We start from the raw sequence: 137,519 nt of genomic DNA on the forward strand, positions 1-137,519 counted from the left end.
AAAAGAATGAAACACTACATTATTGGAGAATTTTTGTTTACAAAAATTTCACCATTGTGAAGTACAAACACAGCAGAATTTGTTACTGAAAAGTGAAGCAGTTATTATGCCTCATTTCCAGCTATGTTCCACCTGTTACACAACAATACAAACAAAGAACAGTCGTAAGAGAAGCCTCTCTGTAATCAATCCAGTCACTACAGAAAATATGGACAATTACTGTTATAATGTGGTGGTCAGTAATAGGACCATCACTTGTTACTGTGAATCAACACTTTGTGTTGTTGGTAAAAAGAAATGGAATAAAAAGGAGGACAAATGTAAGTCCATGATGCATGCATTGTACGTACTGAGGTATAACAAAAGGCACCTGTCAGGTTGAAGCAATGAAAAAATCAAGCCCACAGCCATAACCATTAGGTTTATCTGTTTAATGCCTTTTGTTTTATTGTAGCCATTGACTGTAAATTTTATGATTTCAAATCAATTTATCATTGTTTCATCATTGGGCTGGTCGAGGCAGAGTTCAGGGGGAGGGGGGCAAAATTCCCCCTTCCCCCCCTAGAAAAATCCCTGCATAATAAAGCATAACAGCATAATGCAGACACAATTTATCAGCGCATGTGAACATGTGGAAAAATACGTTCTATTCTCTCAACTATTGATGATGACAATGAAGAATAACTTAATGCTGAAGAGACAGAAATTAGTCATAGCAAGAAATCACACGCTATCACAAAAGCTGAGAGAACAGAGGGCTGGTTTTTTTGTGAGGGCAATCTCCATCACAAAAGGACTTTGAAATGGGCTGATAATTTCTACTGTTAAACACTCATTCTCGATCTGTCCCACCCCACTAACCTAACCTTTGACTGCAGTAGCACAGCATCTATGGTTTATAATAAGCAATACTAAGTACTAAGTACAGTGGCTTACCATCAAACACTTTAAAGCTAACAGGTCTTTCACTGTGAAGGCTTGTGTGTTTACTGAAATTATACTACCAACATTCTCAAAGGATGCAACACCATATAACACACTATGTTCTCTCCCTAAAAAATATATATCAACTCTTGAATCTGCCTCAGTCTGCTCAAATTGGTCTTTGGTGTGAAACAATACCATATGTCTGATTACATTCCTTGTGTTCACAGAAGGTACGCAACAGTGACCAAACGATTTTATCGCCTGGGCAGTATTGGTTAGGTTGGATACCAGCAATGTGTTGGTGATGTATCTGAAAAATTGTTCAAGGACTTCATGGACAATTCACAAATCCAGTATACAATGTTTATTAACCAGCACTCTGTACTAGGGCAACAAAGAGCCTGGAGTCCACGGCAGTCTTAAGCTTTCGTAAAAACTGATCAATTCAACTTCTAAGAATTTAAATATCTATTGTTTGTCTTGTCACACAGTACACAAAGCAATGATGGGCTCTGCCAACATTCTAGTAGTGGTCATGGAATGTGTGATACAGTGCATATGACTAAACTGCAGTTTACTTGTCACTACACACAAGCTATCCGGGATGCTAGTCCAGATCCAGAAGATGAAAATAAGTTGACGGAGTACCATCTAGCTCAGTTATTAAAATGTGATATGCAAACTTAACACCCTGCCCAATGACAAAGATATAAGTGACCTAGCCACACAAACATTCGCATGTTGTATTCTTATTAATTTAAGCGGTTCAAAGATTCAGCGATGTTGGTTAGCCATTCATTCAATAAAGCAAACAACTGCCTCTAAATCATTATTCTAGCGAATTGTTGGTTCCACTTTCAAATTACATTCCCGTATTTACAAGAACATGCCATCGGTAATGGCACATCGTAAAACATTACTTTACAGACGGAAATAACAACAGAGCACACGCGATAATACACTAACACAAAAAACCACACATCTGCAACTAACCTTCGCTAGCTTAGGTTTGTCCATCACTCCGATCGTTGCCTCGTGTTCAGAAAGGAAGTACGCATGCGCAAGGTGCGTGTTAAAAAGAATACATCGAATAAGCGTGCAATTAATCAAGCACTGATACTCTATTTAAGAGGCGCTACTTCAAACTTTGTATACAACTATCATGAAAACTTTGATGATAAATACAACATGAAAAGTAATATAAAAAAGAAAAACAAGGATACAATAATAAACAACAACACAATATGAAAATACATACATGTAAAGTAACCAGTTACGAACAATAATAAATTTTATTACTGTTTTTATACTACACAACCGTCAGAATCCCTTCCACTTTGCCACCACTGATTCTAGTGTCTTGGACAGGTAAGAAACTTGACATGGAAATAGCAGGGCGTCCGATATGTGCCGGCATTCTAACTACTTGACTGTGTAGGTCAGACACAAATGATTTTTCCTTCTTTCTTCTTAGCAACTCTGCTGTCTCGTCGTAGTCGTCATCTTCATCTGTATCCTACAAATGAATAATGCTAGGTATAAAATATTACAGCAAACAGTCCCCAAATCGAAACTATTTAGGCACATGTCGCGCACGTGTTGGCTTGGCTAGCCGTAGAGCATATATCTTGTAATAATCTTTATTACAGTTAATACCATTACCCATCATCACAATTAATGCTTTATTTCAATTAAACAGTTGTTTCAAATGAAAGTGGGAGGTATTATTATTTTTAAAAACCTTGAGCAAAACCCACTTTGTAAAGATATACACAAATCCATGGGTGGAATAAACATTCACCCAATATTTAGTGGCATGCAGGAAGAAATAGGAGTCAAACATCAACTTTGTTTCATCTTAAATAATTAACACAAAATAATGTATTGATGTAGTGGTCATGGCCTGTCATAAGCAACAAATATATAAGCTCATAAGAAAGCACGGATAGCCTGTAAAAAGTAAATTCAAAATCTCTTTTATCATTCAAGAATGCTCAAATACCACAAAATGCTTTATAAGCCATGGGCTGTTGAGGTAGCTGTTAGTACTGACAGCCCTACTTGACAACCTTCTATTGCTTTTCTAGAGTAGTATATGTGACAGGATTTGCGAAAAGGTACCTTTTTCACACACAAAATTTGACCGTTTTTTGAACTTTGAAACTTCATAACCTTTTTATCATAATTGCTTGAAATTTTCCATGAGTGTATCTGGCTGCATTTTGAAACTAAAAAAACCAAGTTAAGGAGTCAAGTGTTACATCATTTTGTTTGATGGCATGTAAAATGTGTGGAAAAGGTAACTTTTTTGCAAATCCGGTAACATATAGAAATCTGATATACAACTCTTGAAAAACTACACCATTTCAACATTCCACAGAATACCCACACATACGCGTGCATCACAATATCTACATTTGTAACTGTACATGCTTCAGGATGAGGAATTATTTACAACAGCATGTTTTCCTAATCACATAATGAATTTTAATACATTCTATTTGAAGCACATCATGACATAATGATACAGCACTACAAAAAAACCTTTTGACATTGTATACAATCACTGGACTGGTGGACTTGACTTAAATGAAAACATATACTCATCTGTTTTACAGTCAAACATTTCTTTCATAGCATGATCTCCAGAGAGTTATGCATGACTACCATTCTTCTTATCATGGAGTATAATCATACATGTTTAGCTATATAATAATCGTGTATTCTAAATGGTCTTCTGAGTCAGCAAAATTGAGTGACTGTCTTGCTATTCCATCCACTGCTAAGCAATACATACACCCTGTATAGCTGTAGCTGGGCAACGCTGACATATTCTGGCATGGCTACACTGCTTTCTTTTGTGTGTGTAGAGGTGGAGTGGTCTAACTACATAAGATTAGCATATTCTATATAACAAACAATAGCCAGTTGAGTCGAGTTGACCAATATTTGGTGAAAAAGGGAAAAAAAACTGAGTCCAGTAATCCAGTCCACCAGTCAAGTACACTAGTCCAGTTCAATGATATACAATCAACTTTTGAAAGGTTAAACTTGGCAAATTTGCCTGCTCAACCTTTATTAGTAAATTATTTACAAATACAAAATTAACTGCAATCAGTTATAACTTTTTGTCTGCTAATTCTACACTTACATAGTCAGCTGATACACTGAGTTTGCTATTATCATCCTCATTGTCACCCTCTGAGAGTAGGACATGACAACATTTGAGTAGAGCCACCATAAACAGGAATAGTGTGATATAACACAGCAACTGTGATAGGAACCCAAACTTTGTCAGGGACCAGTGTTTGTAGTAGACCAGGTAGTAGCCATTAGAGTTGTCCGACATGTCTGTAACATCTGTAGGGAGGGAAGAGATGTGGCAATATACTTGTCGTTGAGTCGACTATACTGAGACAACCACGATATCTTGTCCAGACAGTATAATAAAGACAGTCAGGTGAAATAGTTTCTAGGTAGTTGTACTGTAGCTCTAAATAGTCAAATATACTTTTTTCATGCGCACCCTTGTAAATCTAGCAGCCCACAAAGCACAGAAAACATTTCCAGTTCAAATTCTAGCTCAGGAACAACAAATGGGACACTTACAGGTACCTAAACTAATAAGCTGACCAAAACAAAGAAAACTGGCCCCTAGCAGTGTATGAATGAGCCAGATGCTTTAGTTGTGTACACATAGCAACCAGCAGATCTATAAATAGTAACATAGTCTATATATAGTAACACTAAATCTGATACGCAGGCACATACCATCAGCTGTTGAACTGGTCACTTCAGATGGAGTAGAGTCCATGAACCACACCATACTGTATACACTCCAACCACCTGGAAGAGAATGGCACCATCTAATCAGCTAAAAAATAATATTTTTATAACTTGGTGAGGAAAAAATCTTTTTTTGAAGTTAATTAATTATTTCTCAGTGCTAAACTGGTCAGGCCAGTTATTACAATATACTGGTAGATATGATAATGGGATGTGTAGTTGTTATACATGTGACACATCAGGTGATTACTAACCTGTGGTGCCATCTGTGGATGAGTTGGCAGATTCCCATCCCTATAATGGAGGAGGAGCATAATATGGGGAATATATTGGAGTGTACTACAGTGTGTGCACACAGCATGTGTACATGAATACAGCAAATTGCATTTCTGTTTAAAAGTTGCATCACGCTTTAATACACACACCGGGTTTCAAAATCCTTCACGGAGCTACTTTTACAAAAACTGGAAATCATAGTCCTTGACATCACTAACTTGTTCAGTGTAACAAAACATTTTCATTCTTGTGTGCGCATGCACGCAATGTGGCACGGAATTTTTAAATGGAAATGCAACCTGTAGTACAGTAACTAATGGCACGTGTATACTACACTACATACAGTAAAGCACCATACATTCATGCCTACCCAGTGATCCATATTAAACAGCTAGGTGGACTGAAGCAAAGTGAGTTAAATTTTTTCACTCAAGAAAACAATAACAACAAGCTACATGCATTGAACTTGGAAATCTACGCTGAACAAACACACACACACCATCCTCTTGGGGCGGCAGTGGTGACCTGCAAGGGACCTGTGGCTGTACCATGTTTCACAGGTGAAGGTATAAGCACCAAAAGTCCCACCTTGACCTTCAGCCACTAGGTATATGAGACATGGACTGTTGGCATTCACATACATTGATCACACACACACAACACACACAATTACATACACACAACACGCACACACACACATACACAATTACACACACCTCTGGCACATAGACATCCACTTCATCACTCCACTCACTGTTACTGTCATCATTCACTGATATACTACTACTACTAACTGACAACATATCCATCAGTCGAGATAACAACATCAAATCCATCATATTACTTATCATGGTCACTTCAGTCATACCATCATCACCAATAACAGTATTCACATCAACGGTACACCCTACTGTACAGGCATACACTGCCCCTAGATCATTTGTGTATGCTTCACCGCAAGCTGGAATGGGAAGATACAACAAATAATAGTGATGTGTCCTAGCATGTAAACTGTTTTATATTTCAACAGAAGCACTACTGTAAAATATACAGCTACAGTACTGCTCAGCTTGAGCTAAACAATAGCACAAAGTAGTGCCTGTTTTCTGAAGTTTTATCAAAGCAGTGGAAATATACAGCGAAGCAGTGAATATCTAGCTAGCCTACTACACTCTACCTGCTACAAGTGGTGTAAACAGCAGCAAAGAAACAATGCTACACTTTCTGTTTCTTCGGGAAATTTGCACAACCGTTCTGAAACGGGCGTCTGTATTTAGCGGATCACGGATCAACGGATCACGTGATATGCATGCTCAACTCGATTTTGAGCACTGGGAAATATTTATACCCTAGTGTAACATACAGCATACTGTAGAATTTATATTTTATCCACAGGTAGGAAGCCTGAAGAGATTTCAATCGATACTATATAACTATAATAATTAGAGCGCGCGTATTAAAAATTTAACACACATTCAGAGTAAGATTATTTTAATTCACCTTAAAACTGAATCACTGATGTATTCTTTACACCAACACAATACTCAATAGACTAGTTCTGTATTGCAAAAACAAACGACAAAGGATACACGTCAACATATTAGAAGCCTATTCACACGTGAGTGCGCTAGCGTATCCTTTGTCGTTTGTTTTTGCAATACAGAACTAGTCTATTGAGTATTGTGTTGGTGTAAAGAATACATCAGTGATTCAGTTTTAAGGTGAATTAAAATAATCTTACTCTGTACGTGTGTTAAATTTTTAATACGCGCGCTCTAATTATTATAGTTATATAGTATCGATTGAAATCTCTTCAGGCTTCCTACCTGTGGATAAAATATAAATTCTACAGTATGCTGTATGTTACACTAGGGTATAAATATTTCCCAGTGCTCAAAATCGAGTTGAGCATGCATATCACGTGATCCGCCGATCCGTGATCCGTTGATCCGCTAAATACAGACGCCCATTCTGAAACACCATATTTCACCTGAATTTTCTTATGCTATTGTTTACTGTTCTCCAGCATCCCTACCCAGTCCAGCCTCCAATTAGTGTAGGTGGTAACTAACCCAGCTGTAAACAACAAATACTAATATGCTGGTTACAAGAACTACGAAATCTTCCGAGGCCATAAAGTTTACTATGCGCAGCGAAATGAGGATAGCCCATGACGTCACTATGTAAATAATAGGGGCGTTTCCAATCCATGTGACATACATTATCTATGGTTACATCATCCATCATACACAAGTATGGTATGCTACATTCCTCAACATCAGGAAGTTGTGTAGATATGTTGTTATAGGTGCTACAGTGGTAATGGCTACCCAGCTTAGGCCCTGACAATTCCCTTTCACCATTTCCCACACTACACACAATGCATGTATATGAACACTGGCACACTTGTGTAGCACACTAAAGGCTGTTTCCAATAACCATCAACAGCATTGTTGCCTGTGATGGTAGTTAACAGTCTGCCATATTTTAGTAAGTTTAGTGAACATTGGAAATGAGCCGGGCAGCAAAGGCATGCCTTCATTGGTAACACACTACCAGTGTTTTAGTGGTCAGCAAAGGACGAATTGTGGCATACATACATAGGCCTCATCCCCGGTTTCTACACATAAATATTGCCAGCATCTGCCCACTGTGTTTGCTTCAATTTACAAATTGTGCTGCCTGCAATGCTGGAAGAACCAGAAAGATTGAACCTTGCAGTGACTCTGGCCAAGTTGTTGCGATGTCAGAGATATGTTTCTTGTACACATCCCTGTCAAAACCCAGTAATAATCCCAGGAAATACACAGGTGGTTGAAGTTATATGGAAATCAGCCTTACTATGTAATCCTATCCATATTAAGGTGCACCCATAAACACTTCAGTACATACACATACTCACCACTCAACACACACACACACACACCACACTACTACAATATGCTACTCACTTTCATTACAACTTTTGGTCTGTCCATTTGTAGTGTAGTAATCCACGAAGGCTAACCTGCACCCTCTGGCACACGCCACATTGTAGGCAGGCTAAAATGGTAGTATACAAATTTAAGACTGTCACTACACACTACTAGGTCAATACACACGAAGGATTTTTACCTTAGGGTAAGTATGTAGAGGGTAGGACGGGGAACATTTCGCATCGCACGACTGTTCTTGGTCAACGCCCAAACACCCGTACACGCTTAACGCGCACAAAATGAGTGTCTTTAATAATCTCATAACCCTTCTCGTCTCGTAACTTGGTACTATAACGGACGAATAAGGGAGTTCTTTTCGCTAGCAGAAATCCTTTGACTCGAGCTTCAACTCAACTTAGTTACCGGACGTAAACAATATATTCGTATATTTACGGATACTTATTTAATAATGGCAGCTAGTAATCTAGATGATTCACAGCTATGTGAGAGCCTCATAAAATGGGTATGTAATGATGGGATGTAGTTTTGTTTGATGTTTTCTGTTGTTTGTGCTCGTATTTTATGTCCGTCATGTTTTGTCTTTAAGATTAACACATTCAATCATCTTCAAGGAAATAGCGATACTGTGTTAGCTCTTAGTGATGGGGTGGCCATTGCTAGCTGTCTATGCCAACTGTAAGTGTGTATTCTAATAATTTAACCCATACAGCACATTAATGGTTTCGGAATTCTAATAAATGTGCACCATTCCCCAACTTTGTAGAGACTCCATATATTTCAACCAAGACTTCTCATCAAGAGTAATAAAGGATGTGGGAGGGAATTGGAGAATTAGAGTATGTATTGCATTGTTATTTGCAATGTTTAGCTCAGTTTTGCAATGTTAGGTTAGTAACCTGAAAAAAGTGCTAAAGGCCATAGTGGATTATCTAAGTGATGTGCATCAATTAGAGTTAGATTCTTTTCCCATACCTGATGTAAATGAAATTGGAGAGAAACAAGATGAAGAACAAATGGGAAGGCTGTTACAGCTTGTGCTTGGAATAGCTATCCACTGTGATGGAAAAGAAGGTTTGGAGCTCTATGCCACATACCCCATACTCGATACCACATGTTACAGAATACATCCGAATTATTCAGTCAATGGAGGAGTCAGTGCAGCACGTTGTCATGGCAGCCATACAGCACTTGTTAACTAGCTGCATGCCCAGTACTCCTGTTGGAACATCTTCTAAGGAAGTGGAGGAATTACAAGACGAAGTATGTTGTAGTTTAAAAAATAAAACATTTGTGTACACCGTTAAATCGCAGACATACTCACATACTATACATGTAATGGAAATTATGGATTTATGTAATTAATGTACTGTAGTACTGTAACTCCGCATGTGGACACTTGAGGATACCTGTGTAATCTTATACCTTTACAGGCTTACCTTCTTTTTGATAAGGATGCGTTGATGCGAAAGCGTCCGCTCTCTTTTGTTGTACCTTTTTTTGTTCACTGCACTTCAAGTACTTTCAGAGCATTTGTTTAGCAATATTTTCCATTGTCATTATATGATGTCAACTTTTTTTTGTTCTTGTGCTGATCTGTATATCTGTACACAGTTAAAAAGATGTCAACAAATGGTGGAACAGCTACAGATGGACAAAGAGACACTCAAGCAACAGTGTCATGACCTCCAACAAGAATTTCTACTGGAAGGGGACAAGCAACAAGAACTACAGGAACAGATTAAGAGGCTGAAAGATGAGATTAAAAACAGGTTAGTGTGTATTCTCAAATAAAGGCCACGGGTACTTGAGTGTCACAATAAGTTATTATCAAGAGAGTAGAATAAAACCCTTCTTAGAAAAAAACCTCCATAATTGGTCCCAACAGGTCTACATCTCTGAAAGAGGAAAACTTCTTTCTTGCAGCAAAGGTAGGCCTAAAATATTCTGGGTCCTAAAGTGTCCATTATAGACAGGTTCCACTGTGTTTGAAGTTAGAACAAATGTCTAGCCAGATTTCTAGAAAGTTGTTAAATCATGTTGACACTTAAATGCTTTTCTTGGTTGCTTCATTTTTACAGTAAGCCCTTCGGGACATTGGAAACAGTGGAAATTGAAACCTGAAACTGAAAAACTGAAACCAAATAACTAAAATTGGTCAAAACTTCCATATTAACAGGTACTTCTTAACAAGATCACCTCTCTAATAAGACCACCTGTATAATAAGACCGCCTCTAGTAAGACCACCTCATTATAGTAGTAGGTCCAACAAATATGGCTAAGGTGTACTCATAATGTACTGAAGTATCAATCAATCAGAAATTTAAAATGACAGCTGCAGGGTTGTACATAAGGATATACTATCTTACCGTGCCAAGACCTAAAGTCCATGGTCATGTCACAATGAATGTGGGGTGATTGCATGCATAATTACTCCGCTGATACTGGATTTGATAATGGATTTCTCATGAATTGTGCATGATTTAAGAGTTGCATAGTTAAATTAATGATCTTGGACTTTGTGTCTTGGTAATAGTTAGACACTCATGATAGGCATCTTCGAGGATTTAAAAACCTGAGGTGATGTCAATAAGTACCTGCGCCTCGGTAATGATGTCACCTGATGTCACTTCAGGTTTTTAAATCTTCAAAGATGCTTATTACGAGTGCCTAACAATTATCAAGACACAAAGTCCAAGATCATTAATGTTGATTTTGTAACTATGCAACTCCTAAATCATGCACAATTCATGAGAAATCCATTATCAAATGTGACCGGATTTGTGAAAAGGTACCTTTTCCACACATTTAACATGCCAGCAAACAAAATGATGTAACACTTGACTCCTTATACTGATTATCTTGCGCTTAGTCTCAAAATGTAGCCAGATCGATACTGTACCTACATTTATTGAAAATTTCAAGCAATTATATGCCATGGTCAAAAAGTTATGAAACATTAAACTTCAAAAAATGGGTCAAATTTTGTGTGTGAAAAAGGTACCTTTTCACAAATCCGGTCACAAATCCAGTATCAGCGGAGTAAATTATGTATGCAATCACCCCACATTCATTGTGACATGACCATGGACTTTAGGTCTTGGCACGGTAAGATAGTATATCCTTATGTACAACCCTGCAGCTATCATTTTAACTTTTAAGTACTGTCTGATTGATTGATACTTTATTACATTATGCGTACACCTTAGCCATATTTGTTGGACCTACTTGACATAACTACTATAAAGAGGTGGTCTTATTATACAGGTGGTCTTTGTTAAGAGGTACCTGTTAATATGAAGTTTTGACCAATTTCAGTTTAAATTTCCAATGTCCCAAGCCCTTCATCACATGACAATGTCTCCCATTGTTGAGATGGTTTCAATATGCTAAAGTATCAAAATTTGGAATTGAACATCAAAATGTGTAGTAGGGGTAAACATTTTAGCCTTACCATTTCTTTGTACTGTATGCAGTCAAGGACTGGATGTAGCAAGATATCATCTACCAAATAGTTTTCAGCAATTCTGTAGGGCTGGTATAATTTGTTCAGTACTAATTATTTTGTGCATGTGCTTACTTCATATGAAATATGTTACTCTAGACCCAGCTCATCTGGGACTACTCGAGAACACCACCAACGACAGCTAGAACAATTACGGTCAGTCAGTATTGAGCTGGAATCATCCCGGGAGGATTATCGGCTAAAGGTTGATGAGTTGAATAAAGAAATGATAGAACTAAGAAAGAAGGTGCATTGACAAGTGTGTGCATGTGTATTTGATATAAAAACTAGAACCCACAATCACAATGTTTAGTTACTAGTGAAACTTGTACAGTGACTGTTACAGTAATGCTGGCAGACCATATTTTTAAGGCTTCATATATAAACTGCTTGCTCACAGAGTTATGTTGGAAGTGTATTGATGATTTTTTTTTAAATTGAATTTTACCCTTGTATCCTAGCTCTTACATAACTAATCACTATTGCCAAGTAGGAGACTCTTATTTCAGTTTTTCATGGAAGCAAATTTATAGAAATTGTGTGATGTGACTGATATCTCATGTTTTTGATACCCGAACAGTTGTAAGACGTGGAATACTTTAAGTCAAGTGGTACACAATTTAATATTGTGAGATTTATTTTTTGACTTTTAGGCTGAGTGCAGTTGTAAAATCATGTAGTAAATGATGGTTAATCCTGCCAAGGCACCATGAAGGTATTGTGAGGCTGGTTTCTGGTCAATATTTTTTTGGTGAGAAAGATCACAAAATTCAAACCTCCACGATCCCTATGTATATGTACAGTACTATGGGATACTTTAGAAATCACAAGTGGTGTAAATCAAGAGACCTAGCTGAACACTGACTCAACTAGATTATTCCATCACCAACAGTTACTGTTTCACTGTAAATGACTATGTTTCATCTACTGGAGTGTAAATAGTTATGACAATTACTCGAGAGATGTTACTGAAATATTCATGCTGTCAGGAGTTGTGTATATGTTTTAATCATATCTCTTGTAGGCATGTTATTCTGTAACTACGTATTTTATACAATATATGTGACCCAAAAACGGTCTTATCGCATATCGAGAAATGCCAGTTTTAAGTATTCAGTGTGTTGTAGCTTGCCAATGGTAGAAGCTAACTGTACCGAATTTTCACACATTTTATACCAATTTCTTAACTTCAAGAGCATCCACAATAGAAGTAGCCAACACTTGAGTTCCCGCCATTTTAGATAGTTTTTATACCGAAGTTGACACTACCGGGCAAACTTGAAAAATGGGTGGGACGGAGGCGGGCAAGGGATAAATTAAAGAAGAAGGTGTAGGGATGAATTAGGCCAAGTTATGAGCCATTCAGGTCTCAAAACTGGCTAAAATGAAAGGACATTTACAGCACATGCCTTTGTTCAACTCCACGGAGCTGTACAGCCACACACAGCCATCCCCAGGCTGGTGAGAGCTCCCATTGGGGCCCCTGACCGCTCGTAAGGATCGCCACTGTGCTTGGGAAAAGCAGACCAGTCTATAGCTGATTTTGGTTATGAAATTTGACAGTTTTATTTATGTAGCTTTGTGTTCTTGGTGAAAAGTCAAATCTGCTGTCATAGGCAATAATACCGGTTTTTGCCAGTCCCAGTCACATATTGTGTACCCACAAGTTACTGGCATTCCATGTATTTACTATTAGCCACTAATACATACTTTTTCTGTATTTTTGATATATGATTTCTGTTTTCATGTGTCACGTATGCCTCAGAATTGCTAATATATGTATACACCTAACTGGACTTGTTTTATGTGACTCAGTACACACCCTTTCATGTCATACATTATCCATCCACAGAACCAAGATCTGTTATCAGCTGCAGAACATGCCACTCAGCTTCAAGATGAGTTGGACGTGACCAAACAATATGCTGGCAAGGCTGTAAGTATTTTGTCTGTAAGTTGACATCTTTATTTCGTTACTTCTCCACAGAAAAAGTATGATACGTTAATGGAGAGTTACCAAAAGAAGAAAGGTGAGCACTTAATTAATGAAACAAGAATTTATTGGTGTGGCATCCAACATTAACAATTTATTACAAAGCTGGAAGTATTTACATGCATCCTGGGAAAACAGCACAGTTGATGATGCTCTGTGTACTTTATAAGACAGGCAGTGTTTTGGTGCTTTGTTATCTTTAATTAATGATGTTACCTTTAAAATGTATGCTGCGGCTGTGGCTCACACACACACACACACACACACACACACACACCCACACACACACACACACAAATTATTAATTGGTGGTTGTGTGATCCACTGATGTAATGTAGTTGTAAAAACTAAAACCCACTATCACTTTGTGAATGTACAACTATATAAGTAGGAGTGAAGCTTGACTAATGTTATCACATTTGAAATTGTTATATACAAATTAAATTGTTATTTTGACTCAAATTTTTGGCAGGTTCCAATGAGTCTAGAATACACAATACAATTTAATTCAAACTAGTCCCACACTAGTGAGTGTTTTGTGTGATCCCTTTTATGTGTCCACACTGTGTTACATTATTGAACTATCTGTAATGTACACCGAGGAGGAGTATTGTCAGTAGAGAAATATCCTGATAAGTTGTGTTGTAATGAAGTGTTATAATAAGTTTGAGAGAGTATCATTTCTTCTGCTATAACCAAATGTTAATAATATTTTTGTCAGCTTATGTAAATTCACCGATGTACCAAATTTAATCAACTGTCAATTTGTTTCTTTTGTTTGCAGCTACAGCAACCATAATTTACTGCCACATAACTTTAGATGGCCATGTACTGTACAGTGATATAACGGTGCTCAGTACATGGCTAGCTAGTTAAATAGTGGACAGTTGTATTATTCTTAACGCTCACTCACACTAACACATGGTATATTCTCCGATACACCCCTATATATGGTAATCACTTGTTCTATTCTTGACCCATACATACATCCCATATACAGTAATCACTTGTTCTATTCTTTGCCCATACATGCACCCCATATATGGTAATCACTTGTTCTATTCTTGGCCCATACATACAGTATATGGTAATCACTTGTTCTATTCTTGGCCTATACATGCTTACATAGAGGAGGCACAGGAGATGAGACGTCAGATCAAGTCATTAGAAGACATAAACATGTCATACACACAACAGACGTTGGATCTTGAGGAGCAGTTACGTCGCATGAAGACCATGTTGTCCCAAGTTGATGTGTATAGGAAAAAGGTTTGTGTGTGTGTGTGTGCGTGTGTATTTTCTAATAACTGATCCAGTCATTAGTTTTACATGCATACATTTGACATCTTTTAATGCCATATTACAGTAACCATATGAGTAAAGGATAGACAGTAGTATACAAGGATAGACAGTAGTATACAAGGATAGACAGTAGTATACAAGGATAGACAGTAGTATACAAGGATAGACAGTAGTATACAAGGATAGACAGTAGTATACAAGGATAGACAGTAGTATACAAGGATAGACAGTAGTATACAAGGATAGACAGTAGTATACAAGGATAGACAGTAGTATACAAGGATAGACAGTAGTATACAAGGATAGACAGTAGTATACAAGGATAGACAGTAGTATACAAGGATAGACAGTAGTATACAAGGATAGACAGTAGTATACAAGGATAGACAGTAGTATACAAGGATAGACAGTAGTATACAAGGATAGACAGTAGTATACAAGGATAGACAGTAGTATACAAGGATAGACAGTAGTATACAAGGATAGACAGTAGTATACAAGGATAGACAGTAGTATACAAGGATAGACAGTAGTATACAAGGATAGACAGTAGTATACAAGGATAGACAGTAGTATACAAGGATAGACAGTAGTATACAAGGATAGACAGTAGTATACAAGGATAGACAGTAGTATACAAGGATAGACAGTAGTATACAAGGATAGACAGTAGTATACAAGGATAGACAGTAGTATACAAGGATAGACAGTAGTATACAAGGATAGACAGTAGTATACAAGGATAGACAGTAGTATACAAGGATAGACAGTAGTATACAAGGATAGACAGTAGTATACAAGGATAGACAGTAGTATACAAGGATAGACAGTAGTATACAAGGATAGACAGTAGTATACAAGGATAGACAGTAGTATACAAGGATAGACAGTAGTATACAAGGATAGACAGTAGTATACAAGGTTAGACAGTAGTATACAAGGATAGACAGTAGTATACAAGGATAGACAGTAGTATACAAGGATAGACAGTAGTATACAAGGATAGACAGTAGTATACAAGGATAGACAGTAGTATACAAGGATAGACAGTAGTATACAAGGATAGACAGTAGTATACAAGGATAGACAGTAGTATACAAGGATAGACAGTAGTATACAAGGATAGACAGTAGTATACAAGGATAGACAGTAGTATACAAGGATAGACAGTAGTATACAAGGATAGACAGTAGTATACAAGGATAGACAGTAGTATACAAGGATAGACAGTAGTATACAAGGATAGACAGTAATATACAAGGTATACAAACTTGAACAAACATATTCTAATTGTGCATGTCATGTAGTGATGTACCAATAAGAGATTTTGCCGATTATCAGATTAACCAATATTGAAGTTTACATAATGGCCGATACTGATAACTGATCTGATGTTGATGTTTACAATTTCACGTGTATTTAGTAAAATTGCCATTTTATAACTTTTATTTTTGTCTCATCAGAGTCAGTAAAGTTAATCGGCTAAATGATCACCAATACTGATATTGCTGAAATTTGGTTGATAAACCGATTTCCGATTGTTTACCGATTAATCAGTGCATCACTACTGTCCTATCAAGGTTTTTTTTTTTAAAGGAGATCCGTGTTTTGTATTGAACACCAATCAAAACTAGCCTGGCATGTATACCAACCAGAAAGGAGTCCATTATATTAACTGCAGAGGCTCATAGAGAATGGAGTGATGTCTTAAGTACTGTACATTGCATGCTCTGCAAATGTGATCTGTCTCAGACAATGCAGTATCCCATATAAGTGCTGCAGATTTAATTCTACATATAATAGTCTGGTTCCCTAGCTGGTATACTCTACCTCATCATTTTTTACAGGTTCAAGAATTAGAGAAGGCACTGACAGAGGAGAAGATGCAGTCACAACAGGTGGGTAGTGCGTACGTTCGTGCGTGACCATGTGTATGCATACGCGAGCGTGTGTGTGTGAGTGTGGAGATACTTTATAGAACAGACAGTTATCTAACACATCATACAGTACAATAGTACTGTATAGTAGGGACCACAAAGGAGTGGACGTGGCTCATATCACCCAAAAACCAGCCTCAATTTTCCCTGACGACGATGAGGCTGTATTGGTTAAGTAAAACTAAGCTCAAACAAGCTTTCAGATCGAGCCGAAACACTTTCAACAAGTAGCTACAGAGTTTTAAATATATATATATTTAATATTTAATGGAATTTTTGACTGACTGACTGACTGCCTGACTGATGTCTTTGGACAAACGTAACTCGATAACTGCTAAAGCTATGGGCTAGCTTTTTCACTGTTCAACGTTGCTTCGGCTTAAGAGATGCCTTTTGGCACACTGCAGTATGTACACTGCATTCTTCATGGACTTACCAGTGTCCTCCTTTGTGTCCCATTCACCTTTGCTACAGCGAAAAGTGCCGATTTGGTGGTAGCACGTGATGGCTTGACTTCCTAATGGAAATCATCCGTATTTTTCATAGTGGCTATTTTGATTGCAGGGGTACTTTTCCAGCAGTTCTTGATTCGTACTGCTGTGTAACGGGTTGAACATAGCTGACTACGAGTCGTAATGGATACTTCACTTTTCAGACGATAATTAATATAGCTGGAGCATGCGCCACCATTTCAGATGCGGTATGCGTGGGTTCACCAGTCATAGTAATTATTTCCAAAAAAAAGTTAACAAACAAGTGTACAAAAAAAATTGGAATTTTCAACTAGAGTAGGGACCATAGCACATTGATAAAAAGTACTGAAACAAGTTGGGGTAGTCTATGGTATTAAATCACAGTAAAACAATAAGAAGTGTTATATCCCTACTGTGGTATCTTGAGCACAGTAGAGATATAACACTTCTTATTGTTTTACTGTGATTTAATACCATGGACTACTCCAACTTGTGAGCACAGTAGGGATATAACACTTCTTATTGTTTTACTGTGATTTAATACCATAGACTACCCCAACTTGTTTCAGTACTTTTTATCGATGTGCTATGGTCCCTACTCGAGTTGAAAATTCCAAATTTTTTCTTGTACTTGTTTGAGGTGTGAGATTTAGATAATCATAAGTCCTACTGTAAAATGGTTCAGAAAGTCCCTCCTAGACAGTACTCAGTTTAAAATAGTTTTATCCACTGCTAACTAGTAGGGATGTGTATCTTGTGTTCACAGGCTATCCATGAGGCAAGACAAGCTGAAGAAAAGTTAGCAATAGTGCAAGAAAAATTCAAGGTACTACTTAGTTCCATTAGTATTACACGAACAATGCCATTCTAACTTGTACGTAGAATATGTACACAGTAGAAGTCTTTATGGATAAACCCATTCTCTCAGCTGTTTAAAACCTGTTTATGTTCAGTTGAGCTCCATTATTATAGAAGGGACTTGGTTCTCTCAGATCAGTGCTAGCAGTAAGGGCCAGGAATTAGTTGGCTGTTTCTCTTTGGTTTGCTATTATTGTTGTTGTCTTCCTACCTGTTGAAAATGTGCAGCAAATTTGTTGTGTAATAATGGGTCTATCTTGATTGACTAAATGGTGAATCAGTAAGAAAATGGCCATTGGCCACTAGCACTGCACTCTCCAGTGGGTTTGTAACAAGTACTTCTCCTAACCATAAAATTACTCAAAAGTGCTCAAAATACTCTAATTGAACAGTCATTTTTCAATGTCTGATAAACTGCTGTGCGTATTGCTGTAGGAGGTCAGCAGTGAGAGAGATGAACTGATATCCAAGTCTTCACTAGTCTGTAAGTCGTTTACTTCTTTTCTACAATTATCCAGGACAGAATGTTAATTGTTTTGTAGCTCCAGCTATTAAGGAAGGGATTGATTTTGACCCTGGATGGGTGGAACCCTTCACTCCTGAACTCAAGTATGTTTATGTATTGTGTGCTTTAGTAGAAAAACTACACACACGTACAAACGCATGTGTGCGCACGCAAGCATGCATACATGTACAATCACACGCACATACAAATACACACATTATCAATGCCCTCAGTACATACTTCAGTTAGTTAACCAATATCTTACACCTGTACTGTTAGGAAAAAGATGGCCCATTTGGAGAAAGAGAATGAGATACTACAGAGCAGGCTGACTCAACCTGGTGGTGAGGAAGATGGAAAGGTAATGATATGAAAATTGCTACAATGAAATCAGTCTTAACAACCACTGTATAGAATTCTATCCTTCAACTGAAAAGAAGCACTAATATGTATGGCTAAAATTTGGTCCAAAGGTGGCCAATGTAGACATGTTCTGAGGTCACCCTTATGCACACTTTACTGAGGCTATGTAATATACACACAAAAAAATCTCCGCTGCACATAGTGGAGTTATTAAATGGTATATCACAAACATTCACAATATGAAAATTCACATAAAGGTCCATAAAGTGCTCTCTGATAACACAGATATAGTCTTGGACTATCTACACTACTTCATCTCTGGGTCCCTCCATTATCTGATCATCTGGAAGTGACTGTTCTATTAGAGTATTTTGCCTAATGTGTATGTTCCATTAAAGTTTTGACGTGAGTTCTGTATACAAATGTATGGGCTTTCCTTTTCCATTATTTGAACCCACCTAGGGTCCAATGAGTTTGAATAATGGAGGAACCACTGTAGTAGGAATCTGCTCTGTAGAATAGTCTAGCCAATTGGACAGTGTCACAGTGAAACCATTGTAAACCATTTTGTACTATTAGACTCAAAAGTAAATTATAAGTACAGTGACAGTTACTAAACCCTCATATAGTAGGCACACCTTATATGGTCTGTTATAGTTTTGTGTAATATACTTTCTGCAGGTGCTAGCTTTGCAAGGACTACTGGAAGACTCAAAAGAAAGAAATAAACAACTGGAACAAGATTTATTATCTGCAAGAAAACAAGTTCTTGAACTAAAGAGCCCGTCATTAAGAAGTGTTGAACAATCTGAAAGTGACAGCAAAGACACTAGTCGTGTGAAAAAGTTAGAAACATTGTTGACCCAAGCAAACAAAGACATTGAAAGCTTAAAACAAGAATCAGAAAGTAAAGATAAAGAGTTAGAAAAACATAAGAAAACACTAATTAAAGCTAAGAGAATTATTGAAGACTTAAAGAAGGGTGGTGCAGGTCAGGAGAGCTCAGACAGTCATGCTAAAGTAGTTGAGAAAGATCGGATAATTGAGAAAATGGAGAAGGAGATGGAACAGGCACGAATAATGAGAGATCGAGAAGAGAAACTGATTGTGACTGCCTGGTATGAAATGGGTATGCAGATTAGCAAGAAATTTGCTGACCAGAGAATTACGACTGGTACATCATTGTTGTCTCAGCAACGGCAAGCTCTGGCCCAGCGGATGGGTACCACTTTACAAACCCCCTCCCTGCAATGATAATTTCTACCCAGTCTCCTCAATTAATATGTTTATAAAATGTTTTATAAGTACTTGTATACTATAGGAGTCAATTTATCTTGTACATACAAGTTTTCATAATAAAATTGTTAACAACTTCATGGTTGATGTAAGTTCATTCATCTTTGCTTACATATGGTTGACTGGGAAATAACTGATGTGTCCACACTCAATTGCAATAGAAATCAAAAGTTTCAATCTGGAAACACTGTACATATACTTCAAAGAATTTACTGGTGACACTCACAAAGAACTGCATGGATCTGCATACCTCTGTATTGTATATTTCTGAACTGCATACTTCTGCATGGAACTGCATTCGTAAAGAACTGCATAGTAGTTGTTGCTTGGACAATAACTACCAAGACTAGTAAGGCAGGGGCGGATCCAGACTTATAGAGAGGGGGGGTCAAATATGAACTGAGGCACTACATTGTCTCTGGTTTGATAAGGTGAGACCAAAAATAAAAAAGGTCACAGCCAGCTGACAATAGCTGCCCACCTCACCAACCACACATTTATAGCTGATAAAGGCTCACTACACACTATTCTAATACTGTGACTGCTCTATTAGAGTATCTCAATCTTGGTATACTAAAAAATTTTGGAGGGGGTCAAGAGCCCTCTTTGACCCCCCCCCCCCCCCCCCCATATCCACCCCTGGTAAGGTGCTAAATTATTGCCTTTGATGAAAGAACTGTTTACTGCAAACTGTGACAGCAAATGCAGCAAAATACCAAATGTGCAATGTTGGCAATTAAAATGCAGTGTTAATATCATAGCTACCATGTTTATGCAAGCTGCATACAAAGTCAAATACATCAAAGTACCCACACATCTTTTACTCAGAAGTAGTCATAGAATATTGACACTTATCCTCAGTCAATAACTCTAAGATAATTATTCTGATCTACTCCAGAGAATACAAGTTTACTTACCAAACATTAGATACTCTAATAGAGCAATCATGAATCCTAATAAAGCAGTCAAGAGTATCATTATTATCAGCAGTCATTTAACTGTTTATCAGCCAGTTAATATTCTAAACAGATCAATAGAGTTCAGGTGCTGATTCCGCCTTTTTTAGAACTTAACTTCTTTGGAGGTGAAATCAAGTTGATCTTATTAGTATAGTAGGGCTGCACCCATAAGTTAAATATCTTCCTATGCTCCTGATTAGAGAAGTTGTATGACTGACTGTCCTGTTAGAGTATTAGTATTTAGATTTTTTAAATTTGGGCTACATCTAGTTTAGTGGTTCTTAGAATAGATTAACCCTTCCACTTGTTTCAATGCTGACTTACATCTACTGCTTAGTATGGGTATGTGCAGCTCCACGCATTGTTTGCATGCTTTACAGAAGTATCTCAATCTCAATGTTATTTTGATCTATAAGCCCTCCAAGTGTAGGGCTCTAGCCCACCTCCTCCTCCTATGTCTCAGACATGCAGTTGAAGCTATTGTACAGAGTTGACAAAGAGCATGCACAGTTTATGTCACTTGTACTGTACACTGTGTTGTACTGTATAGTTGCATGGCCAGATTGGTCATTGAGGTCTGGCCATGCAAGAGCATAGTCCTCCCCTATGTACTGTCAGTTTAGAACATGACATTGTATTTTCTATGCGACATCGTCTGTTTCAAAATTATGTGCTTACATAGCACAACACTGATGTCATAGATATTATATACTACATACATAGAATATACTATCTATGCTGATGTTTTGCCTGAAGGCCTTGTGGCATGACATGCTAACTTGGTGCAGGATACATGACCTATGGTTCAGAGGCATGGAAACTAAGATGGAACAGTGTTGACAACAGCAAATTTTCTGAATGAACAGCTTTTGGACGCTTTAGTGGATCTTCCAATTGAATTGCTAGTGTGCACATCACTTATAATATCATCGTACAGACATCGCATAATTATATGTACATTAATTTGACAATTTGGACTACATTTGACCAGCTTCAGCAGACATCTTTCAAAAGCTAAATACATATTAGCCTTTTGTACATGAAGTCACATTGTAATTTTTTGTAATTATAATTGTAATATTTACACAGGGAATCCACCCAGTAAAACTGATTTTCATTGGCTGCACATATAGCTACATAAAATAACACAAAATATTAACTATTAAACTGTATTGAACTTATCGGTATCATCTTTTGAAGGATCTGTTATACAATATTAATGTGCCAAAATTTTACACTTTTATCATCAAAAGATAGCCATAAATCCACTGTAGTGTTGAGCTCACCCCCATCCCAAATAAAAGAGGAGGGGCTGCAGCCCACCTCTTCCTATGTTGAAGCGGCCACGTGGTCGAGAGCTTACACAAAGTGCGCATGCGCATATGTATACGTAGTACTGTACTTAGAATGCAGCAATTGACCTTGTAAGCACGTTATTTTGAAACAGACAGAAACGCAGTACTAACGTTTTTCCTCTAGGCTTCGTGACACGTGCTTCGGCGACGCTCAATACTTAGCTAGCTAGTTATATTCCACGAGGCATGTAAACTTGAGACGGAACCAACTTGGATGGAACGGCGAAGTGTTGACAACAAAGGATGTTCCAGATTGTTGAATAAACAGCCTTTGTACACTTTAATGGACCTTCCGATAGAACTATTAGTGTGCATAATCTCTTTTGTGAGTATCCGTGAGAGAGTGAAATTACGTTATGTTTCACAACAGTTACGAGCAGTAGTGGAAGTCCCGTTGTCACAGTGATATATGTTTCCCCGGGTAACGTGTTTCCCGCACACATATCCCTAGGGATCCGTGTTTCCCCGCACACATATCACTAGGGATCCGTGTTTCCCACCAAAAGCTGTCAGTGATATGTGTTTCCCGTAGCGATTTTTTTAATATTTCCGAGTTCACCGCACACACATATCCCTAGGGATTCGTGTTTCCCCGCACATATTTCACCAGGGATCCGTGTTTCCCACTAAGATATAGTCATCGTGCAGTAGCTCCAAGGTCCTATGGCTAGTTGCAAAGTATGCAAACAGTACGCGATCCAACCATTCAGTAGATATATTGCTATCTAGCTAATAGACACCATGCATATTGCATGTATTTAGCTATAGTTAGCTAACATAGCTACTATATAAGCTAATACAATAATTATACTAGCTAGCTATAATATACTAATAATCAGAACTATAGTCATTTAAATAAACTTTGTTGCTCTTCTCTGGACCTGCTCAATAAGTGTGATGTCCTTGACAGGGGCGGGTCTAAGATTTATAAAAGGGGGGGGGGGGGGCTAACTCAAGGTACTAATCTCTTGGGTAGAGGTGTGCAAAGCACACTTCCCAGCATGCAAAGCATGCCGAAATTTTGAAAAATAGATGCTAAAATACTGCAATTTGGAGACATTCCCACATAAAATTTCTGCCTGTAGATTATATATACTGCCTTTAGATTATAGGTATGGCTCTCTGAAGCATTTTGCTAATGGAAATGTTTGGGTAGGTACAGACAACCAAGTATATGATGCACCCCTCTCACAATTGCACAACAATAAATAGGTGCATGTTAGAATAATAATGTTGAAAGTGGAAATTTTTGAACAATACAAGATTGAATCTGAGAGCATTTTCAATGGAAATTGTGTACCTGAATTAAGTATTGCCATACATATTAACTACACAAGTAGATGAATGAAGCCCTTTAAACAGACCAATGCACTTCATTGTATGTATAGGTGCAGGCAGATTTGGAAAAATTTCATAACAGAACCAACTACATGTTTCCAGTGAATGTTCTATTAGAGTAGTTAGCCGACTGCTCTATTAGAGTATCTCGATCTTGTACACCTCCAATGCTGATCCAGGTCCTTGTTACATAATAGCATAAATCCACTGATAATACCTTGGAAAGATGTTTATAAGGTGGTTTTATGCGAGGTTTTATGAGTATTTGTATTATTAGTGATCATATAATTATGCTAAAACAAAATTTCATTATAATTCTCAGCATCATATTGATCAAGTAAAACCTAAATATGAAGGGGGGGGGCTTCAGCCCCCAAGGCCCCCCCCCCCCCCCCCGGATCCGCCCCTGCTTGATATGGTTAGGTTTCCAAATCACTGAACAGTATATAACAGGGGCGGATCCAGGAGCTGGCTAGGGGAGGGGCACAAACAGGGTAAGTTGTAGGTGGTTGCATGCATGGGGAGAACCATATTCTCTATAGTTCAGTGCTGCTTTTTTAAAGCAGCAAATAATCACCTCTTAGTGGTGTCTCACTGTTGATATTTGCCATTTTGGCCTTTTCAGATGGTTGTGAAGTCTTAAAACTGTTTAAAAGGCTCTGAATGTCTTAAATAACAGCAACACGACAATTATTTTTAGAGGCGCTTAGTACGCACGAAGGTGCTGGGTGACTATTTTACAGTTAGTTTGACTTCCGTTTCGCTTTGGTCTCAGGTGAATTTGTAATAAATGCTAGTAAAATGTGCATATTTTTGTAAGTTTTAAACTAATCTTGGTTGGCCTGACATAAAATTTACTAGCTGTTTTAATCAGAAGCATGGCTGGCTCCTCCACAAGGAGGAGAGGGGGGGGGGGGGGGCATTTGCCCCAAATGCCCCATCCTGGATCCGTCATTGTATAACTTGCAATCTCACTAAGGAAATATACAAAGTTTTTTTATTATTTATTATTTATTAATGCTTTAGTCTGTAGGACACTTGATCCTACAGCCTGCTCAAAGACTTTAGCTACTTAAGGTGTGTTTGAAAAGTTGGAGAAAGGAGAAAAAAATCCATGACTGGACCTAGGTAGCCTCGAACCTGCAGCCATCCGATTTACGCTCGAACACTTACAGGAGTCTACCAGGTGGTCAGGATGTTTTCTCCTTGTTATTTTCATGTAACTATATCCATAGGAATTCTAGAGAGTAACTCATTATCTCAAAGTACCCCAAGTAGAACCAAATGGACACTAGTTTATTTATTAATGCTTTACAGCACAAGTGCTGAAGGTCTGTAGGACACCTGATCCTACAGCCTGCTCAAAGACTTAAAGTTCTCTTGGCTGTCACTGTTTGATGCTTGCTAAAGCTGCGATGGAGCAGTCCTAGCATTCTGTATGTCTTAGGGATTATGTTTTTGTAGCGTTGATCCCAAGATAGGTCTGATGATATTATAATACCAAGATTTTTATGTGAGCTATTTGTTAAAACCTGTGTGTCAACTATTTTGTAATTAGTGATGACTTTTGCATTAATATAGGTGGACACTCTTTTTTGGATTAAAGAACATATTATATCTCGTACTCCACAAATTTGCTGAGTCTAAATCATTTTGAAACAGTGAAATATCTCCAGGACTACAAACAGTATTATAAATCTTGGTGTCGTCAATGAATAGTAAAGTTTTACTGATGGTAACACAAGATGGTAAATCATTCATGTAAATAATGAAGAGTAGGGGTCCCAAAATACTCCCTTGGGGAACCCCAGATAGAACCGGCAAGGGAGTAGACAATGACTGACTGCATGCCAAAGCTGTAGCTACATTGATTAGTTATACATAGCTGCAATCACATGATTTACTCTATATAGTTAGAGATAGTATTTTATTGTATACATATACTTGTAGCTACTTTTTTTTTTTTTTTTTTTTTTTAACCATCAGAATAATGATGAAATGACAAAATTACATACAGAGCCTCGGACACATGCGACTACAAAGATAAGATCCGCGTAGGCATGGCAAGGATACATACAAAAATAATTAACTACAAAACTTAACTTAAAGTGTCCAGGTTGGATTACTACGTGCATAAAAGATTCTCTGAGAGGAAGTTATAGCCACAGCAGCTGCTCTATCAAGCAATGCTTTCGTCTTGGAAAAACTCAGATTTGAAACTCTTTTCATAGATGTTACTGTCTCTGTAAGGTAATGGCCAAGGCAACCAATTTCAACTGTGTGGTAATGACTAACAAAACCCAAGCGGTCAAGCTCAGCAATAATTTGCAGATATTCTGGCTTCTCCTGCTTACGTTCTCGTGCAGCAGAAAGGTCAGCACGAGAATTAAATGGGCAGGTAAGTTCCAGAAGTACAACAGATTTCATTTCTGCATTATATATAACAATGTCAGGTCGGTGAGAACACACTAGTACAGCAGGGGGAATGGTGGCAGGAGGAGAGTCAGACGCACGTTTGCCATCCAAATCAGCAAATATTTCTACATTATCCAAACAAGCTTGCAACTCAGACATCAAACATAATAAAACAGCATCATGACGAAAAGTAAACCTGCCTTGCTGCAAAGCCACAGGACACCCATTTAGCACATGGTGACAAGTTGGACGAGGTGACAAACAAAGTGAACAAGTTGCACCAGTTTGTATATGCCAGCGACGTAAATTTAACGGAGTTGGTAATGTATCTGATGAAGCTCGCAGCACAAACGAAAGCTGGCCTGGATGAAAACCCAACAGGAGTCGATTCCACAGCTTAGAGTCAGCTTCCAGAACAGCACTTGATTCAAATTTACATTGAACAGAGAGAGTGTCCAGCTTCTCTTTGCATAGTGTCAGTTCTCTAGAAATGGCAAGGTGTTTGCTAGCTGTGTAGAGCTTGCGAGCCGTAGGAATAGAGTCCAGTTGAGCTCTGGCTTCATTGAGTAACTCCGATCCTGATGAGAACTGTTAATCTGGAGGAAATTGGAGGAAAGATCCACTTGTAAGGCCAACTCCTTAATCATCGGATCTGATGAGGAGGAGATGTTGGCAAGTAAACTAAGTTTACACTGCTTTGAAATTGAACGCACACTAGGACAGCAAACACCTGGATAGTTTAAGATCACACGAGTGGCACTGCGAGGTAAACAGAGCCAACGTTTCAGGTATTTAGTAGCTAGATTTTCCATTTTATTGATAGTGGATGGTCCAACACTATCAACAGTGAGATGGAATCTGATGATTGAGAGAACATAATTCCTATAAATCCATACTTGGTACTCAGGTCTTAATGGTAAACTATCAACTTTCTGTATAAGGTCAGAGAACCTAGCAAACATAGCTTTGCCAGAAGCACTTTTGGTAGCATGAGCAGAAACTCCAATCAACTTCCCCAAAAATTTGGTCGGGCCATCTAAGATAGTTTTGGTAGTACCACCAGATAGAGTTATTCCACAAGAACTGTTTTATTAAACTGATGCTATAGCTACATAGCCAAATCACAGCACAGTTTAGCAGTTATAGTTGAATGCCAGTGAATGGCTTGATTTCCTCCATCAACATGTATAATTATAGTATTAGTTGTAGCTATAGTAGCTATAGGTATGGTTAGCTATGATTATTAAAAGTGCATGCGTGCCTATGCTAACACTACGTACGTTGCACATGACTTTATAAAGGGGAAACATATTACCCGGGGAAACACATATCACTGTGACTTGTAGGTCGCTAGCGAGTTAGTGATATGCGTGCGGGGAAACACGGATCCCTAGGGATATGTGTGCGGGAAACACGTTACCCGGAGAAACATATATCACTGTGACACCGTCATTGTGGAGGAACTTTACTTGGCCACATTTCGATTTTCGTGAGGAGCGTTTAATCATAGATAATAGACACCCCTACCTGGATTGGAAGCACACGTATAGTGCCCATACAAAACTACTGTTCTATCCGCGTTTCGCGCCTGAAGTTTTCAAACACTCTTTTTCATTCGAAGATTCTGTTTTACTGTCTGGATACAGCTCGGTTGCTTTAACTAGTAAGTTTAGTAGATTGTTTCTTGGGTGGCGATTGGCCTACTACTGGTATAGGCGCTTTCCGTATAAAAAGTATTTGAACATGTTTGTGAAAATGGCGGGGTGAACAAGTTTAGTGTAAGGCTGATGCTTATTACTAACTAATGCTACGTGTACTGGTATGTGTTTCATGGTATATTCGCTCCAGTTTAGTCAAGTATCACCTTTCGCGCTTGTCAAACTTCTAGCTAATACACATCAGTACACCCACTATGAATAGGCCAAACCTTATATTCCATAGCGGTAGGTTTACTACTCACCAGTAAGCAAAACATGTTCTTATAAAATATACTCCCGGTACTGTGTACAGTATAAGGGGCGCGAAGCGCGGATAGATTAGGTGGCGCTTAGAAGTTTCCAATCCAGTATGGGGTGTCTATTATCTATGGTTTAATCAAGGCTTTGTTTAAGTCATGCGGTAGGCACGTGAGACAATTGTCATTTCCGGATCTCGTGATGCCTGTGGAATCACTGCAGTATTGTGGTAACGCCATACGTCTTAGCTTGCCATCAGTTAAACTAAGTCTTAATCAACTAAGGACAATCATGCAATATATGAAAAGGTTACAATATTTAGATATTTTGTGGGCATCAAAAACTAACATTAAACATCTGCTTTTGATGGTTGGGTATCCTGTCTATGCTATTAAAGAACTCACAATCAGAGAACAAGTAAAGGATTCATCATTTGATGAAGCATTACATTTTTTTCTGAATGAGTGGACAACAGTAAGACTAATGCCACATACAATAAATATTGTTACTGGTAATTCTACTTTCTTGATTAGTACAGTACTTGAACACTGGGTGCGTGGTAGGGAATCAACATCAACTGGTCATATTGGCTATCTTAAAATGTACAGGAGTTTGACTGTTGGTTTGGTTCCTACACCTCCCCTGTTTCAGTATCAGATTTTTGGTCCACATTCCTTAAAACTTTTATTTGTAAACGCCAGGAATTACGGGTTGTCAGGATTGAATAGTGATCATATACTGTTGACTAACCGTATTATTAGCAATAGCAATGTACAAGGGAACAATGAGGAATGGTATTCATGGTGCTCTGTTGAACATTAACAATATTAAATTTTTGACACATTTCAATGCTGCTGAATGTGGCTTCTTTTATTCTGGACATCTAGAACAACTAGCTATTGCTTGTCCTAACTTACAACAACTTAACTTGTGGAAAAATGTTAACTGTTTGAAAAACTTGCAAGGTCTACATGCAATCGCTACATGTTGTCAAAAGCTAGAAGGTCTAAACATTGCAGCAATTTCAGTTAAAGAAGTGGAGAGCTGTGCACAACTGTGGAAACTTTTAGTTGATTTAGAGCTGACTTATCTATCTATAGACTTGTGCTGTTTGCTATAGGAAATGGCAATTATAAGCAGATCATTATTGGTCTACACCAGAAATGTTTAAAGATGAAAACACTGACTGGAATCACACTGTCATGTTCGTTGTACCAAGTGTCTTGAAAATAAACAATCATTGCTGCTATCCAACTTTCCGCTACTCATCCATTGTGTCACAATCAATGTTAATGATGTCTATATCTGTGAGAGACTGAGGTATTTGTGGTATAGAAGTGACTATATATGGTGGCCTTGGTCAAAAGCAAAACTAGCAAGTTGCAACTTACAAGAGTTGTGGATTGAATCAGATCAGCTCCTGTCAGTTTCATGAACACAATATCTGCTCATGGTGGACTGGTGCACGTAATTTTAAATGTAGACCGCATCCCTCTAAAAGGTATTATTGCTCTCATAGAAAATTCTCCAAGCCTAATAACTTATCGTGTTTACATGCAAGCCTGCATGGTTTACTTCATTTGATCCAGATCAACACTAGAGATGAAATATTGTCACAGGAAATTATTTGTGTGTGGTAGTTACTGTTTGCACTGCTTGAAGGTTCTTAGTTTACTAATTTGTTAAGATGCCTTACTGTAGTTATACTGATAGTAAAGTGTCAGTGAACTTGAGTATATGGAACATAATTATTTTACTAAGTTTAAACTCTCAGTAAAACATCAGTGAATGCGGGTTTACTGAAAAACTACTAAAATAACAAACAATTAACTGTTCCATATACTGGGGATATACCACTGTAGTAAACTAAGATACTTCAAGCAGTGTTGGTGAAAAAAGGAGAGATTACTAGTGATGAGCTCCATGATTTATTGATGCATAGTAACATGAACTTTAGTTTCTTTGTGACATCATGCACTGTAACATTATTGCCAGTTTTGCATCTGGTGTGCATATTTAACTTTTTTACATTTAACAAGTCACGTATAGTTTACTTATTTGTTTGTACTATGTAAAGTAGTGACTCAATTTACCATATATACACTGGCACTGATGCATGCATGCAGGACCATCTCCACATCAAAATTAATAAAGAATAAAAGGGACTAAGCAGTAAACATCAGTACCATTCATGTAACTATGCATGCATGGTGATATCACTTTTAAGAACGTGAGGTTGTCTTATACATAGGAATAATTTGGGAAAAAGAATCAGACAGGATACATTAAAACTCAGATTGTACTTGCAATTATCTTGAAGACGTCTCTCAAATACTGCTAGCTTAAAGCTGGAATAAAAGACACTTTAATATATTAAGCATTCAGCTACCCTAATAAACCAGTCACCCAGAAGCAGTAGAGTGAGAGTATCTCGATCTTTTAGCTACAATTTATATTTACTAGTAATTAGATTAGATCAATGATTTCTGCCAAAAGACAAGGGTTACACAAAAGGCAAAGCCTGCAAATGTGCTCTCCTTACAGAGACATACATAAGGTACAAGTACCACCAAGAGTAAATAATAAAAGAGAGAGTATCTAACTCCAGTATGGGTCATCAAAAATGACAGCCACATGCAAGTCCACAGGCTTCCCTTGAGTTTACAAGAAGGATGTTAATATGTTTTGGCTTGCATACACTAACTTTCAAGGGGCTACTCAAATTCACCACCTCCTAAAGTGTTAACCCACTCAATCAGCACTTATATCATAAGCATGGATTTACTATAATATCCAGAAAGACTTTTGGCAGACATTTTTGATGGCCCATACTGGAGTTAGATACTCTCTCTTTTATTATTACTCTTGGTACCACTTACAACAGAACATGAGGCACAACACGTATACAAGAATAAGATAAGGTCAGTTAGAGTACAACGAAGGGCTTCTGCAGGTACTGAGTTACAAAGGAATGGAAAATTTATTAAAAAATGAATAGCGATATGCATTGATGGTGGAAGATGATGTGGCAAGTGACAATGAATGAGATCTAGTATAATTGCCAGAGAACTTAAAATGTGAATTAAATGGAATGGAGACACTGTTATGTAGAATGTTATGTACTTGACCTATATAGCAAGGTATGACCAACAGGTATATAGTGAAGCCATCTTAGATCCTGTAGACAGGAGGTGGAAGATTTGGACCAGTTACGGGTATGAAGATTCCATCTGCTACCACACACCCAGCATGCAGCTCTTCACTGAATTGCTTCCAGTTGAGCAGTGTCTCTGGCAGAATATAAATGCCACACAGGTGCAGCATATTCTAATAAGGGCCTATTGTAGGCAGCAGCATGGAAAAGAATGTGTCTCAAATAGTTGAGTGAATGGGAGGCTTTTGCTGATATGCGTTTAACATCATGATGATCACTCCATTTCAAATGAGAATTTTTGTCTCAAACATAAATTCTCAGTTGAATTTATGTATAGATTCATAATTGCCTCAAACATGTGTATTCAGCTGTATTTCAGTAATCACTCCAGGAAATGAATTCAGAAACAATAGATGAAGAGAAAAGAATTGCTAGAAATCAACCAGGAATTGTATTGTATTATTGTATTGTATTAATGCTTTACAGTGACCAGCACTGAAGGTCTGCAGCAACATGTGCTGCAGCCTTAGGATTTAACAAATTCCGTGGGTACTGATACCATCATGCATGCAAGTATGTTGAAATAATGGGAACATATACAGAGCATGTAACTAAGCTAAAACAATTTGTAGACTACACATATAATGGTTACTGATACCATGGCCATGAGGGATTTGCCTAGTATATTTATAAAATATTCCCAACCCTAAGGGCTGCAGACCTGAGGGTGTGAGCATGTATATCAGGCAAATCCTGAGTGGCCATGGCCATCCTGAGATGGCCAGGCCATTTGGGATTTGCCTGATATGCAAGAGACAAGTCTACAGTATTTAGATACCTGTAAGTGTAGCCAATGAATTCTACCTTGCTGTGAAATTATATCTATCAGACCACAGCAATTATTGCGATTGACTACTTACAGGAATCTAAATCATGTAGATCTCCTGTTTTCATCTTCTGCCTCCGGGGTGATACAAAACACAGCAATTACATTGACATGGCATGGGCATTTAACTGGACACCAAGTGCTGTACTATTTAGAGTGATGTGCATTGGGCTTATTGATCTACAAATACACTTTCTAAGTGACAGTAGTACCCCTAAGAAATCAAACAGGCATTTGAATGTCTTGTCTTACTAACTAACTTGTACCTGGGTTGTCAATTCCAGCCCTTCACTCAGCAAGCCAATTAATGCTGATGATTATTGCATGAAGATTGAATTGGTACTGGTAAATCAAAGAAGTCACTTGTCATACACATGATAATTCCCACAATACAAAAATCAGCACCCGTGATATAAGCATATACATATATAGATGCCACAATCATTACTACTATACAAAACATGTAACAATGCAAACACTATGCTGTGCTGTAAGGTAGTTGTACTGTACATGTAGTTTTGTGCTTTAGTTAAGCTGAGAAACAGTAATAATTCATGCCATGCATTTACAACAACATCTGTAAAATGTACATGTAGATCCATAGACAGCATGGAAGTAATATAGTTCAAGCTGGTCAGCTAGTAGGTCCAGCTCAGGCCTGACCAACTGGAGTTTCCTGAGTGCTCCAGTTAAATAAAAAAGCTAGGGGAGGGAACTCTAACCCGCCATTTCCCTGGACACTGTATTATAGTCTTACATGGTCAGACCATTTTGTTCTCTCTTATTTTTCATTGGGTAGGGAGAGGTCTCATTTATCCTCACAGTAGTTGGCAGAGCCGTTTTTTACTGGAGCACACATATACAACAGCAAATACAATATAATGCCAGCATATAGCTAACTAATCATGCAACATCAAGCTAACTAATCAAGCTAACTAATCAACATAGCTAACTAATCATACAATCAATCATGCAAGATGAACATAAAAAGAGAGGTAAGTTGCATAATTAGTTGTCCCACCGGACACTGTCGATTGTACTGTATCGGCATAATCAAGTACTTTTTGTTTTAGCAACTAAATTTGTTGAAGCCTTCACTAGTGCTCCTTTCATCAAAGTGTTTACCAGATTTCCATGCTGATAACACTCCCCAGTCAACGATTCCAGCAAGTCTTTTTATTACCCCCTACCGTCCTGATATTGTAATTTACAACCCTCAGAGCTCATCCATTGCACTGTCGGAATTAACATGTCCGCTAGACTCTATTCATCATATTCAGTCGGCTCGATCCAGAAAACAGAACAAAACTGATTACCTTCAGTTGTTGGCTGAATTTGATCGCTTCAACATCGCTAATTATTATGAAACAATTGAGATAACAGTATTGGGGCATTACCAAGTCTCTTCTATCCAGAACTTGGTCAATTTGTTTAGATTTATCCTTCCTGAGTTAACCACATCAAAAAGTGGAATCAGGAGTTGGTTACATGCATATGAAGCAGCCTCTGCCAGTATCTCTGCCTCTCAGAGGATTTTCATGGCGAGACAATGTAAAGAGTGGTGTCCGAACTAGATACGTAGTTAGCTAATATTGTAATTATCATTGTAATTGTTTGTGTATAATTGTGTGTGTTTTTTTCCCTCTTTTTGTACCTTGCCATGCCCACAGTAGTGCTCTAGGCAGCCTACTCTGTGGTCGCATGCAGTCCGAGGTTACACATGCTTCTTTCTTTTTCATTCCTGTACATATTTTCTCATGTAATGATGGCTCTCTCTCTATGGCCAGACCAGTTTGTTCTCTTTTTGTCATTGGGTAGGGAGTAGGGATCATGCGACGATTATGCCAGCATAATTTCGGGCATAATAGCTATGTGTGGGAACCAGGAATTATGCTAGCATTTTGAGGTGATTATAAAGCTTTAACAGTAGGAAAATCTGTAGATTGCACAATTCCGTTAAAAAATCGAGATACTCTAATAGAGCAGTCAGAAACTCTAATAGAGCAGTCGCTGAATCAAGACACACGGTAGTGTGTCGTGCGGCCCAAGAAGCCGGCGCGTAACACCCGTGAGTATATTGACAGGAAGAAAGAAAACGCAATTTTCGCACCTCCGTAGCTCTGTGCTTCCTTGATGAAACAAGACGATTTTTGCTGTGGACATGCCCCCCAACTGCAGCACTCTACATTCCAAATTTGAGCGAAATCGCTTCGCGCGTTCCCGAGATATGCGACTTCAAAAATTGGCTGAGTTTCTTCGTTTTTTTTTTCTTCTTCTTCTTATTTTTCTTTTTCTTGTCGCACACTTACAAAAACTGCTATAAAACTCGAACGCGTTATCCGATTGCCTTGAAATTTGGCACACAGAAGGGGGGTATAAAGGCGCATCTTGGTACCAACTTTGGCTGGAATACCATAAACAGACAAAGAGTTATGAGCGATTATGCACGAAAAATAACACCAATATGTTGTCACGCCTACAGGGTAAACCGCGTATGGGAAGAAGCTGAAAATCGGTGGGTGAATAGGTTAACTATTGAACCTCAAACCTTTTGTGGTTTGAAAGAAATCGAGCTAAAAACCAGGAAGATACAGCGAAAAAATCAACAGTGTGTAACAATTACGCAATCGAGATTAGCTAATTTTTAATATTTTTATTTTATTATTATTATTATTATTATGCTTGCCACGCCTACCAGGTAAACCGCTTGGGGTAATGCTTTCAAAATCGCTGTACAGATGGAGTTATCATCTTAGAAAGGCTCTTCAATGGTGTAGAAGAATCAGACTTAAATCCACGGAGTTATAACACGAAATCCAACTTGGTGTAGCAAGTGCGAGATCGAGATACTCTAATAGAGCAGTCATCCTAATAGAGCAGTCACCCTGAACAGAATTAAAGAGATCAGTTAGAAATAAGTAACCTGTATAGAGATCAGCTACAAACAAATCACCCTGTAGAGAGTTCAGCTACAAACAATTCACCCTGTTAAAACATCAGTTAGAAGAAGATTTCTTGTAGAGAGTTCAAATACAAACAAATCACCCTGTTGAAAGATCAGCTAGAAGATGTCACCTTGTAGATAGTTCAGTTACAAAGAAACCACCATGTAGAGAATTCAGCTACAAACTAGTGACCCTGTAGATACATCAGCTAGAAGAAGTTACCTTGTAGAGAGTTCAGCTACAAAGAAACCATTCTGTAAAGAGCTCAGCTGCAAACAAATCACCTATACAGAATTCAGCTACAAACAAATCACCCTGTAGAGAGATCAGCTAGAAGAAGTTACCTTGTAGATAGTTCAGCTACAAACAAATCATCCTGTAGAGAGATCAGCTAGAAGAAGTTACCTTGTAGATAGTTCAGCTACAAACAATTCACCCTGTACAGAGCTCAGTTAAAAGAGGTTTCCTTGTAAAAAGTTCAGCTACAAACAAATCACCCTGTAGAGAGATAAGTAAGAAGAAGTTACCTTGTAGATCGTTCTGCTACAAACAATTCACCCTGTAAAGAGATCAGCTAGAAGAAGTTACCTTGTAGAGAGTTCAGCTACAAAGAAACCATCATGTAGAGAATTCAGCCGCAAACAAATCATGTATAGAGAGTTCAGCTACAAACAAATCTCCCTGTAGAGAGATCAGCTAGAAGAAGTTTCCTTGTAGAGAGTTCTGCTACAAACAAATCACCCTGTAGAAAGATCAGCTAGAAGAAATCACCTCGTAGAGAGTTCAGCTTCAAAGAAACAATCATGTGAGAGTTCAGGTACAAACAAATTGTCCTGTAGAGAGATCAGCTAGAAGAAGTTACCTTGTAGAGAGTTCAGCTACAAAGAAACCATCATGTAGATAGTTCAGGTACAAACAAATCACCCTGTAGAAAGATCAGCTATAGAAGAAATCACCTTGTAGAGAGTTCAGCTACAAAGAATCTATCGTGTAGAGAGTTTAACTACAAACAAATCACCCTGTAGAAAGATCAGCTATAGAAGAAATCACCTTGTAGAGAGTTCAGCTACAAAGAAACCATCATGTAGAGAGTTCAGCTACAAACAAATCGGCCTGTAGAGAGATCAGCTAGAAGAAATTACCTTGTAGAGAGTTCAGCTACAAAGAAACAATCATGTAGAGAGTTCAGCTGCAAACAAATCACCTGTAGAGAGTTCAGCTAGAAACAAGTCACCCTGTAGAGAGATCAGCTAGAAACAAGTCACCTTGTAGAGAGTTCAGCTAGAAGAAGTAACATTGTAGAGCTACAAAGAAGCTACCATGTAGAGTTCAGCTGCAAACAAATCACCCTGTAGAGAACTCAGCTACAAACAAATCGCCCTGTAGAAAGATTAGCTAGAAGAAGTTACTTTATAGGGAGTTCAGCTATGAACAGATCACCCTGTAGAAAGTTCAGCTACAAACAAATCACCCTGTAGAGAGTTAAGTTACAAAGAAACCACCATGTAGAGAGTTCAGCTGCAAAAAAAATCAATCACTCTGTAGAGAGTTCAGCTAGAAGAAGTCACCTTGTAGAGAGTTAAGCTGCAAATAAATCACCCTGTAGAGAATTCAGCTACAAACAAATCACCCTGTAGAAAGATCAGCTAGAAGAAGTTACCTTGTAGAGAGTTCAGCTACAAAGAAACCACCATGTAGAGAGTTCAGCTGCAAACAAATCACCTGTAGAGAATTCAGCTAGAAACAAGTCACCCTGTAGAGAGATCAGCTAGAAACAAGTCACCCTGTAGAGAGTTCAGCTAGAAGAAGTCACATTGTAGAGAGTTCAGCTACAAAGAAACTACCACGTAGAGAATCCAGCTGCAAACAAATCATCCTGTAGAGAGTTCAGCTAGAAGAAGTCACCTTTTAGAGAGTTCAGCTACAAAGCAACCACCATGTAAAGAGTTCAGCTGCAAAAAACTCAATCACCTTGTACAAAGATCGGCTAGAAGAAGTTACCTTGTAGAGAGTTCAGCTACAAAGAAACCACCATGTAGAGAGTTCAGCTGCAAACAAATCACCTGTAGAGAGTTCAGCTAGAAACAAGTCACCCTGTAGAGAGTTCAGCTAGAAGAAGTCACATTGTAGAGAGTTCAGCTACAATGAAACTCCCATGTAGAGAGTTCAGCTGCAAACAAATCACCCTGTAGAGAACTCAGCTACAAACAAATATGCAGTGAAAAAGATAAGCTAGAAGAAGTTACCTTGTAGAGAGTTCAGCTACAACGAAACCACCATGTAGAGAGTTCAGCTACAAACAAATCACCTGTAGAGAGTTCAGCTAGAAACAAGTCACCCTGTAGAGAGATCAGCTAGAAACAAGTCACCTTGTAGAGAGTTCAGCTAGAAGAAGTCACATTGTAGAGAGTTCAGCTACAAAGAAACCACCATTTAGAGAGTTCAGCTGCAAACAAATCACCCAGTAGAAAGTTCAGCTATGAACAGATCACCCTGTTGAGAGTTCAGTTAGAAACAAGGAATCCTGTAGAGAAATCACCTAGAAGTATCGCCTTGTAGAGTTCAGCTACAAACAAATCACCTGTAGAGAGTTCAGCTACAAACAAATCACCCTGTAGAGAGATCAGCTAGAAGAAGTTACCTTGTAGGGATTTCAGCTACAAACAAATCACCCTGTAGAGAGTTCAGCTACAAAGAAACTATTCTGTAAAGAGCTCAGCTGCAAACAAATCACTTGTACAGAATTCAGCTACAAACAAATCGCCCTGTAGAGAGATCAGCTAGAAGAAATTACCTTGTAGATAGTTCAGCTACAAACAAATCACCCTGTAGAGAGTTCAGCTACAAAGAAACTATTCTGTAAAGAGCTCAGCTGCAAACAAATCACTTGTACAGAATTCAGCTACAAACAAATCGCCCTGTAGAGAGATCAGCTAGAAGAAATTACCTTGTAGATAGTTCAGCTACAAACAAATCACCCTGTAGAAAGATCAGTTAGAAGAACTTACCTTGGAGAAAGTTCAGCTACAAAGAAACCATTTTGTAAAGAGCTCAGCTGCAAACAAATCACCTGTACAGAATTCAACTACGAACAAATCACCCTGTAGAGATCAGCTATAAGAAGTTACCTTGTAGATAGTTCAGCTACAAACAAATCTCCCTGTAGAGAGATCAGCTAGAAGAAATTACCTTGTAGAGAGTTCAGCTACAAAGAAACCACCATGTAGAGAGTTCAGCTGCAAAGAAATCACCCTGTAGAAAATTCTGCCAGAAACAAATTGCCCTGTAGAAAGATCAGTTAGAAGAAGTTACCTTTTAGAGAGTTCAGCTACAAAGAAACCATTCTGTAAAGAGCTCAGCTGCAAACAAATCACCTATACAAAATTCAGCTACAAACACATCACCTGTAGAGAGATCAGCTAGAAGAAGTTACCTTGTAGATCGTTCAGCTACAAACAATTCACCCTGTAGAGAGAGCAATTAGAAGAAGTCACCTTGTAGAGTGTTCAGTTACAAAGAAACCACCATGGAGATTTCTGTAATCAATATATGTGACCGGATTTGCGAAAAGGGGTCTTCCACACACATCCAATTCCGTAAATGTTGGAGACCATAACTCAGTGTTCAAGTAACATAATTATTAACCTGAACATTTCACCATGTATTCAGCTATAGTGGTGCTCACCACTGCCCAAATATCAAGGCAATAGCTCTTTCCAATCTGAAGTTATCAATTGTCAAAGTTGGCAAATTGGACCCCTTTTCGCAAATCCGGTCACATATGTATTATACAGTATATATAATTTGTACATTTACTGATAAAATATTTAAAGTACATCTACTTCATCTTTTCTTCTTCCTGTAGCAAAGAAAAAAACATAGGTTAAAAAAGTCCCAAAGCTGGCCATAGGCCGGCTTTGGGGTATACAAATACAAAAAGAAATGAAATCTAATCCAAAACAGCCAAGCTGTAAAAAAAGTGTGCGGCCCTCAGAAAGGCTATGGTGAAAAAAGATGTGAAATCCAAGGTGGCGGCCAAGAAATGGCTGTGATGGTAGGTTAGTGGTAAAAATTTTAATAACGACAATTCAGGTGAATTTTTGTGAAGCGGCACAAAAATTCACCTGAATTGTCATTATTAAAATTTTTACCACTAACCTACCATCACAGCCATTTCTTGGCCGCCACCTTGGATTTCACATCTTTTTTCACCATAGCCTTTCTGAGGGCCGCACACTTTTTTTACAGCTTGGCTGTTTTGGATTAGATATTATTTACTCTAATGAAGCAAGAATGAAATGAAATACTCTAATACAGCAACCAGCTAAAGAATTCAAGACTATTTGAAGCTTAAACATCAATGAAAATGGTCTGATACAGCAATAAACAACCAAACATAGTGGCGTAATTTTGGGAATAAATGGGCAATTCTCAAAAGCATAATAGGTTAGCTACGATTTATTTAATAGGTGATTTTTTGAGCACTGCATGCACAATGCTCAATTTTTGGAGCATAATAGCCTCATGCCTAGTAGGGAGCGGATGCAAGACAATGTCAAAATTGTAAGCTTATAGTGACATTGTAGGCACATACGGTAATTGAATTCAAAACAGATGATATAGACATACACTGTTGCCTCAAATCGAGGTACAGCAGGGGCGGATGTAGGGGGGGGGTCAAAGGGGGCTCTTGACCCTCCCTTCAAAAATTTTCAGTATACCAAGATCGAGATACTCTAATAGAGCAGTCACTCTAATAAAGCAGTCACAGTATTAGAACAGTGTGTAGTGAGCTATTTAAGGATTTTTATGTACTTTATCAGCTATAAATGCGTGGTTGGTGAGGTGGGCAGCTATTGTCAGCTGGCTATGACCTTTTTTTTTTTTTGGTCTCACCTATCAAACCAGAGACAATGTAGTGCCTCAGTTCATTTTTGACCCCCCCTTTCCATATGTCTGGATCCGCCCCTGAGGTACAGTATGTTACAAACCATGCCAATTATAGCATAGATAATATATACCAGCTTAAGACCTGCTCAGACAATGCCAAAAATGGCAATTTCTGGCAACCAAAAGTTGCCACTTATGACAACTTTTCAACTGCCATATTTGGCAAATTCTGAGCAGGCCACTGCTTGAAGTTTCTTAGTTTACTAGAGTGGTATATCTCCAGTATATGGAACAGTTAATTGCTTGTTATTTTAGTTGCTAGTTTTTCTGTAAACTGTCATTCACTGATGTTTTACTGAGAGTTTAAAACTTAGTAAACCAATTATGTTCCATATATTTAAAGTTACTGACATTTTACTATCAGTGTAACTGGGTACAACTACAGTAAAGTAGCTTAACAAATTAGTAAACTAAGAACCTTCAAGCAGTGGGCCAAAAATTCCCAAAACTGGAAACTTCTGTTTAGATGGTGTTCAAAACCAATTCTGACAATAAGTGTATTACTTCTTTTATAAACTAATCAATTGTGGGATTTAGTTTGCCATAAATGGCAATTTTTGATATCCAAAAGTTCCAAAGTTGGCAATTCAACGGAAATATTACAATTACCATTTCTGGTAACTAAAAGTTGCCAACTTTTGAGCTGCTCACATTTTCCATTTTGGGCAATTTCTGCATGTACAGAAATTGATAATTTCTGTATTGATAATTCCCACAATACAACAACGTGATTGTTTAATTTACCATTTCTGTATTGATAATTTGTTGAAAGTACTGTACATCATACAGTACAGTAGGACTGTATATTAGGGATTATAAAACTTTGCACCATTTACATAAAAAAATTTTGACCAGAAACCAACCGCACAATTCCTTTTATGGCACTATGGCAGTATTGATATAAGTAGAATCAAACCCAAAAGTGTCTTCAGACTGACTAAAAGGTCTTCAGACTGACTAAAAGCATTTCAAATAAGATGATGCTTTAAGAAGATGCTTATTATACTGAAATGGTCCATTCACCCACACAGCTAGGTTGTGATTATTATATATCCTCAGGAAATCAGTTTCAGCACAAATTTTTAGCTCCATATACCACATGGTTTCTGAGTTATGACCACAACTATTTTGAATACTAATTTTTATGAAAAGTTGGTTTAGCGGCTAGCTAACTCTAGTTACAAAAGAGGCTGTAACTTTTGTACTGGGTCATATAACCAATTTAAGACTGTTAGTTGATTTTTCAAGTGATCTATAAATTATGGGATATCCACTTCAATTATATTTTTAAGCATTTTGTTGAAAACTTTAATCCTTAATACTTCAAAAAAAATGTTTCTTAAAAATTCTTTGAATTTTTTTGTGTTTAATGATTGGATCATGGTCTTAAATTTTTTTTGTGGTGGTACCACAATGGGTTCAAGAGATGATTATAAATATGATGTGGTAAACAGTGAAATTTTGTAGCCTTGTAGCCTGTTATTGCTTTATGGGAGTGTACACCCATGCCAAGTTTGTCTTACACAGTGAAGGCATCCAAGTACATTGCAACATGTATTCTATCATTATGTACTCTTGTTGTTATGTATGTAGTTACTTAAGCACATGGAATCATAAATGACACCATAAAATGTGGACTATGGAACGCCAAATGTGACAAAAATCAGGTAAAATTTTTAACGTCGATATTTTAAATTCGATAAAAACCGTGATCGATGTTTTGTAATCAAAGTTACAGCATCGATGTTTTAAAATCAATCTGATCGATGTTTCGTAGTCGATGTTACAGAAACATCGATGATTTTGCATCGATCTCCGAACATCGATGCAGAAATCGAGGTGTCAAATTCTTGCAAATATTTAAATCGCGAATTTTAAAGTATCACTTTAAGCGCCCTTAAGATTATTCAGGAGTACGAACATGTGTGAACCATTAACTCAACCAGAGTGTGCGAAAGATTGCACAAACAGGTACAAGACGCATGTGACGTAGTTTAATGTCGTTATCAGGGTTGTGATGTATTGGGTGGTGGAATATTCTAAATAAAGAGCGCCAAGTCCTCGCCATGCTTGGTTACAAGGGACCATTAGTTGGTCCAGGTTGCTTTATATCATTGAGCAGTCCTAATATATAATGCTGCTTATTAAACGAGGTGAAGAAGCTGAAAGCTCTGGTGTGCATGTGGGTAGTCTCGTGTGACCAGACATTGGGCAGGGAGAAGAAAAAGGACAATCATTAATTTTAGTGGTTGTGTTACAAGTATGCAGTAAAAATTAATGGCCAAATACTCCACTTACCTGTGAATCATAACTGATTTAATCATTAGTAGACTTCAAAGCAGCTTAAGATTGGTTTGCTTGTGATTCATAAACACAAAGGAAACTGTTTGAAAATGCATCATGTTTCTTTGGTTAATGCACCTATCAGTGTCAAGCCCATCTCCAGGGTCTCCCATACGCCAATTCATCCGCATGGATGCTTTGCCCTATTCCTATGGCTTTTGACGGCTGCAGTTTGTTAAACCAATTGTTTCTGGTTGTTGGTTTTGATATACATTTATTGCACTAGTTTGTTAACTTCTTTTGTTAGAGCATAGCTAGAATTACACCTGTGCTTTATTGGGTAGAGTATCTCAATCTTCCCACTCAGCTATGTAGAAGATCAATCTAGTGGGTGTGGCACAACACTTTGTTTTTCTACAGATCTAGATTCTTGTGGCATGTTCTAGGGAGCATGGAAATTTTTGCAACTTTTATAAGTACAACTTAGCTGCTACCCAATACTACAGTCCATTAAGCGCCTCAAATAATTTTGTGGCATCTAAATACACTTCTTCAAGAAAAGTATCGATACAGAAAATAATGCCTTGGTATGGTTTTCTGGCATGAAGAAGATGACCATTTAATTGAAGATAAAAGAAGTGGTAAAACAGAAGGAAGGCATACGTTGGAATTACAAAAGGTTGAGTTTGTTGCTATGGTGTAAAATGGTGGTCATGCGCTGCTTCAGTTAGCCTCTAGTCTTGTGACTGTAGTTGGTCTGGCTGGCTGGCTGGACAAAATTTTGAGTTATGGTGATTTAAAAAATTCAATATCCAGATGCCTGTAAATATTTTGTTGTTTAAAAAAATGTTGTAATTATGGAGTAAGACTATCCTGTAAAGGTGATTTTCGTCATATCCATAATGGTTTTTAGGTGCAGCTTTTTTACTGGTGCACATCACTTTTTTTTGGAGGGGGGACCCTACCAAACAGTACAACTGTAAGAGCCTAAACCCCACCTCGACCTACAGGCCCTTCAGCATGCAGGCAATATACCAGCCTCTCCAGAGTCACTGTGAGATGGGTCAGTCATCACCAGTGTTGGTTACATGAACTACATATTATAATATGTACATTACACATTACTTTTCATGGGCCACTAATATGTAACAGGTTGTTACTTCAAAATCGTTACATTTGTGCTACTAAATGTACAGTAAATGAACTACCAATCGAATTGCAGATACTGATCTATTTATGACTAGACTCCAATCATGTTATTGTACCTAATGTATTTGTGTTTATGTGATTCCTGAGCACACCAGCAGGGCTGACTGCTCAGTAAACAATAATAAAAAATAAATAACTAAAATACTGACTGCAAAAAAAAAAAAAAAAAAAAAATGTTTTACAGGTACAACTTAATACATTGCTTTCCATGCAGTCGCACAGCATGACACTATTCTATTACAAGGAAATTTGACACTAATATGCCCTGTTGTACCTGGAGGTCATGCAGGCATGACAAAGGTAGGTGCATATAAAGTACGATTTGAACTGAACACAGACCCCTTTCTCCTTTCCAAAATTATAAATCATGTTTCATAAAGAGAACAAAAACTGTGTTAAAAAACAATGCTACGTTGTGGTCAACCAATGCTTCCAGTGGAGCTTTTATCAACAAGTGCAAGTGGTGGATGTTCTTCTATTCCTCAAAAAATGCTTTTGGATAAAATTAATGTCTTAGCTACTTTTATTGAAAGTCTGCTCTCTGGGCTACTGTAGCTAAGAGACTTATTTATTATGAGTAGCACTCAAAATTCTTGCTATATGGTTGGTCAGCTTCGATTGTGGGTTTAGTAACACCAACTCGGATATGATCTGATTTTAAATTTAATTGTGAAGTAAATGAAACTTGTTGCAAGTGTATAGGAGCTGCCACCATCATTAAGTGGTTAAACTGTATAGCTGGCTGGTACAGAAAATAACCATTGATGCAAAAATATGATTGAGCTGGGTGCTATATAGTAAGGATCCCCTCACTGTTCTCTATTACTGCTGTGCTTTCTTGATTAGGATAGAGTGACAATGTCTCATGCTGGTATGAGTGTGATCTAACTGAGGAACAGCTGGAGTTATACGATGGAGTGTTGTTGGGCCCCGGACAGAAGAGACCATCAAACAGTAAAGAACTTTGACACTAGTAACTCAAAAATTAAATACTTCAACAGAACTATGTAACATTATAATACCACTATGAAGTTTCTTCTAATGAATATAGTAAAACAGAAATCTGTTGCTAAAAAGGTGTTATCCTCTGGAAGGGATGGTAGTGATATTTAGATTGTGTGTGTTGTGTGTGTAGCAGGGTTCCCTGAGACAAGACAAAACCACTCTCAAAATTGTAAAAGTAGTAACAATGTTTCATAGTGTGGAAGGATCATTGACATAAGTCCCCACTTCCGGAATAGCTGTGTAATAAATACAAATAATAGTAACTACTTTAACTGAGGAAGTTTCGATCAAGTTAATAGTGGTGGAAGCATATTCCATAGTGACAAAGTCTGTACAGGTTAGTGAATTTGTTCGGATTAGTGAACCCACTGATTATATACGGAGACTAGTTCAATTACTTTAACAGAGCATACAAAATTTTGTCTGTAAAATACTCTAATGCAACAGCCATGTTTCTACTTGTGAGGGTCTACTGTTGAGCCTCTTATAAGTAGCATGAAGCGTTTCAGTAAATAAAAACACTAGTTAACCCTTCAACTCGACTTTGACTGCAGACAAGTGTTGCAAGGAGATCCGTCTGATGCTGCTTATTAAAACCATATCCACAGTAGCTTAAGACTATCAAAATGTCAAAAAATCAATGTGTATAGATTGCACCATACTGCACATTTGCACCAGTATAGATTATACAATGGAACTTCAGCTATCTGGACCCCACTTATCCAGATTCTCGGTCAACCGAACTACAGAAATGACTGCTCTATTAGAGTAGTGACCGTTCTATTAGAGTAATTTAAAATACTGATATTTCAAAAAAAATTCTTTATGCTATTTTAAGGTTATTAATACACAGTTTCAGAGACATAGACTTTTCAGACTTATGGACCACCCCTGGTCCCAAGGAGTTTGGATAACTGAGGTTCCACTGCCCCACTATAGTGCTAATGATGATTATTATTGTTAATTGCACATTTTTCATGTGACTGATTTAAAATCTAGCTTAATGGTTGAGTCAATAAGAACATTCAGAAACACATCAAAATTAATGTTGTGTGTCACGTATGACTGCCTCATATCATCCTGTTGCCCCTTGCTGAGTCAAATCCATGTTCCACCCGATCCAAAATCATTACCTGCTTATTGGAATTCTTCACTCATCATGAACGCCCTGGTGACCTGTGTAAAATAATAATTTTGGATGGAATAGACATAGGAAATACAAAACATTTGAAATAATATAATTTTGTGCAGTTACGATATCCATTACAGGTTACTGGATCTATGAGAATTCCACATGATTACAAAAAGAGCTTATAGTGGAACCTCATTAATAGGGCCACCTTTGGGACCCACAATAAGTGGCCATATTAGTGAGGTGGCCTTATTAACGAAAACCTCATTAATTCAGCCATAAACAAAGTGGCCTTATTATCAAGATTTTCAATGAATCAACACCTGGCTATAGTTGCTATAACAGCCATACTGTAAATCGGGTTATTTTTGTGTATGAAAATATTCACGAGTTAGATTTTCGTGTAAATAAATTTTCATGGGTTCCTGGACCCACGAAAATATTTTTACATGAAAGTTTTGTCGCGCTGAAATTATAACAATTGTGTATTGCTGATTGATAGACTGTTCATTATTTTATCGTTCTTTATTTACAGGCACAGCAAGGTAAAACACCTATAGCAGCAAGCAAGCCCACGCAATGCTAACAAGTTGATCACGTGATCAGTCACATACTGCTGTTTACTACAGGTTTCATCATTACACAGACAATACTTCAGGCATAATGGCTGCTAAAGCATGAAGTACATTACTAAAACTATTGACATAGCTTTTGGCAGGTACTTAGGAGCAGCAACTTTTGCAGTGACACCTTGACTGTCTGCTCAGCTGGTCCCTTTATTGAGGGAATATTGTGTTAGTTTTACCAGTTTGGTCCTGCAGTATGTGGCCACTGGCCTTATTAATGAGGTGGCCCTATTAACAAAAATTAAATCAATAGAATACTACAGAGATCTTTCTGGACCTGGCCACTATAACAAGGTGGCCACTAAATTTTTGAGCACTTCACAGTATATAAAGTGCATTAACCACAATGAGCAAAATATTAGAGTACTTGTGAAGGAAAGTGCGAATGACAAAACCCTTGTGTCATCATTCACCATGGCAAGAAGAGTTTATTGTTTGGTTTCATGATTATGCACTTCTGTAATAATTTCATTTTGTGCTCATTGCTTGCAGTTTTTGTATTAAAAGGATTGAAGAGACACTTTGAATTCAAATTGCTGCAATGTGGGTTGTCAATGATGGGCAGGTTTCAGGGTCATACTATGTACATTCTAGTTCATCCGCCAGCAAAATAGTATTACTGTATGCTTTCAAACAACTCTAACCAAGACCCACTAGCCTGGGATTAAGTTAGTTCAAAGAAATAAATGTGTAAATGGCTTTTTGCCTAGGATGCTATTTGGTTTCTTGCATGACAGGCCACTATTTGAGACAATGGATAGGGTTTCCAATGTAAAAAATCTTCAAAATAATTTGCTAACTGATGTTACATGTCAGACTAACTCTCACTTGAATACAACTGCAGTGGCGATAAATCCTTTTGTAGAAACTGATCAAAATATCTGCAATATGTGAGATACAAGCTGTAACTCTCAATAGCCTTGATCTTTTATCACAAATCACAATCTAGTGGAACCTCAGTTACCCGAACCCCTTGGGACCAGGGGTAGTCCATAAGTCTGAAAAGTTCATATCTCTGAAACTGCATATACATTATGCTAAAGAAACTTCCAAAAATATTGGAATTATCAACTACCCTAATAGAACAGTCACTACTCTAATAGAGCAGTCATTTCCATAGTTCAGTTAACCAAGAATCTGGATAAATGGGATCTGGATAACTGAAGTGTTCCACTGTACTGGAGTTCAACCTTCTTGTGTGAGCATTGGTAGTTTGATTAGCAAGGTAGATTTCCTCATGAGAGCACACTTGATGGTACATCATACTGGTTTTTGGTAACAATATCAGGACCCACTTATATTGCCAAAATTTCCACTGATACGATATGTATTGGTTTATCAGTACAGCTCTGTTTTAACTAAGCTCCTGACCTTGCTGCTAGCTATACTTTATGGTTACACCATACGTAAATTTCTATATTAACCATTTGAGTGGTAGTCAAGGTGTGATTTTTGCCCTATTTCATGCACACCCAGATGTTCAAATTTAGCCATACTTTGTATGCGACTTCTTGGTTGATGAGTGACTGACTACTACTGTGGTGTAAGAAAGTTTTGGCTATTATTTGTTTGATCTCCATAAATGAAAATCCATAATATAGATACACAAACTGACTTAAGATCTAACAAATAATACTTCGCCATGATTGACCCACCTTATGCTCTCTGTTATACAGCAATCAAGGCTATGTACACGAGAAGTCATAGAAGTGTGTGAGTACATGACATTTCTAACCATACAACAAATGAATCATAGTGGTGAGCTATAGAAGCAACCATGGGCTCATGCTCAACATGGATTGCACTTCCGGGGCCCAAACAATTCAAGCATTGTCACCAGATGGTATTTGCACATTAGCGTGAGCCAGAATTGAGGAGTTGCATAATCGTTTACAAAATAGTGAAAACCACTCTAAAATGGCTAGGAATAAAGTAAAACTCAGAACAGGGCGTTTAGTAGATGCAATCTCTTCTATAGAGGGTAGCATTTCATTTCTAGTAAAAAGTTGAGTCATGGTTCTTCAGTCTTTAAGGTAAGATCGGAAAGCACAATGTGACAACTAACCTCTTGGAGTCAATAACTTCTAATAAATGGCTTTAAATTGTCTGCTTTCTTTTATTGTCTATTTCCAATACATTCATGTGATTGTGCAACTCCTTGATTCTGATTGGCCAGCCAATATTATGGCTGAATCAGTCACAGCAGTATATTAAATTTGAACACTTCTAACCATAAGGGTAAACGCAAAATAGGACCAAAAACAGGGATAAATATAGAGACTGTTAATAACACTGCACAAGACATCAAGTGTTTATATCATGATTATGTATTGTGATAAAGTACCAAGGCTACTGAGAACTATAAGTCACAATCCTGGATTATGTAAATACTCACATTGTTTTGTACCTCAAGAAGGTAGTGACTAACTGCACTTGTGATGTAACCACTAAATGCAACGGTGGGCCAGATCTTTTTTCCCCTGCCCAATGAATAACATAGTCTGGCTATAGGAGTGCAATATCTATAGCACGGATAATATATATGTTGCACAAGTATTGTACAACTCCACAAAACAGTAAAACATTCCTTGTAATAAAGTTTACGGGGAAAACTTAATTCATGGTGAAACTAACCATTTACACATAGGAAGACAATGTTTTATATGAAACTGATTCTAGTACTTATTCTTTTAGTGAGCAATGCACTGAAGAGCCCCACTTGAGTTTCTGTGAGTGCGTACTGATAGTTTCCGTTGCCAGGTGCAAATGTTTCACTGTGGTATAGCTTCACACAATGCTAACTCACCACATTGTGCTGAAAAAGAAACAGAAAGAACAGATACTGCTCTTTCATGTGTGTGCCAAGCATGTGTAAGTACCCGCTCCCACCGACTGTCATGATTTGTCTACACAAACCTTCTGTTACATTTGTGCTTCATCCACTCGATAATTCAGTATTGACTTATCCCACATTGGGTTTCAATAGCTAAGAAATAAAACACAGTTATGCTCCTAAATTGAGTGGCTATCCTTTCTTTCGCCATTACCTAGTCAGAGATTACCCTACACAAACATACCAGAGCAATATATTAACCACAAACAGCATATTAATCTGTTAAACTACGCAATGCCCCAACATCCAAACAACTTTAGAGATGATAACAAGACATTACTACTTGATGAAAAGGTCCTATACATTTCAAAAATGTTCTGAAACTGTGAAAGAATCATGTTATTCTCCACTACAAAGTCTGTAAAATATTGTGACGTATTGTAAGGACCGTATACTATTGGTAATACATTTTATATGCGCATTTCCAATCCATGTGCAACATTATATTATCCATGATGTCTAGAGTCTGGCCACATGACATGCATGCATACCAGAGGTTTCAGCTTCTTCACTCCAGTATAACTGCTGCTCATTAGCTCATTTAATGAGCAGCAGTTATAGAGCTGGGTTGTTAAGTGCATGTATCTATTAAGCGCATATTATTTGTTAAGCGCATACACATTTCTTGTAATTAACCATGGATGATAAGCACAAATGGCTAAATGTGACGATAGAGCTATACACAGCAAGAAAAGCTGAAAGTACTGAAAAATTAATGTCTTCTCAAGTGCTTATGTCTTCCCTGAAGTCTCCCTTCGCTATGTATACAGCAAATCAACCATCTGGATAGTGATAATCTTGTTTATCATGAAGGATTTCACCCAGAAATAGAGTCAAATTCTGGCTGGTGAATGGAACAAACTAACTACTCTATTACAATGTAGCAACTCCGTGTTACACTCACCACAATTATTTATTAGGCGTATGCGCCTAACAGATAGTGTGATTTTTACAAAAAGTTTTCTCCAAAAATTATAAGCGCATGCACCTAACAACCCGACTTTACGGTATTTGAATTGATTGATTGATTATTGATTTAACCTCACGGTAACCAGCACAGCCGTTCTTCCTTACCAGAGTGAAAACACATAAATCTACATTACAAAAACCAACAAAGAAATAATTATACAATTACAGCTACAATGAAAAACAAAGCTAAACAAGACATGCACATAACAAGCTGATTACAAAGCATAGAGAGAAAACCAACATTATTAGTGTTGAATAAAATGTACATAAGTAAGGTGAGTGAGTCCTTGGACACACACAGCCACAGATGGGTGTAGCTAATTACCCCAGAAGTGGATATGGCAAGGAAATACAGTTAAAGATAGAACTAAAAGAAATTTAACTACACACAAAATAATAGTTAAATAGAGATCAACATTAACATTCCCCTAACTATTCTGGGCTATCTCTTGTCAAGAAGATTACTCTAGAAGAAACTGCTACTCCAGCTGTAAAATCAAAGACATGTCTGTAGCTGGATTTACTTATATTGAGCACATTCTGAATAAAGAGGTGCCACAGTTTTGGAAAGAAGATAAAGGGGATGGCAGAAGTGGCCTAAAACACATAATTCAATGGTGCTATAAAAAATTGGCAGTCAAATTCAGACAACATTCTTGGTATTCTGTTTTCCCTGCATGTGATCCTTTGCAAATTCAAGGTATTCAATCGAGTCTAAGGGACATGTCAGTTCTAACAGGGCAACTGAATTACTTCTCCAATTGTAAAGGATAACGTCAGGGCGATATGGGGTGATAAGGAAACTGTAGCCTGTGGGGGGTCACTAGCTCGCAATCCAGGCAAGTCAGCATAAATTGATACCATCAGTTAAAAGTTTAGAAAGTTCACTACTTAAGCAGTGTAAAACTTGGTCATGACAATACATAAAGCGGCCCTGTGTCTATGCAACAGGGCAGCCACCCAATACATGTGCTGTGGTAGGCTGAAAACTGCCACACAATGTACATTTGTACCACATTGTATATTCCAACATTGTAAATTTACAGCAGTGGGAAGAGTGTCAGAAGCAGCACGGAGAATGAAAGAGAAAAGACCCGGGTTGCAGCTAAGTAGCTAGCAATCTGTTCCAGGTTATTATTACAAAGCCTACTTAATACTACTCATATAACAACAAATGATCATAAGTACCCAAATGATATTAAGCAACCTGGACCAACTAATGGTCCCTTGTAATCGAATTTACATGGTGAGGACTTGGAGCTCTTTATTTAGAAATATTCCACCAGCCAATCACAACCCTGATAACGACATTAAGCTACTCTCGTACCTGTTTGTGCAATCTTTCGCACACTCTGGTTGAGTTGATGGTTGCCTACACCTCACACATGTTCGTAGTCCTGAATTATTTTAAGGGCGCTTAAAGTGATACTTTAAAATTCACGATTTAAATATTTGCAAGAATTTGACACCTCGATTTCTGCATCGATGTTCGGAGATCGATGCAAAATCATCAATGCTGTAACTACAAAACATCGATTAAAGAACATCGATGCGTCGGACGGTTTTTATCTAATTCAAAACATCGATGGTAAATAAAAATTTTACCTGATTTTTGTCGCATTTGGCGTTCCATAGTGGACACCTTGATAGCTAGGGCACTTGTTCATGGTTTTACTGTAGGGACCCGCCGATTATGCTTATAATTTTACCTATTATACTATGCTGCACTGCTCAAAAATTCACCTATTATGCTTAAATTAATGCTCAATATTTACCTATTATGCTCGATTATGCTCAATGTTTATGCCTTAGTTCATATGCTTTGCTACTAGTTTAACACTATATAGAAAGAAAAAAATGAGTGGCTGGAACACAAATAATAAATTCTTGCTGCATGCCTGCATGTAAGAGACAAGATCGATATACTCTAATAGAACAGTCAGTTTGATGATTGTTCTATTAGAGTTACTGACTGCTCTATTAGAGTATATCGATCTTATTTTGCAATTGTCATTTTCCCAGCAAGAGTTTACACTATCGTACAAATATTTAACCTATTATGCTGGCATTATGCTCAATGCTTTTAGGTACCTATTACGAGGGGTCCGCCACGACCTTAAAATCCTGTACGAGATTCCGAATCCCACGAAATTTCAGGCAAGATTCCGGATTCCAAGAAATATTTAAATTACTGAAATCCAATTAACAAAATTAAAATCCTGTACTCAAACAAAATTAGTGGATGCAAAGTTTTTTGTATGGCAGATTTCTTCGGGTTTCCCTGCGTGGTACTTTGTCAGCTAAGGGTGAGGTTAAAGTTGGTGTGCCTCAAGGCTCTATTCTTGGCCCGTTGCTATTTTCCATTTATGTTAATGATCTTCCAACTGCCATTACTGATGTTGATGTCAATTTATATGCTGATGATACAGAGCTGCATTATTGTCATAGTGACTTCAGACAATTGGAGTGCATTCTACAGTGTGCTGTTACACAACTTTTTATATGGTTGGTTGCCAACAAGTTGAAACTGAGTGTTCCAAAGTCCTCGTCTATGCTCATTGGGACCCGACAGCGTATTTCTGGGAAAACCCTACACCTATCACTTGACAGTTTACCACTACAACAGGTTTCTACTGTGCGATATTTAGGAGTTTACATTGACCAACATTTAACTTGGCACCAACATGTGGAGTATGTTTTACGGAGGGTTCGTGGCAAATTATATTCAATTAATCGCCTTAAGCCACTCACTCCTACTGTGTTGAAATTATTATATCAGGCCCATGTTTTACCTATAATTGACTACTGTGATGTTGTATGGGTACCTACTAATGTTGGCCATCTTAAGAGACTGGAAAGACTTCATTCACGGTTTTCATCATATGACTCTGCCAGATCTTCTGCATTTAATCTTACTTTAGTTGAACGTCGCAGATTTCATATTGCCATACAAGTATACAAGATCTTAAAAAGGCTATCACCCTCCTACTTACTTTCCACCTTCAGGTCTGCTTTATCCGTCACAGGTCGTGCAGGGCGCAATGTCCATCGTTTGTATGTACCTGCTGTGCGATTAAACTATGGCAAACGAAGTCTATATTATCGTGGCACAACTATATGGAACAGCCTGCCTACCTCAATCACCGAGATGAACTCATTAAATAGCTTTAAGCTAGCTTATTTAAGTCATATTTAGTTAATTGTGTGTATATATGTACCTATATTGTTTTTGTATGCTTGTTCAGGGCACAGCTGAAAAACAGCTTTTGCTGATGCTGTCTCCCTGTCTAAATAACATTAAAAAAAAAAAAAGACACGCTAGCCCTACAGCAATGCGTGGAAAGGTAACAGCTACCTCGAGCTACTCTCTTGGATAGACGATCAGTGCCTCGGACACTCTCCTCGAATGCCGGCGAGCTCAGACAATGCTGCTCAACTTCGTGTTCAACTCGCACCTAAACGAGCACCTAAACTTCATTAGCTACTCATTGTAGACTTCGCTGTACCTGGGATAGGCTCTGGATTCGCTTTGTGGTTCGCTGTTAATCGGAGACACAACTACAGACTCGGCAAAACTCGAGACTCGACTATTCAGCAGTTCGACTCTACTGACACTCGTGCTCTGTTGAATCCATAAAAGCTCTTAAACACCTATAGACCTATAGACACAGTAAGTTTAAAGCGAAGTGAAATTAACAGCTCAACGCAAGTTATAACAGGCCAACAAGCTTATAGCTGCATCTCGAGCTGCATACCACGAGTTGCACGCTATTAGAATATCCGGAATTATTCGGAAATTCACGGACTTTAATCAACCAAAAGATTCCAGATTCCAAGGTAAGATTCCAGATTTTGTGCGAGATTCCGAGGGATTCCAAATGACTTGTACGGGATTCCAGCCCGTGACGGACCCCTCGACCTATTATGCTCAAAATTATGCTAGCATAATCGGCGGGTCCCTATTTTACTGGTGCAGTTGCACATATACATTTTATCATGGTCCTAGGAACAGTGAGTTTGCTTGCAATCAATGTGTGAAAGTAATTGTGACAGGCTAAAAATTCGGTAAAACCGCACGGTATGGAATAAACTGGGTAAAAATATAAAACAATTCATATTACTTCAATATGCACTACAATGAAGCTCAAATCAATAACACCTACACAGTATTGTATTTGTCTGTTAATGGAAAGTATGAAAATCTTTGTTTTGCATTTATACAGCAAAACGCATGTATGAGTGCTAAATTACAATATGGTAGATATAAGGATTACCATTGTTTATTCGCTCAGTTTGTTGGGATGGCATTTTTCTTTGTCCATACAATAGGAAGGAGCATAGGAAAAGAACATATGAATTTTCCAGTTCACAATGAACAGATTGAGTCCAGTAGCTTGCTTCAGTCAAGAGTTATGATTGATTAATTAGTTTACTTACATATTTTGTTGCTTTACAAGTCAAATTTATTGCTGTCTAACACTCAAGACTATTCATCATAAAATTAATGTTGAAATTTGACTGCAACCAGTCACTAATAAAAAAGCATACATTTATTCACACTTTAAAGATCAGTACACTAGCAGCTTTAAACCACACATGCAAATTTTATGGCATATACCCTGCATGTGTATTCAATTTGTAAAGACTTGCTAGCACTGATCTTCAAGGTGCTCATACATGTGAATAGCTAGAATTATTTTTAAAATGCCTTAGTATATTTTTACACATTCATTACAAGCGATGTGCATGTTATATACAGTGTACTCCCAGGACCATGATAAATTTTCATATGGAAGCACTCCAAATTAGAGACATGGATGTAATGTATCAAGTCTGAAATAGGCATTAGCACCTTAGATATTGTACTCCAATATTCTAATGAGAAAACGCCATGTATCTTATACATATCACAAAGACACTGTAAAATTTGAAGTTACCTCCTACTGATAATATGTTTACATTTAATCCACAATAAAATTATACAGAAAACCCATAAAATAATTTCTTTTCAATAATTATCAGACAGTGTTATACATATCTCATTTCTTGCTTTTCTTGCTTTTCTTGTCATCTGATCCTGGAATAAAGGAAAGCAGCAGTGCCAGAAAAAGGATCAGTCCTATTCCAAGTATAGCTTTATCAACATAAGTCCAGTAGCCTTTGGAGCCTAGTTGTTGTAAAAACACATCACTAAAGTTTTGGCAGCTTGCATCCAGCAGGTTGTAAGGCCCCAGTTTATGAAGAACTTGAGATGCCACTGTTGCCAGCTGTCTACAAATGAGATAAGTTCCCTAGCATACTGGTATAGTGTTGATTTAGTTAACAAGACAAATATTTATTTGTTAATTAAACTATAACTAAAAGCAAATCATGCATATTATCAAATCAAAAACAGCAGAATAATTTACCAAAACTAAAAAGAATTGAGAAAGATAACTAAAAACCATAAATAAACCCAATTATTTTTTATGCACAACTAAAACTATTCAACTAAAACCGAAAGTAGGCACCGGCCGATTATGCCGGCATAATTTAAAGCATAATAGGTGGCCAAAAGCATCAAGCATAATGCCAGCATAACAGGGACGATGTTTGAAAAATTAATTAAATGCGCAATACGCGCGCCTGAAAGAAAGCAAATATTCACTGCCAATAGTATTATTAATGCATTTTATAATCAAAAACACATAATACAACTTATTAAACCGTTTCTTTGTTGGTTATTCACACTTTGCAGAAATAAGATCGAGATACTCTAATAGAACAGTCACTTACTCTAATAGAGCAGTCAGGAAAGGCTGATATACTCTAATAAAACAGTCACTTCTAGAGCATAATTTTGATTTTGAAAGCATAATTTTGAGCATAATAGGCTTAATTTTTGAGCAATGCTCAAAAGCATAATAGGTAAAATTTCGGGCATAATAGGCCGGTGCCTAACCGAAAGGTTTTCATGTTCTTAACTATAACTAAAACTACAACACAGAGAATATAACCATAACTAAGTCTACAACTAAAAGGAATTAACAAAGATTATTATCACTAAAACTGAAAACTTTTTACTAAAACAACACTAGGTCACAATGTGTGTGTGCGTGTGTGTGTGTGTGCATGCGTGTGATTTTGTGAGCCACGTGCACTATACTCTGTAAAGTACTCTTTGCGGTGCAATAAAGCACTCTTTGTGGGCAATAAAGCACAGTTGCCCACGTGCTTTAGTGTAGGCTAATAGCCTACGGGGCTCGCGCCAGTACAACTAATCACCCAAGCCGGTGAAGGTAGAGTCCGCAACGTGAAATTTTGTTCTCCGAGAATCAACTACCGAACCACCCACAAATGCTAGGCTAGGTACCACTTAGAAAATGCCAGATTGGCATTATTTTTCATTAACGTCTTGTCGTGCAAATAGGCAAATATGCTTACAAATTACCAGATTTTTTTGCTATATCTTCAGGAAAATGTCTTTTAAAGCTACAATACGCGCTCTCAACCTTTCTTACTAACTGTACTCTAAACTAAAACTATCAGTGGCTCCATTGTCTGGAGCAATTTCCAGCCGCAGCATCGCGAAAATGAAATTTCGGACTCGAAAAAAGTTTCGATGCCACTGGAGCACACAGTAGCGATGCCAAAGTAACCCTCCCAGGTAAAACTGGTCTGGCATGGGTCCAACTACTACCACACAAAATACCATCGAATTCTAAAATTGTTTACCATCTGGCTGAGCTCGATGGCTGTCAAAAATTCGTCAAAAATGCCGATTTTATTCACTGACGGGAACTTTTGCTGGTCAGACGTGCTAGTTTATTTCTCAAAAACTTACTAGACCCATAGCCAGTAGCTTTCATTCATAGGATTGGTCTGGCAGCTCTTCTAGCGACCTCAAAAATCGCCAAATGTCGATATCCACGAATTTTGCCGATGTTGACCAATTTACAATGCGTTAAAGAAATATTGAACACCAAACGTGATGCTTTGCCTCTCTAAAGTCATGCTGCATCCTTGTTTAGTTATATTCGTCCATAGGGTGGCACTGGCGACTCTCTAATCGAGGCCAAAATCCATCAAAATTCCCATCTCATCATTTGTCATCATGCAGTTTTAGGAAGTTTTACATGTCAAACATGTTGGTTTACCTCTCTACATCCTTGCTGGACCATTCAATCACCTTCGTCTGTGTAGGCAACTTTCTTCAGTCTCTTGAAAACGCCAGAGCACGCCAATTGGGCGCAACCATCAACAACAGTTAATGCTTAGCTATTTTGTTTCATTGGTTCCACGCAAGAATGACAGGAAAACCAGCAGAAATGTAATAGAGCGAAAATGGAGTTAGTTTAGCTCTAAATATTGTACTCTACATGTTTATACAAATGATTACCGAAATGCAAATGCCGATTATCAAAACCACAATCGAAATTTCCATTCGTGTAGAGTTCCGAAGGTGGATATTTAGAACTAGACTAACTCCAGTTGGGTTATGTAATATTTCTGCTGGATCTTCGTGGAATCAATGAAACAAAATAAGCAGTAAGTAGTGTTGATGGTTGCGCCGCGGCCCAATTGGCGTGCTCTGGCATTTTCAAGAGACTGAACTGAGAAAGGTGTCTACACAGACGAAGGTGATTGAAACGTCCAGTAAAGATGTACAGAGGCAAACCAGCATGTTTGACTTGTAAAACTTCCTAAAACTGATGACAAATGGTGAGATGGGCATTTTGATGGATTTTGGCCTCGATAAGAGAGCCGCCATTGCCACCCTATGGACGAATATAACTAAACAAGGATGCAGCATGACTTTAGAGAGACAAAGCATCACGTTTGGTGTGCAAAATATCTTTAACGCATTGTAAATTGGTCGATATCGACAAAATTCGTGGATATCGGCATTTGGCGGTTTTTGAGGTCGCTAGAAGAGCTGCCAGACCAATCCTATGAATGAAAGCTCCAGGCTATTGGTTTAGCAAGCTTTTGAGAAATAAACTAGCACATCTGGCTAGCAAAAGTTCCCGTCAGTGAATAAAATCGGCATTTTTGACGAATTTTTGACAGCCGTCGAGCTGAGCCAGATGGCAAACAATTTTGGAATTCGATGATATTTGGTGTGGTAGTAGATGGACCCATTCCAGACCAGTTTGACCTGGGAGGGTTACCTTGGCATCGTTACTATGTGCTCCAGTGACATCGAAACTTTTTTCAAGTCCAAAATTTCATTTTCGCGATGCTGCGGCTGGAAATTGCTCCAGACAATGCAGCCACTGATGGCTTTAGTTTAAAGTACAGTTAGTAAGAAAGGTTGAGAGCACGTATTGTAGCTTTAAAAGACATTTCCTTGAAGATATAGCAAAAAAATCTGGTAATTTGTAAGCATATTCGCCGACTTGCACGACAAGACGTTAATGAAAAATAATGCCAATCTGTCATTTTCTAAGTGGTACCTAGCCTAGCATTTGTGGGTGGTTTGGTAGTTGATTCTCGGAGGTCGAAATTTCACGTTGCGGACCCTAGTGAAGGCTGATAGCCTCGCCGCGCTGAGTGATCAATCACCCTTCCACCACTGGATTGCTTTTATAGACATACCTAAATGCTTCGATGATGGGTGGGAGAAGGTAACGTTGCTGTTACGTTTGTTAATGTAAACGGACAAGTCCTGGAGATATCACGGAAATACTTCACCATGTGACTCACAATAGAATCAATTGTGGGTTGTGAGCAAAACCTGCCAAAAGATGCGATGAACGTCTACTATGCCAAACTATGGTGAAATACGCGTGAGTTACTTTGTTAAACTAGTTTGTGTGTTCAGGCTGCTAATAGTTCGTGCAACGCTTGTTAATTACGAGTCCTAGTGTATGGTGAAGCTACACGACTAGAAAGTTCCATAAATCATTTAAAGCATAGCCGCGAGTGCTATATGAAAAATAAAGTACGAGGCGCGCGGCCAAGATGCTAATAAAGCACGAGGCTAACTTTATTTTTCATATAACACTTGCGGCTATGCTTTAACATACACTAATAACAATTTTTATGTTATATATTTGAAATGCAAAATACCCGTTTTTGTACTGTGTTTGCTTGGTTTTGCATTTGAAATAGCATGAAATTTGTTACTACGACAAAATTGTTTTTACAGTGTAAGTAATACAGATTAAATAATGCAGTGTACAACCTCATTTGTGACCGGGCCTGCGAAAACAGGGCATGTGGGCACAAACTACACCACGTCACTCTACAGGTCATATCTCAGTACTGGAACAGAATATTTGTATTTTATTACTTGCATCATAAAGCCAATTAAATTCTTACTAGATGCTCAAAATTGCATTGCCATAGTATAATGGTACAAAACGTTATGAGTGATGAATGTTTGAAAAGGTAGGCAAAAATCATGTGCCCACATGCCCTATTTTCACAGGCCCGGTTACATTTTATGTTGCATAAACTGACTAGTAGCATGTGCTTTTGATAAAAATCTGCTCACCACCTCTCTATCTCTCCCAGCATGCCGATGAACTATTATGGAAACTTATATAAAGGTATACCAATATAAGAAAACTATACTAAACTGATCTGATACCGATCCAATACACACTAGTTAATGAGTACAATATGGAAAAAGTAGTACGAGGGCTTGAGTGAGAGACTAGTACAGCATGAGGCAAAGTCGAGTGCTGTATATTCAGCTTGAGACCACGCCAGAGTACTATTTTTTCATACTGCACAAGCGTGGCAATGCTTTAACTGATTTCTGGTTGTCTTTGTTTGTTGGAGTGTTCATTTTGTATACTTGAGTTGCATCAGTTTTCAGCCATCAGACAATTGTTATGTGTCTATATAGTACAACTCTGGTTACAAAACAAACAGATGGCTACTTCTGGTTGATCAACAGTGCTGTATTTCCCGTACGCAGTACTATTAAGTGAACTATGGATCTGATGGATCACAAATCATGTGATATCTCAGTGTTAATGTCTACAAATTAACCTTTTGTGGTTAATCACGAGTGCGCACTAGTTTCTCACTGCCATCGGACAATCTGGGTCATGATAAACTGTATGAACGGTTAACTTCTTCTTGATTGCAAATCCGGATTCATACATTAAACCAGTTAAAGCACCACGTATGTTTGTGCTTCACCTTGTTGTTTCTCAACCACACCCTTGTGCTGTATTTCTATATTGCACTCGTGGTGGTGCTTTTAGTATTTAAAGTACTTGCATGGGAAAAGATCAAACAAAAAAGAGTGCTATTATTTCCATACCGACAATACTGAAAAGAAAATACAATGGGACAGGAAGGCCAGCTATGATATGTACATGAGTAATGGACAGTTTTTACAGTTATCTAATCGTTGTTTGCGAGTGTGGCCATCAATGGGACAAAGTTGAAGGCATCAAGCGACCACTGAATCTAATCAAGAAGTTGCCAGACTTGACAGTTTAGCAAAAAATTAAGATAATTATTGTAGTGGAATTAAAAATATTTGTGTGTGTAGCCATTAATTTGTTGTTAATTGCTATGGTAATGTTGTCAGCAGCTTTGTTAGTGGGGGTGATTGTGGTCATTCCAGTATCTCGTGTGTCACATTCACATAAAGTGTGCTTTATTGCCATACAAAGTACACTTTGACAGAGCTTAAGCACAGTATGGAATATAGAGCACACTTTCCCCCTTAGATGGTATCATACATTAATGATCTGAATATACTGATGTAACTAACACCGTTTTCACATGGACACCTAAAAGTGGGTTCAACCCAGGATGAATAATCCACATTCAACCCACGAGTTTCTGTTCACAAGCAATCATCACATGATGGTATTCACTGAGTGACAATTGCTGTATTCACCAAAAACCGCAACTTGCTTTTGAAGCCATAAAATGACAAGTTCATGCATTGCAGGGTTGAACTCATTTATGACTTTGAGGTTCAACCCGGGTTCAGCCTGGTTAAGGTGATCACATGAACGCATTAACCTGGGTTGAATGTGAGCTCAACCTAGTTCAAAGTGACCATATGAAAAGGGTGTAAGTGTAACTGTTTAGATTAGAGAAACCAAAACAGGATGTTCAACTAATAAAGACAGACTCATAATTACTGGTTATGTTACATAGCAACTGAGACAATAAGGCACCTACAAATATTTTAATACATGTGAGACCAGTACAGATTAGTCTGCACTTTAATGGCTTCTAAAGATGGTTGTTTTATGTTGTGCTTTGTTCATACCATAAATGGGGAAAGCTTTACTGGACAAAAGTTTCACATTTTTCGCAGTTTCAAGGCAAACCGCAAAAGTTTCCCTAGTAATTTACAGTGTACTACATAGCTTTGTTTAAGCTTTACTGCGAAATTTTCACCACAAATAGTCTCACAGGTAAGCCTTAACTTTCTCTCTTTACAGTATAACTGCACTTAGATTGTAGTATTGTTAGACAGGTAACATGATCACAGCCATATGAATGTTTTTATTATGGCACAGTGTTCTGAAGATACATAGCTAGTTGTATACTGGTATATTGTATCACCACGGCTGTGTAGGATAACACCCTAAGATCTGAGGACCACAGGCCTGAGGGCTAAGGGTGTATACATTTAGCAAAATCTGACTAAGTTGTGGCATATCACTCTAGGCAGACTCACTTGATAGGTGAAAGAACTATTGAGCACTCACCCTGTTTCTTTTATATATCAGTGTAAGATGACTGAGATATATAATGCAAATAGTTATACCACAGGCAAAGCACAAATGCATGCCTGTGGCATAACTAACATGTTCTACTTTAGCATGCAGACTCACCTAATTGGTAATATCTTCAGTTGCTATACCTTCTCTTATATAAGGAACCAAGTAAGCTGTGATTGTGGGATTGAATTTTGTCAAACAAGCTGTGATAGTGGGATTCAATTTTAATACATCAAACAGTAGTTTGATTTTACTTTTGCTAATATAGCAATGTTAAGAGATTAGTGTTAATTATGTTACTTTAATTACTACATTTACAGAAGTAAAAAACAAACTACTATTGGTGTATTAAAATTGAATCCCAAATCATAGGTTGTTTGGCAAAATTCAATCCCACAATCACAGCTTGCTCGATTCCCTGTATAAGTGAGGAGAGATAACAGTATAACATCAAAGAAATCTAATGATTTCTGGATATAGTGGCACTCCTATTAGGTGTGCAATGTCTCGAGTTAACGAGATATATGCAATGGTACAGTGTGTATATCTCGTTAACATTTTGAGCCAGTGCAATATGTGATATCAAGAGTTGATAATATATTATCAACTCCTTGTGATATATGTGCATGTGCACTGGCGTATATATATCAGGCAAAGCACAAGTGCCCATTATAATGGTATAACTAATATGTGCCACGTGGGTTAATCATCTACCCTTTACAGGGTGATTTATTTCTTGGCTGGACTTTCAACAGGGTGATTTGTTTGTAGCTGAACTCTGTACCAAGTGACTTGTTTGTAGCTGATTACCCTAGGAGTTGACTTGTTTACTAAACTCTCTACAGGGTTACTTGTTTGTGGCTGAATTCTCCAAAGGTGATTTTTTTTTGTAGCTGAACTCTCTTCAGGGTGACCTGTTTGTGTGAATTGTTTGTATTATTATTATTGTTATTACTAGGCCCGGGGCAAATACAACCAAGTACAATCACCAACAGGACAACCTACTAATGGGGCATGTAGTACAACAGTGCATGGCCAACACAGTGTGTGCAGATCATGTAGAAAAGATGCAAAGGAAATGATACATATGCATACGTAAACAGTCAAGGGAGTTTAACTGGCATCAGAAAACCACAATAATAAAACACAACCTACACAAAAACAAAGTTAAGTTAGCTATATTGAAAGTTTATATTGTAGGTGTGACGTGTCTCTGAAAATGACTCAGCAGTGAAGTGAGACTATGTAGAACAAGGGACATGGTGATGGCACAATTAGCAAATGATCCCAATCAAGCCAATATGGCACAACAGACTCTATTGTAACTAGAGGCCACTGGTGATGTGCCAGTATATCAGCAGTGTGGCATTGGCACTAGTTGGCACAGTGATCAGTCTATAATATTATGTATACAGCCATACACAACATACAGGAGATAGTTACACATTGTTGTATATGCAACAATGCATCTTCTTGTTTATTACAGACTCACAGTAGAGTAGCTAGTAGTTAAGCCAGGTGGAAAATAATTCCAGCCGCTGGCAAGCCAGATGAAGGATGAAGATGTATAATACAACTACAAGTATTACATTACTCATTACCTTGTTGTTCACGAGTGCATCAGCTGGTTGTTTACAAGCGAATCAGCTGGTAACCCAGCTGGGCATCAGCTGGTTGTTCACTGGAGCGCATATCCTGCATACAAAATACAGTTACAAACATTTAAACTTACTTGTAATCTTGTTGTTTACGTGTAAAGTGGCCTCTGGCTCTCCTGCTATCACTCCGTGTATGTTTAATAATCTTCTCCTTCGCGCAATCTGTAATTAAGCAAGGGTGTGGTGCTGGGCATTATATAGAATTACACGTATGGTCAAGTCATCAACACGAACAGGCGTACTTATTATACGGTTGTGCCTTCATTTACAGGCGAATCTATCCCCACTTAGTTCATGTCTCTAGGCCTTGTAGTTTTCTCAAACATTATTTATTTTTTATTTATTTCATTCATTATTATTTATTACATAATTTTAACCGCATTTCGTATTATTCTTAGTACTTGGTTGTATATTATACAGGAATTAAAAAAGGCAAAGCCTGTAAATCCTAATCCTATGTTACAATAAATCTATGCTAAACATAATGTCATTGTTCAAGTTGTCAAACAACTTCTTGACTTCATCAGTTGATTGAGCCTCCACAATACCACTAGGAAGGGAGTTCCAGTTGTTCACTACACGGTGAGAAAAATAATTCTGTTGAACCTCTCTAAAAGCAAATTGCTTGAACAGTTTGCAAGAGTGCCCTCTAATTGCTGTCCATGCTATTGTAAAAAAAGTAGTTTCATTCACATTTAGATGTCCATTTAATATGTTGTAGGTCATGATCATGTCCCCACGAAGTCTCCGATACTTTAAAGTTGGTAATTTGAGGCATTTTAGACGTTCTTCATAAGGTAGATGTTTGATAGATGGTACCAGCCTTGTTGCATATCTTTGGACCTTTTCAATTGCATCTTCGTCTACTTTGTAATTAGGACCCCATATGATGTTGCCATATTCAAGACATGGTCTTACGATAGACTTGTATAAGTAAGAAAAGGTTTGAGGACTTAAGTTAATAAAGCATTTACTAATTAGACCCAGAAGTCTTCTTGCTTTACTAACAGTTACTGCTACGTGCTTATGAAATTTTAGTTGACTGTCAATCATGATCCCTAGGTCTTTTTCCTCACTAGTTTGCTCAATGTCACAACCGGCCATGGTATAAACATGACTACAGTTTGTCTTCCCTAGATGTAAAGTTTTACATTTGGAAACGTTAAATGGTAACTGCCACATCTCCGACCACATAACTAGATTGTCAATGTCCTGTTGCATTCTACAAATGTCAGCATCATCTGTTACACAACTGTATAATTTAGTATCATCAGCAAATAACAGGCAGTGATTAGTCAGAACTTGAGGTAAATCATTGAGTTACACCACAAAGAAAATAGGGCCAAGGACAGAACCTTGTGGCACACCTGAAAGGACATCAGCCCATGAAGATTTAACTCCATTAAGTGTTACTCTTATAGCTGAACTCTCTACCGGGTGACTTGTTTGTGGCTGAGATTCCACAGAGTGATTGTTTGTAGCTATAGTATGTTCACGTTGAGCTGAACCCTGAAAAACAGCTAAAAATTAAAAGTGGATTTTTTCTCAACAGAGTTAACATTTCTGCCAACCAGATGATTATTGGTAACAGCAAAGGTGTCAACAACAGACATGTACAGTTTGGCTCCATCACAAGTTCGGGAAAGGGCTCTAATGGATACTGTACTTATATGGCTTCTCCATAGGAAATGTATTGTGAAAATTTTGATTGGCCATAAATATTATGTCAAACATTTGAACAACAAGATTTTGAAATATTTTTAGTGGATCAAGCAGTACTACAAATGAGCCAAATTTCAAGATCATGTGTAATTGTATCCATGAGTTATTAAATGTTTTTGAGGATTCAGCTCAACGTGAACATGCTATAGCTGAAATCTCTACAGGGTGACTTGTTTGCAGCTGAACTCTCTCTAGAATGATTTTTTAGCTGAATTCTACAGGTGACCTGTTTGTGGCTGAACTCTCCACAGGGTGATTTCTTTGTACTTGATCTCTCCACAAGGTTATTTGTTAAACTCTCTACAGGATGACTTGCTTGTGGCTCAACTCTCCACAGGGTGATTAGGTCAAAGCTGAAATCTCTACATTGTGACTCGTTTGTAGCTTGACACTCTACTGGTGACTTTTTAAAGCTTAACTCTACAAGTACTTTGCTAATCCAATGAAGTGCAATTGTATGTTCTCACAAGGCTTCTTCTGGTATCAGGAATCTCAGTGGTGGAACCACCTCCCTTCCCACTTTAATGACTACATTGTTAATGGCCAATATAAATAGTTTTGTAATGACTATTATATGTGTTTGTTAGATGAATTGTAATTTTCTGTTTTTGTAGTTTTGCTTTTTGTAGCTGTTGTTTTTGTATTTGTAAGTTTTTAGTGTGTGTTGTTGTGTAGCTACTTTATTATTTTGAAACTCTCGTAAGGAAGACCGGCTATAGCCGATTGCTGGAGTCAAAATAATAAATCAAATCAAGTAACTTGTTTGTGGCTGACCTCTCCACAGGGTGACTTGTTTCTAGCTGAACTCTGCACAGGGTGATTTGTTTGCAGCTGAACTCTTTTTGGGGTGAATTGTTTGTAATTGAACTCTCTACAGGGTGACTTTTGTATAGCTGAACTCTCTACAGGGTGATCTATTTGTAGTTGAACTCTCTACAGGGTGACTTGATTGTAGTTGAACTCTCTTTTGGGTGACTTAGTGTTAGCCGAACTCTCTATATGGTGACTTGATTGTAGCTGAAGAGAGAGAAACCATCATTATTGATGAAAAAGGAATAAACAATACAAAATAGAGTGCGGTGTGTCCTCGGATTCATGCAACCACATATTGGCAAATGCCAAAAAATGGGCCATTCTAAATGAGAGGCTTATTATGAAGCTGAATGTTCTATTAGGGTGACTGCACTATTAGAGTATCTTAATCACGCATTTGTTACACCTAGTTGACTTTTGTAGTGTAACTCAGTGGTTTTTTATCTGATCCCTTATAAACCACTGAAAGCTTGTTCTAAAACAATTATTAGCGTAAGCAACCAATTATCATCAGTCACCTATTATCGTCACAATACTTTAAAAATAAAACTGGTTGCATTTACGGTAAATATCTCGGAATTCGGATATCTTGCCTAGCAAAGCAAGGTAAATTTAGGTTATTTTCCATTCTTTTTCTACAAATATGTCTCCTTTTTGTCCCTATAGGTGAAGTACATGGGCTAATACTGTGAAGCGACCTTATAAGAGATGAAAATTTAGATGGTTTGAACAAATGGAAAGAAGGCCACATGGGAAGCCTCGAATCAGATCCTCACCGGCACTGATAGTCACCAATCCTTCAAAGAATCAAAGGATATGGACAGAAGAGCAATTTAACTCCACCTATAAAGTTGTGGAGGATAGTAAGAATGGATTTAGTGCTGTACGTGAGTGTGTTGTGTCAAGAATGACACTGCAAGATGGAATTTTGGAAGGGTAGTGAGACATGACAGTAATCCTGGACCCCAGCCATACTTGAATCAACCTGAGAAGAGCAATATTTTAGTGGAAACAACCACAGTTGGTTATACGTAACAGGAGCCAAAAGCTGGTTGTACTTCTTGGATGGAGAGATCTGCAAAAGAAACAAAGCTTTATAGCTAGCAGCCAAAGAAAAAGACAGTAGAAGTATTTGCATGACATAAGTGACACAGTGGGTGGATGCATATTAATTGAATGGGCGAAGAAAAATCTAGTAGAGAGTCACTGCAGTTACCAGCAGACAGCCGATTACTTCTTTTGATTTGCATTACCACAATCCAGCAGTTATGAGGTAAAGCAGTTGAGCAGCAATACCACAGAACTGTTCTCATTCAATAAAAGATCCAGCCTTTGTTTAGATGTACTTCAAGTGCTGCTAGAACAATTCACCGTTTGCTGAAAAGTTGTGATGTTTGATTTGTATGAACAAAATACGGAGCGAATCCTAGCTATGTGTGTGTGTGCAAGCAATGGACTCATGAGCACTGTACTACACTAACATTATTAAATTGCAGCTGATAAGTTAAGTTCAAGGAATTGTTGTACCCTATTAAATGTATGTAGGGTGTATGTGCGTATGTAACAGTTTCACTTGAAAATCACACTTACCTGGTAATTGGTGCTAATGCTTTAAAATTACGGATAAAAGTTTAGAATGCGTACAGAACACGGGGATATTTTTTAATAATTTTTATCACGTACTGTAAGCAAGATATAGAGCACTGAACTGGTATCTGATGATAATTGATACAGTATACTGATTGTGGTGGCGATATTATATTACGCCTGATGATAATGATGTAAATCTCATTCTGCAATGAAACACCCCTGGCTTCTAAACAAAATATGCTAGGCACCTACAAAACTACACGTAGTAAGAGGAGCCTATAACTTTATTTTTGGTCCAATCTGTGTGACTTTTGCCTTCGAAGTTACAGCGCTCCATAATCTATAATTTATGACAATAGTTGGTTGCTTATGCTAACACTAATCTACCTCTCTACCTATTTTCAGCTGATTCCAGAAAGTAGTTTGCCTGGGGGGTTTAGAAAACCCGGACCGGACCAGGTCAATTCTTCAAGTAAGCCATCACACAATAGCTACAACATACAATTCACGCAATAGTTAGCTATAACATTCACTCTTCACCTTGTAGCCAACAATCAGTACAAAGCTACAAGCTCTTTCTGCTATACTCAACTGTTACACAAACAAGTAACCGCCCAAATTTATTAGAATAGTGATATACAAAGTGAAAAGATTTAAGATAACAGCAAACCTTTGAATGCATTTCGGTAGTGATGAATGAGTAATGGAGTATTTATAGCTACATGCCAAGGTAAGCTTTAAATAGAACAAAACCTTACTACTCCAGAAATCTCTATATAGCTAGCTACCCTGGGAGTATAGCTATGTGTCACACTATAGCTAGCTTACCTATTTTAGTTTGGCTGGTCATCCATGACCATTCCTTTAAATAGTTTGCAGTTCCTTTCACTTTGTATATCATGATTCTAGCTAATAAATTTGGGTGGTTACTCGTGTGTGTAACAGTTGAGTACAGCAGAAAGAACTTGTAGCTTTGTAGCAATTGTGTAGTGAAATGTAGTGGAAAGTAGTTTAATAGTTTAGATAGGTTGTTTTATCATGGATGAAGTTTCGTGCGCAATCGCTGTTGCAGTTTGAGCCATTGTAGCTAGCTAGCTAGCTAATTGTGTTCTTGGCAGAGTGGCTACAAGGTGAAGAGTGTATGTTAGGCCACTCCAAGAAAATTCATTGTTTCCCATTTCCCGCCCGCATGCAGATTCTCTTCCCCCATGGTAATTCATTATTGCTGTCAACTGAACATTTTATTCATTATTTATCGTGTGATTGCATAGCAGTAACTAGTTTAGCAGTCAGAAAGCCCATTTAGCTAGCTTTTCACTGTTCAGGTTCTTATATTTTTACCTATACCGTATAGCGGGTATAATGTGCGAGGCGCAATTTCTGCGAAGAAGCAAGTTTTTCGTCCAGCAGTAATATCTGTGATTATAATATCTGCGAACTCTTCCAATCATCAAAACACGTGGTCTCAATTAAAATCATGGTATGCTACACGTGCAATGGTGTCTGAGCTCGTGTCTGAAGTAGAATCCTTTGCGATAGATTCTATGATTAGAGGATATCACATTTACAAGGATATTTGGTCCAGTTTTATAGGAGAAGTGCTGTACTGTTGCCGTGATGTACGAAACCACCATGATCCTTTTGCTGTTGCGGTATGTAAGGGGACCACTGTAGTGGGACACGTGCCTAAGAAAATTTCTACAGTTTGTTACGTTTTTCTGGGGAAGACAAGAGCAACGATAACTGGCAGAGTTACAGGTTTGAGGCGGTACTCTCATGACTTGCCACAAGGTGGCATGGAGATTCCATGGGTAATGAAGTTTGCTGGTTGTAAGGTGATGGTGAATAAAGCGAAGTCTATACTACTTGATATGAAAAGGCCAGTGCCGCTTTCTATGTCCGTGCCAGTTAGAGTCTGTGGTGCTGGTACTGGTGGCAGTGATGTGAGCAGTAGCTCTAGTAGTAATCCAGAGCAACCTGAGGGTGCAAAGTTTACTGTGGAAGTAAAATACACTCTACCAGACACACAAGGAGAAGACATGACCCAGGAATCTATAAGAGACATCACTGATCCCATGACAAGCATGAAAGTGTTAGAATGTGAACCGCCATGTCAAGATGGGCCCCCAGACGTTGCTGACAGGAGAAATTCTACCTCAAAAGAGAGTCAAAAATATGATGCTGAGGCCTGTTTATCTATGGTTTTACTAGATCCAGTTGAAAGTACTAGTGGTAACAAAGATTCCGTGAAGCATCAAAGCAGTGCATCTGTACTAGTCTCCAGTTCAACATGGGTGAAATTTGGAAGAGTGTCTCTTACTCTTTCAGACGGAGATGAAATTGCTGGTGGTTTTCAACTAAATAACAAGCACATTAACTATGCCCAAACCATACTAAAGTGCCAGTTTTTGATTAAAGGTTTGCAATCCACTTTACTGCAGGCAAGTTCAACTCCCCGAGTCAATGAGCCGCAAATTGTTCATGTCAGGGGTAATCATTGGATAACTACCAGCACAATATTGTCAAAACCTAATGCAGTAAACGTCTACGATTCCCTCTACGATTCTGTAGATGAAAAAAGTCTGAAGATCATACAGCAGCTTTTTGGAGTTAAGGAGGTTCATGTAGTACCAATACAGAAACAACAAGGCTTCAGTGACTGTGGACTATTTGCAATTGCATATGCAGTATATTTGGCAAAGAAACGTAATCCAGAAAAGGCTTACTTTCACCAATCACAGATGAGGTCACATTTAATCAACTGTCTGAGTCAAGGAAAAATGTCACCCTTCCCATCTCACCGGGTAAAGCCTCAGAAGTGAACTACATATACAACTGATACTAGAATGTGATTTAATGTATATACCATAAAATATTGTGATTTAGCTGTACAATTTCACTAATCAAATAATTATTTTAATGCAATTAACACAATTGTTACACAAGTTCTTGACAGTTGCTACTACAGTGATCGCTGTTCCTTCAGGGCATCTGCTATTCCTGCAGCCTTGAATCCATTCTGAATGATTTCTTTGTTGACCATTAAATGTCTGTAAGCCTTTAATAGCCATTGAGCACCAAGAGGTTTCATCATTGCCATTCGTAAATCAGCTGGCATTGGATTTTCTGCATCAAGTGTCTTCATGAAATCTTTCAGAGTTTTGTTGACACTTAAGTCCATTGGCTGAGGCTTATCGGTACAATTTGCTGGTACACTTATCGTGTACACATTGTTAGCTTCCAGCAATTGATAAATTCTCTTGGTTGTCTGACCTTTAAACGTATCAAATAATACAACAGCCAGAAAAGTGTTAGAAAGCCCTAATCCTGCTCTTTTCTTCTCCAAGTAAGGTAAGAGTACTGAATGAATATACTCCTCAGTTTTGTCTTCATTGGACCAATGATTTGGTGTGAAGCTCAGTAGCCAATTTTTAGGAAGCTTTACTTTAGGCAAGCATGCAGAATTTTTTCCTTGGTAGATTAATTGAAATGGCAAAATCTCACCACTTAGTGCTCCACAAAGGATGGCAGTGATCTGCCATTTATCATCCAAGCCAACTATTTCAACTCGCTTTTCTCCTTTCTGGTTCATCGTCCATGAAGACACAGGCACAATGTTTATAGTTGTGTGGTCCCAGTTCAGTATCAAATTATCTGGGATATCCTCCATAATGGCCACAGTAACAATATCGTTGAGAAATTGCTCTTTTAGCTCCTCAAAATTATGAACCATTAGCTTCTTGGTAGAGCACCCTTTTCCTTTGGCAAAACCCATTCTGTACAAAAGCGATTTAGCCCAGTTAGGCGTCAACTCTAAAGCTGGGCCATTCGTTTCATCAAATAAAGTCAGGTTAAACTTACGGACAATAGCCTTACCAGCTGCAATTGTTATGCCTGTTGTAATCACACCACCAGCCTCACGAACAGCTCGTATGTACGCTTGAGTTTGCCCATCCAGCTTCTCTCCAAGTAAAAATGGATGCCCTCTTTTCGCTGTTGGCAGAACTTGCATGTCTGGCTCAATATCACCAGCCTTTCTCTTGCACTCTAATTCGAGCTTGTAATTCTTTACCCATAAACGAACAGTGCTCTCGTTCAACTTCTTGCCTAAAATTTTAGTGTATTACCTGGCAGCAACGCTATTTCCATTAATAGAAGCAACTTATGCTTTGCATTCTGGAGTGACTTTTATGTATGGGCCCTTCTTTTGCAGCTCCTTAGCTTCAGCTACTGCTTTCAAAACCTTTCTGTTTGCTTCTGCAATCAATGCTGTAGGTAAGTGATCTGACAAAGGCCCTTTCAGATCAGGCAGCGAGGCTGAAATGTCCACTCTTTTGAAGTACTTGAAAAGAGACATAGGTCGACTGTTCATACTGCAATACGTGGAGATTTCACTGACTTAATAAAAACGAAAGTATAAGAGGCTGTAGAATTAAATTCTGCGAGCCTGTAGCTTCTCGCATAATTCACACAAATTAGGACCTCGCAGATAAAACCCGCTATATGGTATATAATAAGTTAGTTATGAATTTCGAAAATTAGTGGAAATATCTATAATGAATATGGATAATGAACCGCCCACCCGCATGTATTTTTGAGGTCAATGAAATAAGAAACAAGGAATTTTCTTGGAGTGGCCTTATAGCTAGCTATTGCGTGAATTGTATGTTATAGCTATTGTGTGAATTGGCTTACTTGAAGAATTGGCCCGGTCCGGTCCAGGTTTTCTGAACCTGGTAGGGGTGACAAGTAATACTTTTTTATTAACAAAACTAGAGGTGTACCGATAAGGATTTTTCAGTTGTACCGATATCCAATTAATCTGTACCTAAAAGAGCCGATACCAATTATACCTATCATTGTATATTCTGCAAAATGTAAATCAAATAGAACTACAGGTGTAGCTACTGCATGATGCATATTATTCTAATGACTTTTAAAGAAAACAGAAGCGATGTAATTATAAGGTACAGTAATACTTGGTTACCTATGGTGGTATTGCCTCTAATACACAATCCAGACAATTAGGCACCACAAATATTTTAAAACATGCTCCCTTGTCTGGATTACTCCATGTTTTGATTAGTTTTCAAGATGGCCACTATACACAGATTATCAGTTTAATTTCCTGTGGTGCAGTTCTTTATTCTTAAAGTGTAATAGCTACTGTTTTCAGAAGATCTGGGTAAAAATATTCTAACACAAATAGCAGGACTTACACACACAGTCATATGGTTTCTCATAACTTGGCATTTTTTACTATAGACAGACTTTCTATTTGTTTGTGGTAGGCAAAAAGGCTTTTCATTGTTGTGCTGGTACAGTGAAACCTGTCTAATCCGACCCTTTGGCCAGAATTTTCTGGCTTTAATAGACAGGTGGCTGCATTACAATTCACCTGTCTTAACCGGTCATCTAGATTTGCAATGAATTTGGCTGGATTACACAAGTCAATTTAAACATATTAAATGTATACAGTATAATTGGTAATGCTGATGCTTAGCTATGTCAGTATATACAGCACCTAACTAGCTGCAAAATATTTAGTTATTGTAGTTTGCTCTAAGTTCAGCTGCATTTTTGCACTTTGTGAAGATGTTACGACTTTCCCCATAGTCTCAGCAATTTCTTCTTCACCACTTTGAGATAAATATAGCAGTAGATCATTTGCCACAGCAATAGCTTCTTTGTGTGTACTAATGGAACTTTCTCTGGCTTAGGTTCATCATCTTCACTGCTGATTTCCACATCAGATGGCTCATCATCTTCAACACTTGCACAAGCTATAGCACGTAGCTGTTCCCTCCAATTACTGGCTTCACCATCTATGTCATATGATTGACAAGTGCAGAGGTCATCATCTGCATTTAGGTATTCTTCAGACGTGCATGCTGAATCAATTTGTTTTACAAGGCCATCAAGACTTTCTTGTATATCAGCAAATGGATCTCCTGGAGGCTGATCTTCTGTACCATCAAGATTTATGCCACAGGTCTTAAAACAGCGACGTATGGTTTCAGGCTTTACTCTATCCCAGGCTTCTTTAATCCATCGAATTGCTGTCAAAACGTTAACAGACTTCACAATTTCAGAAGCACTAGACTGCTACCATCAATTTGTGACAGGACATGGTTTAAAAGTAACTTCCTATAATGACATTTAAAATTCTTAATTATGCCAGCATCTAATGGCTGCAGCTTTGATGTTGTATTTACGGGTAAAAATACTACTTTAATGTTAGAGAATTTTTCTTGCAAAGCTGGGTCATGAGAAGACACATTATCAATCAACAATAGAATTTTTCTGCCAGTTCTCAGTAGTCGTCTGTTCAATGTTGCAAGGAGAGTTGTCATTATTTCATTATTCATCCAAGCTTTGGCATTAGAATAATATGGAACACCATGTGGCTTTTTCAAATTTCTTACACCTTTAAAACATCTAGGTTTGGCAGCTTTTCCAATTACAATAGGTGGCTTTTTATCACCAGTAGCATTGGCAAAAAATGCTAAGTAAGATGCTCCTTTGATTTCTTTCCACCTCTACATTCCTTTCTCTTCTCAGCTAATGTTTTATCAGGGAGTACCCTGTAAAAGCAGCCTGTTTCATCTTCATTCCAGATATCCTCCAATTTATAGCCCTGGACCAAAGCTTTGAGTCTTTCAAACCAGCCATCTATAGTTTCTTGTCGAATATCAGCTGCTTCACCACTGACAGTTAGCTGCTTTAAACCAATGGTTTTTGAAACTTTGTAGCCAACCATTTGACGCTTTAAACTCTGGCTGGTAAAGCTTTTCTGTGATTAAACAAGCTTCAGCTTGTAGCATAGGCCCACTTACTGGGACATTCCTTTGCCTTACCAAACAATACCACTGATACACTGCATCATTTACTGATTGAAATGCAGCCTTTCATTTGTGTTTCCTTGTTAATGGCTCTCCTTTTGTCTCAAATTCAAGCACAATCCTCTCTTTGTTCTTTAGAATTTGTTGGACCTGAGTTCGACTGCATTTGAATACTCCAGAAATAGCACAAGTGCTGTCTTGAGGATGTTTTTTATGGTACTTAATCACGTTATAACGGTATTTTAGCAACAGTTCATTTCTTGATGATTTTGATGCCATAGCAGCTGTTCATCAGCCAGAAACCTCAACTTCAATTTGTGATTATATACGTGTTTGGCAAGTTTAAAACAGGTTTAACCTGTTACGCAAATGAATATATCATTTATTGCGAGGGCTGATATCTGGAGGGGGCATACCGTTAGGCATGGCAGGTAGTCACATCAATACTTTTGAATTAACATCGTATATCCGAGGACACCATGTCTATAAAGAAGTATGGACTCCTTATGTCGGTGAAGAGTTGTCCGTCAAGAAAGAAACTGGAAACCTGTACAATGCATTTGCTGTGGCTGTGGAAAAAGAAGGGGATGTTGTTGGACATTTGCCCCAAAGTATAAGTAGGAATGTAAGCTACTTCATAAGTCACAGAGGGAATAATGCTACTTGTACTGTCACTGGTCCACGAGTGAATCGTGGAGTGGGGCTCGGAGTTGAAGTACCTTGTACATATAGGTTTACTGGACAGAAATTGTTTGTTAAAAGACTTAAAGAATTGTTGTATAATAAAAAGTGATGACCGTTATATGCAACGATAAATGTACAAGTGTTTAAGGTAATGGGAATTACAAGTGTGACCGTAGCGTGCATTAGGCAGGTGGCCGCTTTACAGCTACATAATATGGGAACTTTGTATGGTAGGTATTTGGGGACTTTTATGCTGGCTGCAATAGGGAGGTCACCGGATTATTCAGGTGCCGGATTAGACAGGTTTCACTGTACACATATTTGCCATGTAAACTATTGGTAGCGATATCGGTTCTCAGAGCATTTGTGCCGATTACCGATATGGCAGAAATTGCCATATCGGAAGCTGACCCGATCACCAATCCGATTATCGGTACATCTCTAAACAAAACTCGATTGTGTACTTTTTACACATAGTTGGCGTTTTTTTGTTATAACTCCATGACTGTTAGTGCGATTTCTTTCAAACCACAAAAGGTTTGCACTACGATAGTTACTCCATGCGCAGACCAATTTTCAAATCATTTCTTTGATCTGTTTACCCTGTAGCTTTGACAATAAATCGCTATTGCAATTTTTTGATAATCAAGTATAACTCCTTTGTTCTTTATTCGATGTATATGAAAAATGGTATGTAAACGTGCTGCATTACATTCTCAACGCTCTCTAAATTTAAAGAAAATCGACAAAAGCATGCACGAGTTATAGCGATTTTTCTAAGTGTTGCGAAAAGAAGAATAATAAGAAAAATACAAAGAAACTAAGACGAACTTTGAATACACATATCTCAGTGATGGCTAGGCAGATTCAGCTCAAATTTGACATGGGAGGTGCCCCACCCTGAGGGAATTACCACAGCAAAAATGGTAATTTCTGTTCAGGCACTATCGAGCTACAGATGCATGAAAACACTGTTTTCTTTGTTCCTATAAAATACACACTTGTCTGTTGCGCGCCCGTACTTGGCCGCATGACACACTATCGTGTGGCACTTTCAAGTTAGTAACAAGTCTCAATCCCAAAGTTGGATCCTCTGAAACAAAGGTTGTGGAGCAAGGCAAAAATGGATGGAAGGGGTGGGACAACTTTATTCTATTATAGACAATTTTCATTGTGTGATGGTTGCCACAGAAAAAAAAATCACAAAACAAGTGAATGTTCTTCAGTATTGTTGACTGCTCTATTAGAATCTTGTAAAAGGATACACCAATAAACCTCCCTTTTCAATACCTATATATGCTCTGAAAAACTTTATACCATATTGCCTCGAATTATGGCCGGTCTCGTATAAACGCCTGGTCCCGTTTAGTCACCGGGGGTATACAGCATCATAACAGAAATAAATGCTGGGTCTCGAATAAATGCTGGTTCTCAAATAAACGTCTAGTGCAGTCATTATTTTTAAAAATTCTGGGTGGTGTTATAAATGATGAAGTGAAGAACATTTTATAGAGTTCCTTTTAAGCTTGAATCTGTGAAATATGCTGAGGAAAACATCAAGGAGAGTACAACACCAAGGTATGAAGTTGACTCGTGAATGCTGATCAGGTATATAAACGTCGGCCTCGTTTAGTAGCCAGAGTAAAAAGTTGCTTGAAAGAAATAAATTCCCGGGCCGTAATTCAAGACAATACAATAATTATATTGATAGTACTAACCTGGTATACACTTGTTGGCTGACACCAGCCTCTTAATGACATCCAGTATCCAAATAAATCAGCACATGTGGAGAAGAATCATTCACCCATACAATTGTCACATTTTTGAAACTTTTGCAGTATTCATATGACCACATCAATTGTGTCCAGTAGTCCATGAGCTGACCACCAAATTATAACAATGTTGTTGCCAAAGTATGGATTGTTTACCCCAAAAGGTGCATCCCACTGGTGAGTTTGTTATTGTAGTGTAAGATGGTAGCCGTGCACTGCTTCATTTGGCCTCTAGGCTTGCAACTGTGGTTAGGCAGGCAGGCTGGCAGTCAGACTAAAATCTGAGTTTAAGCAATTGTGACTGGATCTGAGAAAACCTGGCATAATGGCGAATTCTTTATTATTGAATAATAATACCCCACTTAGCCAAGTGTATTGTATACTCTGGTCAAGTTTCAGCGTTGTATGCCAACAGCTTTTAAAGTAGCAACAACAGAAAGATCGATTTATACAGTAATTATTGGGAAATAAATTACAGACACTTACAAAATGGCTGTAACTTACAAACACAATGCAGTACAGAGTTGCAAATTGTACCATTGTGTTTGCCATGAATAGGAGAGTCCATTACTGGGTAAGCCTTTTCTTCTATCACCTTTCTTCACTACATACAGAGACAAAATTAGTGAAGAAAGATCAATCACATATGATCACTTCTATATGGCATAAATAAATGTCCATAACATAAACAATGCCTATAACTCACATATCCTTTAGTCTACTGCAACAAAACAAAAAGTTTCAAACTCTACTTGAGTAGGCGAATAAGATAATATCCAGGTTTTTATCAGTAGACCCTTTCTTCACAAAGAACAAAGCATTAAAAAAGTTTACAATTTTTTTTTACAATATTATGCAAATAATTACTGTATCCATTGCAATCAATGGCTTGTACTAAAGCCAGATTTTCACAGATCTGGTCACATTTTTAAAAAAAATTCCATATCTGGCTGCTTTAAATGCAGTATTTTATGTTACATGGACTAATATTATTCCATACATTGCGTAAGATGAGAAATGGAACTCTCTAAACAACACACACTGACAACAAAATCTAATTGAATGGTCAATATAAACCACTTAATCCACTGTATGTGCAAAATGCAAGTTGAATTAGAATAGCTTATTGTAGTGATACACCAACCATTAATGGTGGAAACTTATCATGCCTCTGCATAATCCACAAATCAACTTGACCAGGTACGCTCATACCACACTCAGATAAGTACTTTAGTATGTTAGTTCATGCAACACCATCATCAAATAAAGTAGAGTACATCCCAATCATTTGTCTGCCACTCAAAACCTATTACAGGTCTACCATAATTAAAGCAAGATACATGCATATGTATTGTAAGCACTTTGTTATGCAATAAGTAAACAACACAACAGCACCATGCACACAGTACCACGACTACAATGAAGAAGTGGAAATTAATTTAGTTACTCTAGTAAAACACACACTGACCAATTTACATGCAGAAGACCACTGGATGTTGAGGTCCTCATGGTGACGCACTGACCATTGGTGAAAATGAAGCAGAATACATGAAACACTACTTTACACCATCCAAATTGTGACATTTGTTTGTCACTCATTGCAGGGCCATCAGAATATATATACAGTATATGTAGATCTCTTTGTGTATGTGGAATTTTAGAGTCTAACTGGGACACATGCATCCTGATATGCCACCTTCATGAGGACTGTATAGATGATCAGGGAGAGCACAAATTCCAGTGCACAAGGCCAACCAACACTATCAAAACTGTGACATCAGTCACTCTTTGTTGATGTACCAGGTCACCAACGTATGGCACTATAGATGTACAACACACCATTGAAAAAATTATGCGTGCACATCAAAACCCATAATTATGTCAAATCATGTCTTTTTTTGGTATGTAATTGTAATGTTCAAAAGTAAGTGTATTCACACAATAGCACATAACAATGGTCTTAGTATCAATCATCCTCAGCTTTGCCTCGGACTCGTGTAATAACTATGATATCACACTCGTACCGTGATATAACTAGAACACGCATTTGTGCAGGTACAATCAGTAGCTACATAGTTCTACTGTACATGGTTGGTTAATTCCAAATGAGTTAACTAGCTGCAGGTTTTTAGAACATCAACTTGTTTTATCATACAATACAGTAGTACTTTATATTAGGGATCATGGAGGTTGGGGCTTTTCTGGTTAAAAAATCACCCTAAAACCAGCTTTACAATACCATTCTGGTGTCTTGGCAGTATTGATTAGAGTGCCTTCAGTACAATCCTAAATGTTTCTAATGGTTAAGGCTTGGTTTTTTCACTGCTTGACGTCACTTCATCCCGAGACATGGACTTACTTTTGTCCTCCTTTTTCTTTATGGTAACAACCCTTGGTGTCAATTCACAGTAGTGCGATACATGGCTTCCATACAATTCATTTGTAAATGGGAATTGCCCATATAACTGTGATTACTGGATTGATTGTAGAGGTGCTCACTGTTCTTCGTTTGTAATGCTGTGTAATGGGCTGAAAGCAAAGCATAATGGGCATCACTTTTGAGTCAGTAATTGATAGTTGGGCACGCAAATATTCGTATTCTTCACAGTGACTGAATTAATTGCAGAGGCGCTTCTCCTACTGTTCTTCATTTGTAGTGCTGTGTAATGGACTAAACATAGCTGAAAGTGAAGCGAAATAGTCACTTAACCTTTGAGTCAGTAATTGATACCTGGGGCACTAGTTCAGTTGAAAACATAAACTCTGGCATCATCCTTTCTTAAAGAAATTTGAGGCTAGTTTTAGGGTAACATTTTGGGGCAAGAAAGCCCAAAACTGCATGATCCCAAATATACAATACTACCATACTGTACGTATGATTAAGGCCAACAATTGTAAATTCCTTGTTTCCCGTCCTAGTCAGACAAAAAAATACCATGTGGGCAGGTGGCAATTATTTAAAATCTATTTAATATCATAAACCACAATAGTGGGTTCATAATAGGGATCGCTCATGTTTTTTGCAAAAATCCTAATAGAACGCACACCTAAAAACCACCTTGAAAAGCATCCTTCAACTCAAAACAACCCTCTGGTGGTTCTTTGCAATGAGTATAGGTCCACTAGTAAGTATCAAGTGAAAAGGAAACAGTATGTGTATTTCAGACAAAACTGAAATATGCCCATTTGTTCATATTATTATTCTTATTATTCATATGTTACTAGGACCGCGTCACATACAACCAAGTACTTACACCAACATGACAGCCCCCTGGTGAGGCTATTAGGTGGTGAAGGCTTGATCCCCAAATCAACTCAATATGTCACAGTAGTGACAGATACAACACAATAGTGGCATCGTAACTAAAGGCCACCAGTAGCTAAGTGCCAGTACATCATTGGTGTGGTAATGGCACAGTGATGTGTACACAGCATATGTAATCATGTATACAAAACATACAGGAAAGAACTATACATTATTGCAGTATTGTATGCAGCAATACATTATAGGCAACATCAACAGATAACAGTGGCGGATCTAGAAATTTTCAGAGGGGGTTTCAGATTCCACACTTTAATTGTGATTTCAAATGCTAAAGTATGAAGTTTTTTGGGGGTTTCAGCTGAAACCATTGCAATCCCCCTGCATCTGCCACTGGATAAAAATTATTAGCCATATACAGTAGAGTATCAACATCAACTAGAGCTAAATAAGGTTCATCAGTGGTGTAGCAATGGCACAGTGACGAGTGACACACTATAATTATGCATACACAACTTGCAGGAGATAGCTACACAATACTGTAGGAGTATGCAAGCCAGATGAACCAGATAAAGGAAGACAGCCAAGCCAGCCAGAACCTAGGCCAGGTGAAGGCAAAAAAGATTAAGCATGTATTGAATTGCCTGACACCAACACAAAGGAAGTTTGCCATGCCAGCTGCACAAGACAAGATTGTTTACTTGTATTTTATATGTAACTGTATTGTAAAGAGTGTGGCATGTGTTTTAATGTTTTCTTGTATAGAGATATTCCATCTCCATAGTAACAAAAATGGGCACTGTAATTCCTCGATTATTATACCGTATGTCGGCCATATTGTTGTGCACATTGTATGGGGACTTTTTGATCCGCTTTACAGGTTAGCCTCTCTGTTATATATGTTAGTACTAACCTTACACGATGTCCATCCACAATGGTTTTTTCTGTTTGTTGTATTCGGAATGCACGCAGTACCTAATTTCAACCTTCTCCGTAGACCCCGTGTGTACAAATTTGACAAATCTGCACAACAATATGACCGACAGAAAATGGTTGTTATGGGGATGGAATATCTCTATTGTTAATTACATATTATATGTGACTGGCAGCTGGCATGGAGACTTGAGACATTACAAACATAAAAACTTACTTGTAATCTTCTTGTTTATGTGTAAAGTGGCCTCTGGCTCTCCTGCAGTCACTCCACGGACATTTGCTAATCTATCTTCTCCTATGCGCAATCTGTAATTAAGCAAGGGTGTGGTACTGGGCATTATATAGAATTACATGTATGGTCAAGTCATCAGCACGAACGGGCACAACGATTATACGTTTGTGCCTTTGTTCACAGGCAAATCGATCCCTGGTTAGTTTATGTCTCTAGGCCTCGTAGTTTTCTCAAACATTAATTAATAATTAATTATTTATTTATTCATTATTTATTTATTTATCTAGGCCCGGGGCAAATATAACCAAGTACAATCACCAATGAGACAACCTACTAATGGGCATGTACAAGCAGTGCATGGCCAACACAGTGTGTGCAGGTAGAAAAGCTGCACAGTAATACAATTCTAGAGGAATTGATTGGCACATATACATAAGGGATGTATTAGTATGCAATTACAATCAGTGATTATCCAACCATGGAGATGTGAGATTGCACTTTAAATTGTGAGAATCATGGTATTGAATTTGATGCCTACAAGCAGTAAAGCTTAAACATCCAATGGATACTCATGTCTGGGTGTTAATGACATATTGAGTGCTACTGATGTAACTTGGGTTTGAGTACAACTGACGTAGCTCATGTTGAGTGCTACTGATGTAGCTGCCAATTTACCTGTCCCCAACTGAACCAGGCCTAGCTATCATCCCCCTCCTAGGGGCTAGACTTAAAATGTGGAATCCTATTTTTGATTTCGTTTCCGGATGGAAACAGCCCAAACTGGGCCGTTTCTTCTTGGTAAAACATCATTACGCTCAAGAAGCCATACAAGATCACGTTCAAAGTTAGGCTTTTTGGTGTGCACTGCTTGTGGCTAATAGACTCTGTCTTTATTAAACTCAGTATAGGCCAGGAAGCTTAATCTGGGCTGATGACTTTGTTTCAAGGTGGCTTTTTCGCTCCGTGATTATTGTACGTGGGCGGGGTATCCAGATTAAATACTCTAATAGAGCAGTCATGTAAATACTCTAATAATGCAGTCAAGTGTATAACAACAATCCTTGCACTGAATTTGACAGCTATTAAAGACACCAGTAACTCATATTAGGAGACTCTCAGTCTGTATGCACATTGCAATTTGATCAGTTTCATGTGTGTACTGAAATGTTGACGGTATTACTATGCAGAATGTAAAATTATACTATTCACAACAGTCTTCTTCATAATCCATTACTGAATTAATAAAAAGTACACAAACTAGATGAATAATAAATAAAAAATTGGAAATTTTAAAATAGGAATAGGGATCGCTGAAAAAAACCACAAAACAAGAAGGGATCGCTGGGGTGGTAATGTAAATCACAAATCCATATTTTGACTCACTTCAAAATGACAGAGCATGTAAGTAAAGATTTATGACAGAGAGTCAAAATAGGGATTTGTGGTTTACATTACCATCCCAGTGATCCCTTCTTGTTTTGTGGCTTTTTTCAGCGCCGGATCCCTATTTTAAAATTTCCAATTTTTTATTCATCTAGTTATTATTCTTATTATTCATAATATTTTGTTTCACAGGCATAACGAAAAATACAAGGAGAATCCTGGGATAAAAAGTAGCAAGGCTTGTTGAATGAGTTAGTGTGCATGTCTGTGAGGTATATTTGGCTTCGTTTTTGAGCAGGAACAGTCCAAACTGGGCCTTTTCTTCTTGCTCAGCCACCATTCCTTACGAGAAGCCATACAATGATGTGCTTAAATGTATTGAAGATGGATTTGCTTGCGTATTCAGCTTACTATCCATTATATTAAAGCTTAATACAATTCAGGAAGCCTATCCTGTGCAAAAAGGTTTGTTTATAGATAGTTTTCCTACCGTGATTGTATACATGGGTGGGTCATTGTGACACGTACTGTGACATTACTTGAGTAAACTTCACTAGATCTTATGCATTGCGCGAAGTTGGCTACAAAGACATAAGAGTGTTCACTCATAGCTTCCATCTTACCGCTACAGGCCTGAACTAAGCACCTTCCTCTACGCGAAGGAATCTTGTGGTTTATGAACTAATTACATGTGGTGCCACATTCTGCAGTGGTTTGTGTAAGTTACAGCTGGTGACCACAGCTTGCATTTGATGCATTAATAGCCAACTTACTATCTAGATTATTGAACTTTTACTTGTCAGGATCCATGTCTCTTGACAGTTAGCTACTTAGCTCAGTATACATAACATCTTGGTGTGTCTTCATTAGTTGTTATTCCTGGATAACCATTTCCTGTAGAACCACAAAATTTCCTCTTGAGCATGAATTTTCAAATAATCGTATTGCTGTGTTAGTGGGTTATAGCTATGTATAGCTATTGTCATGATACATAAATGCACGTAAATTATAGTCTTGGCGCTCTCGGTTGTCATCGTTACACTGGCATCCTTAATGCTAATGGTATAAAGGCCAAATTAACCAAATTGTTTCCTAGATTTCCATTTCAAACATTTCCTAAAACTGATGCATCATTATTCATTTTTTAATACAGCTAAACCTTGAAGAAAGCACTAAAATAGGCATGCATGTGTGGTATCTGCCTTAGTGCTTTTTACAAGTCAGGGTTCCGTCTTTAGTTATGTAGGTCTATTTAGGTCTATTTAACACATACTAGCTACAAGAATAATAAAATCTGTCACTCTCAGTTATGGTTTATCTTTTGCTCTGATAAATCTCTGTTGGCTATACCAAGATGTCTAACAAGTTAATCCATACTGGATTTAGAAAAAAGTACATAAACTAGATAAATAAAAAATTTCAAATTTCAAATGGGGAATAGGGATTGCTGAAAAAAAGCCACAAAACAAGTAGGGATCGTTGGGGTAGTAATGTAAACCACAAATCCCTATTTTGACTTAACTAAAGTAGCAAAACATTGCCGTGACAGAGTCAAAATAGGGATTTGTGGTTTCCAGCGATCTCTATTCCCCATTTGAAATTTTCAATTTTTTATTCATCTAGTTTTAGTACTTGGTTGCATAATTATTATTCTTTCACAGGAATAGAGAAGTTTACAAGGAGAATCCTGGGATAAAAAGTAGCAAGGCTTGCTGAATGGATCATTGTGCATGTCCATAACCTATTTTTGATTTCGTTTCCGGATGGAAACAGCCCAAACCGGGCCGTTTCTTCTTGCCAAATCACCATTACGCTCAAGAAGCCATACAAGATCACACTCAAAGTTAGGTTTTTTGATGTGCGCTGCTTGTGGCTAATAGAATCTGTCTTTATTAAATTCAGTATAGACCAGGAAGCTTATTCTGGGCTGATGACTTTGTTGTAAGGTGGTTTTTTTGCTCCATGATTATTGTACGTGGGCGGGTTATCCAGATTGAATACTCTAACAGAGCAGTCACATAAATACTCTAATAATGCAGTCAAGTATATAACAACAATCCTTGCACTGAATTTGACAGCTATTAAAGGCACCAGTAGTGTAAATTATAGCTCATATTAAGAGACTCTCAGTCTATATGCACATTGCATAATTTGATTAGTTTCATGTTTGTATTGAGACGTTGATGGTGTCACTATGCAGAATGCAAAATTACACCATTCACCACAGTCTTCATTACAATCAAAGAAATCCATGTTAATTTGTACACATGATATTGTAGTCAATAGTGTGAGAAGATATTGCTGAGGAGATGATGTGTTCCAACAACTTGCAGCAAATACTAGTCAACGATATAGGTCTATAGTTCGATAGATTAGTACACGGGCCTTTCTTGTATACTGGTGTTACATATGCCCTCTTTCAGTCTAAAGGGAGTTCACCCTGATGTATAATGCAGTCAAGTGTATAACAACAATCCTTGTACCGAATTTGACAGCTATTAAAAGCACCAGTAATGTAAACTGTAGCTCATATCAGTATAATGCAGTCAAGTGTATAACAACAATCCTTGTACTGAATTTGACAGCTATTAAAGGCACCAGTAATGTAAACTGTAGCTCATATCAGCGTTGAAACCGGGTCGAGTCATCCGGGTCAACCAGGTCACATTTTCTCCCGGTCATCCGGGTCTGACCTGGATTGGATCACATGAGAAACGAAATTGTTCATTTGACGATGTGGAAACTTATAAACGCTATCGCGTAGCTCTTTCATGAGCCACGCCCACTTATCGCGTTACAAACATACATTCAGCTACGCCCATTTATTAGTAAGTGCAGTATGTAGCACGAAACTGAGGGTATCTATGGTGAGGGGTAGCTATTGTTAGTAGGTGATGACCTTTTTTTTTTTTTTTGGTCTTCAACGTACAGCTAGGCTGAAGTTACAATTCTAAAAGTCTGGATCAGCCCTGTTTACTCAACACGAATCGAAAGCTCAAAACATAGCTCTTATCGTACACCTTGGCTTTAATTAATCCGGGTCAATCCGGGTCTGACCCGGATTGCTATCTGGGTCAGTGGGTCATCCGGATCAGCAGTAGTGACCCGGTTTCAACGCCGGCTCATATTAGGAGACTCTCAGTCTGTATGCACATTGCAATTTGATCAGTTTCATGTGTGTACTGAAATGTTGACGGTGTTACTATGCAGAATGCAAAATTACACTATTCACAACAGTTTTCTTCATAATCCATTACTGGATTAATAAAAAGTACACAAACTAGATGAATAGAAAATTGGAAATTTTAAAATGGGAATAGGGATTGCTGAAAAAAGCCACAAAACAAGAAGGGATTGTTGGGGTGGTAATGTAAACCACAAATCCTTATTTTGACTCACTTTAAAATGACCGAGCATGTAACTAAAAATTTATGACAGAGTCAAAATAGGGATTTGTGGTTTACATTACCACCCCAGCGATCCCTTCTTGTTTTGCGGCTTTTTCAGCGATCCCTATTCCTATCTTAAAATTTCCAATTTTTTTATTCATCTAGTCATATACAAAGGAGCCCATTAACTCAAAAGTGCTTTTTTTTCTCTTAAATTCGGGAGGACTAGATTCAAGGATATAGTTGTAATTTGAAAGATTTTACTAAGATTCACACCTCTAGAAGGTTAGATTTGAAGTGTTGCAGTGCTTCCAGAAAGGTATTTTAATACGTATAGAGCTGCTGGGTTTGCCATGCTTGTGGTTACATGTGCTAGCTATGTAGTACTGTACTTACTAGCCTGACTCTACCAACTTCAACAGTACAAATTTTCCAAACGTTTCACATATTAATAACAGATTGAGAATGGGACCGCGGCTCATGTTGATGTGCATCTCAAGTCTACCAATGGCTACTTGAAGATATTCACTGCTAGTAGCAGATGCCATGCACTACTGAAATAACATCAGAAACTCACATCAGAGTCCACCTATCCAATAACCTAGTCTTCGTCCCATGCAAATTTATTATTGCACTTGATAGTCACGTGATCTAAATATTAATACTGGCAGCTATGCTGACAGGGAGTTCAGTTGTGTGGTCGTGTCATTGCGGCTCTAACAATTACTGGTGACAGGAAACAAGGAATCTACAATTGGTGGCCTAAACACCCGTTAGGAGTAACAAAACATCAACTTGCTACAGTGATCAGCTAAACAAAGAGAATGCGTATACGTACCTTAAAGTAACTTGCACTGTTATCTTGTACTCAATCTTTCCACTAGAGTGCTCCCTAACGTTAGGTGTGACCATCTCATCATCCCAGTAATCTGTCGTTTTAGAGAGCTCGAAAACTAGGGCAAGTTTTCTTTCTTCGCCGTTGTCTCGCACGAAGAAGAGCTGTGTACTGATGATCACGATGTAATGATGATACCAGCGGCTTTCATGACCACCTTTACCAACACAAACGTAAAATTCATGTTTGTCGTCCACAAAATCCCTCAGCCCAAGTGAATAAAGTTGGTCTATAAAATCAGGCCTTTTCCCACTCCATGCGTCTGCTTTTTTACTGGCTATACTACTAGACATTTCCGAAACCGGAAACAAAATGTTCCACAACTTATTATTAGGGGCGTGTCTACGAGCGTCTCGTGCCAGCCGCTCTCGAGCTTATACGTATTTACTCTTTACTGCACCGAAGCCAACGGATTGTTTGACTGTATGACTGGTTCGACTTATCTGACAGCAGAGAAACTAAACGTTTATAGAAAGTTGTTGCATGCCACCAGCAACAGAAAAAACCTTGGAAAAAACAAGTGGTGTGAAGGTACCATGTTTAACATTTCGTCTTTAAGATTAACACATTCGATTATCTTCAAGGAAATAGCGATACTGTGTTAGGTCTTAGTGATGGGGTGGCCATTGCTAGCTGTCTATGCCAACCCCGAGGCCAACCCCGCTCGATGCCAACTGTAAGTGTATTCTAATAATTTAACTCATACAGCACACCATTAACTTTACCGGCTCCACGTGGGCGGCGAAAAATCCTATAGCCATGCTCTGCAGCTAACAGTTTCTTCTCTGCATGGTGGGCATTATATCTTAGTGTTGCCCATACATATAGGTTTTCTTAGACTATTACTTGCGGTAGATGTGCCATAACTGTATTTGAAGCTATTACACCATGGAGTGGACAACATGATCAATACATATATCTCTGCATGTTAGACAGACCTCCTATTAATCAAGGCGGTCTAGATCTGAATGGTCTATATAGGCTATATACTGAACATCGTTGTGTTCCCCCAGCTGAAATGGACATACACTGGCAAGAACACTATGGTATCTTTTGAATTCCACAAAAGTCATGTGAACGGAATATGGTAGCGCTGTATCCATGAGTAAAGTACAGTGTGGTAACTTTCTGTGTAAAGTTGCATGTCACTTGGAGATGTTGACTGATTGATATCAATGAACATCAGTGAATACGCATATACATCGCATTATGCTATATGTCTATTCCCCATAAGACAAGGTTCACAACTGTGCATTGAAGTGGGTTGGATGAGCCAGAGGATCCCCGGCCCTTAGGGAAAACCCCTGTTGGAAAGTTCCACTGTTCAGCCGTTCCAGCAGTGCACCTCACTCTAAAAAGCTGTTATGATAGCCTGTGATGCTTTAGTTTAGCATACAGTTACAGGAAATATCACGCCTTCCTTTACTCTCTCTGAAGTTTTCCAACGGAGCCAATTGATTGGACCGATAACCTCAGCAGTGTTGGGAGTAACGCGCTACTTATGTAACGCGTTACGTAATATTATTACTTTTGTGGTAACAAAGTAATATAAGGTAAGTGCACCAAATTCCGGACAGTTTTTGCTTTTGGTGCTCTATCTCCGCTATGCAAGCGAATTACTTAATCCTTAAAGTATGGCGATAAAGCCTATCCTATGGTGCATCAGTCCTGCAAGTTTCATCAAAATATCTCCATCTGTCGAGGAGCTGCGCTCTAAAACTCAACTATGTGTAAATTTCGCGCATGCTCCTAACTCCGGACACTTTTTATCACGCCTGATACAGCACTTCTGAAGTTGATTTCGAATTTTAAACACCACCACATTAAACTTGCATCTATTGTCCACCTCATACTCGATTTTGAGAGTAACAGTACCTTTCGTTGCCGAGTTATGGGTATTTCAAATCTAGGTGTATTTACGCAAATATTTATGCAGTTTCAATGAGACTGGCTCTTACAAAATCATCCATAGCAAGTGTTTAGCTGATTATTTACAAACGAAACTTGGAACAGTGGTAAGTCATAGTTGTCCCTCTGCATTGTATTAAAATCAACCAAATAGCTTTTTGAGTTTGGGAATAAGCAGCGATTATCGAAGAATTTTTGATAATTTTGCCACACACTGCAATAAATAATCATCTCGTTTAGAAAAACTAGCAGGACTTTTAAGATGAATTTAGGATCACAGCATCATTGTATATGAGGCATTAATCGCCTAAAGTTTCAAGTAAATGTTGTAGATAGTTTTGGAGGCATGACGTCAAACATTGGAAGTGTCCGGAGTTAGGAACTGTCCGGAATTAGGCGCACTTACCTTAACGAAATACGCTATAAAAACAGGTAATATAACTCAAGTTACTTTACTTGCAAATTTAACGCGTTACCTAAGTAATATAGTTACTGTAACGAATCTAATATTACATAATATTATTACTAAAAGTAACAAAGTTACTAAACTCGTTAGTAACCCACTGAGTAGCGCCTAGCCACAACGAAGTAATGAAGCCTACTAAGTGAGGCTTATTCACCAGCTACTTACTTATATCAAGACTTGCACATTGTCCAACAACGCAATCGTGTCACGTGATAAGGTGGTAGTTTCACACGTGACAGCTTAAGGCTATGGACACAAAGTAATATAATATGTAATATTATTACAGTTACTTTATTTTATGGGTAATATGTAACTGTAACTAAATAGTTCAGCTGCAAGTAATATGTAATATGTAACTAGTTACTTTTAAAAAGTAACTTTCCCAACACTGAACCTCAGTAGTTGCATGGGCAATGAACAGCCCAAAGTTGTTTCGATTAGTTCTCACCGTGTAGAACAATTCGACGCTTTTTGATAACGTGACAAAACGCACACCTGACAGTAGTGACAACGGCTACTACAGCACTGACTGTTACACAAGGCCAAGCCGATCGTGAAAAATTCGAAGCGTACCATTTTACGTGCTGCCCACACCAATTAGAGTTATCTATATAACGAGACTAGTTAGGGCACGCTCCGTATAACCGCGTCATGTGCTGATCACCGCCGGGACCAGTGCTTAGAGTGCATTAACTAGAGTTGCAACTTTGTAAAGCCTGAACGTTAGTCTAGGTGTATCAACAACAGTAGCTGGGCAATCTTGATAGCTTGAGCTGTTTGTACGTTGAGACACTTCGCTGTGTTCTATGGATTTCCGCATTTGTTTGTGCATTAGATGGCACGTGTTGTCATCTGACCCTCACTGAACACCACCACACTATTTTGTTCCATTTAATTCTGTAATGGTGTTCAATAATATTAATAAGTTATCACAAGCTGTGTTCGCCGTGTACAGCTGCCTTAGCGAGTAACATTGCACAGTATTACTGATGAGTACAATAAGAGTGTTTAGGGCCGCCTGTCAGTGAGGGAGACCAGCTCCTGACTATACAGTATCAAAACACATTGTCCACCAGGCTCATTGAAATCGTGTAGATCACACACACTTAATATAGAATCATTTGTTTTTGGAGCTGAGACAATCACACTGCCAAATTGGGAACTTGACATCGTATTGAGATGTACATGGGCACGCTGCACCCAACTATAGCTGAGATACACAGGGGTATACTGCACCCAACAACCGAATAACACGCTTCAAGATGGGCACGCTGCACCCCCAACGATAGCTGAGATACACACATTGTATTGAAGTTGGGATGGGAGTACTGCACCCAACAACCAAATAACACACTACAAGATGGGCACGCTGTACCCAGTAGCTGAGAAATAAGTGTCTCTACTGGAGTTGAGATGGGTATGCTGCATCCCATGGAGCATTGTCTATTTGAGTTGAGATAGGTGCACTGCACCTGATAGAATTTTTGGTTTTGTTTTGGTATTGGAGCTGAGATAGGCATGCTGCACCAGTAATTGAGATAACAAGTAAAGCTGATAGGGGTGTGCTGCAACCTGTGGGATAGGAACCCAATTGTCCATGAGCTGAAGTGGGTGTGCTACAACCCAAGGGTGTGAGTAAAGTGCTACCCCTCAAGTAGTTAAGAATACTTTATCCATGAACTGGCGTAGCATGCGGCATCCATTATCCTGACATGTGCTGGGATGGGCATGCTGCACTCAATATTCAAAATAAACACATTTTCCATCTGGCATCCAATACCAAAATATAAATTGGAGTGGAGTGCTATGTGAAGTAGGAACACATAATCATGGGCACACCACACCAAATTACCACGATATGAACATGTTGTCCATGAGGTGTGATACCCTATACTGAAATAAGAAAGCTTCATCCATGAACTGAGACAGCTACACAGGGAACACACTATCTTCCATAACTGGCCCAACATCTTAGACAGGGACCCATCATCCACCACGGCTGACATATCTGTATAAATGACCAAGTGGTGGAGAACCTCCCCCCCCCCCCCCCCCAACCATTCACAACTCTCTGGAACAAGGGAACCGAAACCAGGGGCATAATGAGGGGGGTTTCCAGGGGTGTCAGGAATCTCTTTTGGGTTCTACACACTACTTGAAACATTAAGAAATTGAAATTTCAGGTTTCCAGAAACTGAATCTATCATGGGACAGGATGCTTTTTAAACTTGTATCTTAGTTAAATAAAAATTTCTAACATGATAGCAACATTTGTAGCATTGTTATGAATTATGATTTTGATGAAAGAATCAAGATACTCACATAGGGCAGTCAGGTAATATAAACAGTCACTTAGCCATAGTGGAAATCCCTTTTCAAAATTCCTGCGTATGCCCCTGGAAACAGAACACACTATCCACAGAACTAAGGTGGGCATGCTGCACCCAGTCAGACAGAAACACATCGAGCCTGAAACGCAGCGTGATATCCATGAGCTGAAGTGAAAAGTTGAGCTACATTCCTGTCAAAACCACTGATAAACAACTGTGGCGATTTGTGCACCTCCCTTAACCCCAAGTTATTATAACCTGCCAGGGTTCAATCCCCGCCTAGGTCATAACTTTTTTTTTTCACTTTTAGGACCTTTTTGATGCACCTTTTTGCTCTATCTGTTCCATGCAAGTCTTCATCTACAAACTCTTATGATCAGTTTTTCAGCGCTGGCACTGAATTACCTCACATAATAGGGACTCTTATAGCACTTTTGGGACAGGGCAGACAAATTGCCAACATATCTGTCCATCTGTGTGTTGGTCCAGTGTGTTGTATTAGAGTAGGTAAAAGCTTCTTTCACCAGTATCCAGAATATCTACATCTTTGTTTTAAGCACATAGGTGTGCACTGACATGAAAAACTGTTTGTTCAGACTTACCTCAATACTGCTGTAGTAATAGGCAGCTTGCATGATTGAACAAATACTACTGTGCATCTGAAAAATGATAATACTGGAACCATGCAGATCCATAGTTTACACCGAGGAACTGCATCTGACCTGGCACAACTGTTTCACTATCCTGCTTACATGCTTTCACTCTAAAGATTCATACATTACCTTATTGGTCAATTACACTGCAGGTGTTTCAAAACTGGGTTTTTGTATGGCAAGAGGTATATGTGTCACTGCAACATCAGAACTGAAAGTGCATAGGACAAGTTCTGAACTTTTGCTTGCCATGCAGTAACTATAACTGCAAATTGTGTTGACTTTAAATTATGCTCAAGTTCATTTCTCTTTGTGACAGTCGGTAAGGTAAACATCAAAATGTACAATGGCGGATCCAGGATGGGGCATTTGGGGCAAATGCCCCCCCACCCCCTTCAAGAAATTGCATACAAGATCGAGATACTCTAATAGAGCAGTCAATTACTCTAATAAAGTAGTCACAATGTTCATGAGGCAGTGTAGCTTACCTATGAAGCTATAAATAGGATTTTATTTTACATAACAGACGTGATATAGTTGGTAAGGATAACTAGCTATTATTGTCGTGACCTTTTTTTTTTTTTTTTTTTGGTCTTCAACTGGTTTTCAGCAAGTTTTTTTGGTCTTCAACTGTTTTTCAGAAAGGTGCCCCCCCCTCTTTCCAAACTCTGGATCCGCCCCTGATGTAGAAACTGAAACTGTACCGTGTGTACACAACCTGTATGTAATGTAGAGTATACTGTATACAATTGCCTTAGCTTGCATGCAGTAACTAATTAGCTAGCCTTGCATGCATGCTTCACTATAAATTATTATGTACTGCATAAGGATCATGTACTTTAAAGCACTATCGACATACATGCTACACAGCAAATATAGGACACTAATATTTATGCTTGGTTCCCAATATATTAATTATTGTTGCATTAGTTCAAAGGTTTCGTTGGTTCTATACAGCACGTTGAAGTCACTGGTAGGGAAGATGCACTGAATAATTAAACTACATTTCTGTCAAAACCACAAACAATAAACTTTAGTGTTTTGCATCATTAATGACATAAGAAAACCTCATGCTCTTTAAAAAATGTGACATCACCATGTACCCAACATAGCTACATTAGCAGTGCTGGTGTTTAATGCTTAGTCCCTCTTCGTGGCATTAAAATGTTTAATGTGGAGATGGTCCTGCACATAGGGCAGGTATCAATGCTAGTTTACTATAACTGTGAATTGCACATTGATATCCACGAACTGAGTGAGAACATTATCCGTAATGCTGCACTTCTGGGGACGCGCTGCACCAAATAGCTCCCAGGGATAGGAGACCAACGCGTAGTCTATGAGCTGCGGTAAGCCACTACTCCAGAATTTCCTTGACGACGCCGAGACGTACCATGACAAGGAAGTAGCCATGTGGTAAAGTGAACAACACTAGGTGTCGCCTGACCGAGAAACTGGCTCGAGGTACCTGGTCAGCTGTAACTGCCCCAGTAGGTCATCCGTGGATACGAGGGAGTAGTCCGTAGAGGGCGCACGCCAAAGTAAAGTGCTGTACCCCGGCTAGAGCGTACATTACAACGCCACGAACTGAAGGGTCCACAACAATAGGGAACTGGACTTAAGCGGAGACAAGCTGTCACTCTGATATGGCTCTTACAGAAGCGGGTTAAGTATCCCGCTTATTTCCATTAACCGCTCTTTCAATCACGTGCTGGAGTTATTTAAATGCTATACAAGGGCGCCCGCTAATCCGTACGGAACAAGCAGGCATCGTCGCCTCAAGTTAACACCCTTTAAGGTTACGGGATACTGAGCGACTGTCAAACAAAAATTTTATTACGTAATTAAGGCGGGCTTGGTGTTGTTGTGTTGTGTATCAGCTGGTAACAGGCTTAAAATGTTGGGAGAATCATAGCGTGCTGACTGGACAGGTACAAGGTACAAGAAAACACACGTAACAGTACAAGATAACATACAGAAAATTGCATTGTCTTTGCAACTACCGGCCATGCGCGGTTTGAGCATGCGCGTGTTTTGAATAATAAAATGCGTGCAATACAGGGTTTTGGTATTTGCTAACTAGTGATGATCCTACCATTCCTGGTATACTTGCCGTAAAAGTGTGTATAATTCCGGTTATGCAATGATTTAACTGACGCGGAATTGAACGGCTTCGATACCTGCGTACTGTTACAGAAAATTGCATTGTCTTTGCAACAACCGGCCATGCGCGGTTTGAGCATGCGCGTGTTTTGAATAATAAAACGCGCGCAATACCGGGTATACAGAAAATTGCATTGTCTTTGCAACAACCGGCCATGCGCGGTTTGAGCATACGCGTGTTTTGAATAATAAAACGCGCGCAATACCGGGTATTCTGCGGTTTTCCAAGTTCTTGCAATGGAAAGCGTCATGCGCTAATAATGTGTCAGTATGCGCAGTTCTTTAAAAACTCCTGTAATATTCTGTGGCTGTCAAGTTGTATGCGTAGGCATCCTTGAAGTCCTGTGAGTCAGTAGTTGTCACTGAAAATCCACTGTTAAACAGCTGCGCACGTACATGCTTGTATAGCGCATGACGCTTTGCATTGCAAGAACTTGGAAAACCGCAGTAACAGTCCGCAGGTATCGAAGCCGTTCAATTCAGCGTCAGTTAAATCATTGTATAACCGGAATTATACACACTTTTACGGCAAGTATACCAGGAATGGTAGGATCATCACTAGTTAGCAAATACCAAAACCCTGTATTGCACGCATTTTATTTTTCAAAACACGCGCATGCTCAAACCGCGCATGGCCGGTAGTTGCAAAGACAAAGCAATTTTCTGTAGAAACAACACACTTAGCAACTGGCGCACCTGTAAGCGCATGCGTAGTTTTGCTGACTAATGGTGATATTTTCCTGAACCAAAAATCAGGACTGTCAAACTAGTTGTTAACATTTTGCATAAACAGACTACTAGTTTGGCTTCTTGTCTAGGTCCTGACGGAGCCTTTTGTTAGAAATAATGTTTCTAGTGCTTGTGATATCAATTAAAAATATATATGTTGTGACCACAGTGTCTTGCTTTAGGCCATATTGTAGTCATATTTCAGCAACTATATGCATTATTCACAAATCCTCTTGTCAGTCCCTCACAAGTGATGTTCTTCAAATCTTAGAATTGTTAGTAAGTTCTCATGGCTCTTCATTGGTCTGATTTTTGGTTCATAGTTTTCACTAATTGGCATGGGGACAACTCATGTTTCCATAACAACATTTGAATTTCATGTCGATTAAAGAGAAGTTAAGAATGCATAAATATTTGATAACAATGCATTAAGAAAAATCAAACCCCTAATCATGAAAATGATTGATAGTGTACATGTGGGGTTTACAGTATCCCGTAACCTTAACCTGCGGTTAAATTTGTAATGGTTTTGGAATTCTAATAAATGCGCATTATTCTCAAACGTTGCAGCATGGTTGCAGAGACTCCATATGTTTCAACCAAAACTTCTCATCAAGAATAATAATGGATGTGGGAGGAAATTGGAGAATTACAGTATGCATTGCATTGTTATTTGTGGTTTTTAGCTCAAAAGTTTTGCAATGTTAGGTTAGTAACCTGAAAAAATTGCTAAAAGCCATAGTGGATTATCTAAGTGATGTGCATCAATTAGAGTTATATTCTTTCCATTGGAGAGAAACAAGATGAATAAATGGGAAGGTTGTTACAGCTTGTGCTTGGAATAGCTATCCACTGTGATGGAAAAGAAGGTTTGGAGCTCTATGCCATATACCCCATACTCTATACCACATGTTACAGAATACATCCGAGAGTGTGCAGCACGTTGTCATGGCAGCCATACAGCACTTGTTAACCAGCTGCATGCCCAGTACTCCTGTTGGAACATATTTTCTTACATTACTGGACAATAATTCATGCTATTACCATGAAATTCCCATGACCCTATGAAATACCCATGAAAGTTGCAGTTGATTTTTTTTCATGGGTAATGAATACCCATGAAAATAATGTACCCATGAACAACCCATGAACGAGTGAGTTTTCATGGGTTTGAATCACAACCATGAAAAACCAATGAATAATATTCATTGGCTTCCCATAGGTTTGATTTCACAGGATTTTCATGGGTTGTGCATACATACAAACCCATGAAAACTCACTCATTCATGGGTACATTATATTGCTCCATGTATTTCATGGTATTTATTTACCCATGAAAAATACCAAGTGCAACTTTCATGGATATTTCATAAGGATCATGGGAATTCCATGGTAACAGAATGGATTTATTGTCCAGTAGTGTAAGGAAGTAGAGGAATTACAAGACGAAGTACGTTGTGGTTAAAATAAGACATTTGCGTATACCGTTAAATCGAAGACATACTCACTATATATGTACACCTGTAATGGAAATTATGGATTTGCGTAATTTACTGTAGTACTGTAACTCCACATGTGGACACTTGAGGATACCTGTGTAATCTTATACCATACAGGCTTGCCTTCTTTTTGATAAGGATGGGTTGATGTGAAAGTGTCCGCTCTCTTTTGATAGGCCACTAAACTGTTATTTGTACACTGCACTTTTACTTTCAAAGCATTTGTTTAGGTTTCAGCTCGTTTAGTAATATTCATTATATGATGTCAACTTTTTTGTTCTTGTGCTGATCTGTATATCTGTACACAGTTAAAAAGATGTCAACAAATGGTGGAACAGCAACAGATGGACAAAGAGACACTCAACCAACAGTGTCATGACCTCCAACAAGAATTACTGCTGGAAGGAGACAAGCAACAAGAACTACAGGAACAGATTAAGAGGCTGAAAGATGAGATTAAAAACAGGTTAGTGTGTATTCTCTAATAAAGGCCACGGGTACTTGAGTGTTACAATAAGTTATTATCAAGAGAGTAGAATGAAACCCTTCTTAGATACAGTAGAAAAAAACCTCCATAATTGGTCCCAACAGGTCTACATCTCTGAAAGAGGAAAACCTCTTTCTTGCAGCAAACGTAGACCTAAAATATTCTGGGTCCTAAAGTGTCCATTATAGACAGGTTCCACTGTGTTAAAAGTTAGAAACAAATGCCTAGCCAGATTTCTAGAAGGTTGTTAAAATCATGTTGACACTTAAAATGCTTGCTTCATTTTTACAGTAAGCCCTTCATCACATGGCAATGTCTTCCATTGTTGGGATGGTTTCAATATCAAAATTTGGAATTGAACATCAAAATGAACTGTATAGTAGGGGTGAACATTTTTAGCCTTACCATTTGTTTGTTTTCTTTGTACTGTATGCAGTCAAGGACTGGATGTAGCAAGATATCATCTACCAAATAGTTTTCAACAATTCTGTAAGGCTGGTATGACTTGTCCAGCTCAAATTATTTTGTGCATGTGCTTACTTCATATGAAATATGTTACCCTAGACCCAGCTCATCTGGGACTACTCGAGAACACCACCAACGACAGCTAGAACAATTACGTACAGTCAGTATTGAGCTGCCGGGAGGATTATCGGCTAAAGGTTGATGAGTTGAATAAAGAAATGATAGAACTGAGAAAGAAGGTACATTGACAAATGTGCATGTGTATACTAGAAGTAGAAACCACAGTCACAATGTTTACATACTAGTAAAACTTGTACAGTGGTTGTTACAGTAATGCTGGCAGACCATATTTTTAAACCAGGCGTGTGCCCACAGCTGGCTAAAGGCCGGCTGTGGGCATGCACCTGGTTTACTGAAATCATTTTCGTAAAAGTGTTTGTGTGTGTGCCTGCCTGCCTGCCTGCCTGCCTGCCTGCCTGCCTGCCTGCCTGCCTGCCTGCCTGCCTGCCTGCCTGCCTGCCTGCCTGCCTGCCTGCCTGCCTGCCTGCCTGCCTGCCTGCCTGCCTGCCTGCCTGCCTGCCTGCCTGCCTGCCTGCCTGCCTGCCTGCCTGCCTGCCTGCCTGCCTGCCTGCCTGCCTGCCTGCCTGCCTGCCTGCCTGCCTGCCTGCCTGCCTGCCTGCCTGCCTGCCTGCCTGCCTGCCTGCCTGCCTGCCTGCCTGCCTGCCTGCCTGCCTGCCTGCCTGCCTGCCTGCCTGCCTGCCTGCCTGCCTGCCTGCCTGCCTGCCTGCCTGCCTGCCTGCCTGCCTGCCTGCCTGCCTGCCTGCCTGCCTGCCTGCCTGCCTGCCTGCCTGCCTGCCTGCCTGCCTGCCTGCCTGCCTGCCTGCCTGCCTGCCTGCCTGCCTGCCTGCCTGCCTGCCTGCCTGCCTGCCTGCCTGCCTGCCTGCCTGCCTGCCTGCCTGCCTGCCTGCCTGCCTGCCTGCCTGCCTGCCTGCCTGCCTGCCTGCCTGCCTGCCTGCCTGCCTGCCTGCCTGCCTGCCTGCCTGCCTGCCTGCCTGCCTGCCTGCCTGCCTGCCTGCCTGCCTGCCTGCCTGCCTGCCTGCCTGCCTGCCTGCCTACCTATGTTTGTCCATACGCACCCACGTGAGCAAATCATTAAATGGAAAAGCAGCTTTTACGTAAGAAGTAAAAGTTGAATAAAGTCTGTATTGAACTTCTGCACAGGTAACTTCTGAACAGGTAACTTCTGAACAGGTAACTTCTGCACAGGTAAACTTTTCTCTGAGGTGGTTTCTTTTCGGCGGTCTGAAATACGGGTGTGGCAACTCTCCTCTGACTTTGTGAATTACCTTCCCTTCGGGTTTTACAGGCGTGTAGCAACTGAAAAACAACTGTCCAGGCCTCGTAGACTACCAGGAATAGCCTATCCATTCGAGTTGGAAAGGGGGCGTATCCCCTACATACACAGACGAAAATGAAGAGCAGCTTTGAGGCTTTGTCGAGAGAATTTGTGGGGGAAAAACACAATAGTCAAACTATAAAACAGTTTAGAAGATACTTCTGTGCATAATTATGTCAGGAAAAGTGGTTTGCTCATATCTTTGATACCCAAACAGTTGTATGACATGGAATACTTTAACTCGAGTGGTAAACAATGTTACATTGTGAGATTTATTTTTTGACTTTTAGGCTGAGTGCAGTTGTAAAGTCATGTAGTAAACAATGGTTAATCCTGCCAAGGCACCATGAAGGTATTGTGAGGCTGGTTTCTGGTCAATATTTTTTTGTGAGAAAGATCAGAAAATTGCAAACCTCCATGAACACTATATATGTACAGTACTATGAGATACTTTAGAAATCACAAGTGGTGTACATCAAGAGTCCTGAACACTGACTCAACTAGATTATTCCGTCACTATAGTATGTTCGTGTTGAGCTGAATCCTGAAAAACAGCTAAAAATTAAAAGTGGATTTTTTCTCAACAGAGTTAACACTTCAGCCAACCAGATGATTATTGGTAACTGCAAAGGTGTCAACAACAGACACCTACGGTTTGGCTCCATTACAAGTTCAGGAAAGGGCTGTATTGGACACTGTACTTATATGGCTTCCCATAGGAAATGTATTGTGGAAATTTTGATTGGCTGTAAATATTATGTCAAACATAAAGATTTTGAAATATTTTTAGCAGGTCAAGCAGTACTACAAATGAGCCAAATTTCAAGATCATGTATAATTACATCCATGAGTTATTAAATGTTTTTGAGGATTCAACTCAACGTGAACATACTATAACAGTTACTGTTTCACTGTAAATGACTGTGTTTCATCTACTGAAGTGTAAATAGTTATAGCAATTACTCTGAAATATTCACGCTGTCAGGAGTTGTGTAAATATTTTAATCATGTCTCTTGCAAACATGTTATACTGACCCAGTCTGACAAAAATGGTCTTGTCACCTATTTAAAAGTATCGAGAAATGCTGGTTTTAAGTATTCAGTGTGTTGTAGCTTGCCAATGGTAGAAGCTAACTGTACCAAACACGTTTTACACCAATTTTTTACCTTCAAGAACATCCACAGTGGAAGTAGCCAACACTTCGAGTTTCCCACCATTTTAGATAGTTTTTATACCGAAGTTGACACTATTGGGAAAACTTGAAAAATGGGTGGGACCAGAGGCATGCAAGGAATTGTTAATAAATTAAATAAGAAGGTGTAGGGATGAATTAGGCCAAGTTATGAGCCATTCAGGTCTCAAAACTGGCTAAAATGAAAGGACATTTACAGCACATGCCTTTGTTCAACTCCACGGAGCTGTACAGCCACACACAGCCATCCCAAGGCTGTCCAGAGCTCCCATTGGGGCCCCAGACCACTTGTACGGATTGCCACTGTGCTTGGGAAAAGCAGACCAGTCTATAGCTGATTTTGGTTATGAAATTTGATAGTTTATTTATGTAGCTTTGTGTTCTTGGTGAAAAATCAAATCTGCTGTCATGGGCGATAATACCGGTTTTTGCCAGACCCAGTCACATATTGTTTACCCACAAGTTACTGGCATTCTGTGTATTTACTATAGCCACTAATACATATTTTATCTGTATTATTGATATATGATTCTGTTTTCATGTGTCACGTATGCCTCAGAATTACTAAAATATGTATACACCTAACTGGACTTGTTTTATGTGACTCAATACACACCCTTTCATGTCATACATTATCCATCCACAGAACCAAGATCTGTTATCAGCTGCAGAACATGCCACTCAACTTCAAGATGAGTTGCACGTGACCAAACAGTATGCTGGCAAGGCTGTAAGTATATTGTCTGTAAGTTGACATCTTTATTTCATTATTTCTCCTCAGAAAAGGTATGATACGTTAATGGAGAGTTACCAAAAGAAGAAAGGTGAGCACTATGAAACAAGAGTTTATTGGTGTGATTATGCTAGCATCCAACATTAACAATTTGTTACAAAGCTGAGAGTATTTAGGGTAGTTGGAAAAGGCGGGTACGGTCGGACACAGACACGGATATTTTCTTTACATTTACAAAACAGTTATTTTTCATACGTTGTTTTTACAGCAGCTTTCGACCAGGCGTCAATCTTGTCATAGCACTTATCCATTTATAAGCGCATGTGCAAAGGATAGACTAGCACTCTAAAGACCATTATAGTGTTGTACACATGCTCTAGAAATCTAATTCAGTGTCATAGAGATTAAGCTGGCATGTCCCAACCTAATTTCTTAGGTCAGGTCTTTGAAACCCTCAATGCTTGGTATAAGCGCTTGTGCCTATACTAAAAGGTGAAAGATTGTGGATTTGGCCTGCTAAGTTAAGTTGCATGGGGCATACAAGCTAATCTCTACAATTATATAACTCTGTATTAGACTTTAGAGCATGTGTACAACACTATGGTCTTTGGCATTTATGTGGAGTGCTGGTCTAGTCCTTCGCACGTGCGTTTATAAATGGAAAGTGCTATGACAAGATTGACACCCAGGTCTAGAAACGAAGACTGCTGTAAAAACGTTAGGTATGAAAAATAACTGTATATAAAGAAAAAGTGCTTTTTGAAAATGTCCGTGTCCGATCGATCGTATCCGCCTTTTCCAACTACCCGAGTATTTACATGCATCCTGGGAAACAGCACAGTTGATGATGCTCTGTATACTTATAAAACAGGCAGTGTTTTGGTGCTTTGTTAACTTTTATTAATGATGTTACCTTTAAATGTACGCTGTGGCTGTGGCTCTCACATGCACAAACACAAACCACTATGTGTTATTAATTGGTGGTCGTGTGATCCATTGATGTAATGTAGTTGTAAAAACTTAAACCCACAATCACTTTGTGAATGTACTACTATATAAGTAGTGGGTGAAACTTGTTTAATGTATCTTATCAGAAAGTAATACGTTTAGTCAGAATTTTTGGCAGGCTCCAATGAGCCTTGAATACACAATACAATGAGTAGTCCCACACTGGTGAGTATTTAGTGTGACACCTTTGATGTGCCCACGCTGTGTTACATTGTTGAACTATCTGTAATGTACAATGAGGAGTAGTATTGTCAGTAGAGAGATATCCTGATAAGTTGTGTTGTACTGAAGTGTTATCATGATAAGTTTGACTTGTAAGAGTATCATTTCTTCTGCTATAACCAAATGTTAGCAATACTTTTTGCCAGCTTATTTAAATTCATTGATGTACCAAATTTAATCACCTAGCTGTCAATTTGTTTCTTTTGTTTGCAGCTACAGCAACCACAGTGTTGGCTATTTTTAGTGTAATTTACTGCCACATAACTTTAAATGGCCATGTACTGTGCATTGACGTAATGAGACAGTTATAGTATTCTTAACACTCACTCACACTAACACATGGTATACACTCCGATACTCCCCTATATATGGTAATCACTTGTTCTATTCTTGGCCCATACATACATAGAGGAGGCACAGGAGTTGAGACATCAGATCAAATCATTAGAAGACATGAACGTGTCATATACACAACAGACGTTGGATCTTGAGGAGCAGTTGCGTCGCATGAAGACCAAGTTGATGTGTATAGGAAAAAGGTATGTGTGTGTGTGTGTGTGTGTGTCTGTGTGTGCGTGTGTGTGTCTGTGTGTCTGTGTGTGTTTTCTGACAACTGATCTAATTATCAGTTCAACATTTGACAACATCTTTTAATGTCATATTACTGCAACCATATGAGTGAAGGATAGACAAGGTCTACAAACTTGAACTAAGCTTAGGCACTAACGTATTCTAATTGTGCATTGTCATGTAGTGATGCACCAATAAGAGATTTTGCCGATTATCTGATTAACCAATATTGAAGTTCACACAATGGCCAATACTGATAACTGATCTGATGTTTATGTTTACAATTTCACATGTATTTAGTAAAATTGCCATATTAAAACTTTTATTTTTATCTCATTTTAATGAAAGCGATAACAACAGAGTCAGTAAAATTAATCAGCTAAATGATTACTGATACTGATATTACTGAAATTTGATCGATAAACAGATTTCCAATTGTTTACCGATTAATCGGTGCATCACTACTGTCCTATCAAGGTTTTTTAAAAAGAGAGCCATGTTTTATACTGAACACCAATCAAAACTAGCCTGGCATGTGTATCAGCCAGAAAGGAGTCCATAATATTAACTGCAGAGGCTCATAGAGAATGGAGTGATGTCTTAAGTACTGTACATTCTCAGACAATGCAGTATCCCATATAGGTACTGCAAATTTAATTCTACATATAATAATCTGGTTCCCTAGCTGGTATACTCTACCTCATCATTTTTTACAGGTTCAAGAATTAGAGAAGGCACTGACAGAGGAGAAGATGCAGTCACAACAAGTGGGTAATGCGTACGCATGTGTGTGAGTGTGGAGATACTTTATAGAACAGTCAGTTATCTAATACATCACACATCATACAGTACAATAGTACTGTACAGTACTATAGTAGGGACTGCAAAAGAGTGGACGTGGCTCACAAAATAGCATCGCCCAAAAACCAGCCTCAATTTTCCCTGACGATGAGGCAGTATTGGTTAAGTAAAACTAAGCTCAAACAAGCTTTCAGATCAAGCTGAAACACTTTCAACAAGTAGCTACAGAGTTTTAATATATATATATATATATATATTTAATGGAATGTTTGACTGACTGACTGCCTGACTGATGCCTTTGGACAAGCGTAACTCGATAACTGCTAAGGCTAAGGGCTAGCTTTTTCACTGTTCAACGTTGCTTCGGCTTAAGAGGTGCCTTTTGGCATACCGCAGTACGTACGTACAATACATTCTTCATGGACTTACCAGTGTCCTCCTTTGTGTCCCATTCATCTTTGCTACAGTGAAAAGTGCCGATTTGGTGGTAGCATATGATAGCTTCACTTCCTAATGGAAATCATTCATATTTTTCATAGTGGCTATTTTGATTGCAGAGGTGCTTTTCGAGCAGTTCTTGATTCGTACTGCTGTGTAACAGGTTGAACATAGCTGACTACGAAGCATAATAGATAGTTCACTTTTCAGACGATAATTAATATAGCTGGAGCGGGTGGCACCAATTCAGATGTAGTATGTGTGGGTTCACCAGCCATAGTAATTATTTTCAAAAAGAAAGTTAACAAACAAGTACACAAAAAAATTGAAACTTTCAACTAGAGTAGGGACCATAGCACATCGATAAAAAAAGTACTGAAACAAGTTGGAGTAGTCTATGGTATTAAATCACAGTAAAACAATAAGAAGTGTTATATCCCTACTGTTCATTTCCATTATGGTATCTTGAGCACAGTAGGGATATAACACTTCTTATTGTTTTACTGTGATTTAATACTATGGACTACTCCAACTTGTTTCAGTACTTTTTATCAATGTGCTATGGTCCCTACTCTAGTTGAAAATTCCAAATTTTTTCGTGTATTTGTTTGAGGTATGAGATTTAGACAATCATAAGTCTACTGTAAAATGGTTCAGAAAGTCCCTAGGCAGTACTCAGTTTAAAATAGTTTTATCCACTACTAACTAGTAGGGGTGTGTATATAACATATGTCTTGTGTTCACAGGCTATCCATGAGGCAAGTCAAGCTGAAGAAAAGTTAGCAATAGTGCAAAAAAAAGTTCAAGGTACTAATTAGTTCCATTAGTCTTAGATGAACAATGCCATTCTAACTTGTACGTAGGATATGTACACAGCAGAAGTCTTTATGGATAAACCCATTCCCTCAACTGTTTAAAAGCCTGTTTATGTTCAGTTAAGCTCCATTATTATATATATATAGAAGGGACTTGGTTCTCTCAGATCAGTGCTAGCAGTATGGACCAGGAATTAGTTGGCTGTTTCTCTTTGGTTGGTATTATTATTATTATTATTATTATTATTATTATTATTATTATTTAATGGACAATTAAAATACAAAATTGATTAATAGGCCAAAGGCCTTTGACAATGTCCATGTCCAGTTTCTCTCCAATATTGGTCTAGTGAGTGTTTGAAAGAAGATATTGTTTTTGCCAGAACTACTTCGTCAGATAAGTCATTCCATTGTTGGATTATTCTAAAGTTGAAAAAGTGTTGACCAATGCTTCTGCAAATTCTTTGTTTAAAAAGTTTCATTGGATGGTTATTGTCTTCCTACCTGTTGAAAATGTACAGAAAATTGTGTTGTACAATAATGGTTCTATCTTGATTGACCAAATGGTGAAATCAGTCAGAAAATGGCCATTGGCCACTAGCACTGCTCTCTCCAATAAGTTTGTAACAAGTACCACTCCAAATGTACATAAAATTACTCAACAGAAGTGCTCAAAATACTCTAATTGAACAGTCATTTTTCAGTGTCTGATAAACTGTTGTGTGTATTGCTGTAGGAGGTCAGCAGTGAGAGAGATGAACTGATGTCCAAGTCTTCACTAGTCTGTAAATCGTTTACTCCTTTTCTGCAATTTGCCAGGACAGAATGTTAATTGTTTTGTAGCTCCAGCTATTAAGGAAGGAATTGATTTTGACCCTGGATGGGTGGAACCCTTCACTCCTGAACTTAAGTAGGTTTATGTATTGTGTGCTTTAGTAGAAAAACTATGTGTGCATACACGCACATACAAACTGCATGCACAAACACGCGCACACACAAACACACACATTATCAATGCCCTCAGTACATACTTCAGTTAGTTAACCAATATCTTACACCTGTACTGTTAGGAAAAAGATGGCTGATTTGGAGAATGAGATACTACAGAGCAGGTTGACTCAACCTGGTGGTGAGGAAGATGGAAAGGTAATGATATGAAAATTGCTACAATAAAATCAGTCTTAGCAACCACTGTATAGAATTCTAAACTGAAAAAAGCACTAATGTGTAAGGCTAAAAATTGGTCCAAAGGTGGCCTGTTCCGAGATCACCCTTATGCACACTTAACTGAGACGTAATACACAAAAAAAATCTCTGCTTTACATGGTGGAGTTATTAAACAGTATTGACAGTGCATCACAAACATTCACAATATAAGAATTCACAAAAGGTCCATAAAGTGCTCTTTATGATAACACAGATAGTCTTGGACTATCTACACTACTTCATCTCGGGTACACTGGTCCCTCCGTTATCTGGTCATCTAACTGTGGAAGTGACTGTTTTATTAGAGTATTTTGCCTAATGTGTATGTTCTATTAATGTTTTTAACTTGAACTCTGTATATAAATGTATGTGCTTCGTTTATCCGAACTTTTCCATTATCCAAACACACCTAGGGCCAGTGGAGTTCAAATAATGGAGGGACCACTGTAGTAGGAATCTGCTCTGTAGAATAATCTAGCCAATTGGACAATGTCAGAGTGAAACCATTGTAAACCATTTTGTACCATTAGACTAAAAGGCAGATTATAAGTGCAGTGACAGTTACTAAACCCTCATGTAGTAGGCACACCTTATATGGTATGTTATAGTTTTGTGTAATAATAATAGTTTCTGCAGGTGTTAACTTTGCAAGGATTACTGGAAGACTCAAAAGAAAGAAATTAACAACTGGAACAAGATTTATTATCTGCAAGAAAACAAGTTCTTGAACTAAAGAGCCCATCATTGAGAAGTGTTGAACAATCTGAAAGTGACAGCAAAGACACTAGTCGTGTGAAAAAATTAGAAACATTGTTGGCCCAAGCAAACAAAGACATTGAAAGCTTTAAACAAGAATCAGAAAGTAAAGATAAAGAGTTAGAAAAACATAAGAAAACACTAATTAAAGCTAAGAGAATTATTGAAGACTTAAAGAAGGGTGGTGCAGGTCAGGAGAGCTCAGACAGTCATGCTAAAGTAGTTGAGAAAGATCGGATAATTGAGAAAATGGAGAAGGAGATGGAACAGGCACGAATAATGAGAGATCGAGAAGAGAAACTGATTGTGACTGCCTGGTATGAAATGGGTATGCAGATTAGCAAGAAATTTGCTGACCAGAGAATTACGACTGGTACAACGGCAAGCTCTGGCCCAGCGGATGGGTACCACTTTACAAACCCCCTCCCTGCAATGATAATTTCTACCCAGTCTCCTCAATTAATATGTTTATAAAATGTTTTATAAGTACTTGTATACTATAGGAGTCAATCTATCTTGTACATACAAGTTTTCATAATAAAATTGTTAACAACTTCATGGTTGATGTAAGTTCATTCATCTTTGCTTACATATGGTTGACTAAGAAATAACAGACGTGTCCACACTCAATTGCAATAGAATCAATCTGGAGCATTATGCAACCCATTAACTGTAGCTCAGACTTTGGCTGACAAGTATAGCACTACTGCTTGTACTATTGTGTCCGGATTATACTAAGTTTCTTAGCCACAAAATTTTGGATTTGCGTGTGAGTGAGAGGTTGTATTCAGATCTTCCACAAGTGCTAACATGTTCAAATATTCACCTGGGACATTACATGCCTATGAAATGTTGGTGTCTGTTGTTACCTACCATAATTATATTCATCTATGACATTGCCTTATAGTTTTGCTTTAACAAATGTACTTTGCCTATATGTTGTCGGCTTTGATGTTTGTAATCAAATGTAATAATTAGCTAGGCACACGCACAAGCACCACACAAATGCGACATATAACGGCTGAATAGACTCCTGACACTTACAAAACAACGTACCACTGGTCCACTTCTAATGCTTTTGTTGTATCAACTTGTTATACTCAGGGATGCGTCCTTATGTGGATAATTTTGAGTGTAAATGCTTGTACTATAAATGTTACCGGATTTAAGAAAAGGCACATTTTCCACACACAAAATTAGACCTATTTTTTAACTTTCAAAGCTTTTTAACTTTTTATCATAGCATGTAATTGCTTATGAGTGCAGTTAAAATGTCTGGCTACATTTTGAAACCAAACACATGTTAAGAGTCAAATGTTACATCATTTGGTTTGCTGGCATGTAAAAATGTGTGAAAAAGATAATTATACCTTCTTGCGTGTGATACTAATTCTTGCCACCCAAAATTGTATAAAGATGAAACCCTCATAGAACATTCAGAATTTCACAGCAGATACCGGTCGAGTAGACACCACCACCATGAGTAGCTAGTATTCATGACTTGCATTTTAAAAAATTTTTTTATATTAGTACATTTATACTCTTAAAATAGTTAGCAGTAAATCAAATCTCTGTATATTTCCCTGTAAAGTCTGCTCATTTCATTCATGGTAATGACAAATACAATGTAAGAATGACAACTTATAATAGCTACTGTGCTTGGAAATCTAGATAAAATTTTGGTGTCTTTATACACAAACATGTGACACTTGATTGATGTACGTATGTACATGACCGAAGACTTGTCTTTAAATTTTCTAATCCCTGCCCATCAACAGTAGTGTCTGTAAGTGACACATATAGCAACATCCCATTTGTCTTCTCATCATGATATTTTATTTTGAAGAAAAGTTACTGTAAAGTGAGATGTTACCAAAATGTTTGTCTATTGGTGTTTTTTGTTTAGACGAGGCTAGGGCTTACAAAACAAGTCACACATTATTCTATGTTTTGAATAGGGCTGTAGTGAAACCTAGATAAATACAACAAAATTATATTTATTTGGATCACTATCTCAATAGCAATACAAGGAATCACTAACTCCAGTACTGGTTTCTTTAGAACTAATAAGTGATAACAAGAGTGGATTAGTTAGGTATTTGACATCAGAAACTGTTAAGCTACACCTACTCTTCGCCAAAAACTGTTCACCTCGTTTTCTGTAAAGTTTCTAGCCATTATTTGGCTACATGAACAGAGATAGTTTAATGGTTTTCCATACATTTTCTGTCAGGAATGTTTAACTGCTCTGCACCACTGGATACCATATTTGTTTGTAATCATAAAGCTCAACAATCTGGACATATATCTTGCTTAACATCTCTAGATTTAAAAATGGATATATATGTCTACAAATAAAAATATCTCAATTGTTGCAAGCAGATAACAACTCAATCAAACCGTAATAAAAGCCCTCTTCAGCCCTTTATATCTTTGCAAACTTTTGTATTTTGTTAGGTAGATGATCTTCAACAAAGTTTATGAAGTAGTCAGCAGAAACAGGAGTATAATTCATTGATTGATGAGAATGATAAAGACAAGTAAGGGTCTTTTGAAAGATTAAAAATGTTACCATGGATGTAAGAGTATTACCTGACCCTTTAGGACCAACTATTTTAATGCTTTTTCCCTTTCACAGTTTATTGTGTACTGCATAAATATTTGAGATATAAATTCCATTCTCCCTTAAACTTCTGCCAGAAAGCAAATAAAGGTACTGCATCATGGTTTTGTCTACCGTTGTCATCATTTTTTCAATACAAAAGGAACTTTAGTCGGCACATCTTTCAGCACCATGCTGCAGTGTGGTGGAATTCATTGCCATCTATTTTATTTGATGACTAATTTTTGTAATGTTATACGTGCTCAAGTACGTACATGACTTGCCCTGAACTGTTATTCTTACTATATATGGTTGTAATAGTTTTGTTTGTTGTGTGTAGCTTTGTTTATAGTGTTGCTGTGTATGTATTAATTTGTAATGTTATGTGTATACTCCAGTATGGAAGAACAGCTTTGCCGAGTACTGTAAGTTGATAAGATGACAGGATCAAGCAATACATGACTGGAAACACTGCATATATACTACAAAGAATTTACTGGTGACACTCACGCATGGAACTGCATACTTCTGTATTGCATATTATTTTCTGAACTGTATAGTTCTGCATGGAACTGCATTCACAAAGAACTGCATGCTTCAAAGAACTGCATGCATGGTAGATTTTGCTTGGGCAATAGCTATCAAGACTAGTAAGGTGCTAAATTATTGCCTTTGATGAAAGAACTGCTTACTACAAACTGTGACAGCAAATGCAGCAAAATTAGTTAAACACCAAATGTGCAATGTTGGCAATTAAAATGCAGAATCAAAGGATGAAACTTGTACAAATTCAGAACTTATTATTATTATTATTGTGTATCAGTGTATGAATATTTAATTGTAAACCTCATATACATGAGTATAAAGTGTCGATATAGCTACCATGTTTATGCAAGCTGCATACAAAGTCAAATACATCAAAGTATCCACAAATCTTTTACTCAGAAGTAGTCATAGAATATTGTGGTTATTGACACTTATTCTCAGTTAATAACTCTAAGGTAATTATTCTGATCTACTCCAGAGAATACAAGTTTACTTATCAAAAATTAGATACTCTAATAGAGCATTCATGCATCCTAATAAAGCAGTCAAGAGTATCATTATTATCAGCAGTCATTTAACTGTTTATCAGCCAGCTAGTATCTATTCTAAACAGATCGATAGAGTTCAAGTGCTGATTCCACCTTTTTTAGTGTGACTAGAACTTAACTTCTTTGGAGGTGAAATCAAGTTGATCTTATTAGTAGTAGGGCTGCACCCGTAAGTTAAATATCTTCCTACGCTCCTGATTAGAGGAGTTGTATGACTGACTGTCCTGTTAGAGTATTAGTATTTAGATTTTTTAAATTTTGGCTACATCTAGTTTAGTGGTTCTTAGAATAGATTAACCCTTCCACTTGTTTCAATGCTGACTTACATCTACCGCTTAGTATGGGTATGTGCAGCTCCATACATTGTTTGTATGCTTTATAGAAGTATCTCAATCTCAATATTATTTTGATCTATAAGCCCTCCAAGTGTAGGGCTCTAGCCAACCTCTTCCTCCTATGTCTTGGACATGCAGTTGAAGCTATTGTACAGAGTTTATAAAGAGCACATGCACAGTTTCTGTCACTTGTACTGTACACTGTATAGTTGCATAGCCAGATCAGTCGTTGAGGTCTGGCCATGTGAGAGCATAGCCCTCCCCAATGTACTGTCAGTTTAGAATATGACATTGTATTTTCTATGTAACATCATCTGTTTCAAAATGACGTGCTTACTGTAACCACGTAATTTTGAAACAGACGATGTTGCATAGAAACATAACATAACAATACACTGATGTCATAGATATTATATACTACGTACGTCGTATATACTATCTATGCTGATGTTTTTCCTCAAGTCCTTGTGGCATGACATGTTAATTTGGTGCAGGATAGTACTATGGTTAAGAGGCATGGAAACTAAGATGGAACAGTGTTGACAACAGCAAATTTTCTGAATGAACAGCTTTTGGAGGCTTTAGTGGATCTTCCAATTGAATTGTTAGCGTGCACATCACTTATAATATGTACACGTTGACATCACATAATTATATCTACATTAATTTGACCATTTGGACTACAGCTTTAGCGGACATCTTTCAAAACCCAAACTAGCCAAGTACATATTAGTCTTTTGTACATGAAGTCACATTGTAATTTTTTGTAATTATAATTGTAATATTTACACAGGGAATCCACCCAGTAAAACTGATTTTCATTGGCTGCACATATAGCTACATACAAATAACACACAAAATGGCTATTAAACTGTACTGAACTTATATCATCTTTTGAAGGATCTGTTGTAACAATATTAATGTGCCAAAATTTCACACTTTTATCATCAAAAGATAAATCCACTGTAGTGTTGAGCTCGCCCCCATTCCAAATGAAAGAGGAGGGGCTGCAGCCCACCTCTTCCTATGTTGAAGCTGCCACGTCGAGAGCTTACACAAAGTGCGCATGCGCATATGCATACGTAGTACTGTACTTAGAATGCAACAATTGACCTTGTAAGCACGTTATTTTGATACAGACAGAAACGCAGTACTAACGTTTTTCCTCTAGGCTTCGTGACACGTGCTTCAACAACGCTCAATACTTAGCTAGCTAGTTATATTCCACGAGGCATGTAAACTTGAGATGGAACCAACTTGGATGGAACGACGAAGTGTTGACAACAAAGGATGTTCCAGATTGTTGAATAAACAGCCTTTGTACACTTTAATGGACCTTCCGATAGCTAGAACTATTAGTGTGCATAATCTCTTTTGTGAGTCAGTATCCGTGAGAGAGTGAAAATACGTTATGTTTCACAACAGTTACGAGCAGCAGTGGAAGTCCCGTCATTGTGGAGGAACTTTACTTGGCCACATTTCGATTTTCGTGAGGAGCGTTTAATCAAGGCTCTGTTTAAGTCATGTGGTAGGCACGTGAGACAATTGTCATTTCCGGATCTCGCGATGCCTGTGGAATCACTGCAGTATTGTGGTAACGCCATACGTCTTAGCTTGCCATCAGTTAAACTAAGTCTTAATCAACTAAGGACAATCGTGCAATATATGAAAAGGTTACAATATTTAGATATTTTGTGGGCATCAAAAACTAACATTAAACATCTGCTTTTGATGGTTGGGTATCCTGTATATGCTATTAAAGAACTTACAATCAGAGAACAAGTAAAGGATTCATCATTCATTGAAGCATTACATTTTTTTCTGAATGAGTGGACAGCATTAAAACTAATGCCACATACAATAAATATTGTTACTGGTAATTCTACTTTCTTGATTAGTACAGTACTTGAACACTGGGTGCGTGGTGGGCAATCAACATCAACTGGTCATATTGGCCATCTTAATATTTACAGGAGTTTGACTGTTGGTTTGATTCCTACACCTCCCCTGTTTCAGTATCAGATTTTTGGTCCGCATTCCTTAAAACTTTTATTTGTAAATGCCAGGAATTACAGGTTGTCAGGATTGAATGGTGATCACATACTGTTGACTAACCGTATTATTAGCAATAGCAATGTGATACACAAGGGGACAATGAGAAATGGTATTCATGGTGCTCCACTGAACATTAACAATATTAAATTTTTGACACATTTCAATGCTGCTGGATGTGGCTTCTTTTATTCTGGACATCTAGAACAACTAGCTGTTGCTTGTCCTAACTTACAACAACTTAACTTGTGGAAAAATATTAACTGTTTGAAAAACTTGCAAGGTTTACGTGCAATCGCTACTTGTTGTCAAAAGCTAGAAGGTCTAAACATTGCAGCAATTTCAGTTAAAGATGTGGAGAGTTGTGTACAACTGTGGGAAATTTTAGTTGAATTACAACTGGCTTATCTATCTATAGACTTGTGCTGTTTGCTATGTTTTGAAGGAAATGGCAAAACTAAGTGGATTATTATTGGTCTACACCAGAAATGTTTAAGGATGAAAGCACTGGAATCACACTGTCATGTTCGTTGTACCAAGTGTCTTGAAAATAAACAATCATTGCTGCTATCCAACTTTCCGCTACTCATCCATTGCATTACAATCAATGTTAATGATGTCTATATCTGTGAGAGACTGAGGTATTTGTGGTATAGAAGTGACTATATATGGTGGCCTTGGTCAAAAGCAAAACTAGCAAGTTGCAACTTACAAGAGTTGTGCATTGAATCAGATCAGCTAACTCTTCCTGTCAGTTTCATGATTACAATATCTGCTCGTGGCGGACTAGTGCATGTAATTTTGAATGTAAACCGTATCCCTCTAAAAGGTATTATTGCTCTCATAGAAAATTCTCCAAGCCTAATAACTTATCATGTTTACATACAAGCTTGGTTTGTGTCATTTGATCCAAAAGATTTCAGATCAACACTAGAGATGAAATATTGTGGTAGGAAATTATTTATGTGTGGTAGTTACCGTTTGGTAAAAATAGGAGAGATTACTAGTAATGAGCTCCATGATTTATTGGTGCATAGTAACATGGACTTTGATTCTTTGTGGCGTCATGCGCTGTAGCATTATTGGCAGCTTTGTATGTGGTTTTGTGAGTTTAACTTTTGTACATTTAACAAGTCATGTATTTACTTTTTGTTTATGCCAGGTTTATGACATACTCGTATAGTAAAGAAGTGGCTTTATCATACACTGGCACCTGTAGTCTGGTACCGTCTCCACATCAAAGGGAGCCTAACATCAATATCAGCACCATTCATGTGGCTTTATCATACACTGGCACCTGTAGTCTGGTACTGTCTCCACATCAATGGGAGCCTAACATCAATATCAGCACCATTCATGTAACTATATATGTAATTGACATGCATAGTGATGTCACTTTTAAAGAACATGAGGTTGCCTTATACCTAGGAACCAGTAGAATAATTTAGGGAATAATAGGTGGTAAAAAGAATCAGGAACAATTCTGGAATTGAAGGATAATATTTCAGTTAAAAAGTTGAAAGTTTACTTGCAACAATAATCTAGAACTCTCTTTAAGATGCCTCTCAAATACTGCAAACTGGAATAATATACTTTAATTGAACATTCAGTTACCCTAATAAAGCAGTCATCCAGAAGCAAAGTGACTGCTCTATTAGAGTATCTCAATCCTTTAAATACTTGTTGGTAATTGCCCCTACAGTTGCAGAAGAAAAGATTTATTCATCTGTATTTCAGGAATTACTCCAGGGAATAATTTATTAATAATAAGTAAAGTGGCTGGGAATTTAGCATGTTTAATGGGTGCTGATACCATCATGCGTTCAAGTATGCTGAAATGGTGGGAACATGCAGAGCATGTAAAACAATCTGTAGTTCTGGCTAACTATATGTAAAATGGTTATACCATGGCCATGAGGGATTTGCTTAATAACATGCCCAAGCCTAAGGGCAACTTTTATTATTATGAAATTCATCCAATGATTTAATCCAAGCTGAAACCAGACTCTACATGGTGAATACAAAGTAAAGAGTATAAAGTAAATGATGCTGTATAATGAACAGAACATACTAAAACAAAGCACTTTGTGCACTTTTGAATCAATAGCATGTCTGGTGCCTTCATGCAATCAATGGCACCAGGCATGCCATTAATTGTTGCATGGGCATGCGTTCAGCCACAAAATTAAATTTTTTGGCATGTCTATATAAGTACCATTCCTCCTTTTGATGCAGTATGTGTGGTTTCATTTGTACAGAAGGTATTGGACATTACAACTGTTACAGCAGCTGAAATGGCTGTTTTGGAGGAGCAACAGACTCACATACACACCAATGAAGAGCCTGATATCAATGTTTGAAATGTACTAGTGCTGTGGAAATGTAGTCAGTATTCGTAACTATAATATTATTATATATTTTAAAAATTAAAAAAGGAAACAGACAAGTGGAAGGAAAGTTAGGGATCAAATGGAAAGGTTGTAAATTTTAGTCTGTTCGCATTCACCTGAGTGAACCCCCACCAGATGTAGAAATATCAAAGAGTTGAATGTTCATGTGGTCATTCCCAATAGTTTTGTACTGAGACAAGCTTGTAAACAAGTTTGTGTGCCTGAATTGTCTATACTAAATGTATGGGATATTTTTAAAGCCTCCTAATTCACTTTTTCTTGCCCATATCAAAGTACTTTTTTGATAAACAATTCTGGCATTCAATATAGGGCTTCACAGCACTATATATACTAAATATTTGGGAAGCTGGTCCATGTAACAAGCGTTTATAACAAGAAACAAGGGTTCAGGTGACTATATATTTCAATAATTACATGCAGATAAATATATATATATATATATACTAATGGAAACTTATTTCAAAAGTTGGTGTGTTTGTAGTACCTGTGGTGCTTATCACTCATGCAAACTTTTAGCTCCATACATCCCATAGTTTCTGTTTTATGACCACAAATATTTTGGTTATAGACTGAATTAAGTGTAAGGATTAAATGCCCATTAGTATATTTGCAGGTATAGACAACTTCTCTTGCTTAACTATTTCCTTAAATTGTTTTACTCCTTTTTCCTTTGATCACTTAAAACCCTTCTAGTTGCATCATAACAATTACTGGTATGCAAGTTAGAGGTACATTGTTTTGCATGTTTAGTGCATCTTGTAATTTTTGTACAGTGCATAATTTTTACATCTTTTCAGAATTTCAGGCATATCAATTAAGTAGTTGGTTTTTTTGTTGTAGGTAATTGCCTAGCAAACGCAGGATAGAGATCACTACACAAGAAAAAAGAGATGGTTGGATCAGGCTATAGTTACAACTCTGTGGAGTTAAAGATCTGCACTTATACAGTGGATGCCCTGAAAGGTAGGCAATTGTAAAATGTTTGGACTGAACCCCAGCCACTACAAGCTTAATAATGAATATTTACATTTTCTCTGGGAATGAAAATAAAAATAAGATCTTAACACTGCAAACGTGCATGTGTATTTTCACAATTATAGTCTACACGGTGATTATTTGTGTTAAATTTATGGCAATTCATGATAATAACAAAATAATCATTGCTGATTATCGTGTATATCTCGTATTATTAGTACAGTGGAACCTAAATTATTGGAACCACTTGGGACCAGAAATCTGAAAAGTCCATAGCTCTGAAACTGTGTATAAATAACCTAATAGCATGAAGAAAAATTTTAAACTATCAGTATTATTCAACTACCCTAATAGAACAGTCACTAATAGAGCAGTCATTTCCTACAGTTAACCAAGAATCTGGATAACTGTGTCTGGGTAACTGAGGTTGTAAATGAATTAACTTTACCTAACATAATTTACACTTCTGGATCAATACCATATATAGTTAACTCTCATTGTTGCATGCATGGCTACATAACACATAAAATTACCATTGAGCATATATAGTGTATTATGATGAAGAGACATGAAAGTAATAGGGTGCATGCATGGGTCACACATTGTGTAAAATTCAGTATTTAGCATCAAATTTCCTGGAGGGACATGTCCCCAGACCCCCTAGTTCCAGCATGCTTCACATGCTGGGAGGTGTGTTTTGCACACCTCTACCCAAGAGATTAGTACCTTGAGTTAGCCCCCCCCCCCCCCCCCCCTTTATAAATCCTATATCCACCCCTGCAATTTTGAGTCCACTGAGATTTAATAACTCTTCTCCCTTGTTCTTACATTGTCTAATGTCTATGCTTAAAATGCAACTACACTGAACTTACGTTCATGTCCTCTTGTGATATTGTACATGTTGACAATGATCCAGGGACGTCCCTGGATCATTGTCAACATGTACGACATCACAAGAGGACACATTTCACTAGTTGTATTTACTACCGGTTTCTGATTTTTCTGACTCCGCTCGCCCCTTCGCAATACTTGAATTGTTTGTATATGTATTCTATACTTGATTAATTTTATGTATGTTGATAAAGAACTCATACATCAAATGTAATATACAAGTAGAAGGACAGTGGCCACATTTAATAAATGTAGTATTGAAACAAGAAAAATATGTATGGAACACAACAAGGTATAATGGAGGTCATGTCATGTTTGCTATATAACCTTATAGTAAGTAGAGTAGCTTAGCATCAAATTTTGAGGAAATCGTTACAAAAGGGATAAAAGTACCAATTTTCTCTGAAGGTTTGTTGAAGCATTTGGACCATTTTTAGAAGGGGTGCCAAATCCCCATTATTATTGGTCACTGCTAGTAGCAAAAAAATCTAAATACTCTAATAGAGCAGTCAACCACTAACAGATATATTGAAAATACCTCCTTTAATAAGCTGTTGCTAATATTTTATTTGTAAAAACACAATAAGAACAGTCTAAAATGTCATAACAAACCTTCTATAACGTTCCTATGGAATAGTGTTGTTCCAGTATCAGCTAGTTATTCCAGTTCTAGTTTTGGAACCATGATCTTTAAATTACAGTTCCAGTTCTAGTTCTGGAACTGTAACCTTTAGAATTACAGTTCTAGTTCCAGTTCTGGAACCATAACCTTTAGAATTACAGTTCTAGTTCCAGTTCTGGAATGGTAACCTTTATAATTACAGTTCTAGTTCCAGTTCAGGAACCATGACATTTAGAATTACTTTTTCAATTAGCACTAGCAGCAACTAGCTTTGATCTGACCATGCACCATACTTAAATTACTAGTAGCTATAAAATTACATTTTCTTTTCAATGGAATCACAGATGTGTCAGTACAATGGAAATTACTCAGATATGACTGTAGTCGGTGTAAGTTTGGTCACTATGGACCTGATTGCTCTCAGTCACAAGTTCTTCCTCGACAACCTATTGCCACCTACACTGAGAGACAAAGAGAATGCAATCACAATGACAGACAATATGCAACATCCTACTCTTCCCCTGTGTAAGCACAGGAGGCCTGGAGCTGAAAAGATCGAACTACCCTAATAACCGCGCGCTTTATTGGAACCTCTGATAATGATTCAATTTTTCAAGTATTAGTGTTTTGTGATGCTTTGATAAGATCTTATGGTGACGTGCATGTTATATCACCTTGTGGTGTCTCAATCAATTTAGTGTTTTGTAAGATGAGGCTAACACAAGTTGTTTCTGAAAGGATATGTCCTTCTCATACTGTTCTTCATTTGTAGCACTGTGTAACAGGCTGAACATATGTAGCTGAAAATGAAGTACAATACCTGTACAATGTCTTGTTTATACTGCTCCAACAGCTTTGGCTTTATAAGCCATTGTTAGCCACCGACTGTAAGCAGACCAGTCTGAGGACCTACAATACATGTAGCGATACATGCACACGTGTATACAAGATATGTCAGAGGAATATTATTTAACTTGAGCGGAGACGATAGTCGAAATGTTGTCACAGCAATAATTTACAAAAGCCAGATTGATTGAACACATGGCAGCTTATATACTCCTGATCCCGGAAGCGACTTCATTTTAATTATTTGTCATGTGAACGTACTTCGAATTGCTGTATATAGTGTGTAATTATGCTCATCACAGATATAGAAATGGAGCCTTCCGAAATGTAATAGCCAAAACAAGTACATATTATAACTAGGCATTCCAGCCCAATTTTTAAATTTTGGACTTTTTATATGCTTGATAGATAGAGTATTGATTGCTAATCTCAGAAATATATAATTTGTTGGAAAATGACACAATTGAATTAGGAAGCCATCTAGCAACCTGGACTGTTTTGAAACTGCAGTTGCTTCTAGCTGCAAGTTGTACATGCAATGAGAGTAACTTCAGGTCTTATTGGATCTCAGTGATCTTTGTAAGCTTTGTAGTGAGCAATTATGTTTCACCTACTGCACACTTCTCAATACAATGGTGTATACCCATAGGCAAGTGGCTATCTCAAGTAAGTAAAAACATCAAGTTAACAACTTGTAAAGGTAAACAACTAAAGTGGAGGTGTCACAGTGATGCAACAATAACTAAAGTGGAGTTGTGGTTTCAATTACAGCATTGTTATGCCGACTTTGAAGTGGTTTATACTTTTGAGCTGATGACACAGCCATCAGAAAATTGCTGTGGAGCTGAAAATTGCTAATCTGAGCGAAGTAACTACACCCTTTAAAGTAAGCACCAGTAACTACCTTCCAAGTTTCAAAATGTTGCATCAACATTTTCAAATTCCATGCAATAAGAGTGAGAATGGAAATAGTTTTACACATTATAATACTGATATAATAATATGTTCATAAACCAATAAAATAAGTTGATCTATAAAATCAAAAGTTAAAACCAGTTACTATATAAATTGCAGGACTATAATATAGCATACATAATATATAATTACATTAATATCCATAAAACACCCCAAGGCATACCCAATACATCTATCAGCAATGCTATAGCCAATGTGCTACTTAATAAATAACCCACTGATCCCGACACAAAACTAATTAGATCTTTATTACTACACCTTTCTCCAGGTATCAACTCCCCTACCTTAATACCTCCCAAAATTCCTAGACAGACTACTACAAAACGAAGCACACCACTTAGTAAGCTACCAATCACAATAATTCCAGACCCTACAATGTAGATTAAAAGCACTAAGCCAAATACAAGGTCCATCTTAATACATGCTCCGAGCAAACCTAACACTACAAAAGCTATTATATCTAACACAAACATTGTGAAGGCAGTTGCATTAATCAACCTGTATGTTATTTGTTTGATATCTTGAACTATGTCTCCTTGTCTTACAAGAATACCAAGGAGTACAATGATGATGAGACCAAGAAAAGCCAAAATGACCTTCTGTAATTGAATAAGTGTATTCAAGTCTGTTTGATTTGTTTTCAATTTATTAACTTTTGCGTTTATAACTTGCATGGATTTAAGAATGTGTTTACTGGTTTGTTGTGATTCTGTTCTTTCCATTGCCAGGTAAATTGAAGTAATTTGTAGGTGTAAAAATGTGTAATCACCATAATGCTTATCTTCATATTTACGAGCCATTTCCTCTCCACAAATAAAACACTCGACCGTCTCAAGAGGACACTTCTTCACATGTTCATCAACATCACATCGAGGAATATCCACTCCACACATGTTGGGACAAGGTAGGTGACATTTTTCCTTGTGTTGTGCACTGATCACTTCACTCTCTGCTGTGAGACCACAATACTGACAATAACATGGACACTCCACAGCAGCATGCCTAGCCATATCTGCGGGATGCATCTGTAGCTTACAGCTGCGACATGTAATCATGCATCCCCCACCCTTGTTGAGGTGGTCATCAATACTGGATAGTTCACCCACCCATATGCAGCCGTCATTGCGGTTTAAACAGTAGATTTCAAGTTCCATAATTTCCCTGTCCACTGCTCGGTCACAGTAGGTTATTAGCGGTTCTACTCGGCACATGGGGCACGCATCACAGTCTGAAGTAGTTCTCATTGTGTAGAGGTCGACCTTACAAAACACGTGACCACAACATTCACTCTTCTGTGCCTGGCGACATGGTAACTGACAGATCTTGCAAATTAACCTATCAGGAGGAGGCTTAACGAAGTCGTAGTCGTAACCACCTTCTTTCCGGTGTTGTTCAGCCACGCCCTGAGCCATTTTTCCCTTAACTTAGCGCCCGACTCGGCCTGCGCTACAGTGTACTCACGTGGGTCGAGTGCTGAAAACGAATTAGTCTGGTGGCGCCCACCCCGGCCCTTCGCACAGATTTCCTCTTTATACTAAACTCTCCAAGCCTAATATAACTTATCATGTTTACCTACAAATTTGTTTTATTTCATTTGATCCAAAAGATTTCAGATCAACACTAGATCGAGATGAAAATTGTCACGTCGTAGGCTGAAATTGTTTAACTCATGATGATGTGTGGTAGTTACCGTTTGGTGAACAAAGGAAAGATTATTCGTTATTATTACTAGGCCCGGGGCACATACAACCAAGTACAATCACCAACCAGACAACCTACCAATAAGGCGTGTGTATGTGTTGGCACTGACATAAATGCAATTATACTGAGTCATATGTTTTTTAAAGCTTTATTGGGTAATCACGACAACAGTTAGCTACGTCAGACACCTCAACTCTCACGCATTACGCGTGAAACACACTCATTGGATTGTTGTCTCATGCTTGGTTTTCCATCTCACTCATTGTAATTCCTGGAAAATTAAGGCTCTTATGTAAGTTAATTTCACTTCAAACCTCTTGGAAAAGCACTAAACAGTGCTCTATTGGCTAAAAATGGAGAAGTATAACTGAAAATAGCCAAAGAAAGTTGCGAATTTTGCAATTTTTACAGGAATTTTTCTACTAAGACGAGACCTCACACATAAGTAAGCAAATCTCACTCATTTTAACCTCAGGTCTCACTCCTAGTGCACTTTACAGGTTGAGGTCTCTGAGCTACGTGCATTATTATATACATATATAGCAAGCCCTCATACTGACCAACAAACGCTTAATTAAGTCGTCTAGGATATTAATTTATGTATCTGTCACACAATTTGTGTCTTCCTCATGAGATTCTAGTTGTTTAAATGAGGGTGATGGATTATGACATGGCTGGAGTTGCCAAGGGCAGACCACAGTGATATCTGGGACAAAAGAAGCCAAGTATTTCCACTGTGTCACACACAACCGTTATCTGACCCATCCGTGGAGTTACATTTTTAAATATGAGATGGGCCGATATGTCAAAAAATGGTCACATGGTGTCTTGGATACACTGCAAGATGAAATAAAATGTGTAGCAGATCGCTGTGAAAGGTGGCAGTGCCTTCAAAGGAATACTCATGGATGGTAGCTACTACCATTCAATGTCCGCACATCAGTGCCGGTGTGCGGACATTGAATGGTAGCTGCAGTAGTGATTTGCACTTCACAGCTATACAGGAGATATTATTATTATTGTTACTGGGTAGTGAAATACAAACACAGCACAAACAAACAATGCAAACAATATTACAAAATTAAGTAACAAGGTTCAGGTCAAGAGGTCCAATAGATCCCACTCCGGGGAAACTCTATACAATTGAAAATTCTGTAAGAGCAGGAGATGGCAATATGAGCAGCCTGCTCAAACAGTGACCGGACAGTTTTCTTCGACACACAACAAGCAGTAGCCACTTGAGCAAGTGTTTCTGGTATAAAGTGACCCAGACATCCTATCTCAATAGAAATGAGATCAACAACTAATCTAGTGCGTTGAAGATCATACAGTAAAGAGTGATGCCCAATGCTCAATGTGAGTAGAATGTAAATGGTCACATGCATGGTCCTTACAGGTTGCAGAGATATCCGGACTGTTGGCTACAACAGAATACCTCTGTTAATAATCCGCCTGAACGCATGTACTGGCAGCTGGCATCATCGACGGCTTAATAATAATAATATAGATTTAATGTACATACCTCCATAAGTGGAGTATAATCGTACATATCTGAATTATTATTTTATTACAGGTAATTTATAAGGCTAAACAGCCTGTTACACCTGATCAACAGGTAAAAAAAGTACAAGTAGACTAATTACATACTGAATCACAATTATGATTGTGTGTGAATGTATATTAACATTATTTGTTGTCAGTTAATTACAAGTGTGTGCATGTGTGTGTGTGCTTACAGCAGCACCTTAGTGGCAATTGTCTGAACACATATAGCTACAACACACCAGCAGGGCTGACTGCTCAGTAATAATAATAATAATAATAATCACAACGAAGACATGCATGGACACAAACGATTAGTAGACAAGTTAGTAGTAGACCTGCGGATGGTCGCTCGTGGTCGCCAGCCTTTGAGGAATCATGGGTGTGGTACTGGGCGTTATATAGAATATTACGTTCGTTTAAGTTATCAGCATGAACAGGCGTAAGTATAGCTATCATACGTTTGTGCCTTTGTTCACCGGCGAGTTGAACCCCGGTTAGTGCAAGTTCATAGGCCTTGTAGTTTTCCCAAACATTATTATATATTTATTCATTATTATATTGGGTATTGGTAAAACCAGGAGGGGAGCGGGAGCGGGATATTTCTTGGTAAAACCGGGACCGGGAACTGGGAGATCACGTGCACAATACTACAGGCAACTGTTAAAGATGGTTTATTGATGCAGAAGAGGACTCATGCAAGTAGTCTCAAACATGAGTATTATATGAACTAGCTATAAGCTAATTATAAGGAATTGGAATACATTTTACAAAAGGATCGAGATACTCTAATAGAGCAGTCGGCCACTCTTATAGAACAGTCTCATAATATTATATTCTGTCTCTTAACTGCCAGTAGCTTGTTAATTTATTTGTAATAACCGAGGGGTCCGACACGTATGGAATCTAGCATTAAGCAGGATTCAAATCCTTAAATCTTGGATAAAATCCTTTAAATCTCTAAGGCTGAACGAATCTTTAAATCCTTAAATTTCCTGAAATTCCGTAAATTTTTGTGTTCTATTCCTCAATTCTCCGTTTATTCTTTGTACAAGATCGAGATACTCTAATAGAGCAGTCAACTGCAGCAGTTGAAACTATTCTAATAGAATCAGAGTCAATTATTACTGCCTGACATAGGCCATTTGTCAGGCAAATATCATGCATGGTCGACCATAATGGAACCTGCCTGACAAAATGTCAGATCAAAATAGAAGAAAGTTGTAAAGTTTTTGTTGTGAAGCATTGTCAATAATAGCAAACGCAATTATTTTAACATCAATGATTGTATTATTATAGGTTGAGTCACTCCATTGTATCAGTGTATTGTAAGGATTTCCCTATTATGACAAATTGTGTAAAACAGTAGCATATCAATGTTAGGTAATACTTCAGGTTGCCTGACATTTTCACTGAGATTTGGAAAAATTTATAATTGTCTTTGAATAGAATATTCATAATGTTCAACAGATATTGAAGAAAAAGCCAAAATATAACTCATAATTCTTCAAATTTAGTAGATCTTGCACTGCTATTCTGTAATTAAATACTTTGCACAATTCTAGTGGTTTATTCCAATGTATTTCAAAATATTTGAAATACATTAAATCCTGGTCAAAATCCCAAATCCCTACTAAAATTTTGCAAATATTGAATCTAAGGTCTTCGTGTCGGACCCCTCGGTATAATAACAAGTTAAAAGTCTAAAAGTAGCTATAGCCTTAGAACAACTTAAAAAAAGATTATGCTGGGTGGGAATCATACTCCCAGAAAGTCACCCATCACTGTCTGCATTTTGTAGCTCTATGCTTCAAACCTTATGTGTGATCTTCATTGCTAAAAGACTCTTTGACCTGCTCCACCAGTCCACCTCATGCTTTGCTGCTTAATTGTTCTACTAAATCACCATTTATCTTGGGAAAAATTCTCATTTTGAGTTCTGTCCCCACCTGCAGTCCCTGAAGTGATGCATGCCAATGTGAATGCTATATTCTATAAGTCCAATCCATTAGTATTGTCAGACTCACTGTTGTCCTTCTCATGCTATGGTTTGTTCCACTGACTTAATAGTGGTAGCTATACTGTATTAATTAATTAATTATTTTTATTACTGTGTAGGCATGTATGCACAAAGTTGTTACATTACAAAAATTAAGAATTAAGATAACAGTCCTATTATTCCTTGTTTGAAATGATTGAGGTCTGAAACAATTACAACATCATCTGGTAAAGAGTTCCACAGCTTAATACTGTTTGGAAGAAAAGAGTTTAAGTAGGCATTAATTCTTGCTGGTAACTGTAAGAATCTCTTTGAGTGTCCGTGTGTAGAGTGGGTACAAGTATATTTAATGTATTTGCCTGGCAACATCTTATTCTTTATGAAATCCAACCTGATAAATTGACATAATTAATGTGACCCAACTTAGAAAACCAGTAGTGAATAGCTACCACGACAAATAGTGAGCATCACTAAGAATTTGTCACGTAGTAAAGTTCACTATTTGCCACAGTATTCACTACTCATGATTTTTTAGGTGCATGCATCCTTTTTCAATTTGGCTCAATGATCAATTTTTCTCTTTTGTAGCTAAAATATAAGGCACTGAATATTTATCTATATCTTGTGTTAAATATTAACTTGATACCTTGAAGCATTCCAGAGATATGGCCAATGTATATAGACAATGATACATGTTATATTATTTAAGAAAAGGACCAAGAACGTAACTATCAGAAATCTCTTTTATATAATTATTAAATAGTATAGGAAAATTTGTCCTCAAAGTCATGGTACCTACACCAAGCCAAGATAGATCATTTTCAGTCATCAGTGTTGCAGAGCAAGAATTGTCCATCTTATATGTAGTCATGCATTAATAACATAATTGGAAAGCAGCATTGAATGTGTCATTTACTTCAGACTCTTTTAAGAAACTTTTCAAAACTGTAGCAGTGATGTGTCACTTCATCACATCAATCTGCTAGCTAACAACCTTGCAATACCTGCTACTTCATGTGACACTAATCCATTACTTTTGCTGAGATTTCTGAATCTTTGGCCTTGTCTCATCTGAACTCTCTGGATCCTAGGAAGTCAGATGGCTAGCACTTGTCTTAGGTTCCTGAAAGAGATAGGATGCTCCATTGGCTACCTTATACTGTTAACGTTCATGGCAGAGTGGAGTTGTTCCTTTAGACAGGAAGTGCTCACATATACTCCAGTTCATAAAGGTGCATGGTGCTTTGGACAATCCTGGCAACTTCATCTCTGTTGTGCCTGTTCTTGCTGTTTTTTTTTTGTGTATTTGTTCAGTCATTTTTATAATTTGCCTTAAGTTAATTTTTGCATTTGTATCCACGTATATTTTTTTTTATGCATGTGTTAAGTTTTGTACTTGTTAGCTAGCCACATTCATTAATAATTATTTTGTCTGTATTGTATGCTGCTCTGGCAAGGAAGAATGGTAGTTGCCAATTGTCAGAGACTCAGAGGGTAATTTATAAATTAATCAATCAAATCAGTCTGATAATTTAAGAACTTTTATTGCTAACTCACAAGAAAATTTCTTGCTGTACAAACTCCAAATAGTTATTGAATTTATAAACTGACAATAACTAACTGTGAAAGTTCACACACCGTCTGGATCTAGCAACTGTCTACACAACCAGAGCAACAATAACTTGGTAGAATAAAATCAGTGAAGCTGGTCAAAGAGTCTGGGTAAACTTATAGCAATGAAAGTCATACATGGAGTGAAGAACACAGCTACAAAAGGGAAGACAATGATATGGGTGACATTCTGGAAGCATGATTCCCACACAAGATTTTTATTTTAAATTTGAAAGCACTAAGACTTTTCACCTTGTTATTAAAAATACATTAACAAGTTACTGGCAGTCAGTGGCAGTTAAGAGACAGACTGTTTTATAGAGTGCCAGGCCGTAATTTATTTAATTTTACCAATACCCAGGACGTAATTTTAACCGCATTTCGTAGCTATTATTCTTAGTACTTGGTTGTATAATTAAATAGTGTGCAAAACCTACTAGAATGTGAGTGCACAACACAAATTACAATAATGCAGTGCATGGTGAGTGCAAAAATACAAAAGTGTGGTGTGTGATTACTTAGAATACAATTACCGCAGCCTGTGGCGGATCTAGGATTTTTAAAAGGGGGTTTCTGAAAGTTGGTATAGCTGAATAAGGTATTTGAGTAGTTACATGACTGTTCTATTAGAGTATCTCGATCGTTTTTAATGCAGTGGGAGATGAAAAGTGAAGTGTTGCTGAGGGTTTAATAGCTATAAATGGTGCTAGTTAAATGCAACTGCATGCATGCTACTGAAGCACAGTGGTATATAGTTGCGGTTTGATGTGACCGTGGCAAATTGTCAGTGAACAATGTTTATGTATTTAGACTGCCAGTGAAAGGGGGTTTCTGTTGAAACCCCAGAAACCCATCTAGATCCGCCACTGACAGTGCATGATTATGTAGCGTAGTCTTAAACTGTTGTAAAGAAGATTAGAATGGCCAAATAATCTTCAATCCATTTCAATAGATTACCTCTAATTGCATAGGCTTGAAGTTTTAATGGTTAAGGATATGATCTTTAATGATGAATTCTAATATCTTACCAATAATTGAGGTCAACATTATGGGACGATAGTTGTCAACCAGACAATGGTCTCCTTTCTTATGGATGGGTATAACATGACCTCTTTTCCATGAAGTCGGTAGTGTGGATGAACTTAAACACTTAGCAAATACAATGGTCAGAGGTAGGGTCCGCAATGCGAAAAATCGATATCCTCCAATCAACTACCTAACTATTGTCATGTGCTAGGCTAAGTGTAACTTGAATAACACCAGCGTGGCAGCCAAGTTTGTTACTTTCTTCTAGTAGAAAACGATACAAATGTCTTAAAATCATGTGATTTTTCGCTTCAGCGGTTCGTAGGGTTCTTCGTATGCCACGATATTCACTCTCAACATTGTTCAAGTAGTCTATCATCAACTCAAAGTATTGGTGGTTTGATTTTATTGGTCAGTTTCTGGCGGCAGCACGATCTGTGCAGCTTTTTGACGACAGACAAAATGTTTCCTCCTCTGGAGCACAGCACAAGCAGAGCAGCAACTGCGCCGTGGGTCAGCAATGACCAGTACTAGGTAAAGTACCTGTATGCGGAGTATGGTTATAATTGAAGCTTGTTAGCCATCTGGCTGAGCCATCTATATGCTGAAATTCGGCCAAAATGACGCGAAATTTGCAAACAAATACCAGAATGGTTGATACATCAGTGAGACAGTCTCCAACAGCAAGGATACGAAGCTTATAAACACCTAACAATACGGCTATCTCGCCCAGTAAACGCATAGAGCAATCCAGTGCATGAAATAGGCACTCACGTGATAGAAATTCAAATTGCGGAAATACCCATGAAATCGCTTTCATTTCTGAATAAGAACCATGCAATGTGCTCCTTTTGTAAATATTTGTGTTAATTGTTCACTCAGACGTGGTCTGGGCCAGTGCAGGTGTGTTTTGTACTATGATGGTATCGTAGGAAAAGTCTTAGACTGCTGGGCTAGTCGAGATGCTGAATTTAACTCACACAAACTGATTGTCACTTGATTCCAAGTGATTTTAAGGTTATTGGAATAGATTATAGTTGTATTTTCGGAGATTTGAATATCAATCACGTGAGTGCCTATTTCATGCATTGGACTGCTCTATGCGTTTACTGGGCGATATAGCCGTATTGTTAGGTGTTTATAAGCTTCGTATCCTTGCTGTTGGAGACTGTCTCACTGATGTATCAACCATTCTGGTATTTGTTTGCAAAATTCGCGTCATTTTGGCCGAATTTCAGCATATAGATGGCTCAGCCAGATGGCTAACAAGCTTCAATTATAACCATACTCCTCATGCAGGTACTTTACCTAGTACTGGTCATTGCTGACCCACAGCGCAGTTGCTGCTCTGCTTGTCCTGTGCTCCAGAGGAGGAAACATTTTGTCTGTCGTCAAAAAGCTGCACAGATCGTGCTGCCACCAGAAACTGACCAATAAAATCAAACCACCAATACTTTGAGTTGATGATAGACTACTTGAACAATGTTGAGAGTGAATATCGTGGCATACGAAGAACCCTACGAACCGCTGCAGCGAAAAATCACGTGATTTTAAGACATTTGTGTCGTTTTCTACCAGAAGAAAGTGACAAACTTGGTTGCCACGCTGGTGTTATTCAAGTTACACTTAGCCTAACACATGACAATAGTTAGGTAGTTGATTGGAGGATATCGATTTTTCGCATTGCGGACCCTATCAGAGGGTTACATAACTGATCTGCCATTTCCTTGAGGGGCCAGTTATCAGGACCAGCAGCGTTGTTTGGATTTAAGTCACTTAGTTTTGTATACACAACCTCCAGGGTCGTAAGTAGCCAGACGGTGGTGGTGGTGGCAAGTATTCCCACCACAAAACATTTGACATTGTTCATTATTACTCAAAAGGCTAATAACCCAATGATGGGATAGCCAACAAACGGTGTTGTATTATTACAGCTTATGTAACTAGCTACATAACTACTTCATTACTGATTGCTACCAATTATCACTTATCAATGGAAGTATTTTTTGTCGAGCATCATCACACGTGCCACAACTGTACTCCAACAAATTCACCCACAATCCAGTAGAGCTATATTGTGAATATTTTAATACAAATACAATGTGTCACAGTTACTTACGTCAGCCACAGTCTGTGCTGCAGTCCTAGCACACTGGCACAGTATGTGCAGTCCAGGCCCGTAGCCAGGGGGGGGGGGGGGGGGGGGGGGTTCGGGGGGTTCTGAAGAACCGCCCTCTTGGAAAAAGGTCCACAATTTCAGTAAAAAGGTCCACAATTTTAGCAAAATGTCCATAATTTAACCAAAAAGGTCCACAATTTTAGTATATAAGTCCAAATTTTCAGGAGCAAAAGTCCATTAGCTACAGTTTACTAGCATCACTAATAAGAAGCTGAATTAACCGCTCCGAGTAACTCATTCAGTGCTTGTATTAAATGTAATGCAAGATCGAGGTACTCTAATAGAGCAGTCAACCACTCTAATAGAACAGTCACAATTACATTTTCTTTTAAAAGCTGTATGTAGATTGTCTAAACCGAGCTTTCATTAAAATATAAGGTTTTGCCAGGTGGACAAGCCCCTCCATGCAGAGCCCACAAATAGCATCCATGCTTCAACTCCATGCAATGTGTAAATTTCATTGTTTAAGACACTCTTTGTTCTGCTCCACTGCCCCTGTTGATCATGGCAGAGTGCTCAATCTTTCCCATTCTATTCACTGTGACATTCCAATATATTATATTTAGATACACACATGTGCAGACGGTATAATTACAGTAGCAGTAGAGACATAGTTTTTCCAGATATCATCCATACAGCTATTCTTCAGCTTAACTAAATAATTGTTATTTTTATTGACTGAAATGCCACTAAATTCAACCTTTTAGTATCTATTTTCAAACACATTTCCTGGGGAGGCATGCCCCCAGATCCCCCTAGTTTCAGCATGCTTCACATGCTGGGTGCACACACAATAATATAATCTGAAACATGTCATATAAAAAGGTCCACTTTTCTTCTAAAAGAACCTACCCAGACAGAAGTCTGGCTACGGCCCTGCAGTCCTAGCACACTGGCACAGTATGATGAGCTCACTCACTTCAGCCACAAACGCCATGCCTATTGCCCAGCTTTACAACTCTCCTGTTAGCGGTATTTGTAAGCTTGTGGTGGATCGTCTGACTGACTCACAAAGTAAAATGTACCAGTGGCGTAGCCAAGGGTGGGCATTTGTCCAACCATGATCACAGTTTCTTGACCAACCATCGCAAACTTTTGCCCAACCATCACAAGTATATGGGGTGCCATTTGTCTCAAAACCCCAAAAATTGAGATCCAACTAAATATCATCGATATTTACTACTGAAACATGATGACATTTACTAAGGTAAATGCGGGTATTTCCGGACAGCGCACAATTCCGGACACTTTATGTATAGCACCCAAGAATGAATCAACTAGAACACACTTTTCGATTTTTATATTCCCTATAAGAATAGCTATTCACACCAGAAATTTCAAGGCAATCCGTTGTTTCGTTCCTGGGCTAGCTTGGTAAAGGTGCCAAAGTGTCCGGAATTGTGCGCTGTCCGGAAATACCCGCATTTAACTTAATCATCGACGATATTTACATCGACGACATTTACTAAACATCGACGACATTTACTAAACATCGACGATATTTACTAAACATCAACGACATTTACTAAACATCGACAATATTATTTTACTAAACATCGACGACATTTACTAAGCATTGATGTTTCCTAAACATCGATTTGACATTGACGATATTTAGCAACTCAGCGCTTTTGCGTTTTAATTTTCTGCGAATTCTTTAGTATAATAATATTATAGGCGCTTATACGAACTGATTAGCTGCTTGTGGCTAGATGAATCATCTGTAGTGCCGCTAGCTATACGTGACTCATTAGGCTTGTTTTCATTCGGATGAATCCATGAACTTCTTTAATGGAAACAGTTGCTGCGTGTTTTAAAGATCAGTGTTGCTGTACCGGCGACGAGAGGGACCGTGGCTGAACTCAATCTGTGAGGATATGAGGTATGGAGTTTACCTTTTCAGTTGTAGCTAAATGTGACAACATGTACACTACATGTTTTTCATTTTTCATCCCTCCGTGCAATACTCCCAGTGACAGAACATAAATGAATCAGTAACATGCAGTCTGGTTATAATTATTTGGTTGCATGGATATGAATCTTAGCAGAGTAGTCTTACCAGGCCAGCCTGTACTTTTTGTTTAGTCAAATTTCCATGGACTTGCCCGACAAGACAAAATTCTGAGATCACTTCACCTTGACAACTAGCTACACACAAAGGCGTTCTAGAAAATTTGCTGTCTGGTCTCCCAACTCAATAGTAGAGCAACTTGACTGTTTAGCTTGATTGTCAGTTTTGCGTCATTGGCTGCATGTATGCTTTTAAATACACCTACATGCTTTTAATACACCTACATGCTTTTAATACACCTACATGGAATTTATTTTATTGGTAACTTAGATCAAGGTACTCTAGTAGAGCAGTCAATATTAAAATTTAAATATTCTAGATCTGAATCATCAAGATTAGAGAGACAACATGCAGGAATAAATGTACTGTTATTTTATAGCAAGTACAGTGGACCTCTCTTATTCGGGTATAGTCTGGTACATACTACTGTCCATATCTCAGACATATCCGTAACTAGCTAATATGGTAATATGAAGCTAACTGCTCTCCTTTTAATGGGCAGAAGGGGAAGTCACTACAGAGCATTCGTGGTCACTCTCCTAGGCTGTAAAAAAATTTATCACCTAGCAACCAAGTGGTAGTTATTATTAGTAGTAGAATCAACAAACCACCTAACAGGTCAACATCTTATTGTCAATAGACTACAAGCCACATGCATGTGACTAGTTTGGACTGTCTAGGCCTGGATTAAAGAGGTACAGATAAGGGAGGTTTCACTGTATAAAGTTATTTCACATGTCCTTTAGTCCTATAGAGCAATGTAACTAGATTACTGCACATAGTTTTTAGTAGGAACAACACACTTAGTGATCACATTTGAGTCTGAGGTTGTACAGTTGAATTACAAAGTGCAAAATGATTCCAGTTTGTGTCAATGAATGCCTTTTTATCAATGTGAAAAGTTTAAAGTGATTGTGAATCTTTTCATATTTATGTATATAGCTACAGTGTAGTTTGAGGCAGGTGGAACACTACAAGTTGTAATAGCAACACTGGTAAGTCACGTGTACCTCGCTATTACAGAGGCTACAACTCTCACGCCTTAGGTGTGATTCTCACAATTTGGTTTTCAATCTCTCGCTCTCACGCCTAACATTTGTATTCTCATGCCTACAATTGATCCTTACTCCCAGAATTTTCTATTGCTGATTATGCTTCACTCAAGGCTTCCTGAGGCTAAAAAAGGTTACAGTGCATGCAAGGACATTCCTGAGGCTTCAGCAGTCACGTGATCTCTCGTTCAAACTTTTGTTTGGCGGTCAGAGTTCTCATTGGTGGTTGACTGGTTCCATGACTGAGGAGAGTTGTATAAGGAGGACAGCAAACAGTGTACTGTTCACACAGTGTACTGTTCACACAGTGTACTGTTCACACAGTGTACTGTTCACACAGTGTACTGTTCACACAGTGTACTGGAACTTTGAAAGGTCAGTGGGAATCTAGGCAGTTTGTTGCTGCAAGATAGCTACAACCTGGTTAAGCTAGGTAGTTGAGCTCCTCCAGCCAGATTTCTAGAAAGTTGTTAAATCATGTTGACACTTTAAATGCTTTTCTTGGTTGCTTCATTTTTACAGTAAGCTCTTCAGGACATTGGAAACAGTGGAAATTGAAAACTGAAACTAAAAAACTGAAACCAAATAACTAAAATTGTTCAAAACTTCATATTAACAGGTACCTCTTAACAAGACCACCTCTCTAATAAGACCACCTCTAATAAGACCACCTCGTTATAGTAGTAGGTCCAACAAATATGGCTAAGGTGTACTCATAATGCAATGAAGTATCAATCAATCAGACAGTACTTAAAAGTTAAAATGACAGCTGCAGGGTTGTACATAAGGATATACTATCTTACCGTGCCAAGACCTAAAGTCCATGGTCATGTCACAATGAACGTGGGGTGATTGCATGCATAATTTACTCCGCTGATACTGGCATTGATAATAGATTTCTCATGAATTGTGCATGATTTAAGAGTTGCATAGTTAAATTAATGATCTTGGACTTCGTGTCTTGGTAATAGTTAGATAGGCGTCTTCAAGGATTTAAAAACCTGAGATGATGTCAATAATTACCTGCGTCTCGGTAGTGATGTCACCTCAGATTTTTAAATCTTCAAAGATGCTTATTATGAGTGCCTAACAATTATCAAGACGCAAAGTCCAAGATCATTAATGTTGATTTTGTAACTATGCAACTCCTAAATCATGCACAATTCATGAGAAATCCATTATCAAATCCAGTATCAGCGGAGTAAAATTATGCATGCAATTGCTCCATTTTCATTTGTGACACGACCATGGACTTTAGGTCTTGGCATGATAAGATAGTATATCCTTATGTACAACCCTGCAGCTGTCATTTTAACTTTTAAGTACTAACTGATTGATTGATACTTTATTACATTATGAGTACACCTTAGCTGGACCTACTTGACATAACTACTATAATGAGGCGGTCTTATTATACAGGTGGTCTTATCATAGAGGTGGTCTTTGTTAAGAGGTACCTGTTAATATGAAGTTTTGACCAATTCCTTACTTTGGCCCCTTTTCTGTTACACCTTATTCAGTCAGTAAGTCAAGTCACTAGGTCTAAGTCCTTGTAGGTTAAAGCTGCAGCACATGTTGCTGTCAAACCTTCAGTGCTGGTCACTGTAAAGCACTAATTATACAACCAAGTAGTAAGAATAATATGAAATGCAGTTAAAATTACGTCATTAATAATGAATGAATAAATAAATAAATAATAAATAATGTTTGAGAAAACTATGAGGCCTAGAGACATGAACTAAGCGGGGATAGATTCGCCTGTGAATGAAGGCACAACCGTATAATAAGTACGCCTGTTCGTGCTGATGACTTTACCGTACGTGTAATTCTATATAACGCCCAGCACCACGCCCTTGTTTAATTACAGATTGCTTGAAGATTAGTAAATGTCCGCGGAGAGGCCAGGCGCCACTTTACTGGTAAGCAACAACATTACAAGTATGTTTAAATAATTGTAACCGTGTATTTTGTGTGCAGGATATGCGCTCCAGGCGTCATGCAGTGAACGACCAGCTGATGACCAGTTGGGATACCAGCTGATGCGCTCATAAACAACCAGCTGGAACAGCAAGGTAATGAGTAATGTAATACTTGTACTGGTAGTTGTATTATAGGTCTACATCTTCATCCTTCATCTGGCTTGCTAGCGGCTGGAATTATTTTCATTATACCGGCACCTTCATCTGGTTTGCTGGCGGCTGGAATTATTTTCTACTCGGCTTAACTACTAGTCTACTGTGAGTCTGTAATAGCTAAATAAGAAGCCGATGCAGTGCTGCATATACAACAATGTGTAACTATCTCCTGTATGTTGTGCATGGCTGTATGCATAATATTATAGACTGTGATCACTGTGCCAATGCCACACCGCTGATATACAGGTACATCACCAGTGGCCTCTAGTTACAACAGAGTCTGTTGTGCCATATTGGCTTGATTGGGATAAATTGCTAATTGTGCCTTCACCATATCCCTTATTCTGCATAGCCTCACTTCACTGCTGAGTCATCTTCAGAGACACGTCACACCTACAATATCTAGTTACTTTCAATATAGCTAAATTAACTTGGTTTTTGTGTAGGTTGTGTTTTAGTATTGTAGTTTTCTAATGCCAGTTAAACTCCCTTGCCTGTGTACGTATGCATATGTATCATTTCCACAGGTACACACACACTGCTCTGAGTATTTCCTATGCCACTGTTTATACTTGCCCAATGGGTAGGTTGCAACGCTGGTGTATGTACTTGGTTGTATGTGACGCAGTCCTAGTAATAAATTTCAGTTTCAATTTCCAATGTCCCAAGCCCTTCATCACATGACAATGTCTCCCATTGTTGAGATGGTTTCAATATACTAAAGTATCAAAATTTGGAATTGAACATCAAAATGTGTAGTAGGGGTAAACATTTTAGCCTTACCATTTGTTTGTTTTCTTTGTACTGTATGCAGTCAAGGACTGGATGTAGCAAGATATCATCTACCAAATAGTTTTCAACAATTCTGTAGGGCTGGTATAATTTGTCCAGTACTAATTATTTTGTGCATGTGCTTACTTCATATGAAATATGTTACTCTAGACCCAGTGCATCTGGGACTACTCGAGAAGACCACCAACGACAGCTAGAACAATTACGGTTAGTCAGTATTGAGTTGGAATCATCCCGGGAGGATTATCGGCTAAAGGTTGATGAGTTGAATAAAGAAATGATAGAACTGAGAAAGAAGGTGCATTGACAAGTGTGTGCATGTGTATTTGATATAAAAACTAGAACCCACAATCACAATGTTTAGTTACTAGTGAAACCTGTACAGTGGCTGTTACAGTAATGCTATATTTTTAAGACTTCATTATATAAACTGCTTGCGCTCACAGGGTTATGTTGGAAGTGTATTGATGATTTTTTTTAAAAATTGAATTTTACCCTTGTATCCTCTTACATAACTGATCACTATTGCCAAGTAGGAGACTCTTATTTCAGTTTTTCATGGAAGCAAATTTATAGAAATTGTGTGATGTGACTGACATCTCATGTCTTTGATACCCGAACAGTTGTATGACATGGAATACTTTAACTCAAGTGGTACACAATTTTACATTGTGAGATTTATTTTTGACTTTTAGGCTGAGTGCAGTTGTAAAATCATGTAGTAGACAATGGTTAATCCTGCCAAGGAACCATGAAGGTATTGTGAGGCTGGTTTCTGGTCAATATTTTTTTGGTGAGAAAGATCACAAAATTCAAACCTCCATGATCCCTATATACAGTACTATGGGATACTTTAGAAATCACAATTGCTATACATCAAGAGTCCTGAACACTGACTCAACTAGTTTATTCCATCACTAACAGTTACTGTTTCACTGTAAATGACTATGTTTCATCTACTGGAGTGTAAATAGTTATAGCAATTACTCAAGATGTTACTGAAATATTCATGCTGTCAGGAGTTGTGTATATGTTTTAATCATATCTCTTGTAGGCATGTTATTCTGTATCTACGTATTTTATACAATATATGTGAGTCAGACCCAGTCTGACGAAAACGGTCTTATCGCCTATTTAAAAGTATCGAGAAATGCCAGTTTTAAGTATTCTGTGTGTTGTATCTCGCCAATGGTAGAAGCTAACTGTACCAAATTTTCACACATTTTACACCAATTTCTTACCTTCAAGAGCATCCACAATAGAAGTAGCCAACACTTGAGTTTCCTGCCATTTTAGATAGTTTTTATACCGAAGTTGACACTACCGGGAAAACTTGAAAAACGGGTGGGACTGGAGGCGGGCAAGGGATTGTTAATAAATTAAAGAAGAAGGTGTAGGGATGAATTAGGCCAAGTTATGAGTCATTCAGGTCTCAAAACTGGCTAAAATGAAAGGACATTTACAGCACATGCCTTTGTTCAACTCCACGGAGTTGTACAGCCACACACAGCCATCCCCAGGCTGTCCAGAGCTCCCATTGGGGCCCCAGACCACTCGTACAGATCGCCACTGTGCTTGGGAAAAGCAGACCAGTCTATAGCTGATTTTGGTTATGAAATTTGATAGTTTATTTATGTAGCTTTGTGTTCTTGGTGAAAAATCAAATCTGCTGTCATGAT

General features: G+C 38.1%; 5 protein-coding genes across 5 annotated transcripts; 2 read left to right on the top strand and 3 right to left on the bottom strand.

The window, feature by feature from the left end:
• Window positions 1-2,070: 2,070 nt before the first annotated feature.
• Window positions 2,071-8,353, bottom strand: LOC136254945 (transmembrane protein 59-like). Its single transcript, XM_066047664.1, has 7 exons — window positions 8,104-8,353; window positions 7,941-8,031; window positions 5,706-5,950; window positions 4,968-5,007; window positions 4,699-4,773; window positions 4,079-4,287; window positions 2,071-2,443 (listed from the first exon to the last, which is right to left on the bottom strand). Exons 1-7 carry the CDS (start codon window positions 8,224-8,226, stop codon window positions 2,237-2,239), a joined length of 990 nt encoding a protein of 329 aa, XP_065903736.1. The 5' UTR covers window positions 8,227-8,353; the 3' UTR covers window positions 2,071-2,236.
• Window positions 8,325-20,235, top strand: LOC136254944 (protein Hook homolog 3-like). Its single transcript, XM_066047663.1, has 16 exons — window positions 8,325-8,427; window positions 8,512-8,600; window positions 8,689-8,761; window positions 8,813-8,996; window positions 9,046-9,185; window positions 9,537-9,694; window positions 11,528-11,675; window positions 13,281-13,364; window positions 13,416-13,458; window positions 14,551-14,690; window positions 16,571-16,621; window positions 17,900-17,959; window positions 18,427-18,475; window positions 18,534-18,600; window positions 18,776-18,857; window positions 19,541-20,235. Exons 1-16 carry the CDS (start codon window positions 8,374-8,376, stop codon window positions 20,111-20,113), a joined length of 1,995 nt encoding a protein of 664 aa, XP_065903735.1. The 5' UTR covers window positions 8,325-8,373; the 3' UTR covers window positions 20,114-20,235.
• A 34,865-nt stretch (window positions 20,236-55,100) lies between these two features.
• LOC136254949 (uncharacterized) lies at window positions 55,101-87,419 on the bottom strand. Its single transcript, XM_066047666.1, has 2 exons — window positions 87,035-87,419; window positions 55,101-55,500 (listed from the first exon to the last, which is right to left on the bottom strand). The coding sequence occupies exons 1-2, from the start codon at window positions 87,382-87,384 to the stop codon at window positions 55,269-55,271; spliced, it is 582 nt and encodes a 193-aa protein (XP_065903738.1). The 5' UTR covers window positions 87,385-87,419; the 3' UTR covers window positions 55,101-55,268.
• Window positions 87,420-99,533: 12,114 nt separating this feature from the next.
• LOC136255211 (protein Hook homolog 3-like) lies at window positions 99,534-107,403 on the top strand. The gene is made up of 11 exons (XM_066047935.1): window positions 99,534-99,539; window positions 101,027-101,110; window positions 101,162-101,204; window positions 102,753-102,882; window positions 103,599-103,680; window positions 104,899-104,959; window positions 105,115-105,182; window positions 105,704-105,752; window positions 105,811-105,877; window positions 106,038-106,113; window positions 106,909-107,403. Exons 1-11 carry the CDS (start codon window positions 99,534-99,536, stop codon window positions 107,401-107,403), a joined length of 1,161 nt encoding a protein of 386 aa, XP_065904007.1.
• A 10,841-nt stretch (window positions 107,404-118,244) lies between these two features.
• LOC136254946 (TNF receptor-associated factor 4-like) lies at window positions 118,245-121,166 on the bottom strand. The gene is made up of 2 exons (XM_066047665.1): window positions 120,231-121,166; window positions 118,245-118,372 (listed from the first exon to the last, which is right to left on the bottom strand). The coding sequence occupies exons 1-2, from the start codon at window positions 121,142-121,144 to the stop codon at window positions 118,336-118,338; spliced, it is 951 nt and encodes a 316-aa protein (XP_065903737.1). The 5' UTR covers window positions 121,145-121,166; the 3' UTR covers window positions 118,245-118,335.
• Between the last annotated feature and the right edge of the window lie 16,353 nt (window positions 121,167-137,519).

This window comes from Dysidea avara, chromosome 5 (assembly GCF_963678975.1).
Source record: "Dysidea avara chromosome 5, odDysAvar1.4, whole genome shotgun sequence".
Lineage (NCBI taxonomy): Eukaryota > Metazoa > Porifera > Demospongiae > Dictyoceratida > Dysideidae > Dysidea > Dysidea avara.

Coding starts and splice junctions, on each gene's coding strand:
- LOC136254945 (XM_066047664.1), bottom strand. CDS start 8,226: ATGAGATTATTAAAGACACTCATTTTGTGCGCGTTAAGCGTGTACGGG. Junction 5,008..5,705: donor TGGATGTCTATGTGCCAGAG/GTGTGTGTAATT, acceptor CCTCCATTATAG/GGATGGGAATCTGCCAACTC. Junction 4,288..4,698: donor GACCAGTTCAACAGCTGATG/GTATGTGCCTGC, acceptor CCCTCCCTACAG/ATGTTACAGACATGTCGGAC.
- LOC136254944 (XM_066047663.1), top strand. CDS start 8,374: ATGGCAGCTAGTAATCTAGATGATTCACAGCTATGTGAGAGCCTCATA. Junction 8,762..8,812: donor GAGGGAATTGGAGAATTAGA/GTATGTATTGCA, acceptor TTGCAATGTTAG/GTTAGTAACCTGAAAAAAGT. Junction 17,960..18,426: donor TAGTGCAAGAAAAATTCAAG/GTACTACTTAGT, acceptor GTATTGCTGTAG/GAGGTCAGCAGTGAGAGAGA.
- LOC136254949 (XM_066047666.1), bottom strand. CDS start 87,384: ATGTCTAGTAGTATAGCCAGTAAAAAAGCAGACGCATGGAGTGGGAAA. Junction 55,501..87,034: donor ACAGTGCAAGTTACTTTAAG/GTACGTATACGC, acceptor TCTCATTTGTAG/ACAGCTGGCAACAGTGGCAT.
- LOC136255211 (XM_066047935.1), top strand. Junction 102,883..103,598: donor TTGATGTGTATAGGAAAAAG/GTATGTGTGTGT, acceptor CTGGTTCCCTAG/CTGGTATACTCTACCTCATC. Junction 105,183..105,703: donor TAGTTGGCTGTTTCTCTTTG/GTTGGTATTATT, acceptor GTATTGCTGTAG/GAGGTCAGCAGTGAGAGAGA.
- LOC136254946 (XM_066047665.1), bottom strand. CDS start 121,144: ATGGCTCAGGGCGTGGCTGAACAACACCGGAAAGAAGGTGGTTACGAC. Junction 118,373..120,230: donor ATCAAACAAATAACATACAG/GTTGATTAATGC, acceptor TTTGTCTCTCAG/TGTAGGTGGCAATAGGTTGT.